General features: G+C 37.7%; 2 protein-coding genes and 1 pseudogene across 2 annotated transcripts; 2 read left to right on the top strand and 1 right to left on the bottom strand.

The window, feature by feature from the left end:
- Positions 1-20,679: 20,679 nt before the first annotated feature.
- On the top strand, positions 20,680-110,590 carry CD96 (CD96 molecule). Its single transcript, XM_033091779.1, has 14 exons — positions 20,680-20,827; positions 22,771-23,127; positions 35,723-35,847; positions 45,800-46,007; positions 47,441-47,496; positions 58,722-58,812; positions 60,705-60,893; positions 69,162-69,254; positions 88,570-88,638; positions 89,159-89,230; positions 104,012-104,074; positions 104,891-104,980; positions 108,038-108,158; positions 110,195-110,590. Exons 1-14 carry the CDS (start codon positions 20,764-20,766, stop codon positions 110,301-110,303), a joined length of 1,707 nt encoding a protein of 568 aa, XP_032947670.1. The 5' UTR covers positions 20,680-20,763; the 3' UTR covers positions 110,304-110,590.
- On the bottom strand, positions 52,489-54,230 carry ZBED2 (zinc finger BED-type containing 2). The gene has a single exon (XM_033091757.1). It carries the CDS (start codon positions 53,391-53,393, stop codon positions 52,740-52,742), a length of 654 nt encoding a protein of 217 aa, XP_032947648.1. The 5' UTR covers positions 53,394-54,230; the 3' UTR covers positions 52,489-52,739.
- LOC117014041 (cytosolic 5'-nucleotidase 3A-like) lies at positions 95,231-96,368 on the top strand (annotated as a pseudogene).
- Positions 110,591-130,567: the final 19,977 nt, after the last annotated feature.

Here is a 130,567-nt window from a genome sequence, read left to right on the forward strand (position 1 = left end):
CTCATTTTGCTTCCCAGATCAGCATGTGTGTTTGTTTAAAAGCCACTGGCTGAATCACTCTTAGAATTATAGAAGGCATGTGGAAGGCCCAGGGGCCACATGGCTCATCTCCTGAAGTGACACAGTGGGTGTTTACATCACTTGTCAGGTTAGGATTTGTCTCATGGAAATTGATTTTACTTAAGGATTGAGTCTGCTAGTTCCCTGGAAAAATAAATCACAGATTTCTCAGTGACATGAGGTTTTTCCCAAGCATGTCAACATCCTTTTTTCCTAAAGCCAAAGCTGAGATGATGCCATTTCCTGATAGCGAGTAGGTTGTATTTAATTCATGTTTTCAACATTTACTGCATCCCTACTATGTGCCAGCAGTAGCACTAGGTACACAGGCCACTGAAGGATACACATAGTGTCCATTCTCAACTCAAGGAACTCACTACTCTCTACGAAGGGGGCAGACCGATAGCCCCACAAAGCAGAGTGAAATAGTAAGTACAAGTATATTGAAGTTTGTGCCTGGATTCTGGTGAGTGGGAGATTAGATATGGCTGTAAAGGGAGAAGTAGTTTCTGGTAGAGCAGAGTAAGTGAGGATTCTTAACCATCATCTTTTACGTCACTTCAGGAGGGGAGGCACTTGCTTTAGAAACCTTCACACCTGCCTTTTATACAAGTCCCTGGTATCTCCTCCCAAATGCTCCTACCCTGAGTTGGTGTAATGGTTGCATATCAAAGCATTTAAGGCTCTTCTGAAAACTAGAGATGCCCAAGTTCTACCACAGACTGACTGCAAGTGGATCTCCAGGGTGTCTGGGGGCCTGTATTTCTTAACGCTTTCTCTCCAGAGGATTCCCTAGAATTTCAGCCAGCCAGCCTGGCACAGGTCTTTAGACTGGTCTCTGAAAACCATTGCTCTGAAAGTTCTCCACAGATGGCCTCAATCAAAATCCTGTATAGCCCACCAGGAGAGCTGGGTGGGCATGTTCTGAGGCGTGCCACGTTATCTGCCTTTCAACACTTGGCTGTGAGCCCAATCTGAAGAAGAGATGCCTGGCGGAAAGATGGCGTAGGCTAACCTTTGAAGTCCCCAAGTCTATTTTGATGCCATCCTTCATGTCTAGACTGTCATTTGCCTCCACGGGGTAGAGCTATTTAGGACACAGGCAGTCAGACCACTGGGGTAGGTGTAAGAGGCCAGCTCTAGGGTAGCTTCCATGTTAGCTCTCAGCCCCTGCACAAATTCCTGGAAGTATTAATCTGTCAGTCAGATTGACTGCTCCTTTTTCTCTTGCTATTTGAAGACATGCCAGGTTGAACCACTTGCTAAGACCAGTGAGCTGACTGAAAACTTGCAAGTATCCCTGAACCTCAGATGTCGCAGGCACTCAGGGTAGGAGCATTTGGGAGGAGATACCAGGAACTTGTATAAAAGGCAGGTGTGAAGGTTTCTAAAGCAAGTGCCTCCCCTCCTGAAGTGATGTAAAAGATGATGGCTAAGTATCCTGACCAGATGCACTTTTCTTTTGCCCAGTATCACAATGGTAACAGAGTCAGGAGACCTGGCTTCCAGTCCTAACTGTGCTACCAGGTACCTGTTTGACCTTGGCTGTATTACTTAACCTCTCTAGGTCAATTTCCTTGTCTATAAAATGAGGGAATTGGACTGGAAGATTGCCAAGGTCAGACCCCTTTTCACTGGGGTAGTATAGGATTGATAGTGCTTTGAAAATGGTTATGAATGATTTACTTAGATATTGTCCCTGCCAGTGCTCTAAGCAGTTAGAAATGTGACTGCCAGAAACAATTTCTCAAAAGCCATCCTTTATTAATTAACATGGGAAAGAAGAAAATAGCCTAATATTTATTCATTGTCTACCATGTACCAGGCATTGTCTTTACCAGGCTGCTTTTGTGAGTTCATCTGAGCCCTCCAAAAATCTAGGAAAATTCTTGTTCTAGTTAGAAGACTAGAAATACTATAATCCTCTACTATAATCCTCAGGGGGAAGAGACTCTTGCCTGTAAATTAACCAGACCGCCCACTTCAGTGGAGAATGACTGTGGGTAACAATATGTGCCAGCCCGGCTATCGGCCCTTCATTTCATGCTTTCCTTCAGAGTCCTCCATGAGGCTTACAGAGCACCTCAGTCTCTGACTGAGTTACCAGAAGAATGTCCCTGTCCCCTTTCTGCTCTCACTAACTCTTCTTTGTTAAAGAGGAAAAATAAAAATAAAGCATACCTAAGTATTGAGGCAAAATTAATGTTGTGTTTTTAATCATGTAAATGCCAGCAAAAATCCCAAGTTTAAAATCCCAAGGCAAACATAGCGGAGCCCATTGTACTAGCAGAGAAAGAAATTACCATACACGCTAATGAAAAATTTTAAGTATTTAGTAGGACATTAGATTGTAGTAGCACAGGGAGTCATGACTTTGCATTTTCTGCCTTTCTGTATGACAAAAATACTGCTTTTGAGACCGCATTAATTTTAACCATAATTCTCTCCTATTTTATGAAATATTCTTTAAAAATGAAACATCACTATAAAGACCTAAAATATTAAAAAGAAATACATAAAGGTGTTATTAACTTAATCAATATTCATAAAAGATGAGAAAACAGCTTGAAATGACTCTGAGGTCACACAGTAAGGACTTTAGGTTGTCAAACTCCAGTTCACACTTCGCACCTGCCAAATATTTAAACAAGACATCTGTGAACCACTTGGCCATTCTTTTGAGGAACAGAAATGCCTCATGGGGAATTTACTCTGGCAGAGGAGCCAGCTGTGCAGATGTGCCGTTTACCACGTTCACCACGACACTAAAGCTGAGCACTTTTATGTGTGAGGGAGGCACCAGTATTTCCAGGCTCAGCTGACTCCTGGCCCCGACATTCTATCATTTACTTAGTGTTCAATTTTCTATCATCTCCCACCCTTACCACCATTGTTTCCATTTCTTCTAGCCCAGAAAGTGTTGCTTTAATATTTATTTAATATTTAGATAGGTCAATTACAGAAGCTAATAATCCTCGCTAGTCCTGATCCAAGATAAACATCCATCTGTCTGTCTGTCTAGCTATCTAGCTGTCTATTTACCTATCTTTGTTGACTGTAGTCAGAGTCCTTCCAATCTGGGGCTGTGAGATTTTTCAGATATTTTACTTCTTGTTCTGTTCTCTTAATTTCTCTGGTTTGGTTTTAGTATAGATTCAGGTATGGCCAATAGATACAGTATCACTGGCTTGTGAGATTATTGCATTAATGAGAGGTCTGACAAATTTCTGTTGGTCCCCAGGAAGCATGGCAGAGGGGACTGTGTTTATAATAGACTCTAATCCCCTCTAATCTTCCACCTTAACCTCACCAAGAATTAAGTGATTGATTTTTCATCTCTTAAAAGAAAATAAAGACCTCCTGGGATGAAACTTGGCAGGTGCCCAAAGACAGAGACAATCAAGGTCTGCCACCATTTGTTTTTGGAAGTGAACTGTCTTGATCTAATCAGACAATTTCCCTCCCCCTTCTCCACAGAATCTCAGGTCTTTGTTCCTAATTGAGCACTAGCATGATCCTGGGTCAGAGGTTAGACAGAATTTTGTAACAATTTTTTCACCTCAATGCCAGATACCTATAAGACATAACACGGCCAAGTGGTGTAGGTGAAGGTTATTCTTTGGCATTCTGCTTCATCTAAGGATCATCCTTCATTCCCTGGCTCCCAAGTCATGGGTTCCCAGTTTGCTGATCTTCAGCTGAAGGCATAAGATCACCTCACCCCACTCAATACAGCATGTAGTCTCCCTCTAACAAAGTTCATTTTCCCATATATATTGATGTTATCTTGTACAATGATGAGCTGTTCAGATAAGGATTAGCTAAGTTTTAAACTGGATACTATTCAGGTTCTTGTTTTGTTTTTTATTGTATTTTGTTTTTTATCTCTACTAGTGAAATGGGGCCCAAATTATAAACCAGTAGGAATGGTAAATGATATACAAGCAGCACTGAGGGAAAATTGACCTTCTCCTTCCTTCCTTCTTTTCTCCCCTCCAACCCTCATGTTCTGCCCATTCTTCAGCTAGTTTTTCAGTTTCCATTTCTGCCTATATACCCTATAGTCTGCAAATTTAATTGTCTTCCCTCTTCGTTTTAAACCTGGGCCTCTGAACCTCCTGACGTCACCACCTTGCCAAGCTTCAACTGCCTGTCACACATTCTCCGCTCCTGCTCCCTGGCACAAAATATTGTTGATTCCAGTCCAAAGTCAACCTGTCACCTTGAGCCACATTCTAATTTCTACTCAGGAATCCTTTTGACCTCCTGTTACCATCCACTCCGTTGATAACCCAAAACTTTCTCCTTCACTTTCCTCAGGGCTCCTCTCATTGATTGTCAACAAATGACCCATCTTCTATTTATATCCAAGGTTGATGGCTCAGAACTGAAGTTTTTTTGTTTTTGTTTGTTGTTTTTTTAATTATCTTACTCTCCACATCCCAATTTTACCATAATTTCTTACCACAATACATTTCCACTGTCAGAACAGAATCACCTTGCTTTTCCTTTTCATTCTGATCGGTTCACCTGTGCTCTGGATCTCGGCCTTCATAATCCCGACACTTTCCTGTAAATTTTCCCCTCTTTCTTGAATTATTAGTCTCTTCCTCTTTACTTTATGCTTCCCCCTCAGCCTCAAATAAATGCAACATTACCAAAAATCCTATCCTAAATCCTTACCTGCTTCCCTCTTCTGGTACCTCCAACTCTGCTTTTTTCCCTCAAAAGAATTTTCTACTCGCTCTACTTCCCACCGTGAAGTTCAGCCACTGCACACTGTTCCTCTGCCACTGCCTATTTGAACTTAATACTGAGAAACAGAGCAAGAGGGGTAGACGGAGAAGAAAAGAAGAAAGGCAACAGAACTTTAGGGAGACTAATATTATGGAACAGAAATTTGAATGACCTGCGAAGAATGTGGAGAAGGGATGGCCACACAAATATGTATAGGAGTAGGGGATGGGAGCAGGAAAGTACTGCCCTGGACTTGCCCACAGAAGCCAGGACAAGTTTCCAGGAGCCCCACCTTCTGAGCACGGGGAGTTGGCATAGGAAAAAGCCAATGCTCCATTCCAGCCAGGTGAACCCTGGAACCAGTCAGTTCAGTGGTGTTGCTGAGACAGCAATGGAGGCCCGGTGGAGTAGGTACAAGACTGACTTTGGTCTTCTTGCAAGGCACTGCTGGCCAGAGAGATCGGACAGTTGCTTGGGACAGGGAGCGCAGCACTCCTGGATGGAGCTAGCAGAAGGTGAAGACACCTCTGGGTAGGTGGTGTCGCGTCCCTTCACCTCTCCTCACCTGCCCACCCACCCACACCTTCTCGCCCAGGGACTTCCGTTTTAATAAAGCACTACTGATTTTCAGGTTTGTTCTGATTTAAGTTTTTCTACTCTTTCTCTGTGACTGTCTCAGGTGAGGTCTTTTTTTTATTATTATTAATAGAAAATATGCTTGGTCTTCAATCTATCAGCAAACTTCAGAACCTATCATCAAACTTACATTTTTGAGAGGAAAAGCCAGATCAAGGCTCAAGTGTAACTCAAAGAGAAGAGGGTGCTTTCTTATTTTGTCTCACTGAGGCCTTGAGCCAGACAGATCAAGTTTATGTCAGAAAATATTAAAGAACCAACTCGACAGCCTGTGGATTTGGGGACATATGTCACATTTGATGTAGGAAAGAGGACTATCTCACAATTGGGTATAAGGGCAATATCAGAGGCAAGGATAGTCAATAAAAACCTAAAAGGAAAGGAAATCAGCACAAAAAGAACCCTTGAGTCTTTCTCAACCAAAAGAAAGCAAGCTCCTCACTCACATAGACAGTTCTGAACCTGAGTAAATATCATCAGTAGGAGTATTCATCTTTGCGTTCCCACTTTTTTTTACAGTATCATCATTCTAGGGAAGCATCTTTCCTGTCTGGTTTCCATTGAGCCCCCAGATATTACTGACACATAGACACTAACTTGCTTAGGGAACTCCACTGGCAGCAGAGCCCAGGAAAATTGTGTCATCCATTTAAGATGTCTCACATCCTAGTCATACTTTTATCCCAGGCCATTGCTGGCTCCCTTGAAAGCAATAAGAGGACAATACTGGAAGCTGTCAGGAAATCCAATATCTAAACCCAATATTAGATTGTGGCCCCAATCTAATAAGAATAGATTCATTTTGCTTTATTCCCATTTTGTCACCTGTTTTGTGGGGAAAGTAAAACATGATAAAGCAGAACATTATGGCCACCTCTGAGTACATATTGACTCATCATTCCCTGAACCTTTATGCCCAATGTTTTGAACCATGTAAATTCATGGAGACTGAGTTTCTTAGCTATCTCCTCCTTTCCATCGAGGTGTTACAAACTTCCTCTGCTCAGGAAGCTTAAAAAACTTGAATAATCTGGTGCTAATTTAAACTCACAAATGAATTTGATGGAAATGTAGACATTCATCTGCTTGAGGTTAAATAACCTAGAATCTATACCATTCCAGGAAGCATTTGGCGTAGGCACATTGGCTAACTTGCCTATGACTTCCATGGAATCTACAGTTTTAATAAAGCTTCAATTTGATTTAAGCAAAATTGCTAAGGAGGCAAAAGGATAGATCTCAGTGTCTTCTGTTTTAGTCATTTTTTAAAAAGTAGATTTATTAATTGAATTTTAAATGTTTTTTTAATAGTATCTCTATACCCTAACCAGTACATCTGTATATTGGGTGGCTGTTTACTTTAGACTTTTATGTAAGCCCTAGAAAGAGCTTCCCATTAATCCAGTCACTACAGCAGGCTATGATTAATTTACTGTAGCATTGATTTTTAAGGATCAGAGAAAAAGCTTCCTTAGTGGTGGTGGTGCGGGGGTGGGAGCATTAAGGGCTTATAGGCTGCATCTGCCAGAGCTAAGGTAGTCATCCATATAATTTATTGTCATTTTCTATGTTTTATATGGCCTATCGTCTTCTGTATATTTCATGGATATCTTATACTTTATAACTTAATGGCAGGCCAAGCAGACTAATGTTGAGATATCTCAAAGTCTTTTACTAATGACCATTAAACTTGTCTTGAGTCAATGAACTAGAAGACCATTTTCATTTGTATAATCTTTAGCAGTTTACTATTTTCCTAATGAGGAAATGCAAGCCCAGAAAAGTTAAATGGCTTATCTGCCCAACCTCACTGAGTTGGAGAAAAGCTATATCTAGAAAGTCTTCCTTCTCTTGTCTCCCCTCCTTTGCATCTTCTTTTTAAGAACAGTCTGTGGCTTCATTAGCTATGCTGTGATCCAGACGCCTTACCAAGTGCTGTCACATGTGCTATCTCAGTGAATTCTCAGAGCAGCCTTGCAGGACAGGTACTGTCTCTATCCTCATTTTACGTGTAAGAAAACTGAGGCTAAAGAAATTAAGTTACTTCACCAAGGTCATTTAAATAATAGCTAGTGAATTCCAGATTTTAAACTAAAGTTTGTTTCAATTCTAACCCTAAGTTCTGACCGTATCCTATCCATGAAATTGCTTAGAAAGATGACCTTGTAATGTTCTCTCTCACTTTTCTCATTTCCCCAATGTCTCTTCTTAAGGCAAAATGTGATTTTCTAAATTGTTCACGCTATGAGCTCAAACCCTTGTCTGAAAAATCACTTTTTGACCACCTTCTGCTCCATACATCACTGCCTGTGTTAGGGATTCAAAACATAGCTGGGAACTTCAGTTAATGATGGATGGCATGGACCAGAGCACAGATCACTTTTCTCCAGCTCTTTTGAATCTGTGGTTGACACAAGTAGAGAAAAATAAATTCAAATTGTTTTCATCAAGGAAAGAATTAGGCAATAAATGCAAACTAACATTTTGGCAAAAGGTTATCGTTATAATTAGAAAAAAACAATAAAAAGAGTACTGTGCATTTTGTGTTGATAATAGGTAATTTTTGCAGTGGGTTTATTTGGTGTCAGGCACTTTATATGTCATCAATTTTCACACCCATCTGTTTTACAGATGACAGGACATAGCGGCTCAGAGAGGTTCAGCATCTTGTTTAAGGTCACAATGCCAGGAAGTGGCACAGCCAAGAGCTGAAGCAGATCTAACCACAGAGCCCATGTTCTACACTCAACTCCAAATTAATACACTCAACTCCAAATTAATACAGGTATTTTCTTTATAGCTGTGTGAAGTTTTCAGTGTGATTGTCAGATTCTAACCTGGCAAATCAATCCCCAGTGGAAAGATTTCTGATACGTTTCTACCAAATCCTTTCACTGGGAGTGTAGATAAGAAGATTCTGGAGGCCCGACTGGATGCTACTTCCTCTCCCCCCACAGTAGTCATTATTAACAAACCACATCCTTTGAAAGGTTGTGTGGTGGTGGTGTGAACCACTTGGAGAAAGACTCTACTCTGCAGGGCTCCACTGTCACAGCCGAGGACCCAAAACTGTAAAGCCTGTTCCAGTCCAATATTGTAATGGGCCCAGGTTACTTCTTAACTGTGAGCTCATTCTCCTTTTTCTCTTCCATAGTTAGATTTTTTTAACCTCTTTTCCCAACATCCAGGACCTTTTGCTTTCATTTTCTGTTAAAAATCATATTCTCTAATCTTTTCCAGTACAAGATTTTGGTTTAATTTCTCTTACTAATACTCAGTACCTGCTTAGCCTTCTAACTAAATTTGTAAAACCATTGCTTCTGCTTAAACAATTTTTTTTATCCTTCTCATGTTTGTGTGTTAAACTTCTTACCCCATGTTTCTAATCACAGGGATTATAATAAAGTATAGAGCTCACACAGTGGAGGGTAAGGACTTCTTTCTCCCATATGCTCCTTGGAGAATCCAAATGGTTCTCCCAGGCCTTTGGGAAAATGGTTCTCCAAAGACTCCCTCTGAGCTACTTAGAATATCTGTGGTTTAGCTCATGTCAGAATGTATGTTGGGGCAGGGCCTCTGGGAAACAGACACTGTGGTGAGATTTGCCTGTAGGAGGCTTACTGGGGACTGCTCTTGGGAACAACCTTTCCAAGGGTGTGAGGGAAGCAAGATGGGAAAGAAGGAGAAGTTGACATGTTACAAATTTGCAAGAAAGGCCTCAGCCCATTCCACAGGGGAGCTCTGGAGCTGGGGTGAGCCTTCAGAGTTGACCAGAATTGAGGCAGGGGCCAGGCTTTCGTAACCCCCCAACCCCCTTATTCGCCTCTCATTGCATGTGGGCTGTTCCCAGGAAGGAGGCATAAACATGGGAAGGTGGCTCTCTTTAGATGAAGGAAATGCTTGGAGAGTGACCCCACTGTAGGCCATTAGCAGGTTACACCCCCAGCAGCAGGGAAAATGAGTGCTTCAGTCCTGAAGGACGGAGTCGGTCAGCATACCACAGTATCGCCTCCAAGACTCCAATTTTGTCAGTGCTAATAGCATGCTTAAGTCTCCGAGATGATTTTGCTTCAAGATATTTTTAATGGCTTGAATGGTGGCCCCCAAAAAGATGTGCAAATCCTAACCCCCAATACCTATAAATGTGACCTAATTTGGGGGTGGGGGGGAGGATCTTTGCAGATATAATTAAATTAAATATCTCAAGATGAATTCCTTCTGGCTTAAGGGGGTGCATCCTAAACCAAATATGACTAATATCCTTATAAGAAACAGAATAGATGACACAGGGAGAAAAGAAGGCCACGTGAAGACTGAGCCAGAGATTGGAGTGATGCTGACAGACCCTAGAAGTTGAAGAGTCAGTGAAGAGATTGTCCCCTAAAGTCTTCAGAGGAAGAGCAGCCCGGCTGGCACCTTGATTTTGGACTGATCTCCAGAATAGTGAGAGAATAAATTTCTGTTATTTTTAAGCCACCACATTTGTGATAATTTGTTACAGCAGTAGAAACTGATACAATATGTTACACCATTTAATCCCTACATAAGAAATTATAGTTTTGAAACCCAGAGTCTCCAATATCTCTGGCCCATGCATTTAGTACAAATCATGATGACCAATGTCAGGATCCAGGATTACCCAGACACTCACCGTTCATCACCATGTGGTGTAGACAGTCTGGATAGACATTCATGAAAAAGTCTTCATTCATAATTTGTGATGGGGTCCTGCTACCTACCTTGAAACCAATCAGTTTCTGGTTTTCCTTATTCTCACGTATTCATTTCCCTTTCTAATTCATCACAGGAGTGTTTCCATCGCCTGATATGCCCATACCAGCCTTCTTTCCCACATTATAAAGGTAAAGGATGAGTTGGAGAAAACCAAGGATTTTCCCAAGTTATGGTTGCAAGCTGATGCCTGTGCTCACTCTCTTTTTTTTCTTTTTTCTTCTCTTTTTTTGTCCAATTGCTTTGTTCTTTGATTAAATTTATTGGGGTGGCATTGGTTAATAAGGTTACATAAGTTTCAAGTGTACAGTATTATAATAAATCATCTGTATGTCGTATTTTGTGCTCATCGCCCCAAATTAGTGTCTTTCCATCACCATATATTTGAGCCCTTTACCTTCTTCGTCCCCCTCCCACCCGCTTTCCCCTCTGGTAACCACTATACTGTTTGCTGTGTCAGTGCGGTTTTTTTGTTTATTTGTTTGTTACTTTTTGTTTTATATCCCTACACATGAGTGAAATCATATAATTCTGTCCTTTCCCATCTGACTTATTTCACTAAGCAGATCCATCCATGTTGTCGAAAATGACAGTATTTCATCTTTTCTTAAAGGAACTGTGGTCCTACCTGGAATGTTGAGACTATAATGAAAAGAGGAGCTCTATTAAGTGGTAACAGTTGATTTTCACAGGGAATGCTCTTCACATGCATAGAGATGACAGAAGTAATGGAACTGAGGGGTGCTGATGCTTTGCCTGTCTTTAAAAGAAAGAACTAAGCACTTTTCTACAGTAGTTAGCATCTCAAAGACTGTCTTAGTCACTCCATACGCGGAACAAAATGAAACAACTCTCCTGATTTCAACTATTTTCTTCCATGAGATCTCTTATGAGAGCCTCTTGCAGGCATTGCCAGTAGGGGGAGCTCTTTCCCACGATAGGACATACCTCATACTGCACAAGACCAAAGAAGTGGCATCTTTATAAGCCCTTCTCCACGGACGAAAAGGGTCCTCAGCTGGCTCCAACCCGTTACCCTGCTGCACACTCTCTGACTGGTAGTTTCTGAGGTGGGCTGCCCTCAGTGAAGAGCCCTGCTGTGGTACAGGTTGGCCAGCAAAGAAAGCTTGCAGCCTTTTTGATTCCAATAACTGAGTACCACATAGCTAGTATGCTGTATATTTATTACCTGTTTGTCCCTCGTGATCCATCATGCTCATTGTCCTGGGAGGCCAGGCTGTATGGACTGTATAAATAAGGTCCCTTGACCTCTGGTTTCAGCAAATGGGTGTACATAAATATCACTCTCCTTCCTCCTCCTGAGGAAGGAGATATTTATGTCCCCAGCTCCCTACCTGACGAGTAGCCGTGGCTTGTCTACACTTCTGTGCTGTAGGCCACGTTTCTGTCAGGAAGCCTTCTCCCTACAGTTACCCTCTCTGGTGACCCTCACCCATTTCCCCTCAGAACAGGGGAAGGCAATGGCTTCCCAGTGCTGCTAGCCCTCAGAACTATCCTTTGTTGTTCCTTCTATCCTGTACCGCACCTTTATAAATAAAGTCTATGTTAAACTCTACTCAATTATCACTTCTGAGTGTGCCTTCTGTTTCTGCTGGGAGGAAATTGGCTCACCAAGTCTGGAGTAGTGCCCTTCAGAGAGCAACAACTGCAGTGAATGCTAAGCTACTCGTGACAGCAAAAGTTGCATTGTGGCTTTTCTGATATTTTTTAATAGTAGGTGCCTATATGTCAGAGACAGATTTTATCATATTCATTTCCCCATAGTTACAGCATTATACCCTTTAACTCTCTGGCTATCAGAGAAAAAAACTTATCATTAGTAGAGGGACATTTGTCTCTCTTATTTCTATCTGAAGTACTATTATTGAATTCTAAGGCTCATGTGACAGGATTTCTTTATTTTCTACAGTTGATTTAAGCCTTGACAAGTCAACCATGAAATGTCTTAAATTTTATATTCACTTTGACAAGGTACATATTGTCTGCTATCTTATGAGATGCTAATTTCTTTAGTCCTACATACTTCCCAGGGGATCTAAAAGTCCTAATTTGTGGTGGTCCTTGAGCTACTCATGCTTAAGAGGTCACCCCTTCCTTGATAATGAAGTGACATGAGGGGAGAGGAGAGTTCTTTACCTTTGTCTGAGAACAATCCTAGTGCCTGATATGTAGATGGAGCCCAATGTTTATTGAGAAGCTCATCAGATTAAAGAATATGTCTTATATAGAGGGTGCCAAAAAATGTATACATATGACTTGTATTCATCTTTTGTTATCGGTATTACAATTTTAATACAAATTTTTCCTTTTTTAAAATGTATATACATTTTGTTGGTATATACCCTCTGTATTTAGAACTATTCGATTAGATTATTTCAATCTTGTAGACGTTGTGAAATGAGCATGCTATATTGTTCCTTTTGATGGGAAATGGCATTACTTAGTCAAGAGAGTGTCACCAAAAATATTCATATAGTATCTATGTGTGCCCAATACCATTCTAGGGTCTGGAGATAGAGCAGTGAGTAAGGAGACAGCCTTAGCATGTATTCCACCCAAAACTAAAGCCTGAGGTAAGGGCCTGCTTACAGTTATCTTGGGATATTATTCTCTGGAACAGGAATGGAAAATTGAAAAGAATGAAGCAGGCAAAGAGGGAAAGCCGGGTTCATCATTCGGCAGCTCACACAACGGCACATGGCTCCTTCTGGGCCCCCACTGAGGACCATGTAGAACATACCTTAGCATCACCGACTTGAGTGTCAGAAGAGAAGGCCTTTATGCAGCAGCTTCTGCTCCTCATTGGCCATGTTTTCCCCATGGTGTGTTGACTCCCTGGCACTTCCGGGGTCATGCATATGTCAGAAGGGATGAGACACTGTGTCTCTGCCCCAAAGATGCCACCACAGAAAGGAAGAAGACTTCAGGGAAGCTAAAGAGAGGTGCTTTCAGGTGGTACTTGTGAGCAGCTAGTTGCCTCCACAAAAGCTGGAGCGAAAACGATGTTTGGGGAGGCATAGGAGGTGACTATAAAAGTTCCGGTCCTCATGGAGCTCACATTCTAATGGAAAGTGACAATCTACCAACAAGAAATTAAGGAACCTAACTTTTCATAGTGATCTGCACCATGAAGGAAATACAGCTCTTACTGTGACAGAGATCCATGGTGAGGCTCCCTTAGATAGATAGGGGTTCAAGAAACTCCTCAAAGAGGAGGGGTCACTTTAACAACCCAATAATGAGATAATCCAGTCATATAACAAGCCTTTGGAAGAGTATTTGAAGCAGAGAAATTGGCAAATGCCAAGACCCTGAGGTTTAATGAATACAACGAGCCTGAGGGACAGAAAGGAAAGAGGGGCAGGACTCTGGTGAGTGACTGTGAGGCTGGGGAGGGAGGAGAGAGAGCGGGGGCCACCAGATCACGCAGCAGCTGGCAAGCTGCAGTGAAACATTGGGTTCCGCTCAAGCCTGTGTGTGCCCTAGAGATGTGTGAACTTGGACATTTCTCTAAACTTAAGACATTTACAGAGCTGACATTTGCAGTTTGCACCTCTCACAAATAACTGTCAGAGTCTCTGATACAGTGTTCTGGGCAATTTTCTGTCACAGAGGCACACATTTGAGTAAGGTTGTGTGGGGCTGGACCACTTTGCTGGGCAGCGAGTCTACTTGACAACCCAGCACCCACATTGCAGGCTGGTTTAGTTGTCCTTTACTCATGGTCACATAAATAGCAACATCTGTGATATGATTAATCTTTATGGAGGGGAAAAAAAAGTGGCCCAAAGGTAAAGCCAAATCTTTGAGTTCAATATGGATGGTATAAATAACTCTAACTTCAGATTTATCCTTTCTCTCCACAGGGTCCCAGATTCTTCATTTATGAAATAAGGGAGTTGATTCTTCTGAAGTTCTGGGGTTCTATAACTAGACTGTGAAATTGATACAAATACTGCTAATTCCAAGAAGATTCTAACTTTCTCCTAAGCAACAAGGCAGGATTTTGTTTTAGGAGGAAAAAAGCTTTGAGGGTCTTCCTGTTGCTTGCGTAAGATGACCTCCACATATAGTGTTTTCTGTTGCTCGTTTGTTTGCATCTTCATCTAGTTCTCCTAGAAACATGGCCTTCTCAGCTAGGTGTTGGGTAGTTAAAGCAGCTTCCCCACTCAGACTGGGTTATGTGTATTGAGAATAGAGAGGCTACAAAGAGAACAGAGAAGTATTTGGAGATGTAGACGGGAGACTTGTGGTGCCTTTTCTGAGCAAAACCAAAGGGGAAAAATATATAATAAATGGCTAAAGAACTGTGAAAATAAAATAAATTGATGCTGAGTTATGTTGTAACAGGATGAGGTGAATTCAACACCTCCAATTAAAAAAATAGCGCATCTGACCAGAGAATTGGTCAGTATTCCTCCAGGAAATTAGATTGAAATGTAAGCAAGTGAGCAAACAAATACACAAACAGAAACTTCTTGAACGAATATGCATATGCATAAAAATAACTCACTATTGTTTCTTCCATGACATATAAGTACAGGATAATACAGAGAAATGTCATGGAAATTAAAAAAAAAAAAAAAGTGTGGTTTCTAGTTTGTTACTTGTCAAGATATTGGAGGCAATTGACATTCTAATTTGAGGAAGGATTGGTTTCAACTAATGAATATGTTAAGCTGAATAACTTAGTAGTATAATATAAGACTCAATATAACAAGTAGTGTAGGATTCTTTATAACCAACTCTTGAACCTTGGGCCAGACACTTCTCCTCTCAGGGCTCTCTTTCTTCACCGCAGAACGAAGGTCTCTGGTCTCTTTCTTACTAGATGATCCATACAGTTCCTTCTAGCTCCAGTGTTCTATAGGTCTTGGCAGAAAACAGACATCGTTCCTGTGTGAACATGATCATGCCTCTGTTTTTAACTCTTCCACAAGAGACAAATCTTTCAAAAGTTCAGACTTCCGTTCTGGAGGAGGAAAGTGTTTTTATTCACAACTATCCTCTACATTAATATAGTCACTCTGGGGTCTGAAGTTCAGAAAAATGTCCCTGATCTCTGTAGGATCCTCAATCACCAAATAAAATGAAATAATGTTCACTACATGGTGTTGAGCCAGAAATGTAAAACAATAATTTTAAAATGATGTTCAGCAACGAGGACTAAGTTTCTTATTCATTTCCCTTCCCGGTTACAGTCCTCCCCCAAGAATTTGGTTTAGCTCTCAGTTACCAGGGAAACGCCATTAATCACAGTTGAGGTTGTACTGAGCTACAAACACCATCAGGAAAAGTAACAAATACTGAAGAGCTCTCCCCCACCCCCTCCAGCGCACAGGAGCGCGCGAGCTCTCTCTCTCTCTCTCTCTCTCTCTCTCTCTCTCTCTCTCTCTCTCTCTCTCTCTCTCTCTCTCTCTCTCTCTCTCTCTTCCTCCCTCCCCCCTTCTCCTCCCTCCCTTTTGTTTGCACACTCAGAACTTCATTTAAAAGGAAATTATTGGGAAAAGAGCAGGGAGGGGTTGGTGGGGAAGGGGGAAGCGCAACTAGCAAAAGGTCAGAGCCAGTTCTCAGTTGAATTTACCTAGCCTATTGTTTTCACCACGTATAGAAACACAGTATCTCTGTGTGAATCTACAGTTGTAAAAATACTATGTGGTTAAGAATATTTTTGCAGCTGCCTAGAAAAGGATCGCAGTATGTGATTTGGCTCCTACTATCACTTTTTTAAGCTCTAAAATCAACTGCAACATTTCTCAGTTTTTCGAGGTGCTCTTCTCTGCACTGAATGTGAAGAGATATTGTAAATAAATTTCAATGTTTTGAAAGTAGGTAGAATGTTGAGTTTAAAATATTTCCTCTCGTTCTGGCTGTGTTAACCCTAGAAATATTAATGGTTTTAAAAAATGTATTTCTGTAAAAAACATTATTGACTTATTGAGTCATTAGCTTCCCAGCACTTTGGCAAAATCAAAGTCTCATTGTCTCTCTCTCTCTCTCTCTCTCTCTCTCTCTCTCTCTCTCCTTATTTCAGTTTGCCAGTGGAAAAAAAATATTCAAAGATTACTAACAATAATTATTCAATTGAATTTTATATTTGTAGTTCTTAAGGTAAAACATTAGGTAGAAGTTTTATACTTATCTTACTTAAAAATTATGTTTCTATGCATCCATACAATAAAATATTAGGCAACCATTTTAAAAGAAAGAAACTGGTTTTTATTTTGTAATGTTTATATATCTCCAATATATTATGAAGTGAAAAAAAACCACAGGTTAGAGTACCTGTGGTAAAAATAGTAAAATTCAGTTTACTTCATATATGCATATTTTTGTAAAAGTTTAGAAACACATAAGACAAAATGTAAGTACTGGTTTCCTTTGAGTGGTTAGGTTTCCAGCTGATTTTTATTTTCTTTGTTAACCTTTTAAAATGTTTTCTGGTAATGAGCAGACATTGATGTTGTCATTGGAAAAATGTATTAAATTAAAACCCATCTTTAACAGATGGATTTGAGCATGGTGGAAATGATGGTGATAAAACAGACTGCTATGCTGAAAGCCTCATGAAATACTTTCTCTTTGATTAAATGGTAATTCTTCAAACTCATAAAATTTGAGTGAAAACCAAAAGGAGGAACTTGGTTTTTGTTAGGCAGAGCCTCTTTGCTGTACCCTAGCAGGTTCTCCCTCACTTCCTGCCCAAAGTTCAGTGATCCTTTGACAATTGCTCCTTGGGTGAAGTGGTTCTTCCTACATGAATCCAGCTCTATAACAGTTTTCTTTTCTATTGATTCTGATGCATAAAACTTCAAAGGAGATTTTGATTCCATGTCCAACTGGACAACAAGGCTTACTTCCCCTTTCTTGTAATGTCCATGCCCCCATCACACTTTGTCATAACCACTGCCAATCAGCAAGCTCTCATTCTCAGGGCCTAAAGAAATATAAAATCCCTAATAGGTCTTCTGCCTCCCTTTTCGGCCCTTCTTTTTATTCAATCTATGCATGTCCACTTCATTCATCCTTCCTTCTAAAATCTTACTTTTAAATATGTTACTCTTTTGTTGAAAATTCTATAATTCTTTCTGACATAAGGGAAAGAAAAGTGTATCGCCTAAAATTCAAACCCTTCCGCAATCTAAGCTGACTCCTTGGACGATTTTGTCTGCCTCAAGCCCCCACCCAATAAAGTCTCTGCTCAATGATAACAGCCAAATCACTGAATTAGCCTTCAACTTAACTACTACCAAGTGTTGGTTCTTACCGGTTCCTCTGCTTTAGATGATTCACCTCATGGATTCCGCTAGACTCACTTCTATAACATAAATCTAAGTTTAGATTCCACACTAGATGTTCCTAGCCCACTTGATCCCCGGGGGGTCTCCCCTCTCCTAGAACCCTGTCCTGTCTACTCGTTTGGTTCTATGTATTATGTTACTCAGCTCTCTTGGTGCACAGGGATGTTTTCTCCCCAGCAAAACGGTTAAATCCCTAAAGGGATTTAACCTTTAGGGATTTACACAAAAGGGATGTGTTTTATCATTTGTGTTTTAAAATTACCTAGAACTACGGTTCTTCACAATCCTTTAAGAGTTGGCACTCAATAAATATTTTTTGATTAGCTGAAAGAGTCATGGGTTTTAAACATCTGGGGAAAGAAACATGTACAAAAGTATAACACTCCACATTTTTTTTTTGTACAAGTAAAAGAATGGAGTCCGAGACAAATCAGTAATATCTGAGTTATTAACCTCTGTGAAAACGACAAAAGTTAAGTGTACCATTTTGTTCAACTTCCTGCTTCTGAAAATGTCCTTTTCTTGTTGAGGGTGTTTAGATGGAGCATATAAAAAGTTTGTCCGAAACACGCAATTATGGCTCACCTCTAGAAATAATGTGTGTCCCAGCTTCTCCTTGTAAATAATTGAATTTGCCTCTGAAGTTCAAGAAGTTCAAGATTTCTTTGTGTGTGTGAAACTGACTGCTTGTGTTTTCTCTTTATATGCAGCAGACTCTAAGGCAGAATAATGCTGTGCGTCTGGGATTTGGTGAGCAGGCAGGATAATAGAAGAGATTGACATGACTTCCATAGAAGAGTTATTTTTAAGTATAGAGAATGTCTATCCCCATGCTGAAAGGGCCTTTAGAAAATACTACTGGGATTGAAAAGCAGTGGAAGCAAAAAATTCTCATCCTCTGGGATAGCAGTGAGGTCTGCGGGGTGTTGCTGCCACCTGCTGCATACAAACAGCCATGGAGGGGCTGTCGCCTGGGTCTTGCAGCTGCAGGAGAGTTCAATTAATAAATACTCTGTGGGTATCTGAAATTACTCCTCTCTGAGAGCCTGTGTGAGTCCCAAAGGAAAACTAGTCTAATCTGATAACTGCAGGCTGCAGAGGTTGCTAGGTATAAGAACCATGAACCAGGCCCTGGATAAGACCCAGAGAGGGCCGATTTGCCCAGCAGCCACTGAACGGGTGCCTTGGGCAGCCCAACCCCAGCGAGAGGCAAGGATTCCATTAAAAGTGAATCTCTAGCTCTGCAAAATAAATGACAATTTCATTTTTTCTGAATTTGAGGTATTTATTTATTTATTTATTTATTTATTTATTTATTTATTTATTTTTGTAGAGTTTCTTCACTTTAAAGCGATAAGACCTCTAAATGTGTCAAGAGGGCAAGGGTGTTGTTCTTAGAGAATTCAACACGTGTCGATTTTTATTGGTTTCCACTTAGGTAAATTCCTCTTACTGTGAGAAGTGGAGTGAGCTCACTAAATGTCTTCCCCAGGCTTGTAATGTGACACCAACCTACAGGTCAGCATCTTCCCAGTATGTGTATATCTCTTGGGCTGTGTTTGGCTCTATACTTCATCACTGGAATTTCTAGGAGGAACAGGAAAGAGATGAAGGCATCAATAGCAGTGAAGTCTCCTGCCTTTCGGTCAAAGACCTTGACCTCCTCTGCCCTCTCTGCATTACCCCTGTCATTACCACCTGACCCAACACCTCCAGTGGTCTGAGACTTAGCGGGGAGATGGAGGCGTGGGTGGGAATAAATGTTCAGGGAGCCCTGGACAAGCAAATAGGTAACTCCATCTTCTGGCAGGAAACATCATTTACTGAGTAGTAATGAGCAAGTCTGACAGTTGTCCTGGCAGATATTTGCAGTGGTAGCGTACTGGGTAGTCTGGACATCCAGGAAGATAGTTAACCCTGTTTCACCACATGCAAATCTCTCTTCTCCCAGCTAAATTCTAAACTACTCAATGACAGGGGTGGTGCCTTTTATCTTAGCATCCTCCATAGTCCCCCCAACTCCTTGCATAGGACAGATCAGTATATACTTGATGACGTAACATGATATCATGATACGTGATGACATAACAGATGAAGACAACTTGGGGAAAATTATCTCCCCCTGAACTCAAAAGAATAATCACCTCAGGAACACAGCTCAGCCTTCTCGTTTGTCTTCAGTTTTGCTGGGTGCTGCTAAATCGTAATAACGAGATTAAGGTCACAGAATATTTCACCAGTTGTTCATATGGTTGTGTGTAGATGCATATATTTCCAATTTTTTATTCTTTGTTTATTAAACTTATGATGTAGTCCTCCGACTAACACTCCTTTTTCTTGAGGTTGCTAGGTGAAGACGGTCTATTTTATCACAAACTGGAAAGCCAATGCAGTCGTCTCTGGCAGGTGATAGTCATCACGTCTCGGGAGTCAAACTTCCTCTGTTAGTGGAGTAACTGGGTGGATGTAACAGGCTTGGGAGCTAGCTGCGGTGGGAGATTCTCTGCCTTTGGATTCTGATTGTTTCAGCCTTGCTCGATATGGTTTTCGGCTGAGGCAGAAGCTCATCTGCCATCAGCAAAAAAGACCTCCAGCCAACAGGGTGGGAGACTTCCCTGCCTAACTTCCAGCCTATCCCAGGCAAGGGGTTGAAAAGGAGCCCTCACATCTCCACCCCAAGGAAAAGCAGGTCTCCCTGCAAAAGGGGAGACAATAAAATTTGGTCGGATAGCTGATTCTCCCCTCTGTTAGTTTTCAGATTTTATTAAAATTAAATTGTGTTAATTCTTTGTTCTTTCACCCTGGAGCAATTCTGGAAAGAAAACATTTTAAAATTGAATAGAAAAACTATTATGAAAGACACTAAGCTCACATTTGTTAAATGACTTTGTGCTCTTGAAAAGAAATGTATAAAAAGCACATTATGAACTGCTCTGCATGATTTCCTTTGTTTGGAATTTAGAAGCAGCTTGATTGACACAAAGATCCTGAAAGAGAGAATCTTTGGATGCTGAAAAGTTTTTGAACAAAGGTGATACACAAGATTTCAGAGAACAATTTCAACATTGTTCTGTTGAAGGTTGTACTGAGCTCTGAACCACATTACTTTCCTGTCTACGTTTCATTTCCTGGGGTCTGGCCAAGTGATAAACAGACCCAGGCATGTGGTATAATCAGAGTTGTTTAGCACGAACAGCGTGGCTGGGGTTTGCTTAGTTAAAGCCATCAATTGACTTCAGTGATCATGATGGAAATGCTGGTGTAAGGCCTTCAGGAGATGATGGAGAAAAAATGGACATACTGTGCTGTCTATTCCATCATCCAGATACATTTTGTTAGGGGTAAGTCTTCCAGTTGTCCTTTCTTGTCAAATCGGCTGCTTTAGGGGCAAGTGGGGCCTCTGTTCATTTAAAATACCTGTGACTGCTGCTGAAATTGAGCACCAAAGGCATATCGTTACTAAGATTTTCAGTTATGTATTTAAGAGGCAGCTATGGGAGGGCTGTTAGAGTCTAGAAATGATTACTAATGAACACTAAAACCAAGAAGGGAATGGGTGGTTTGTGCCACTGCTCAGAGACATTTTCACCCATTTCCTTCCTAAGAAGATCTCCAGAGTAATTGGGAAATTTTGCTTCTTGGAAATGAAATGCTCTCCAAACGATAGTCAAAACAACTCTGGAATACTAACAAAAAAATAAATAAATCACAAAGCCATCAGTGCTCAGAGATCCTTGCTCAATTTTTTCTCTCTTTCAAGTATCCTTTTTTTTTTTCCTTTTGGATATAATAAGCATTTCTCTTCCTAATACTAATGTCTTTGGGAGTTGAACATACATTGAATTTTAATGAGGCATATGTAGGTGTAGAACTGGGAGACAAACAGGGGTCCTTATGACAGTGGGATCCAGTGCCTAAAAGGCCTATTTAAAAATAACAGAAAGAAAGATTAGTTTTGTATCCCACAGCATGAGGGCATTATAGTAACCCTGAGGGTCTTAAGAAATAACTGTGCTTTTCAGATATAGCGGCTAAGAATTTAAGGAGAATTTCTAAATCAAAGGAGACTTTGGAATACAATGCTGTAGATAGGATCAGAGGCATATTATCAGGCAAAGCAGAGCTCGCAGGGAGCGACATTAAACTGTACTAAACTCTGCCTACCCAAACTTTTGCATCCATAAAAGTGTAATAATTCCCGTTTGTCAAGTACCTTTGAGAACCTTGTTTCTTCTCAGTTGTTTGTCATCTTTTTATCTTTTCCGTTTGTGAGCTTCTGTGGAACTTGTCCCAATAATGTATCAGTCCTGTAAAAGTATTACAAGTTAATTCTAAAACGGAGTCCTACACTACTGAAGGTATGTCAAAGACTCAATGCTTGGCATATTTTAAGTGCCTGTATCATTTGGTCGGAGAGCTAATGGGAGAGAATCTCCTTTTATAAATCAGAGCACTGATTAAAGATGATGCTGACCAATGGTTTATCTTTAGTGGCGTCTTTACAGGAGGTATTTTCTCCCTTCCTCCCTTCAGGAACCCTAAATACATGGAGATGAACGCCCTTTCAATCCTCATATATTGAATATCAAATTTCTTACCCTTCTCAACCGAATTGGGAAGCAGTTTGGAGGTTATGAGGTTATAGAAAGAGCACAGAATGTAAACAGCCAAATTCATGTTCTTTTACTGAAGTGTGACTTTGATCAACTCACTTAATCTGTGCCTCAGTTTCCTCCTTGACAGTGTTAACATCACTCTTTGGTACGTGAGAAGGATTAAATAAGACAACATATGTAAAAGCTTCTTGTAAACATGTATTTTTAGAAACCGCTATACACAGTTTATAAATATTTTTGCAGTTTTAGACAATACCACTTGAGTATTATATGCAGCTGTTGATTCATAACGAAAAAGCCAATTGTATTAAATGTAAGAATAGTTGCCATAATAAGTTTGCTGATGAGTTTCAATTTTAAGTAGTCTTCATTTTGTTCACAGGTTGTCAGAGATCTTAAATTATTTTTTGGATAGACCAACTGACAAAGAAATAAAAATTCAGAAGTCAGTAAATTCCTCTAGTGTACTTAAGTAAATGCCTCCTCATATGTGTTGAGTCTCATGTTTCTCTCTCTGTATCACACGCAAGCTCTCTCCAACCCCTAAGGCAGCCACAGAGAAAAGTCTTCAGTTGCTCCCTCACCTCACCACAGTGACCGAGGTTTATAATTAAGAGTCATTCCATGTGAATTATGCATGCTGATGGTTCATGTTCTTCCTTTTTCAGGAGTATGGGAAGAAGCATTCAATGCAGGAGAGGACATTTATGCTTTACCTGGCTCTGATGTCACCCTGACCTGCCAAACACAGAAGAAAGGCTCCTTGGTGCAAATGCAATGGTCCAAGGTCACCCACAAGGTGGACCTCATTGCCCTTTATCATCCCCAGCATGGCTTCCATTGTGCCAATGGGGTTCCCTGTACGTCACTGGTGGCTTTCACAGAAACTCCTGGGAATGTGTCAAGATGGACTCTGCACTTAAGAAACATGTCGCCCTCACTCAGTGGGAAGTATGAGTGCAGCTTTACTTTGTTTCCAGAGGGCATTCAGACTAAAATTTACAACCTTCTCATTCAGACAAATGGTAAGCATAACACATATGTATTATGTGCCAACCATGTGCTCAGCATGATACTAAGTACACAAGGTTGACTAGAAAGAGCTATTGCTTGGTAAGGGAGGCAGAAATTGATCAAATAATTCCACCAATAAATGTAAAATTGCAACAGTGATAAGTGATAAGAGTTGCAGTGGTCTTATGAGAGAGCATGTAATAGAGGCCAGAGAAAGTGTCTGAGAAAGTAATACCTGAGTTGAGGTCTGAAGAAGCATTAAAGCCATTTTGGAAGTGGACGTTTCGTGAGTGATCCAGACAAAGGCAGCAGCTTGTGTGAAGAGCTTTGTAGTGTTTGAGGAAATGGAAAAATGCCAGCAGGAATGTGGTGCAGAGATTAAGGGATGAAGTGGGAGATACGATAAGGACCAGATCATGCAAGACCTTCTCAGCCACGTTGGAGGTTTTGATTTTTATCTAAACACCATGGGAAGACATTGAAGTATTTTCAATAAAATGATGGCATGACATTCATAGCCTGATAATATTTGTGTTACAAATGATCATTCTGACTTCATGAGATTGAAGTGAAGGTGGACAAGGGAAACAAAGGGTGGAAAAAAGTTAGGAGACAATCCCAGTACCCAGAAGAGACAGAGTGTTGTTTGGCTAGATATATTAATAGAAATAAAATGATAAATTTTATTCATTGGGCATAAAACAGATATGACTGGGTAATAGAATTGATATAAGACAATTGTAGTATGAGTGACAGAGAGAGAAAAATTGAAATTGATATTCAGGTGTTTCATACATACACCTGAATGGTGGCACCATTTGCTGAAACAGGAGGCAAAAGAAGTACAGCAGGTTTGTGGGGGATTTATGTAAGTGGCTATGTATGTATTTAGTATAAGAAAGGTAAGGGTCCCAAAGAGGCCACTGGACATGCCGCATTCACACAAACATGCTTGGGACACCCACATTTGGAGGGAGGAATCCTAGGTGTAAGTTCTAGCTCCTTTCTGGGTAGAAGTGAATTTCACCTGGGGTCTATCATGTCAATTCTCTGAGCCCATCCAGAAAATGATGATAATCATGCTTACCCTAAATTACTTGGTCCTAAGAAAAATGATTTCCATTTCTAGTAATGAAAAAGGATGAAAACAAAAGTCAACAAATGGAAAATGCATAGGGAATGGAGTGTCTTTAACTCAGGGCAAAGTGGCCTGGTAATATAAGAAAAAACAAAAAACTAACTCATGAAGGCTATGCTAATCATAGAGCTGCCCAGGGCAAGCAGGTCTGGATTTATTACCTTCTCTCCATTTCTTTTTCTTTTTTTAATTAACGTTTATTGGGGTGACAAGTGTTAGTAAAGTTACATAGATTTCAGGTGTACAATTCTGTAATACATCATATATATATCACATTGTGTGTTCACCACCCAGAGTCAGTTCTCCTTCCATCACCATATATTTGATCCCTTTTACCCTCATCTACCACCCTCCTCCCACCCCTACCTTCTAGTAACCACTATACTATTGTCTGCGTCTATGAGTTTTTGTTTCTTCATTTGTTTCTCTTGTTCCTTTGTTGTTTTCAGTTTTATATACCACATAGCAGTGAAATCATATGGTTCTCGACTTTTTCCGTCTGACTTATTTCATCTAGCATTATAGTCTCAAGATCCATCCGTGTTGTCGCAAATGGCACTATTTCATTTTTTCTTACCGCTGAATAGTATTCCATTGTGTATATATACCACAATTTCTTTATCCAATCATCTATCAAAGGACACTTTGGTTGTTTCTATGTCTTGGCCACCGTAAATAAAGCTGCAGTGAACATCGGACAACATGTATCTTTACAGATGAATGTTTTCAGATTTTTTGGGTAGAAACCCAGGAGAAGGATTTGGGTCATTTGGTAATTCTATTTTTAATTTTTTGAGAAACGTCCACACTGCCTTCCATAGCAGCTGCACCAATCTGCATTCCCACTAACAGTGTATGAGGGTTCCTTTTTCTCCACAGCCTCTCCAACACTTGTTATTATCTGTCTTGTTGATGATAGCCATTCTCACTGGTGTGAGGTGATAGCTCATTGTGGTTTATATTTGCATTTCTCTGATGATTAGTGATGTTGAGCATCTTTCTATAAGTCTATTGGCCATCTGTATGTCTTCTTTGGAGAAATGTCTATTCAGGTCCTCTGCCCATTTTTTAATTGGATTGTTTGTTTTTTTGTTGTTGAGTTGTATGAGTTTCTTATATATTTTGGATATTAGCCCCTTATTGGAGGCGTTGTGTGCAAAACTCTTCTCTCATTTGGTTGGTTGCCTCTTTATTTTGTCAATGGTTTCTCTTGCTGTGCAGAAGCTTTTAAGTTTGATATAGTCCCATTCATTTATTTTAGCTTTTACTTCCCTTGCCTTTGAAGTCAAATTCATAAAATGCTCTTTGAACCCAAAGACCATAAGTTTAGTACCTATGTTTTCTTCTATGCGTTTTATTGTTTCAGGTCTTATGTTTAGGTCTTTGATCCATTTTGAATTAATTTTGGTACATGGTGACAGATAGCAGTCTAATTTCATTCTTTGCAGGTGGCTTTCCAATTCTCCCAACACCATTTATTGAAGAGGCTGTCATTTCTCCATTGTATGTTTTTGGCTTCTTTGTCAAAAATTATCTGTCCATATTTATATGGGTTTATTTCTGGGTTCTCGATTCTATTCCATTGGTCTATGTATCTGTTTTTCTGCCAATAAGACACTGTTTTTAATATTGTTGCTCTGTAGTACAAGCTGAAGTTGGGGAGTGTGATACCTCCAGCATTGCTCTTTTTTCTTAGGACTGCTTTGGCTATTCATGGTCTTTTGTGGTTCCATACAAATCTGATGATTTTTTTGTTCTATTTCTTTAAAAAACAAAGTCGTAGGGATTTTGATAGGGATGTATTAAATCTGTATATTGCTTTAGGTAATATGGCCATTTTAATTATGTTGATTCTTCCAATCCATGAACATGAAATGCTTTTCCATTTCTTTGTGTCTTCTTCAGTTTCTTTTAAAAATGTCTTACAGTTTTCAGTGTATAGATCTGTCACATCCTTGGTTAAGTTTATTCCTAGGTATTTTATTCTTTTTGTTACAATTGCAAAAGGAGTTGTTTTTTTTATTACTTCTTTTTCTGAGGTTTCATTGTTAGTATATAGGAATGCAATAGATTTTTGTGCATTGATTTTTGTCCTTTATTTTGTATATGTGGTGTATCATATTGATGGATTTGCATATGTTGAGCCATCCTTGTGCCCCGGGGATGAACCCCACTTGGTCGTGATGTATAATTTTTTTAATGCATTGTTGCATTTGATTTGCTAGAATTTTGTTTAGGATTTTGGGATCTGTATTCATCAGAGATATTGTTCTGTAATTTTCTTGTTTTGTGTTATCTTTACCAGGTTTTGGTATCAGGGTAATATTGGCCTCATAAAATGAGTTAGGGAGTATTATCTGTTCTTCATATTATGGAAGAATTTGAGGAGGACAGGTATTAAATAATCTTTGAATGTTTGGTAGAATTCACTCATGAAGCCATCTGGTCCTGGACTTTTGCTTTTGGGAAGGTTTCATATGACTCCATTTCCTTGAGTCATTTTCCTTACTGTTGATCAGTCCGTTTAAATTTTCCAATTCTTTGTGATTCAGCCTAGGAAGGCTATATGTTTCTAAGAACATGTCCATTTCTTCTAGGTTATTGAATTTTGTGGCCTCCTCTCCATTTCTTATCAAGAAATAAGACCATGGTATTGGAACATTCCACCCATAGAACAGGAATTCCTCCACAACCACCTTACAATGCCCTAATCCCATTGCTGTTTTCTAGGAAAAAAACAAAAACAAAACAAAACAAAACTTGAGTTTAGTTGGGGAGGGGGTAGGATGGGGTTGAATGAAGAGAAATAAGGAGAGCTATATAAAATAATGTTTAGCTACACAACTTTGGAGTAGTAGTCCAGATTTGAATGTTGGCTTTGGATGTTGGCTTTGTCATCATATATATATATATATATATATATATATATATATATATATATATATATATATATATTTTACATATATATATGTAAAATCTTTGCCAAGTTATTTTAAGTCTCTAAGCTTTTGTTTTCTTATGTAACAAATATAAAAATATAGATAATTATACTACCTCCATATATGCCATTATTTTGATGATTAAATGAGATAACTTGTATAAAGCACTTAGCATAGTTGCTGCCAAAGGATAAGAGTTTGGTAAATGGTAGTTTTCATTAAAAATAGTAATATAGTAATGAGTGAACTCTGTTTCTCACTTCTTACTGAAAATGTGTCTTGCTCCCTCTCTTTCTATAGTTGCCTAATATCTTCTGCCTAGATGTGTAAACTATACTATTACATATCTGAGGACCTAACGTTTACTCTGTCGAGAACTGGCAACATGGGTTAATGTACCCTATAGGAAATAAGATACATATCCTATGTGAATTAGGGTATGTCTTCAACATGAAGACAGCAGTAGAGAAGAGGTAGTCTTTTATCAAAAAAAAAAAAAAAGAAAAAAAAAGTGGCTTTGCCTTTAAGGAAGGTGTGTTTCTTAAGATAAAAGGCAACCCAAAAGACCCATGTTTTAGCCACTAAAAATTGCAAATCAATGGAGAGACAGAAGCCATGTTTGTATCCTGTGTGGTTGGAAAATTCCTAGTCTTATAGCATTGCTTCTCCTTAGCTGTATCAGATGAAAACCAATAGCCTCAGTGTTAGGGAAATGATTTTGGTATCGCCTATTTGGGTACAAAAGAGAGCAAAATAGAAAAGAGCAAGACAGAATTGGACAAAAATCCTTCACCACGGAGTGACCAAAAATGTAAAGCCTGGCATAGAGCTAAAGGGTAGATACTTCACTCAGATGAGTCAGTTGCCCTTCAAAAGCCCTGTCAAGTCCCCGTACAATGACACATCTTTTTCCCCTTTATTCTTTTTATCTTTTCTCACTTCTTACTTGTGCCATTTCCCTCTTACATCCTTGTGAGATCTTCAAGTTTACAAGCTAGTTGTGTAAGCAAATGCACATAAAGTGCAAATATTTATGATGTATATAAAAATACAAATTGAAGTGCATCTAAATATGAAAATGCTGAGAAACCAGAGGCAGTTGGGACCACTTCCTGTTTCCTTTCTGTCATCATTTGATTTATTCTCCTCCCATGTCTGCTCACACTACAGTGTCTGTCTAAATCCTCTCCCCTATTCTCTGGGGGCCTATCTGAAGAGTTCTTTCCTCTTTTCATAATATTTTGTTTCTGTGTGTGAGTTAGTCCTCCGAGGCTGTGGATGAGGGTAGAAATATAATAAACAGTTTGGTGTTTGCTTCTTATTCGTTTTTCACTTGACAATGTTTCCAGTTAGGTTAGGAGCTTTTGAGTTATTGCAAGAAAGTTCTCTGAATTAAGCCTTGGGTTATTGTAATCGAGGTTTGCTTAATTTGAATGCTACTGGATTCCACAGTGCTTCAGATTGTAAGGTTTAGATGCATTTTAAAATTTGTAGTTATTAAGAGTACAATGTGGCTTTAATTTCCCAGATTACAACAGAAGCCTTAGGGGACTTTTACCTTTAGTCACCATGCTGTACATTAGATCCCCAAAATTATTTCTCTTATAACTGGAAGTCTGTACCTTTTGGCTGCCTTTACCCATTTTCCCAACCTCCCAGCTCCTACCTCTGGCAACCACCAATCTGTCCTTTGTATCTGTGAGTTCAGTTTTATTTTGTGGTTTTAGATTCCGCATAGAGGTGAGATCATACAGTATTTGTCTCTCTGCATCTTACTTATTTCACTTAGCATAATGCCTTCAAGGTCGATCCATGCTGTCTTCAATGGCAGGATTTCCTTTTTTATGGCTGAAAAATTTTTCATTGAATATTAGAACATTTTCTTTATCCATTTATGCATTGATGGAAACTTAGGTTGTTTCCATATCTTGGCTATTATAAATAATGCTGCAATGAATATGGGGATGCAGATATTTTTGAGATAGTAATTTCATTTCCTTCAGATATGCACCCAGACGTGGAATTCCTGGATCATATGGTAGTTCTGTTTTTAAATTTTTGAGAAACTTCCATATTGTTTTTCCGTAGCAGCTGTACTAATTTATATTCCCACAACAGTGCACAAGTGCTGCATTTTCTCCACATCCTCACCAATGCATGTTATATCTTGTCTTTTTGATACTAGCCATTCTAACAAGTATGAGGTGATATCTCATTGTGGTTTTGATTTGCATTTCCATGATAATTAGTGATGTTGAGCACCTTTTCATATATTTGTTAGCCATTTGTATGTCTTCTTTGAAATAAATCTATTCAGTTCCTTTGTACATTTTTTAATCAGATTGTTTCCTGTTTTGTTATTGAATTATATGAGTTCTTTATATATTTTGAATATTAACCCCCTATCAGATATGTGATTTGCAAATATTTTCTCCCATTTAATAGGTTGCCTCTCCATTTTGTTGATGATTTTCTTTGCTGTGCAGAAGTTTTATAGTTTGATGTAGTCCCACTTGTTGATTTTTCCTTTTGTTGCCTTTGCTTTTGGTGTCCACTTAAAAAAAAAAAATCATTGCCAAAACCAATTTTTATTCCTATATTTTCATCTACAAGTTTTATGGTTTTCGATCTTATGTTCAAGTATTTAATTCATCTTGTGTTGATTTTTGTGTGGGTTTCAGTTTCATTCTTTTACTATTCAAGTTTCCCAACACCATTTATTGAAAAAAAGCTGTCTTTTCCACATTGAATATTCTTGGCTGCATTGTCATAAATTAATTGATCATAGATGTGTGGGTTTATTCCTGGGTTTACTATTCTCTTCCACTGATCGATGTATATGTTTTTATAGCATAGTATGTTCTTAAACTTGAATGCTGGCTCTTCTTATATTATTATATTTAGTCTTTATCCAAATGTTTTTAAGTGTTGACAGTGCTAGGCATGAGGGATGCTGTGGTATGCAATACAGACATGACTCTGCCCCCAGGTATCAGGAAGTCCAATGGGAGGAGACAGACGTTAATCAAATAAGCAAACAAATGTCAAATTGCCAGCAGTGAGAAGCGGAAATCTCTTCAGTATGAGAGGGCATAATAGAAAAATAAAGAACAGTTTCCTGGAGAAGTGATGATTGAGCAGGCACAAACCAGGTGAAGGTGGGGAGCAAGCTTTACAGAGAAGAGAATGTGCAAACCCTCAGTGCTAGGAGGACGATACTGTGACTGGGGGAATTATGAAAGGCATTAAGGATTTTATCAAAGGGACGCAGTTCAAGATGAGTCTAGAGAAATTGATTAAGCTGCTCAAGTTTTATTTTTGTCCTAAACACGGTGGAAACTAATTGAAAAGTAGTTTGTATTTATTTTTGTTTTGTTTTGCATTTTAAAAAGTTTATTGTGGCTACAGTATAGAGAATAGATTGGAGGAGAACGCAGATGATAGTGTAGATCAGTTAGAGGACAATGACAGAAACTAGGTGAGAGATACCTGTAACATTGAGAAAAATGGCAGTGAGGTAGATGGAGAGGAATGTTCTGATTGTAAACATGTTTAAGAGATTCGACCAACAGAATTTAGTGGCGGATTGCATATGTGGAGTGAGGAATAAAAAGTGTGGCGGTGATGATGCTTTGGTTTCAAATATGTGGAACAGAAAAAAATGGAGGAATTAATCGTTGTATTAGGAGACACTAGAGTTCATCAGATTATGCAGGGATTATTTTGAGTTTGACTTTATGCATGTTGAGTAAGACATGAAGTTGAAACATACAGGAGATGTCAGGTGAACAGCTAGATGTACAATTCCTGATCTAGGAGAGAGGTTTATGCTGAGGATACAAATTGGTGAGCCATCTGACTCTGGGTCCTAACTGAAGTTCTGGGAGTGAAAGAAATTATCTAGGGAGCGAAAAATTAAGTGAGAAAATCAGTGTGGCCCTTCAACAGAGTCTGTGGTGATGGATGGTGAAAAATGAATGTTTAAAGAGTATAGAACAGTAACTAAAGAGACAAGAGTAAAATCAGGAGAGATTTAGATCACAAAAACCTAGAATGATAATAGTATTTCATAAAAGGTGTAGCCATTGATTCTGATGCTCTGAGTGGATAAAATTGTATTGGATTGTACTTAAGAATGTGGAATTTATTGATCACCTTAAGAGCTGTTTTTGTAGATTATAGATTTGGAATTCAGATGAGGTAAAAGAGGCATGAATAGGAGTAAAAGAAATGAAGACAGCAAATGTTGACACAACTTCTAAGAAATCTGTCAGTAGTATTGTGAAGGATATGAGTGCTCAAATGGGGGTTTTCATTGGTGTGGTGGTGGGGACGTGGGTGTGGGGGTGGTGGTGGGGGGGGGCTGGGGGTTTTAATTAATGCAAGACACTTGATTATGCTTCAAAGCCAATGGGCAGGATACAGTTGAAAGAAAGTAGTTACATACACCATAAATAAGGTAAAGTAAATAAATTAAGTTTCTGAGAAGATGGGGCCAATGACATCTATAACACTAGTGGTAGGACAATCCTGAAATGGAAAAAAGGACAGTTTGTTTGCTTGTTTGTTTGTTTGGTTGGTTGGTTTTTACTGGAACAGAAAAAAGAGAAAATAGGGTGACTGCATATACTGAAGGAGATGCCATCTTCTATATCTTCTCTAAAATGGCAAACAAAGTCATCTTCAGGTAAGGGAGGAAGCTTCAGAAAAAATTTGGCCCACAGGCCACAGATGTACAACCTCTGGATTAGAGGGCAATAGCAATGAATTGGGGAAGACAGAGATTGTATTTCTCAAATTGTGTTTTAGGCGATTCATGAAAATAGTTTTAGGTGATTCGTGAAAAAACTAAAAACCTTTAACTGTGGAAATTTCAAACATATACAAAATTATATAGAATAGTACCGTGAGCTCTCATGTGCTGAACATACAACTTCAACAATTGTCAACTCATAGGCAATCTCATTTCATTTAAATCCTTCCAATTCCTCCCCCCACCCAGATTATTTTGAAGAAAATCTAAGATATCCTATTAATTTTAGAATGAAACTTTAAAAGATAAGGATGTTGCAAAAAATATGCAGCTGTAAAATTACTACCAGAACTAATAAAAGTAGTATGTCCTTAATGTCATCAAATATCCAGTCAGCCTCGTAATTTTTATTTTTACATTTTGTTTAAGTTCAGATCCAAATTAACTCAATTTATTGTGATCCTTTGATAACGCTCATTTAATCTGAAGGCCATCTTAGATTTCCTATTTTTCTTTTGCAATGTAATTGTTGAGTAAATTTGATTGTTTGTCCTGTAGCCTGGATTTTGCTCTTGCATTCCAATGGTATTTCCATATTCCTCTTTCACCTTTTACTTACATACAAAGATTTGATCACATTAAGGTTTTTGTTGTTATTTTTTTGTTTTTAGGGCAAGAGTACTTCCCAGATGATGTTGCATACTTATATCGGAAGCACAGATCTGGCCATGTGTTGTCAACAGCTACTGATGCATATTGGCTAGATCCATTAATTCATTATGGGTTGCCAAATAGTGATGTTCTAATTCTATTATTCCTTCATTTATAAGCTGAAGTATTTCTATAAAGAGAAACTTTCTCTCATCAAAAAATTAGTTATTAGATATACAGTTTGTAAAATAAAAGCAGAATTGATACTTGATGACTTCCCTTTATTTACCAGTTTTAAAAATGAATTGGTTCACTCTCACCCTTAGGTGACAATAAGTATTTTGTGTAAAACATCATGAATTCACATGAATTTAAACATATTAATGAGTTTCAATTCATTATGGTTATTATCCTTATCGTGCTGAAAATGCCCCATATATAAAAGCTATTAACGCTTTATGATGTAAGTTGCAAATACTTCCCAATTTGTGATCTCTCCTTAGTTTCTTATGATACTGTTTTCAGTGCAGAATAATCCTTACTTTTGTGAAATAAAATGTATCACTCTTTTTCCTTGTTCGTTCTGAGTCATAGTTAGGAAAAGTTTCCCCATTTTCCGGATTATATAGAAATTTAGTCATGTTATTTCTAATACTTGCATGTTCTTATTTTTAACATTTACATTTGTGATGTTAGATTTCAAGTGTAAAAAAAAGTACCTAATTTAAGGTTTTTTTAATATCCCTAATGCTTCTTTCTATATATTTCTACTTTTTTTTCTTTGGTTCACTTGAGAAATTTCCTATTGACCTCTTTTCCAACTCATTAATCTATCTTTTGTGATGGCCAGTAAATTTTCAGTCCCATCAGATTAGTTCTTAATTTCTGATATTACATTTTTAAGTTACTGTTTTGATAGATTTTCCATTCTTTTATGACAACCCCAGAATCTGGACATACTACAAAACTGTAATACTTACGTATTTATGTAATGTATACCTTAAAATATAAATTAACATACCCTTAAACTTAAAATATAATTAACATACCATGTGGAATTCATGGAATTCACAAATATCATTGCCTAGATAAGTCTCTGTTTAAAATAAATTTATGTAGCTAAAACAATTACAATAATTTCAAGTATAAAATTAAATAGTAGTAATGGTGGTATGCAAATATAGAAAAAAATTGTGATGGTGGTAAATAAATAACCCCATTTGGAAGTACTGTTATAGCTAAATGCCTTTAACCATAAAGGTCAGTGTTGTCGTTGTTATTGTTGTCATTTGTTTTTATGGGAATGGAGTGATATTTGGAAGCAGTACAATAGAGGACAAGGCACTGACACCACCTCCTGATCATGAGGAAATAAGGGTACAAGAAAATAAACAACCACTATTTGAGAATGATACAGGGAAGATGTGCCCTAATAGCAAGGCCTGGTTTCAATTAAGGAAAGGAGGAGGAAAGACTTATCAGTGAAGAGGATAGCTATTTGATGAGAGATTAAAATATAATAAAGTTCTAAAGGCTAGATACAGCATTCTCAAGCTGAGGAATGCTCCTCTTATATATGCATACTTGATAATCATATCAATGTTCATACCCCATGATCCATTAATCATACTTCTGGGAATTTTTCTTATGGAGCTGAATGGTCAGAAGAAAGCTATTAGTATAAGGATGATCTTTGCTATATAGATTGTAAGTTTAAATAAAGTAAAAACCCAAACTGAAAGAGCATAATGATTCAATAATTGGATGTGACTAAACAAATAATGATGGGTGTACACGATAGAATGACATAAAATCTCTAAAAATGTCCACCACGAATAGTTTAAGAATCATGCAAAACATTTTTAAGTAAAAATATAGGTAACATTTGTCGGTTAATAGGATTGCAAAATATGAGGAAAAATGCATACAAACAAGATTTTATAGATATAGAAAAGATGAAAGTAAAATTTTCAGGATATTAGGATAATGGAGTTGTTTTCATTTATAAATTATTCTTTGATGTTATTATAGTTTAGTCATAAATGCATATATATGTATGTATATATAAATAAATATGTATGTACATATATTTATATATAAATATATGTACACACATATATAAATTTATATATACATGTATGCATATATGAATATATATAAATATGTATGTATGTGTATATATGTATATGTATGTATGTATATATATTCATATGTACATACGTGTATGCATAAATTTTCCCCAAAAAAGATACTATAAAACATATTTATCTCATATTATTTTAAAAATGAAAATAATTAATTCCTCAGAATTTCCTTATATATATTTTGTATCATTCCTTCTATGGAGTGCTATTTATAAGCTCTATAAAGACAATTATGAAGAAGTAAAAAGATCAGTGGTTTCCAAAAGTTTGGTGGGAGGGAGGCATGAATAGGCAGAGCACAGATGAATTTTAGGACAGTGACTTTGTTCTGTATGATGCCACAATGCTGGACACGTCATTATACATTTGTCAAAACTCATAGAATGTACAGCACCAAGAGTGAACCCTAATGTAAATAAACTAAGCACTTTGGGTGCAAATGATATGTCATTGTGGGTTCATCGATTGTAACAAATGTGCCAGCATGGTAAGGATGTTAATTGTGGGGGAGGTTGTACGTGCATGGGGGTAAGGGGTATATGGGAACTCTCTGTACTTTCCACTCAATTTTTCTGTTTTAGGTTCACAGACTTAAAAAATACTAAGTGTATTGAAATTTTAAAATGGACTATTAGAGGCTAGGTTATAAAGTTTTATAGTTGATCTGATTAAGGAAGTATGATCTGAAGACTAAAGCACCAATTTGGGGAGAAAGCCAAGCAACATGCCAATTTGTGAGCTGGATTCTGTTAGGATAGATTCCCTCTAATTTTTCAGTGATAATCAGCTCTGCGCTTCTCGGTGGCTCTGTTGTGCAATTTATACAATGACAACTGTACTGGAATTTTGCCTCTTTACTTCACAGGTATATCCTGAGGACAGATGCATCTTTATACTAAAACTGTTCTCATTTCTTCGATAAAAAGCACTTTATAAACCAATCACAGATCCATGTCTTTTCTACCTTGTGTTTTGTCACAGTTATACAGGATGAATGGAGAAGCAACAATACAATAGAAAGAGAGATAAATCGGACTCTGGAAATACCATGCTTTCAAAATATCTCCTCAGAAATTTCATCTGAGTTCACCTTTTCATGGTTGGTGGTAAGTGTTGCCCTTTTCAGTGAGTAACTTCAATGATCTTTAAATATTAATGCAGTAAAAATGAATAGCAAATATCAACAGGGAAGGAAGGAAGCATGCTGGACGAGAGGCAGGCATTATGTGGAAGGTTGGGGAATGGTGGGAGGGCACTAAGTTTCCTTCTAACTCAGCAAGTTTCTGGGTCTACGAATGCACTCATTTAGAAATAGTTTCTAAAGGTTAGTTTCTATTTCAAGCTATTAGGTTGGTGCAAAAGTAATTGTGGTTTCAAAGGTTAAAAATAATTGCAAAACCATAATTACTTTTGCACCAACCTAATATATATCAAACCATGACTACAGAAAAGAGTGTGATGGTTCTCTGGACAGGACCCACATCCAGCAAAAATCCCTCCTCACAAATATCTGTGTTACACACAACATATGCCAAGGGATAGACCCCCTTTTTCCAGAACCCTTACTACTGAATCCTGGGAAATACATAACATTGCTTTAGATCAGAAAACACAAACCTTAATGCTTATAAAGTATAGGTGAAAAATTTACCTGAGAGAAGCAGGACCTCTATTACAAATAGCCACTGCTCAGCTATCGTATTGCCGCAGGGAGTGGCAGGCCCATAGTTGCTACGTTTTCTGACTTTAAAAAAAAAAAAATTGAGAAATTTGGATTTTTATGAGACATTTTCCAAGGCAAGCTAACCAAATGGTAGACAGGTATTAGCCAATATACTAGAGGTGCCAAAAAAATACATACACATGACTTGTATTCATCTTTTATTTTCAGTATATATTATTACAGTTTTAATACAGTTTTTTCCTTTCTTAAAATGTGTATACGTTTTTTTGGCACCGTCTGTATATAGCAGAGCTCTAATACTATTAAATCGATAACACAAGACTAACACAATTATAGAGATAATCATAAACACAGTTTTGAGAATTATGAGGGTGTCCATTTAGGTGATACAGAATATGACTATATTAATTTTTTTACAGCATCACCATAAAAAACACAAAATTTTAAAATCCTACAGAACTTGTAGATCACCATGAATGTGGCAGCTGATAGTTTGCAAAACACTGTATTTGCATGATTTATCATTCATATTACAAATTACTATATTTTTGTAGATTGTCTCGAAAACTAGATCCTTCATATAAAAATATTTCTCTGGGGATGTGGCAAATCCAAAATAACTGACTTGCAAGTAGGCCTTAGAATACAACCTACTGATAATTTTTCCCTGTCTAGATAATTTTTTGTATAGTCAGTAGAATGAAAAGAAAAAATATTCTAAAATAACTTTCTCAAACTGTCATAAGTTCTACAAAGTCTCTTTGTCATCTGTCAGAGAACACTCTTTTCCTTTTATAGGTTTTGGCTTCTAAAACTTAAGACTTCCTGAGCATTAAGTCTCTCATTAGTCTGTCAGTGGTTCTTAACAAACATGACGCAATATGGTTCTTAGAAAAAGAAAAAAAACAGTGGGATGACCTCAGGAGGACAGAAACCCACTAAACATTACAGTAATGGAAATGCACTTTCTATACTTTCCTTACATTTTTAGTATTTTCGACCAATAGGTAAAAAGTTTCCACCCTAATTATCATAAATTCAGCTATCGATGGGAATAATAATAAATAATAATAAAGTTTAACAAAGCTTTACTGTAGAGATTTTTGCAGGCTAGTAAGTTGATCTTAAGAGTGTGTAATCCGTTTTTCCAAGCAAATGTAAAGCCCTCACTTGGCCTATGTCTTTCATGTGACTCGGAGCCTCTCCAGGATATTGCCACTCACTTCAAACCTCTCTAGCATTTTGTATAGTGCCTAGAATATAGGCACTCAATAAATACTGAGTGGGTCTGTTTCTCTTTGTCTCCTTCCTCCACAGTCCTATTCATTGATCTCGTATGAAACCGATGGGCACTAAGTTGATGCTGGCTGTTTCATAGGTTAATGAGTTGCAGCTCATTATCAGTGACTAGATGACTGATAAGGTATCCTTATCTAGTAGTTTTCTTTAAGAAAACTAAGAAGGCTAAATGGACATCATCTCTGGATCCTGCCAGGACATTTTGGATAAATGAGGGGCAGAGAATGCACCTAAGGTCACACACACAAAGAGTCCTAAACTTCTGCTAGAACCTCAAAGCATGCTGTCACTTTAAAGAATGCATCATGATACAGACAACTTCAGGAATCTTTTTGAAAGAAACCTCTCCTCAAAGGGAGTATTATATTGGCAAATGTGCTGATTAAATTCCTACTGTGCAGTCCCTTTTTAAATGTCAAAATCTATTTGCTCCTCTGATTTACATCCGTACTCCACAGTGTCGGCAGCTGTGGGATTCAGTAAGTCAGATATGAAATTATTTTATTTCCTCTTATTAAGGAATAAACTGCAGCTCTTGGTGTCATGACTGTGATAGGTCTTCAGAGGACATAAATATCCCTTGTAATTCCATTTTAGTTCTTTAATCTTGTGTTAAACTGGCAATAGTAATCACAATGATAAGTCAATTGTTCTCACAAGCAAGGTATAATGTGGCTTTTAGAAAAAGTTTAAGAAGTAGAGATGGTGAAGATGAACTCAGGAGGGCAGAAAACCTTATACCAAACACAGTAACTGTGGGAAGCTACACACACTCCCACTTCAAGTCTGTGTTAAATCTTGGAAACAATTTTATAAACTAAAACTATTTTAATCTAGGTCACTGGAAAACAAAAGGCACATCTTCTTATACGTGGAATTTTATAAAATCTAATTAATTCAGTTATGATCTTCATGGAAAAGGTTATTACTGGGATTCTCAGTTATCATTAAAAAATTATTTGGTATGTGTATCTGATCCCATAGTAAGGCTGTGTTAAATATGTTCATAGAATGGATCCTTTGCATTTTGTGTCCAACATTGAGCTAGCATGCGAGGTAACTAAGTAAATACAAAGGGTTAAACCTTCTGTGGACACTGAGGGTCCATGTGAATGGTGGGGTGATGTGTAAGAAATCATAAAATATGTGTATGTTTAGATGGGATGTAGTTGGTAGATAAAGGACAAGTGATATTTTCCCCATTTTATGTCCTTGGAACAAATATACAATAGTCATGAGGGAAATTCATATTCTGGTTGGCTTATTCTGGGAGCTTCCGTATGCACTCTAATATTCTGTTTTCATTCCCAACTATTGTCCTGATTTCCCACGGCATAAATTTCACTTCAATCCAAAAACCATATGTGAATCTGTTTTGAGTGCTAGGTCCTACAGGGATACAAACTATATTGGACATATTTCCTACCATGAAATACAATTTTGATAAAAATGTAAAAAATACAGGGAAAATGGCTTGATTCGAACTAGATGGACTGGGAAAGCTTCTTTCAGAGATAACATTTGAGCTGGATAATTAAAGAACTGTTGGCCAGCAAAGATAGACATGCACGACACCAAGACCCTGGGACCTGTGAGTACAAGTTGGTAATGGGGGGACGAGGGGGGGAGGCAGGTATTGAGGAAATGTTTGTTCCCCAAGTTGGTAGATAAAGAGAAACCCACAATTACTCTCTTTAAAATCGTGACAAGGAAGGGAGGATATTTCAGCAACTAGTTCAATATTAGCAATAAAGGAATATAACTAAAATCTAGATGCTTGTGTTTCTTTAAATTTGTATCTATAAATGTATCTTTTCAATATTCTTTTTAATATTTATGATGTACAAAAGATACATTTACAGGTAAAATTTTGGTTTTGGGATGCTTTCTTTTTTATTTTCATTTTTATTTATTTTTATTTTTCAATTACAGTTGACATTCTATTAGTTTCAAGTGTACAGCATAGAAGGTAGACATTTCTATAACTTACAAGGTAATCCCCCTGATAAGTCTAGTACCCACCTGGCTCCATATATAGTTATTACAATATTATTGACAGTATTCCCTATGCTGCACTGTTTTGTAACTGCCAATTTGTACTTCTTAGTTCCTTCTCCTTTTTTGTTCAGACCCCCAACCCCCTCCCATCTGGCAACCATCATTTTGTTCTCTGTATCTATGAGTCTATTTCTGTTTTGTTTGTTTGTTTTGTTCTTTTGATTCCACATATAAGTGAGATTATATGGTATTTGTCTTTCTCTATCTGACTTATTTCACTTACCATAATACCCTCTAGGTCTGTCCATGTTGTCACACATGGTAAGATTTCATTCATTTTATGGCCAAGTAATATTCCACTGTATATATGTACCACCTCTTCTTTATTGAATCGTCGTCTATCAGTGGGCACTTTGGTTGTTTCCATAGCTTGGCTATTGTAAATAATGCTGCAATGAACATAGGGATGCACATAAATTTTTTCAAATTAGTGTTTTGGATTTCTTTGGATAAATACCCAGAAGTGGAATTGCTGAGTCATAAGGTAGTTCTATTTTTAAATTATTGAGGAACCTCCATACTGTTTTCCATAGTGGCTGCACCAGTTTGCAATCCCACCAACAGTGCACGAGGGTTCCCTTTTCTCCATGTCCTCGCCAACACTTGTTGTTTGATGATTTATTGATGATAACCACTCTGACAGGTGTAAACTGATATCTCATTGTGGTTTTAATTTTCATTTCTCTGATGATTCATGAGATTGAGCATTTTTTCATATGTCTCTTGGCCATCTCTATATCTTCTTTAGAGAAACGTCTATTCAAGTCCTCTGCCCATTTTTTAAATTGGATTGTTTGTTGTTTGGTGTTAAGTTGTATGAGTTCTTTATCAATTTTAGCTATTAACCCCTGATGGGATTTTTTTGGGGGGCCGGTTATATCTCCTTGGGCAAGGGAAACAAAAGAAAAAAAAATAAACAAATGGAACTACATCAAACTAAATGTTTTTTGCACAGCAAAGGAATCCATCAACAAAACAAAAAGACAACCTACCAAATAAAAAAAAGTATTTGCCAATGATACAGTATGGCAGTTACAAAATAGTCACAGAGATTGTGGGGACAGAGTCCCAGAAAAGCAGTTTCCAGGCTCCAGCCTCAGTGGAAAGGTGCTGGCTCGGGTAGTAGATGGCCATCAGCTGTTACCAGTTAGCCATTAGCCACTAATATAGCTGCCGTGGCTACGCTGGCAAGGAGGTTGGTTGTTGGTTGGTTGGCAGAAAAGGGATGGCAGATTGCAGTTAGCAAGTGGGGTCAGTTGGCAGAGAATCGGACCTCACGTTGTGGATACTGTGGCTCCTGCTTCCTGTGTCTCCAACCCAGCCGCCAGCGAGAATATAGTGGTATGACTCCCCTATCTATGGCTCCGTGGGTGTTCCTTTTTGGCCTCACCATATCCTGCGTTCTTGTGTGGGGAGCGGGACCAGGGACCCCACATAACACCCTGCATGACAGGGATGTGAAGTGCAGCATAGGGAATATTGTCAGTAATACTGCAATAACTATGTGTGGTGCTAGGTGGATACTAGACTTATCTGGGGAGTCACTTTGTAAGTTATATAAATGTCTAACCACTGTGCTGTACACCTGAAAACTAATATAATATTGAATGTCAACAGTATTTGAAAAATAAAAATAAAAAATGTTAGCATTCCAAAACCAAATAAATAAATGATTAAATAAAATTTTATCTATAAATGTATCTTTTCACTATACTCTTTTTTAATATTTGTGATGTCTTATATTTAAACAAAAAGTGAAATGGTGCCACAAACAATGCTGGTTTCCCATGCCTGGAAGCCTAGCTATTCAGAAAACAAAATTGACAGCTTCTCGTTGAAGGCAGCTGACCCTAACTGTCTTTACCATAATCAAAATTAGAGTGCTAGCCAATCTACAGAGTGTTGACAACCAGTTTCGATAATTAGAAAAATATTGTTCTGGTGTTCTGCAAAGTAGATGTGGGGAGCTTTGCAAGCAGCTGCTTTGACAGCACTAACTGGATGGAGAATAAATGGAAGAAATGTGAAGATAGGATGCTATTTGGAAATAAAGAAGTAGCAATCGATACAGTTAGCAGAATTTATTGAATGAGCCCTATACACTCAACACCTGCATGTGCTGTGGTCAACACAGCCAACTCTGACATGGAGCATGGGCCATCCAGAGATGAAATAACATCACTAAATCAAAAAGTATCAAGGTCCCCTTATGTGGATTGAAAATTCCCATTCTAGTACAGAAATAGGAAAGCCTCCACAAATTATTTTCAGGTTTATCGGGTTTTTAAGGGATATACTGAAGCAGTATTTCATGATTCTATATGACCCCACCCGGCCCTCATCATGCAAATTATTTTATGGAACTCCTGTACCTAACTTAATTATGCATTTATTTCTCTTCTATGGGTCTGATTTTGTATTTGTTTTTCTTGTGAAGTTGTTCTCCTCAGATAAACTCTAAGCAGAAAAGTGAAGGATTGTTCATTCTACTGCTTTTGTGAGGCTGTATATAGCAAAGCCCTTAACAGCATGAATTTTGGAGGGAAATTGTTGTTTTCAAATCCTGGCTCTGCATTTACTTGCTGTGTGACGTAAGAGCTAGGTTTAGGATGAGTAGGGCTTTAACTTGGGGGCACAATTTAAGGGAGTTTCAAAGGAAAAAAAAATCAATAATCAAGATACAAATATGAGTAAGATATTTTTTATATCACAATTTAGGGAAAGTCAATGATGAACAAATATCAACATTTTTAAATAAAGGCAAGCTGTGGTTTGTTTTGAGAGCTTGCTGTATTGTTCAAGGAACAGTATTTTCCAATCAACCTGTGCTCCCTGGGCCTTCGTGGCATCATGTCCCTCACAGGTACATGGATAAGAGAGTTGACAGAAGAGAATGGATTGAGTAATGACTGACTTCATGTGGTCATTCTTTACAGTTTTAATTGGAGAGTTTTTATTAACTTCCTCTACTTAGTCAAAATATGGGAGGATATTTTGATAAGTGCGTATAGGGGCACACATTTTTCCTTTTGTCTCAGAATTCATGTCTTGGATACGTTTCCTAACCTGTTTTACTTCCCTCCTCTATAAAAAGGGACCATTATAGTACCAACCTCATGGTATTTTTGTGAGGTATAAATAAGGTAACACAACTAAATAACTTAGTATATTCCTATACTCAGTATGTATTAAAAACTCATTTCCAAAGGGTTAGTTTTATAGCTCTCCATAATTCCTCAGTTTAATCGGGCAGATACTGAATACTCCTGAAGTAGCTAGGCAATCATCAGTGTGGCTGGAGGACAGTGAATTTGTATTAATTGAACATCTATTGAGCATCAGGATTAGAGTACGTTGGCTAATTCAATCCACATTTCCTATTCCATCATAAGGATTCAACAAGTTGAAAGTCCCAGGAAGTTTTAGAAGTACTTATTAATATTTTAAAAAGTTGTCAAAATTTTTCCTTTGAAGAGCAAGAAAAGAATAAATTAGGCAAGAATAAAGACTCTGTCTAAAACCCTCTTACCAATCTGTTTCCTACAGACCCTAAGATCATCATTCTCAGGTTGGAGTTAAAGTATACTCTGTGACCCCTAGAATCAGGGGGTGCATGACTCCCAAGGGCCCTTTGACTCAGCAAATTGCTCAGACCTCAATAATCTACATGTTATATAAAGGCCTCTGGCCTCCTGGAATTTCTTGTAAGTTTTTCATTTCTGATACTCCAGCACGTCTTCTTCTTTGTTTTATGATGGTTTGGTTTTCATTACTGCATATTGTCTCTGAGGCTTGCTTGTCCCTGGTGCTGGTCATCTCTGTTTTTAACGATGTGACTTAAGTAACTTCTTACTTTGTGCGATGTTTGAGCAAGTTCCTTAACCTCAGTTTTTTCCAGATTGTTGTAATGAGTAAATAAGATCAGATTTGAAAGAACTTTGCACAGTGCCTAAAACATAGTAGGCACTAAATAAATTTAAGCTATGACTCATAAGAACATAAAATTTCCGTAGTGGTCATAGTATGGTGTTGCTATTCTTTCTCCCTCTCCCAGCTCTAGACATTGCACTACTTGCTTACACTAGTTTTGCCACCTCTCCTCCCGTCTGCTTCATGAAGGCAGTCATGCACGTAGAGGTTCTTGCCTCGTCCCCCTTATAACTGGGACTCTAGTTCTCTCAGAATCTCCAGATGTTGCAGGTGACAGGGCACACTTTGCAACTGAATCCCATCCTTCACAACAAATAAACAAACCCTTCTCTCTATAACAGTTAACTGCCTAGAAAAACAAAAGAAACAAACAAACAACTTTGAATAAACTTGTGTGTGTGCGTATGTGTGTATCTTTCCTCCATCAGTTAAACCACCCTGGCTTGTCACACCCAGGTACACGATAAAGAAAAAAGCAGTTTTTTTCGCCAATCTCCATCCAACCTCAGCCTCTGACTGCCCTTTTTCCCACAACAAAGTGACAGATGGAAATCTTCCAGATGGCGAGTCATTTACTAAATGACCAAGAAGCATTTTGAACTCCAAGATCCTTACAAATACAGTCCCTGTGCATAAGCAGGAGCTGTAAAATTAAGCTTGTTGTGCTGAAGGACCTGCAGGGGGAGCCTGCCTCCTTAATTTTTGGCCTCCAGATTAGCAGATGCTGAGTGAAATGTCTTCCACTTTTTTCTGCTGTCACCACTCAATACTTAGGGCTCCTTTGGGAGGACCTGTCTCCGGAATTTAAGCTTTCTCCCTTTAATTTTCTGTACCTTTCTTCATTAAGAAGACAGCAGCACAGACTCGTAGGTCCTTTGTGTGGGTATAAAGTTATAAACATTGCTTCTGGAGTAAGTCTTAAGCATGGTATAATTCTCTGCAAACAGTATACACACACACACACACACACACACACACACACACATATATAAATCTGATACAAATCATAGTCACTTAAAAAATTGTGTCTTACATAAGAGTTCTTACTAAATATATTCTGGAAATAGATATATAAACTAGTTAAGAAATCTACGTTCATGTTTCTGCTCCTAGCCCATACCTGAATTCTCTCACTCACCTGGCTTCCAAATTTCTTCTACCCTGAATTTGTTTTATTTTTCAAACTAGAGATTCCAAGTCACAGATCTTTGTTTTCTTTATTTTATGACTTCTTCCCCATCAGACGCACTCCTGTTCACTCTTTTCCACTTGAATTACCTTCATTTCCTCTGGCCCCTGCACATTATGACTCATCTGTTGTTTAGAGTTAGACCTGGACCATTAAAAAAAAGAAAATGCCCCAACCTGGGTCTCACTCCAGAACAACTGATTTCAAATCTCTAGAGAAGATGCTTATGCATCAGAATGTTTCCAAAGCAACTCAGTTGAGAATACTGAGTGATAAAAATGGGGATGAGGACATAACCCTTCCTCTAGCCTTGTGCCCCTCACTTTCAGGTGTCCAACCTGTACTTATAAGACCCTGAGAGTGAGTGCCTCCTTAAATTTTGTGCCCTAGGAGTCTCCTTACCTCATTCTAGTCCCAGCTTTCAGAGGAGCTAACATGAGACCTTTTATAAAGTAATGCTGGGAAAAGAGGGTAACTAGTATAATCATCCAGTTAAGGTGAAGATTTAATACACAAAACTGATACAGCTTCCTCGGCACATCTTAACATTAAGATTTCTGAACTTAAAATGAGAATTATGATTTGCCATTAGCCCCCAGTGCTGTGCCCCCCCAAATCCCACCCCAGATATGCAGCTTACAGAGGGTTACAAAGGGGAAGTTTTAATCAGAAGAGCAGCAAGTTTCTATTCATGTTATAAGAGGGTGACAGTAGTTTTTAACTGAAAGTCAAGTGCAATGATACTTTGACTAGTAACATACTAAATGTCTCTTAATTTCAATTCTTCATTCATAATCTCTATCTTTACAAGATGTGAAGGAATTAATGCATGTGAAATACCTAGCCGAAAACTGGCACAATCGAGTACTCAATAACTAGTAACTATTTTTCTCACCAGGAAGATAATGGAACTCAGGAAACACTTATCACCCAAGATCATTCCATCAGCAATTCCACATTATTTAAAGACCGAGTCAGTCTAGGTACAGACTACGGGCTCTACCTCTCTCCAGTCCAAATCCATGATGATAATCGGAAGTTCTCTTGCCATGTTATAGTCCGTCCTGGCAAAATTTTGAGGAGTTCCACCACGGTCAAGGTTTTTGGTAAGAGTTTTTGTTCTCTGGACTCCTTCGGTCCTCCTGTCAATGTCTCCTGCTTCACTCTCCGCTAGAGAGGAAGCACCCTGTTAGCTGCGGTACAGCGGTGCAAGGTAGTTAGTCTGGAGTTGTTTACCTTGATAGTTGTCATTCATGTTGGGCGTGGGGATGAGGGTAGGAAGTAAAAGAATGATGATTTGGTTAACAGAATAAAATCACACAGAAAGCCATAAATAAAATCACACAGAAAGCCATAGACTGGTCCATTTTCTGGTGACCATTACCTTATTTATAATTTTAATGTTTCCTAAGAATACTGGAAATCTCTTTAATTATATATAACTTCCAAAGTCTAATTGCTTAGTTGTTTAATTGTCTTAGCTGCTTCCTGGAGCAAGATAGAATAAGACCAGTGTGAGAAAAGGTGATAAAACTTAGCTCTGAAAAACTCTGCACATCTCCCCTCACCCTCACCAAGGCCAAGTCCGGTGAAGACTGTCTCGCTTCTCCAGCAAAGGAGCCTGCAGGGATGGCCCTCTGACTCTGCAGGGTGCAAATTAGGAGGGAAATGTGAAAATTCTGTTTTGCTCAGTGATGCAAGGAAATATTAATTAACAGAAACCCCTAGCTTTAAATATTTTTTTTCATCTTTTTTACCAAGAACTGGTTTTTTTTTAATGGCATTTTTAAATTAAGGCAAAAAGAATAGCTGTACTTTCCACTCAAATTAAATCTGCTGTACTCAAGAACTTGCTTCAGTTCAACATTTTGTACTCAATGTCTACTTTGTGCTGAGCTCTGTTGAGTGCTAGAGATGGAGAGACGAATAAATAGTCTGGCTTTGAGGTACTAACAATCTAATAGAATAACAAAGTCACTGGAATAGTCCCTGATATTTTCTAGTACCAAGCAACTAAACAAGCATCAATGTTTTTCTGTCCCTTCCGAGGCCTATAAATTATACTGTGTTTCTGGGCCTTTGGACATGTATAATACTCCCCTCTCCTCCATAGTCCCCATTTGATTTGACTCATCCATAATCATCATTCAACTATAAGTTAGATGGCTCATCTTTCAAAAGCCTCCTCTTGTCCCCCAAGGTTGGGTTAGCAGCTTCTCTTAAAAGCTTTTTTTTCAAATCCTATATGTCCTCAGTTATGAGACTTATCTCAGTGTATTCTCATTTCTAGTTTATGTATCTGTATTTTCCACAAAAATATAAATTTCTTGAGGGCAGTGAAGATGATTTGTCCACCTTTGCTTCCTAGGCATCTAATATTCTGCCAAACATAGAGTGGGTGTTAATAAATACTTGATGAATGATAAATCTTTCACACACACACACACGCACACGCACACGCACACTCACATACACACACACACACACTAGTGGCCAGGTGGCATTCAGTGATACTAACTGTGTTTTATTTGCCTTTAAGCTGAGCCAGAAATCCCCATGATTGTGGAAAATAACTCCACAGATGTCTTGGGAGAGGTGAGTCACATTAAAGCCTTTGAAAATTTATAGTATAATAGACCAAGGTGTGTCGGGTTGCATCGTTGTCCAGAATGTTTTTTTTTAAGGATATTACTCGTTGGCCTTCAGCCAATTAATTTCTGGTAAGGAAAAAGGAAAGCTGAATTGATTCTAGATACCTACTGGGAATCCTTACTTTCTGACTTAGGACTCTCAGAACTGTGATCCGTGATCCTTAGTCCTTAATTTTCCTGGAAAAAACAGTCTCAGTAGCTTAAATTTCTCTTTAATAAAATTGAAGTAGTTAGTAAAGGAAAAGTAGGGCAGAAAGCAGTGTGACTTCTGGTGGAAGAATGAGTGTTATGCTCAGCTGACATTTAATTTGTTCTAACCCATTTCCTGTACCAGCTTTCTCATTGTTTTTATTTTGAAGCTAACAAGAGGAAGTGTGCCCTTCTGTACTCCTTCAGAACCCTGGCTGTTTCTTAGGCAGTAGGAGAAAAGGCAGGAGAAAAGCAAAGGAAAATAAGGCCCTCGGACTTCAGGTTTTTTAGGTAGTTCCCAACCTCTTACCATTGGGATCTGAGTTCACTTGCCAGCTCTTCTTGCTGACTGTGACCTTGGGCAAATGATTTTACATCTTTGTAGTCAGTTTTCCCACTCATATGAAGGGGATAAGAAGAGTGTCTGCACATTATTGTTGTTTATAAGAATCAAACGAAAAAATGTATGAAAAGTTCTTAGTATATATAGTATGGCATATATTAAGTGCTCAATAAACATTATTTTGTTGTTTTTGTTGATATTACTATTATGTATGTTAATCAGTTGTCTTGTGGCATTATGACTTCATTCAAACTCTTCAAAACCCCAAGTAAAAGAAATATTCTCATTAACTCTCAAACATTACCTGTTACATGGGATGAAAGAATATCAGTCATTTAATTTGACAGCTGAATACAAATTATAGCTCAGACTCACTGGGATGGTTTTAGATGAGTGTATATATGCATTATCCAAATAATTCAAGTATTTGTGTCTTTTGTTGACTATTAGTGTTTTAAATAATTGCTATTGTAGTCCTGAGCATATAGAAAAAGATTTTGAAACTTTTGTCCTTCCACAATTAATTTTCAGTTTTATCAGTGGACTTGAATTCAATAATTTAAATAAAATAATCTAATGGTGCAGCATTTGGTAGGTGGTTTTTGTTTCTTATAAGGATTGGATTTCTTGTAGGTTCTTGGTGCCAGTGTTTACATCTAATATGGACTTAATCTAGATATATAGCCATAAGGTTTAACTGAAGAATTCCAGTTTTTTTAAAAAGGACTTTGTCTTACATGTTATCAATGTCCTCTTTGTACCTGTGCTTGCCTAGGTGCTGAGTGGGAAAACCAGAGAATCTCCCTTCTTGGGGAATTAGTGAATAATCTCTCACAAAACCCACATAACAAGCTACAGGACATGGCTTGTCTATGGATCTTTTAAGCTCTTGCCAAACATTAGCGATTCTTCACTTTAATAAACTTACAATCCCCATTGTATTTTTAATAATTTATGAACACTCCAAAGCCCTTTTGCATGCTTTTATCACATGATGCTCCCAACGGGCCTCTAAAATAGGTAGAGCATCTGTCATTTTACAGATGAGAAATTGGGGCCTGGAGAGTCTGAACAACTGGCTGAGTCACTAATAAAGGACCAAGCTGGGATGAGAATTTAGCATGCCCGTATCCAGGCAGGATTGTATAATGAAAGGAGATCATGCTTCAAGGGCAGATAGAACTAATGTCAAATCCTAGTTTGACCCTTAACTACGTAGCTACCTCTCCTCACCAAGTAATTAATCCCACCAACTCATCTTTAAAACTGAGATCATAATAAAGATTTTGCAGGGTTCTTAGGTGAATTAGATTTATGCGTGGTAATGAAGTACATGAGACGTAGTAAATGTCTCAGGAATATTTATTTCTTCCCCACTATTTATCATTTACTCACTCTTTCACACATTCCTTCGTCTGCATTTATATTCATAAATCTACTTTGTGATTGATTCTAAGAGAGAGTGTGCGACAATGAAAAAAACAGAACATAGATTGTGGAATCGGATAGACCTGGGTCTGAATTTTCCTCCATCAATGATTAACTCTGGCTCCTGGAATCTCAGTTCCTTAGCTTCCTGTCAGTGGACGGGAGCAATGATCCCAACCTCACAAGGGTGATGTATGCATAAAATGAGAGAACATATGGGAAGGATCTGCCATCTGGCTACCGGAAGTGTTAGGCGGTGGTGATTTCCTACCTCCCCCCTTCATCACTTAGCACCTATTGGATGTCTACTATATGCTGCATATTCACTACACCAGCAGCCTCTATTAGAACAATAGGGATTTGGTAAGTTGTGTGCAGTGTTTTCCAGCGTTATTAGTTAGAGTTATAAAGTTTATGATTAATTTAATTTTCCTGTAAAATAGATAACCTCCCCCATTATTCTAACAATAATGCCTCTCAGGCCTAGACATACCAGGATGTCCAAGGAGAGTGTCATACCTGTGGATGTCGTGTTCTTGTGTGTTGCCCAGACTGAGGCTTCACCAGGGTTCCAATATGGCACGCAGCCTTGCTCTGTAGCTCAGATGGAAATGGGACCTTCAACTTAAACCTCAGAGCCCCACCATGCAGCAGATTTTTACATTAGAGCAAAAGAGTCCCTCAACCCAGAGCCTGTGGCTCTCTACACCCAACTCTGATGTTGCAGCAAAAAAGGGCACAAGAGAGATGCATGAAAACTCCAGACCTGACTCACAATTCCGTCTTTCCACAAGTCACATGTCTCTCTTTATGCCTGTGCTTTATGCTCATCTCCTTGGGCCTTGTCCTTGTAACTCTTTATTGTTATTATGTTGACAAAATTTAGGGAAAAATATATAAAGAAAACTACCTAACAGGAAACAGGAAACAAAAGCTGTTGGGGTTAAAATACTTAAAAGGAAGCGAGCCTAAAATAGTAACATATAAAACACACCATAATTTAAAAATACACATAGCAGTGTAGCAGGACAGCTCCAGTAGTTGTTGGCAGAATTTGTTTGCTTATTTAATTTTGGTTTTGCAAAGCCTGAATCTTTGTTTGTAAAGATTCATTCTTAAGCTCCATTCTGTGTGTGTGTGTGTAAGATCAGGTATTGAAGCCGCTTTCCTTTTCTTTCTTTTTTTTTGTTCTGGCACCCTGTGCCACATTAAGGCTCTGAGTCCAAATATCCAGCCTCATGACTGCCAGCGGCCATAATCACTGTGGTGGTGAGCTCCTGAGCTTTCACCACGGCTGGTGAGGACACTCAAAGGGACACCACACCCCAGTGGATAAACCACATGGGAAGTGAAATCTTTTATATCAGGCAGGTTTCTAGGGGGAAAAAAAAAAAGAAGAAAAAAAAGAGTATTACAAGACTTCAGTGCAGCCTGGGTTTTTCATAAGCCTAGTGCCTGGACTTGTGTTTGTTCCATAAACAGCTCACAGGGAAGACAACTCTGGATGCTAGAGCTTCTGCCAGAGTCTAAGAAGAAGCAGTAAGAGGGAACCACATAGGTATGGGCTGAAAGAGGCAAGACGCCATTATTCTCTTATGCCATTATTATATTCACTTTCAGGAAGGTTAGTGTCCAGAAAGTACTTGGGCTGTCTACAAGAGATGGACATACTGTGTTTATCTCGTCTTGTCTTCCTCGGTGCTCACCATCCCCTCTTCCTCAATCCCAATCCAGTTAAAAAAAAACAACAAAAAAACAAAACAAAAAAAAACTAGAGACATCATCCAAAACAGAAGTTAGCTCTTGTGCAAAGGTCAAAGTAGTTCTCACTTTGATTTTATTCTATTCCTGAATTAGCATTTCAGGCATAGCTTTAGCAGCCCAGGGAATTTTTCTCTCCTAAGGAGTTCTAGGCTCCCTTTATATGTATATATATTTTTATATATATATATATATATATATATACACACATATATATATATATATATATATATAAAAGCATTGCTGAATATTTAAAGATGAAAAGTTTAAAAAAAGAATCTGAAAACAATGAATGGATACGCAGTTAGCATTTTAGACGCAGGAATAAAATCCAAAACCTACTGCTCAAATGGACGAATGGTCTGTGTGTTCTGTGAGAACAAAACAAAATCAACTTACCTCATTAAAATTGACCTCAGAATCTAAGAAGATGTTCTCTGTCCTACCCTCCCCCCAGGCATTGTTTTTTCTATCTTTACAGGATGATTTTTTTCTAGGGAGCTGTCTCTCTTCTCCTATGTTTACATTTTTATCTTTCTTTTTTACTTTTCCGCTGTTCTTTATTTCTCCTTATTTACTCCATCTCTCCATCTTTTTCTTTTTCTTTCTGAGTTTCTTTCATCTCTTCCTCACTAACTCCTTCTTCTTTAACAGACCTTAATATGAAATTAGATTATGTTTTTAAATATTTATAAATAAATTTTCATGTCCTCTATTAATGTTTAATTCAAGTGAGTTGAAAAGTCTTTTGTTCTCTTTGTGCTAAATACGCATCAGTTACTTATGTGTTAAATTGTTGAAAAGACTTACAGGATTCAGACAGGTTATACTGATGAAATAGCTTTAATATAAGCAGGTGGTATAACACTGCAACAATGGGAGAAAGATATATATTGGAAGGGACTGGAGATCTCAGGCTCTAGCTTCTTTGTCCTTCCACTGCTGGAATCCACAGAACGAGCTTTGTATGCAGTTCTCAAATCACCACCAGTAGGCATGCAAACACCTCAGTCTCGGGAAGCCTAAGCTCTGTTCCTGGCAGGGTCTCTTGGAGTGAGCTGGTCACATAAACGCATTCCAGCTACCTGGCCAGACTCAACTGTCAAGCCCTTCAGCTTCACTGAAACCAAGTACTAGGCATAAATCCCATTATTTTCACTCATCGATGCTGACAGGCTGGTACATTCTGCCCCCAAACAACTCATAGACTCATGGTGGCAAAACAACATTTATCTTTACTCAGTACATTTCAAAGTTTTGGTCAGCACAGCTCTAGGAACCCTATAGATGAGCATTTGGTCAATTCAGACCTGCTGAGATTAACCCATACTATGCACTCTTTCTCTTAAAAAAACAAAACCTCACTAAATTGCTTTGCTATTAATATATATTTAAGCTGAAACTAAAATGGCTCTTTGCTATGAGTCTAAAGTCAATGTTTCAGAATAGATTCCCCCAAGCCCAAGTTAAACGAAATGGAAGGGATGGTCTGCTGCAGGCTGCTCTGTCTTTCTCTGGCAGGCCTCCTTCTCGGCCCTCACCTTCCATTTCATCTCCAGGATGGCCCTTTCCACCTCCTCCAGGGCTCGCTCTCTCCGTTCCACAGCCCTCTCCCGCCATTCCACTGCCCTCTCCCTCCTAAGAACTTCCTTTTCTCTTTGGCTGGCCCATAAAACCAGTGTCCCCACCTGCTCCAGGAGTCTGGCCCAGTCACCCTCGATGCCCATGGAGAACTGGGACCCTTGGGCCCTTGGGTCCTGGCGCTGCCCTGCCTGCACGTGGCCAGTCTTCTCCAGCTCCTCTCTGTGCATGCTCTTCAGATGCTTCCACAGGGCTGTGGTGCCCACATTAACCCCAGGGCCACGGCTCACCTGCCTGCCACACAGGCGGCAAGTGGCGTATTGGTTGGGGTGGTGCCCAGCACGAGCGGGGGCCAGGTGAAAATACTCCCATGCCTCGGAAAACCGAGTCCCCTTGTTGTGGGGTATTGGGGTGGGTGTGGCACTCACAAAAGGGCCAACCAGTTCTCCCATCTCACCAGTCTCCTCCTCCTCCTTCATCTCTAAGTCCCCTTTTGCCTTCATCCTGGTTCTCTCCTCTTCTTCCTCTTCCCGCCTCATCCTATCTCCTCTTCTATAGCTCTCCTTGAGCTAAAAGTTTTAGTTGCACCACAACTAAGGCTCAGTGTATACGTGGGCAGGGACTGAGGTAACTCCTGGGAATTTGCAATAATAGTCAAAGTCTGGCCACACCTGGATGGTGGGATGTTCCTCCCTTCTGCTTCCCTGGAGAGTCAGGGTAAGTCAGAGCCAAGCAAAATGGCCTCTGAGGCTCTCATGTATATTCTCCCCGTGCTCTGAATATGTACTGATCCCTCCTTGGCTGGCCCACAGAGACAAAACAAATTAGTGCAACAATTATAAAGCTTTTTAGCGAAGTCAGTGTTCTCTATGTCAGCCACCACCACGGTGTTTTTGAATATTGAAAATTTTAGGTTTTCTCTTGATTCTCCTCCTGGCTGCTTCCACTGCCTCAGTGCTCCTGGATACCTATAAAATGTGTGTGGAGACAGGATTTGCAGCCTCAGGGTTCAGGCAGTTCAGGACGTCCAGGGCTGGAGCCTTACCGGGTCTTCCTCAGTGTTGGTAGCAGCAAGCATGGACAGATGCTGGCGTGGGAGAGACTCGTGCTTCCTAAGAACTGTTGTAACAGCAGTCCAGAAGCTATAAAGCCTGCCAGGGTCTGGGTAATATGCTTCCTAATGTGAGGTCAGTTTGTACCTTAGAGAAGTCCTTCTGGGGCCAGAATCCTAAAAAATCCAAACAGCAGGCTTAGCTGTTTTCAGCAGAAGGAATGGGCGTGCACAGAGGAAAAAGAGGTGGATCACATCTCCACTGTCTCGGTGTCGCCTGGTGGTCCTCGGCAAGCAGCTCACTACTCTCCACCTTCTCTGGCATGAAAACCTGCAAAGCCAATAGCTGATAAGACCTTCCTGACAGGAGCTTACTCCAGATGTTTAGCTTATTTACCCCATTTTAAGAATAAAAAAACTAGATGTTAAATTATATTACATTTTTAAAGCAGCCTTACCTCTGACTCACTTCTTGAGTGATTTCTTAAGAGAATGAGAGCCTTTATTCATCAAACTTTGCAACTCTGAACAGTTAGGAAACACTCTCCCGCCACAAGTGGGTACTTACAGGCAAGCGCCGCTCTGGTCTTGCCTCTGATGGCTCCACTGCAGGGCGAGTGCCCCTGCTCCTTGGAGAAGGGCATCTCCAGTTCCTGCTCCCTCCCACTTCCAGGGGAGCCTTGTTTCCAAGTGGGTGTGTCCCTGCCTGTGGGTTTTTCTGCTACAGACACAAATGCAAATTTTCCCCTCCCCCCCATCATCAAAAAGATGTTCCTGGCTAATATCTTGTAGTAAAACAGCAAATCCAGCACTTACATGCTTTAGTTCTGTTCCCAGATAACTAGATCACCTGGCTCTCAAGCAGAGGAGATTTAAGGGAATAAGGGTGGAATATGAGCAGAGAAACCACATGCCTCATAGAGCACATTTTGTTTCAAACATTTTGTCCAATTGTCAGACCAGGAGTCTCAATTTGGTTTAGAAACTAGATGTAAATGCAGTAAGTAGAAAGCCAAAGAACTTGAAGGAAAGGGAAGATTAATGAAAGGAAACCCTCGAATTCAAAGAAACATGGCAAACTGAGAAACAAATTTGGGGTTGTTTGTTATTATGTAACTCGAGTTGGAAAAACTGAAACACTATTGGCTTCTCTGTTCAATTGGAGTAAAATATAGGGATAATCATAACTTTAGCCAAAAATATGTGTTTCCATACATATTATAAATAAGTGTGTGTGTGTGTGAATTTAAGAAAGAAAACCTGTCAAGAGGAGACAGGCGCATTTTAAAGAAGGTGTCCTTGGAAGAAAAAACCTTGAATTATAGGAGAAAAGATAAAAATGGCAGAGTGAAAGACATATAGAGGCTAAAAGTTAAATTTCAAATAGAAAGAAAAGATGGGGTGGGAGGAAAGACCCCAACTAGGAATGAAGGATGGGTAAACTGTTACCAAACTCAAGGAGTTCGTTTGCCTGTGCACATCAAAGCCCAGTGAAACTTGTACAAGAGTTTGCAGCAGAGAAAGTAGAGGTTTATTTAAGGACATGGCACCAGGCCTGAGACACAGGTGAGGTAGTGCTCTTAAGACCCAGCTCCCCAGTGGCCTCTAGGGGGCAGGTTACATAAGAGAAAAGTCATTAGTCATGGTAATGGAGGGGACTGGGGTCGTAGGCCCTACTGATCAGTCAGGGCTAGCATAGGAGGCAGTGATCATTGCAACGGGTCCTGATGGCAGTCACGGGGTGGTTCTGTCTGATTTCAAAGGAATGGAGCCTATAAAGTCATTCTGCTTCCATGGATCTGAAGCTGAAACACAACTGAGGTCAAGATGTTATCTTTAGTTTGACCGAAACTCTATTTCTGTGATCAACAGACCTGAGGCTTTGTTCCCAAGACTGTTTGACGCTGACCAGAATCTGATGTCCTAAAGGCTTAATGAATAAGGAAGCAGTTGTGCTGTATGTGCAAAGGTGGAAGGATCAGGAAAGAAAAGAAGCAAGTGGGTCATGGTGCTATTTAGACTAGACAAGGCCAATCTGAATCACGGAAAAGGAAAAGAGAAAAAGTCATTTTAAAGAAGTGAAGTTTGTGCACAGTGACAAAACAAATAGAGAAACATTTTTTTTAAAAAGATTTCTCTTTTTAGACTAAAAAGTTAAGTGTTTTCAAAACGATTCCATGAAAAGCCCTTTGAATAAGGTTCTGGCCAAATTTAGGCAAACTGTATGCGGGATAACTGACAAATGGTCACCATTTCAGTATTTTATCTGTGGAAATAAGGAAATGAGCAGTCTCACAGCCAGATTTGGATCCATTTTTCTGACTCATCAGTCTCATCATGCTCCAAGCATCCACTGGCTTCCCTCTGCTTCCAGGACAACATCCCCAACTCACACCTGATCTGTGAACCCATTCCATCTGTCTGTCTTTGTCAATTCCCCACTACTTTCCAGCACAGACCACCTGTAAAGCCCAGGCCCATCTCTTCCACAAAATATAATACAACTCTGTTCTCTAAGTTATTCCCAGATTTCACCCTTCTCTGAACTCCTACAGAACTGCTCCTATTACATAATATTTTGGCACCTATTACATAATTCTTTGTGTTATTTCTCCTTTATTCCATATGTACTTAGAATAATGTGTTGGAGAAACCAATTATTTGGTTTGTCTCACAGATGCAACAGGCACACAATGAGTGAGTGAATGATTTTACTTCTGAGCAGTGGACCGTGTGTGTGTGTGTGTGTGTGTGTGCTTGTATATGTGTGCATATAAACTTTTGTGTACATTTACTTAATTTTTTTTTTATTTTTACAATTTAACATGGTTTCTTTTCTTACTCATTTGAACCAAGTAGAAGTTCCCAAATAAAGACAGTTCTGCTTGCTCAGCAAAACCGTATACGCTGACTTGACGTTTCAGAAGATGTTTGACTTCAACTTGAAATAGCTTAGTCCGCAGCTTTTCAATTTTTGAGACAGCTTTTCAGGACAAGAACCATATTACTAAACAAAATCTTGGAACACAGTCTAGAGATGAGTAGAATATTGCAAGTCTGAATCATTCCATAAAATCTGAATTCAAAGAATCCACAACAGTTCAATCTTTTTAACATTTCTATTAAGTTAACAAGAGATTTTTTTCAGTGAGCCACTTGCCTCTATGAAATGGTGGAACCGCCACTTGTTACTGATGTTACCACATCATCATCTTTTGGTGAGTTAACTGACCATGGAGGAAATGCATCTTAAGAGTAATTAAAGGTATTGACATTAATACAAACCTTTACACCTTTTTTTTTTTTAACATTTCATGTTCTATAACTCTTACGTCCCTTCATGGACTACCTAGAAATAAACATCAGTCATTGGTTATTGTAAATAAATGGAATTCTTTTTTCTTCACTTAATAAGAATATATTTTAGGGGGGCTGTTTTTTATTTTTGATATTCTAGGACAGAAAGTAACGTACTTTTATGGATCTGCATTCCTGTCACATGCATGAAGCCCCACTGTCAAGTGTTGAATGAGTGGAAAAACTGAGAGTTACATTGTTTGCTTCCTATAATCTTGGATACAACAGATGGCTTCCTCTGAAAGTCTCATTATTTCCTGCAGATTTTTGTAGAGACATACTGAAGTATGTTAAGTTGCACCTCAGTGGTATCCATCCAGAGAAATGTAACTTATTATGCTTAAGTTTGGTTTCTCAGCTCCATCGGTCCAGACTCTTGGGGAGTAACTAGTCTCTGGGGAAATGGGTATATCAAGCATCACATACGCTTAATTGTTCTTTATTAGTTAACTAGCATATTCATCAATTGTGGAAAATGTTTGAGAACTAAGGACAAGGGCGGGTCATATGTAAAATATATACATCTCCATGAGAAAAACTATCTCAATAAATGGGATTATAATTTTGTAGTATCTGAGATAAAATTATGAGGATCCAATGAGTCTTATTGGATATTTTCACTAAGCTGTTGAAGAAATCACCATCTCACAAAGAGGAAACACAGTGTTGGAAATAAAACATAACTAACTCTACCTCTAAGCTTTCTGGTTTCGTAACATAAGCTACCTGTTCTTCTATTTCTTTCTTATTTCAATACAATGCCTTTTGCCAGGAAACCTCTTGGATTGGAATTGAGGTAGCAGAGTTTCCAATTGTGCCATCAACTGCATTCCTCTACCTTTAACCATTCTGTGATTCTGTGCCTTGGTTTCCCCATCTGTCAAATGCCAATAATAAGGTGTGTCGTACCCACCCTATAGGATTGTTAAGATAGCAAAATGAAAAATGAATTAGGAAAACCCTTTAAAAGTCAAAACTGAGATATTTATATTAAGTGGTATCTGTGGTTGTTGCTACAAATAGTACTTTACATTATTTGGGGAATGGAAACAACCAACATACGGTTCTCTTTTAGCTTTTAGCCTAACAGAATATTATTCTCTGGCTTCTGCCTATTATAGCTTCTTCCTTCTATCTCTTGGTTTCCATTTATTACTATTTTATTCTACCTATGTAGAGTTGTGATTTTTTTTTCAGAACCCAGAATCCAGACTTACAATAGTATTATCCTAGATTCTTTTTAAGTTGAGCTAGGATTCTAGCCATTAGTTTATAACATCTTTATAAGAAGAAGTCTATTTATAGTTCACATTTTCACACAACCTCTTGAAAGTAAACACTGTCTTGTTAAATGTGGAGAAAATAGTGATCTGCCAATTTACCTCTTGTGAGATGTAAGGGGCACCAGTTTCTCCTGAATTTGCAAATAACCCTTTCTGTATCCTGTCTTTACCCCCAGAAAATATTTACCTGCTCACTGAGGAATGTATTTCCCACAGCAAATCTCACATGGTTTATAGACGGAAGCTTTCCTCAAGGTGAAAGCGAAGGTAAGGAAATCACTCAATGGAAATGAGTTTGGCAAACAAAGAAAGAAAACAAAGAACAATAGAAATTGCCATTGCCTAAGTTGATCTTGGCATTTAAGAACAATTCTCATTCCAAGAAAAACATCATCTTGCCTACCAGATGCCACTTTCTGATATCTCATCTGATACCTCCAAGGGAATCAGGCGGGAGGGAAGGGTGGGCGGGTGAAGGGTGGAGTGGTGATAACACTTCCCTGAGTGTATTAATAAGAAATAGAGTTGACTTCATCAACTCACATATACACACTAATGTTTTATTTGACTTTTAGTAAAAGCAGATCTCTTATATGAGGGTGAAAAAGTTTAATTCAACATACATTTATTAATAATTTCATTTAGTTCAATTAACTTAGTACCACTGCTTTAAGTCAGTAAACAAATGATTGCTACATTTTTTTGTAAGGATCTGGGTGGAGTGAAGGTGGGAGGTACTAGCGGAAGTGTACATAAAGAACTTGGCTTCATGACAAGGAACATGTTCACCGGGAGGATTAAAAGTTCCCGAAATGGGAATACACATTGAGACAAGCTCAGGGGAGAATGCACAAAGCCATACTTTCCACAGGTGATAAACATGACAGCCTCTCCCAGAACAATCCCAGCCATCTCCTACCTGGGGAAAAAAAAAATCCCTTCCCCTTTCTCCTGAGTCATTTTTTTCCTCTAAGTGCAATATAATTTCAGTATTAACTGAGCCATACAGTTCTTGTTGCAATATTATTTTTAATTGAGAAAGTGAAAAGTTTATGTTGATGAATGATTGTATTGATTCACTTTGAGGCTGTTATTGGTTTTGTTATTTTCACTTCAAAAACAGTTCACCTATAATAATGACAGGATGAAATCCTGAAAATACCTGTTAAATGTGTTTTCATACCTTTCCTTATAGATATGCCATCCCATTAAATAAGCCCTGATTTGATGTGCCCCTTACCCTCCCAGCCATGAGGCCAGACAGTGTGGGCAGAATTCTACCAGCATACAACTGCATTTATTTAGAACTTTAGCAGGTAATACTAACTTCGGAACTAGCAGTTAGAACCTTTAATGTAAAGAATCTGTGAGGGATTAGAAAAACAATGGCCTATGATGACAGATGGTTTCACATTAAATTCCTACTGCCGTGTATGCTATTTAGAGGTTGTTCTACTGCAGCAGTTAAACAGAGTTCTATTTCTAAAGAAGACTCACAGGGCCTAAAATGACCATAGTTATAAATCTACAGCTTATTTCAGGTAAAGGATACAATACAGCCACTCCATTAAAGGAAGGATATGTATTACATGTACTTTACAACAAGGTGTGCAGAGAAGTCAGGCATGGGCTCCTTTGTCATCCTTCTGTAAGGGGGACCTGTAGAAGGAGGAACCACCAATATGGCACAGAACACCGCAGGAGTGGGGAGCCCCAAATAGAGTCTTGGCTGAGGTTGTTTTATATTTTACTGGTCACTTCAGCATATTCCTGCTGTGTACCAGACTCAATAGCAGAGCCCTCCCTGATTCTCGCCCAGGCCACGTACAATTCATCAATCTCACAATTATCGATACATAATGCTGGTGAGCTGGGACACTTGTCCCCAAACCCGCTGGACTCATGGTTACAAAGCAACACTATTAATCAATACATTTCACATCTTGACCATGGATCAATGCCATGCAGGAACTTGAGCAAAACAGTTCTGGTTAATTCTAGGCCTGCTGGAACATACCCTCACTGCACAGAAGCTGCGGTTTGACCCCTTTAGGGTCTACAGTACCGTAAATCGAACCATCTCCAGCCATGCCTTGGCATCACCCTATGGCTCATACAGAAAATGTTGGTGACTGACCTTGTTCTTATCTGTCTTGTAGAAATGGGCATTACTAATGAAAGGAGAAAAGACAAAAATGGATTTTTCGAACTGAAGTCTGTTTTGAAAAGGATGTATGGCAATAAACCAGCCCAGTCAAACAATGTGACCATCTGGTGTATGGCTCTGTTTCCAGGCCCTGGAAATAAAGTGTGGAATATCTCATCCAAAAAGATCACTTTTTCCCTGGGTGAGTTGTCTGTTTAATAAGGTCAACAAGGGGTGGTCAAGAATGCCATAAGTTTAGAACATTTCTAATTGGAACAAATAGAATATTTATTATTTTCATGATATTTTTATCTCAGAAAACTCTCTCTACACTATTCAAAATGATTACATTTCTAAGTAGCAAGCTTTTTTTTGACAAATGGGACTCTACTGAAAAGAATTTCTTTATATAAAAAGTAGCTGATTTCTGTTTTCAAGAATTTCTGATGAATACAGCAAAATTTTTATTCAAATCTATTAATAATGACTCTTAAATTAACTAGCATTTTGTTAATCTTCCATGTAATTAAAATTAATACTAATGTATTGATGAGCAAGAGAGATTTTCAAAATCCTAAAATTTCCTCTGAGTCACTAAGAACATAGAATTACATACAGCACTTATACTTAGGAATGGATAGACCATGTGTGAGATAAAAATACCTTAAGGATAGGGATTATATCTTAATGATTTTAGTACCTGTCGTTTGAAGCACAGAATCTGTCACCTAGCAGATTTAATGTTGAAAATCGATATGTAGGATCACTCTACTTATTCCAACATTTGATTAACCAGAATATTTACTACTTTGAACCAGATCAAATAATGTAGATTTTACTACATAAAAGATGTGAACAAATGTTTCAACAAATACCATGACAATAGATTGCTTATAAAAAAAAGTAGAACTTGTAATGACAACTGTCCAATATGCGTATATAACAGTAAAGTAACACCTTTAAAGTTAAACACATTTGCAAATCATTATTAAACTCTGTAGGACTATTAACATTTTTTACCACCTTCCTACTTGCAGAGATATTGTGATCTATAACATACTCGTAAAAACCAGAATAACTTATGAGAGAAAGAGTTTCCCTTTGTTTCAAGGCCACAGACTGCATCTTGGGTCCTTCCCAGCTGTGTCACTGCAGGCAGTTGGTTCCTGTGACCCTTGGATGGAGAAAGGTACACAGCTCAGTGCAAATCCATTGCCCTCTATTCAAAAGCAGGTGCCAGTCTAATACTAGGACAGTGATACCATCCCTGTAACTCTGCATATACTATATATAGTATATATACAGTAGGTGCCAAAAAAAATGTGCATACATTTTAAGAAAGGAAAAAACTGTATTAAAATTGTAATACTCAATATACACCAAAAACAAAAGATGAGTACAAGTCACGTTTGACTTCTGTAATTACAAGAGGGGCTCAAAATGGTTACATTCAGCATAATTTTAATACATGAACACATTATCCTGTGTACTTAGAGTTAGTCATTCAGAAGTGGTCATGGGTGTACAATGAAACATCCATACTCAACTTTGCCTAATTCTTTAAAAAATAAATGCACCACTTTTCTAGAAGGCTAGACATAGTTAGGGCTACAGTCTTGGAAGAGTGTAAAAAGGTAACTGGTTCTCACATAGATTTTCCAATAGCTTTAGCAGAATCTAAGGACATGAGCTAAAGACTGGACAACCTCAAATTCCTAAGGAGAATACTATTCCCATAGAGAGAACCATGTTTTAAAAAACAATATTTTCTGATGTTAAAACTGTACTTGTTTTTTTGCTTGTTTTGTTTTGATTAAAGACTTGAGTTTTTAGAGCAGTTTTAGGTTCACAGAAAAATTAAACAGAAAGTACAGAGATTTCCCATATACTCTCCCCCGACACATGTATATTCTCCCTCATTATCAACATCGCTCCCCAGAACGGTTCATTTGTTACAGTTGAGGAACCTACGTTGACACATCATAATCTCTGAAAGTCCATAGTTTACTTTAGGGTTTGTTCTTGATGTTGTACGTTTGATGAGTTTGACAAATGCGTAATGACATGTACCGTCATTATAGTATCATTCAGAGTTGTTTCACTGCCCTAAAACTCATCTGTGCTCTGTCCGCCTATTTATCCCTTTCTCTCCACACCCAACCCCTGGCAAACACTGAGCTTTTTTACTATGTCTGTCTTTTGCTTTTTTGGAATATTATATCAGAATCATATAGTATGTAGCCTTTTCAGACTGGCTTCTTTCATCTAGCAATATGCACTTAAGGTTCCTCCGTGTCTTTTCATGGCTTGATAGTTCATTTTTTTTTTTTTTAGCACTGACTGGTATTCCATTGTATGTGTGTACCACAATTTATGAAACCATTCAACTACTGAAGGACATCATGGTTGCTTCCAAGTTTTGGCAACAATGAATAAGGCTGCTGTAAACATTCATGGGCAGGGTTTTGTGTGGGCATGAATTTTCAACTACTTTAGTACCTACTAAGGAGCAAAGGTGCTGGATTGTATGGTACGAGTATGTTTAGTTTTGTAAGAAACCACCAAACTATCTTCCAAAGTGGCTAAACCATTTTACATTCCCACCAGCGATGAATGAATGAGAGTTCTTGTTGCTTCATATCCTTGCCAACATTTTGTATTGTCAGTGTTCTGGATGTTCGCCATTCTGATAGGTGTGGAGTTTTAATTTGCATTATTCTGATGACATACGAAGTGAAACATCTATTCATATGCTTATTTGATGTTTGTATATCTTCTTTGGTGAGGTGTCAAAGTCTTTGGTCCATTTTTTAGTCAGGTAGCTTGTTTTCTTACTGCTGAGTTTTGGGAATTCTTTGTATGTTTTGGATAATAGTCCTCTATCAGATGTGTCTTTTTTGCAAATATTGCCCTCCCAGTCTATGTATTGTCTTCTCATTCTCTTGAACTACGCTTAGTTTTAACATCAGAAAATAATGAATGCTTTCAGGGTAATAAGGAAGAATACTCATTCTGATACTCAAAGCTCACCCTAATTTCAATTTTCCAGACAGCCCTGGACCTAGTATAATTTTAGGCTCTGAGCAGATGGTTATTTTTAAATGTTCAAATGAGTTTTTATCCTTTATGATGAAATATTAAAGACGATAAATCTTGAAGAGTCCAGTTTCCCAAAATTATAGCTTATATTCTGGCCACATTCTGACATATATCGTTGTGAATGATTAGAAGATGCAGTTGGGATTCTGTAAAGCAGTGTCATCACTGTATCATATTTCCCTATGTGTTACACTTCGTAAATTCGTAAACACTTATTTCCAAACATGCTTTCTCTGCCTGTGGTACTACCACTGGATGCTGTATAAATTCTAGAGTAAACGTCTGATGACTTGTCCGAGAGTCATTGCCTTATCAAGAGCTATTGTTGACAGATATTGAGATGAAAATTCAGAAGAAAAATTTGTTGTCTCTGAGTGTGAAAGTAGTGAAATTCTGAGAGCATTACAGAGCAGAAAGGTGATTTAGTGAGAGGGGAGTTTTTGCTCCTTTTGTTCCCAGAGAAGAGTAATAATATTGGAAGGCAGCAAGATAACAGCCCTCTGAGTTGCTCCCTTCCCCACCTACCCCCAGCCTCCCAAAATGTGCAAGTACTCAGTGATTCTTTTTCTAGAAAACTCAGAAATAGAAAGGGATTGGGGGTGGGGTGATCAGTGGCCATCAGGCAGCTATTTGAGTACCAGGGCCTGCAGATTCCTGTGATTCAGTACTTAATTGAGGAAAAAAATAAAAGGCTCTTTCCAAAAGTATCCTATCCTGCTAGCCTAGCGTATCAGAATATCTAAAATTGTAGCACCGCAGAGTCAATTTTTTGGCACAAAGTGCGTCTTTTTGGTTGACTTTTTTTTTTTTTTTTTTTTTTGAGGTGGAGGGGATATTTTGTCTTATTTTAATCCAAACGCTGAGTACAAATACCCCTGAGGTGGGTAATGTCCTGGCTGTCATCAGCCTTGACAGAGATTTGCTTATTAGAAGGATTTCAACTGTAACTGTCAAGATCAAGACCTTTGAGATAGAAAGAGAGTTAAGGCTTGACGAGTTATGCAAGTGTGTGTGAGTTTGCATGTGTCTTTTGGGATGTGAATTGAGGATTAAAAAGGGATATCTCAATAATGGGACCAGAGAACCCCTGAATATTGAGGTGGGACATGCCGGATGAATACTTCTTGTTTCATAATTTCCCTCAACCCATGACTGACCCTGAGAGTATCAATAAAGGACTTTAATATGCTTATAAATCAACCAGCGATCTTGTTTCTATAGATTTGTATTCAGTAAATCAGATTGGGAGGCAGAGGAGAGACTGAGATTCTGCATTTCTAATAAGTTCCTAGGAGAAGCCATGGGCCGTACTTTGAGAAGCAAGGACATAGCAAGCGCTGGGGTTTGGTTCATATCGAGGTGGACCAGCTAAGGGCTGATTCAAGCTCCGAGGAAGCCCTCTAGTTGACTCAGCTTCCCTATGGGACAGATGCATGATCACTGCTGCCCACGAACGTGGTCCTGAGGGCCCTGCCAGGCCTGCTGCAGAGTGGATACACTCAGGAACAAATGCATTTGCTTTAGGCCAGCAGCTCAACACCTGACACACATTATGGTAAATGTAATAGTCTGAAAATTAGCTGACGTGTTTCTGCTAAATTCTACTTTTGAGTCTTGGGAAATAATTTTTCCCTGTTAGGTTTTATCCACTCCTTCCTATGCCCCCTGAGTTTTATTTTGATCAAGGCAGAGTTTCTACTTTGCAGGCTAATCTGAAACCGGCAAGGTTTTTCCGGCCTCAGGTTTCATGTTGAAAGCCATGCATCACTTTTGTCAAAGAGCAGACTTCATCTCAAAATGCAAATCTTGCAGTAATAACGTTCTAGTGTATTATGAGGCTGTGTGTACCAAGAACCCCTCAGCTTACAAAAATACGAGGTTGGACAATTAAATTTGTGAATTCATCCTAGAAAAAGTGCTGCATACCTCATTGTTGAATATCAGTATGGTCACCTTTGAAGTACTTCCCTTGGGAATCTATGTACTAATGCCAGCGCCTAGTCCACCTTCAAAGCAATTTTGGAACTCTTTTTCTGGAACGGCCATCAGAGCTATTGTTGTATAATATTACCCTTGATGTCCTGAATGTCATCAAAATGTCTTCCTTTCAATATTTCCTTTATCTCCGGGTAAAGAAAGAAGTCACTGGTGGCCAGATCAAGTGAGTAGGGAGGGTGTTCCAATACAGTTATTAGTTTACTGGCTAAAAACTCCCTCACAGACAGTGCCATGGGAGCTGTGCATTGTCGTGATGCAAGAGCCACGAATTGTTGGTGAAAAGTTCAGGACACCTAACTTTTTCATGCAGACTTTTCAGCACTTCCAAATAGTAAACTTGGTTAACTGTTTGTCCAGTTGGTACAAATTTATAATGAATAATCCCTCTGATATCAACGAAAAAACATCCAGCCTAAGAGAAAGCTTATAAGAGTTTATTTGAGCCAAACTGACAACAATTGCGGGGAAGCAAAGTCTCAACGGATTGAGAAAATGCTTTAGAAAATGGCGGTTTTGCAACTTATCTTATACATTAGAATCAAAGGAGGAAGGTTACATGAAATCCATTGGTTGTAGGTTAAGGGGGTGGGGGAAAGCAAAGCGGGGAAATCTCTGGGATTGGATAAAAAGCAAAACGGACAGACACACACTTCTTTTACTTTGGTGGGTACAGGATAGTTAATAGCATTTTACAGCACATAGTTATGGTGTTTGTGGAATAAGATAATAATGAGGGATTTTGTAGTTTCCTGCTCTGGTGTGGTAGGTTGTGCCCCCTGGGGTGTCTGGAAAAAGGGATTCTCTGACATTCTAAGGGTAGGTCATCTTAGATGCAAAACAACGACAGACAGGCTCACTTAAGGTAAAGATTGACCTTTGTCAAAGAAGCTACAAGCCAAAGATGTGACTTCCCTCCATGGCTTACCTTAGTTAGAAATTTTTTGTTCACACAATCCTGTGTGGTTATTTTCAGTCTCATGAGCTTGTCAGGTTTAACATGTGGTTTCTTTTCCCTCCACATATCAAAAAAGGGTTAGCAACATCGTTGCAATAAGTTCGCGAACCTAATTGTCAGACCTCATATTTGGTGATGAAACATGTCAAAATAACATCCGAAGACAGAAATACTCAATAATTGAAAAACAAAATGATTCCCATTGTGGAAATCCAGGATTGAACATAACCTATCAACATCTTCTTTTGCAAGAGTTGGCAAATTTTTGTGTTTTTATCTGCCAGATAGTAAATATTTGGTCTGCTTTGTAGACCATATGGTTTCTGTCACAATTGCTCAGCTCTGCCATTATAGTACAAAATCAACCATAGACAATACATAAACAAATAGGCATGGTTTTGTTCCAATAAAACTTTATTTATAAACATAGGCAATAAGTGGGATTTGACCTGTAGGACATAGTTTGCCAACCTCTGTTCTAATCAATCTACAGAGGAAAACACCTAGGCATTATTTTTCCAGGTCCATGTTCCAATCATTAAGTTATTACTTTGGAAGATGATGCTTGTGACGAACCAGCAGTCAGCTATGTACTTAAATTTGATCTTCTTTCTTCCAACGTTAAGAAGGAATTTGGAAGCATTCTTTCATCCACTTGCATAAAATACAAAAGTACAAACTGAGGAACAACTGCTTCTCTTGAAGGGTATACCTGAGGAGTAATGAAGCCTGTGCTAGGGTAAGCACTGACGCTTCTTTGAGTTTGAGGAGGAAAATCTCAGGAGGTTTGGGGTGGGAAAGTGTTAGAAAGCATGTGCAAAAAACAAGAAATCGTGGAGAGCATATTGTTTGGGAAACTGGGTTGAAATATCACCTGTTGGATTAAGGATGTGATTTGAAAGAAATGTAAAAACTGATAGGCAGCTTCAGGAAATGCATTTGGGAATGCAATAGGAAGGTAACTCATGATCTGCTGTGTCTGTCGTGCCGAGGAGTTCAAACTTGTTTGGGATCGCGTGGGGGGAAGAAGTGGGTCATTCTGTGCTGGCCTGTTCATATACTGTCCGTATAACTACCTTCACCCCACACTTCCTCAGAAATTAATAACAAGGAATTATTTATATGATAGCAAGTCAGAGCCACCTGTTAGTGCCACCTACAGTCAACAGTAATAACAACACTACCAACAATGAAAATAAAACACAGATGCATCTATATTACCAGAAAAAATTCCTTCCAAGATGCTATGTGCTATCAAGTGACATGACTTAAATGATATGTACTTTTCCCTCAAAAGAAATTACAGAGTAGAACCAATAGTATAATTTGTAATTAAATATCCAAATAATGGGTCAGACATGTGACATTATACCCAATGCCATTCTATGTAAAAAATCACAAAATCCCCTAACCTCAAAATCATTTAACCATATTTCCCACATATGTTCCTAAAGCCAGCAGATCCTTTTGGCATTTGTAAACTGTTTTATACTTCTAATAGGAATATTTTACCATAAAATAATACAATAATGGAGGCTTTAAGGAATTAAATAAATGTATAACATGATAAATAAAATAATATATTCCAGCATCTCTTTCATCCTTAGACTCCCCCCCACACACTGAGAAAAGTGTAGTCAAATGAAAGTTTTATGACAAAAATAGACATTTTAGAAAGAGCATCTAATACCACCATCAGTCTTAGGTTCATTGGTGTTACATCCAATTTGATAGTTGTATCATTGCTTCTACTTTTTTTTCCCTCAAAATTGACTTTTATTGTGAAAATTAATATCTGTGATCCAATATGATTTTTAAAAGTAAGGAAAATAAATATAGTGGTTGCAAAGTGATATCTACTCGTTGTTTTGATATAGAAGGAGTATAAATCTCAGTTTGAAAATGCAGGTATGCCAGCCATGCAACTTTTTTCAACTGATAAGACTCTCAAAGCATCTCATTGTTTCTACTCTTGCTGATAAAAATATTTTGTGGGTTTACAGATTTGTAAACAGTATCGTTACTTTTCAAATACTTAAAAATAGTAGCCGCTGTAATTGTTTTACCAGGTCTCGGTTAAATGTCACTTCCTCCAGGAAGACGTCCCTGATCTCCTTCCTATCTTGGTTGGTACATTCCCTTCTTTACATTCCCATGGTACCCTGCACTTCCACTCACAGCACACAACACAATTCCGGGCTACCTATCATTATCTAAGCTGTCTGCTCCTTAAAGATGGCCTCATGTCTTTGTCATTCGCCGTTACATTCCATGGCTTTGCCTGTTGAAGGCCTTCAATGATTTGTTAGCTAAATAAATAAAGTTGGTTTTTTTGGGGGGGCGGGGGGACTCAGTCAACACTTAATCTTTCTATTACAATATTTTTGTTCATCGTAAATGTCTGTTTCATCCTTTCAGGCTCAGTGAACCCTCCAACAGATCCTGCACTAAGTGTTACAGAATCTACCTTTGACGCCCAATCTTCTCCAGCCAACAGCATATCCCCCACAAGTAAGAACGTTTCTGCACTATTTTAATTTCCATGAGCTATCAATCCTTTAATGAAGCAGACTGATAGAGAAAAAAATTCAGAAAATTTGTAATTTTTAATCTATGACATTTTAGATAAACATATTAAGTACCATTTTCATGATTTCTATGAATTAAGAGTTAGCACAGCATCCACACAGATCTTCACTTGAAACCTTGACAAAATCCGGGTCAATAAATATTCCGGGAGAAATGTAATTTTGTGTTTATTATTAAATAGGTTAATAAATTGGCAGTCCTCTTCCATAGCTGTATTCTTAGTGAGGTGTTGAAGAAATTGGTTGTAAATGGGGATCCTGTGAACCAGAGATAGGTAGATAGGTAGTTTTAAATTTAAATTTGTTCTGGTTCAAGTTAATTTTGACCAAGTTGACTGGTAAGGAGTATGAATTCAACCTGCCAGTGACATCAGGAATAATGGAGGTCAGGCTGGGTCGGTGTTTCTATGGCAAAGGGATATCAGTATCTTTCAGAAGTTGGTATTGATGCAAACAAATCATAAATTCCCATACTTCTGTGTTTAATAAAGAACCATGATGACTCTCTAATATAAAAAAAAGTATATTCTATGTAGAGTAGAAGTAAAGTTTTCATTCTTATTTAATTGAAACTATTAATTTAAGCTCAAGATGAGAACTGAAAATGAAATAAAACAAAAGCAGTCAATAGAGATAAACAACTTCTTTAGCCTGTAGCCAATAACAAAAGATGAATACAAGTCACGTGTATACATTTTTTTGGCACCCCATGGTATATTGTCTCACATGGTTTCTAAGGGTCAGAAATCCAGGAGTGGCTCAGCTAGTGGTATTGCCCATGTTCTTTCCTGAGGATATAGTCCAGCTGTTGGCTGGGGCTTCAGTCAGCTGAAGGCTTGACCAGGACTGAGGATTCTCTTTCCAAGCTGGAGCATGTTGGCAGTAAGTCTAAGGCTTTGAGCAAAGAAGGGTCTCTGTGGGTTCATGGAGTCAGAAGTTACCTGAGAGAGATGAAATAAGCTGATTCTCGAAGTGTGTATTATATTGATTTGACTCAGTCGAGAGCTTGATAAGCATTCTAAACAAAGAGAACAAAGTTGTGACTTGGCAAAGATGTTCATGGGAATTGGAGAAAATGTGAGTTGCTAAGCTTGGGTCAGAGGGTGGGACTGTGTAGCAGAAACACAGAGCTGAAGATTGGAAAATGTGAAATAAAGAGAGCTTTAAGGCCCACACTAAGGATTCTAAATGGTATCCCTTAGGATAAGGGACACCATTAAATATAGATTTAGAAAAGAAATGACATAATTCATTCATCACTTATTTACTGAGTACTTACTAGGTGCTGGAAACACAACAGTGAACAAAAGAGAGAAAAAAATCATGCCATAACAATATTTACGTTCTGCCAGTTGAAAGGAGAAATGAATTTCTTCTGAGTTTTCTGTGCAGTTAGTTGACATCCATTACATGCTTTCATCAGACCAACCAGCATTCTTATTTCTGTGAAGAAATTCAAGGAAAGGCAAAGGGCAATTGTTACCCTTCAGGAATCTACAATCTATTATAGCTCTAGGATTAGAAAGGGAAAGAGAGCACAAATAAATATACTTGTTAAAAAAAAAAACAGGGAAAAAATGCTATCTGATCTACTATCACACTAAGGTAATATCGTTGGAAAATTTCTGGGGAATCAAAAGACCTCCTTAACATACGGTCCCACCACGTTGGACTTCAGAATTGCTTTAGATCAGTGGTTCTCACCATGGCAATTTTGTCCCCTCCCTACCCCCCACCACCTTCCAGGGTGTTTGGCAGCATCTCAGAACATCTTTGATTGCCACAATGGGAAGATGGATGAAAGTGTGCTACTAGCGTCTAGAATGTAGAGGCCAAAGATGTTGCTAAACATTGTACAACACAGAACAGGACAACCTCCACAACAAAGAATTAATTATTTGGTCCAAAATGTCAATAGTGCTAAGGTTGAGAAACCCTGTTTTAAATCAGACTCAGGTGTAAGAGTACCTATTTCTTGCTTTACAAAATCTTGACCCCTGTCAAGATAGTAGCAATAGATTATGTTTGGAACAATGTTCAGTCTGGTTTTTACATGTCAAAAAATGGTTCCTCAATGGCCAATTATATCTAAATAAATTTTTTCTTCTTAAAATAGTCACTGAATTACAACTGAAAAATACAAATTTTGTCTTGGCAAGCTGGAGGGTAATTGTGAAATCACAGGATGACTGGCTACCTCAGAAGCTGGTAGGATTACCTTTGCATGTTCTTTTAAGAAAGGAAGCAAGCGAGATGGAACATGTCATGGAAACCAACTTCAAAAGGCTATAGTTTCATTCCAAATTCTAAGAACTGTATAATTCAGTCATAATTATTAAGCTTCATACCGTGTTTCCCCGAAAATAAGACCTAGCCAGACAATCAGCTCTAATGCATCTTTTGGAGCAGAAATTAACATAAGACCCGGTCTTATGTTATAGTAAAATAAGACCCAGAATTATGTTAATTTCTGCTCCAAAAGACGCATTAGAGTTGATTGTCCGGCTAGGTCTTATTTTCGGGGAAACAGGGTATCTCACTGCAAACATCCAATTCATGATGTCTTTTTTTCCTCAATGAAAGGATATATTTTTAAACAAATGCTGATGAAAATGGAAACAATATTCTTTAACTAGAGAATATAACTCATAACAAACTGCAAGAGTTACCCAGGGAAACCTATCTCAATTCAACTTGAACTGATTGGTGTTTGCTGAGTCCCAGCTACGTTTCCTGTCCTCGGAAAAGACATGAGGCTGACAAACTAAGTGGCGAGATGAAACAAGCCCACATGGAACAATGAGAGACACCTGACAAATCTAGGGTGCAGTAATACTGGCATAACTCAGGGGTTTCTCTTGTCCTGGGGAGAGCCATGTGCTGTGGCTATGAATTGCCTACAGGTTATTTATTCAACAAATATACACTGAATGCCTACAATGTGCCAGGAGTTTTTGAGGTGCTGGGATACAGTGATAAACAAGACAGGCAGGGCCCCAGTTGCACAGAGCTTACGATCAAGCATGACCCACCACTTGCCTAGCTTCCCATTTCACTACCAACCAGGCCACAACCGTCCTCCTGTTCTTATGTCTGCACACAACCCTTGTCCTGATGACATTGATGTTGATATGAAGCCCTCTCTAAAAACTTAGCTGGTCCCCACAGTCTGAATATTTCTATTCGTGGACACTTTCAGTAACAGTTGGCCAGCTCCTCCCCACACCTGATCCTTGGCAAGTGGGGGAATCAGAGACTGAGGGTACAGACTGAAAAAAGCAGCTGCCCAGGGGATGCAATGAAACTACTAATTTATGAGAAAGCATATTAAAAAGAAGTGGGGGATTAAAGTGGAAACTATGCCTTTGGATGAGATTAGGTGAATACAAATCATTGGGGAAGCAGATCAGAAAATCAGTTGTAGGTATCAATGTTGGGTTCTAAAGTGTAGAGGGGGTTGGTTCCCAGAGAGAGTCTGAAGGGCAGTGAGAAGACTCCGGTGATGTGTTTGTGCTGGCAACTTCAGACACCTCTGGTCATGCCATGACTGTCTTAGTATCCAGATGCCTCTATTTTGTTGTCTGATAGCTTCTTCCCTAATCATATATATCCAGGCACCAAAAAGTAAGAAAAATAAGTGAATACTGGGTGAGGGGAGTGGAATCAGGGAAGTCTGCACAGGGGATCTGGAAGGAAATATAGCCCCAAAGAAAGATAAGAGAGGGATCTTCAGATAATGGTCTTGAGCAAAGACAAAATAAAATGAGAGCAGGTCATGAGAAGACAAGTAGGATGAGTGCTGGCACTGCTTGTTGGGAAGGGAGCTACAAGGTTGCTTAGGTGAAGTGGAACCAGGTGATGGTGAGGTTAGGTTAATGGACCATGAACTTGGGCTGTGATCTGAACATCGCTGAACAGCAACTCTGGCTTTTTGAATACGTGAATAATGTAAGTAAAACAGAAGCTATGTGCATGGTAAATAGTAGCAGCAAGAACGGGGAGCAAGAAGACCAAATGATGTAGATTTCAAGTGATTTAAAGTGATGATATTCTGAACTAGAATGTGCATATGTAGAAATGGAGAGTACTGCAACAGGAGACTCAGCAGGGTTTTCTGCCTACACATGGGGGTTAAGTAAAAGATTTTTAGGAGACTATCATACAAGGGACTTCTAGTTTTTTTCCTAATAATTACCTAAAAAGTTTACCAACTGCCGTGATTGTATTAATAATATTAAGCAATAATATTAGCAATATTTGTTAATATTTGAGGGCATCACCATTCTAAACTAATAAATGCATGACCTCATTTAATCCTCCCAATAACACTAATATAAGTACTATTATTATCAGCATTTTACAGATGAAGATACTGAGGCACAGAAGTTAAATAACTTACCCAAAGTCATGCAGAAAGTGAAAAAGCCAAGATGGAACCCAGACAGTCAGACTTAAGAGACTGAGTTCTAGTGCCTCAGAGAGTACATGATGGGTGCTCAATAAATTTCTTTAGGCACTGAATAAATCCCTTCTAATGTGACACTGGTATGGCTGCTATGCAAAAGTCGACATGACAGCTGTGCCTCTATTAATCTTTCCCTTCTCTGGACCAGTGTTTTCTGAGAAATGTAGCCTCCAGGTGAGGGACTCATTCCCTCCGTTGGAAATAAATCAGAGAAAAAGAGCTTCCTCCACTTGTTATCCCTCCCCCTCCCAACATTATTAATAATATAATTCTTGTTGCCCAGAGATATATACAGAAGCCACACAAATCTCCAGTGTTTTCCCTTTAATCTTAGGAAGTTCTGGTCATTGCATTTTTCTCACCACGTTTCACCTGGGCATACATTACAGGTTGTTAGAGAACTTCTCATTTTTTTCCATACCTGTCACCCATAAGTCAAGGGTAGTCTTCCTGATGACTAGTTTACTTCTGGTATTTGTTTATTCAGTTTTCCCTCCTTGGGGTGAGGTGCCTCTGAGGAGAAGCTATCCAACAACCTATTCTTCAGTTCATTTCATAATGATTGAGTGTCTACAAATGCATCACATGATGTGTGATGAGCTCTGTCCTACTTACTATCAACTTTCCCCAAGGGAGCCCTGAAAACCCTCCTAGAGCTGTAATCCAGTCGTGCACATTGCCTTGAGCCGTTCAGGAAGCACATATTCCCTCAAACAATTTGCATCCCATGTGCAAACAGGGTCTTGGGCAGAGATTAGGATTTCATAACACATATCTCCTATATGCTGGTCTGAAGGTCAGTATCCACCTTATCCTGACATTGGAGGTTGATGAGGCTACTCAAATGTGTTTAGATGTAGTTGATGGTCCATAGTCTTTTAAGTACAATTCTCCAGTTAATGTTGCTATGGGTTTAAATGCTCTTTGTGCTGCAAGTGAATTGATGGAATACAATTACACATTTGTCAAGGAGACTAGGTGGCTATACTGATAGATAATATGTTAATAGAGTGGAAGGCTGAATGAAAATATTACTGTTTGAGAAAATAGGTTACATTTCAGGTTCAATTATACATAGGAATAATGCAAAGTCTTGGATAATTGTGTTTGACTAACCAGATCACTCAGTATCAGCAGTATCAGCCTGAACTTACAAATAACTTTTATCTATGTAGTTAGTTAATAAATAGCTGGACTGGGTAGGTTAGCAAAACTAATTTTCTTTTCCCCATCATTTCCTGTCCAAATGCGTTCTATTGAAGAATTTCTTCCTGGCCTCTAAAAGAAATTTTAAGCAGATTCCTTGGCTTTTTTGAGTGATTTTCACATAATAAATGTTGTCTGGTCCCTGTCAGTCGCCAGACCAGAACTGTATCAATAATTAAAAAGTCCTATCAATGTAATGTCAAAACTCACAATAGTTAATTCAGTCTAGAATGCCTCTCCCTCCTCCATTCCCAAGTGTGAGTCTGCATGAGCTGTGGAAGCCTGGGATGTGAGACTGTGTGCTTTATGTCTATGGGGGGTGGAAAAGAGATGTAGGAGATGTCTTTGTGGTTTCCTGACTTCTTTCTCTCCTCCACTCCTAATTATTGGCTTGGGCCTCTCTTTGGGGATCACAAAATAGGGAAAAAAGGGGAGAGGTAGATGAAGAAAGAGCTTCCCTGTCAGGCTGGCTTTAATCTGATTTAGGTGTCCTCTGGATGGGGAGAATGAAAGTTGTCATTTTAACCTCATGGGACACTTTGGCAGATTTCTCAGAAATCTGTGACTGGCCTGTGGCTGCTGTCCCTTTGGTACAGGTCATGCCTCTCCTCCAATTTTCTGCTTCTTCCCTTCCTACAGCCCTTAAGATCCTGGAGGTCTAATCCAGTTGGAGCCTTCTTTGTTCTTCTAGGTATTCTTCCTGGGTAAGAATTCTTTTCACGGCCTCCTGTTTTGTTTGGGAAAATATGCACCTTGGCCTCCTGTTTAGGGAAAGTGCTCCTTTTCTCCATTTGGTCATATCTCTCTTCTCTATGCCCATTCAGCACTGCTAGCCAAACATGGGCTCCCAATATAGCTTCTTTAGCCTGAGTCAGGTATTGGTCCCCTTTATCCCAACGTCCAAGACATACAGGCCCGGAGCTCTGAGAAGAACACTGTTGGAGGCATCACATTTCCCAATTTCGCACTATATTACCAAACTATAGTAAACAAAATGGTATGGTGCTGGCTTAAAAGCAGATACATAGACCAATGGAATGGAACAGAGAGACCAGAAATAAACCCTAGCATGTATGGTCAACTAATTTTCAACAACAGTACCAAGAGTACACAATGTGAAAGGATTGTCTTTTCAATAAATGATGATTGGAAAACTGGATATTCAGATCCAAAAGAATGAGATTAGACCACCCTTATCTTATACCATACATACACACACAAAAACACCACAAAATAGATTAAAGACTTAAACATAAAACCTGAGACTATAAAACTACTAGAAGAAGTATAGTAAAAAAGCTCCCTGACATTGGGCTTGACAATGATTTCTTTTTAGATATGACACCAAAAGCTCAGACAACAAAAGCAAAAATAGTCAAGTATACTATGTCAAACTAAAAAACTTCTGCACAACAAAGAAAACAATCAACAAAATGTAAATACATCCTGTAGATTGGGAGAAAATATTTGCAAGTCATATACCTGATAAGAGGTTAGTGTCCAAAATATACAAGGAACTCATTCAAATTCAAATTAAATTAAAATTAAAATTACAATGACATATTACCTCACACCTGTTAAGATGGCTATCATCAAAAAAGTAAGTGTTAGTGAGGATGTGGAGAAAAGGGAAACCTTGTAAACTGTTGCTGGGAATGGAAATTGGTACAGCCATGATGGAAAACAGTTTTTGAGGTTTTTCAGAAAACTAAAAATAAAATTACCATAGATCCAGCAATCTCTCTTCTAGGTATGTACCTGAAAGAAATGAAATCAATCACCTCTAAGAGATAGTCATGTTCTCATGTTCATTGCAGCATTATTCACAATAGCCAAGATATGGACACAATCTGTTTCCATTGATGGATGAATAGATAAAAAAATTGTGAGTGAGTGTGTGTGTGTGTGTGTGTGTGTGTGTGTGTGTGTGTGTGTGTGTAATATTCATCCTTAAAAAAGAAGCATATTCTGCCATTTGCAACAACATGGATGAACCTGGAGGACATTATGCTAAATGAAATAAGCCAGACAGAGAGAGAAAAAAAGTACATAATCTCACTTATATGTGGAATCTAAAAAAAGTCAAATGCATGGAAGCAGAGTAGAGTGGTACTTACCAGGGATGGGGAGGTGGGAGAAGTGGAGAGATGTTGGTCAAAGGGCACAAAGTTAGAGTTAATAAGTAGGTTTAATAAGTCTAGATATCTAATTTACAGCATAACTATAGTTAATAATACTGTACTGAATATTGCAAATTTGCTAAGAGAGTAGATTTCAGGTGCTCCCATCACAAAAACAAATGGTAATTATCTGAGGAGAAATGATATATTAATTAGCTGACTTTAATCATATATATGTATAAACAATCATGTTACACGCCTAAATATAGACAACTTTACTTTAAAATAAAATAAAAATTAGTAAATAAATTCAGAGAAAATGAAGTAAACATGATGAGTGATGGTTTGCCCACTGAGATGTCCACAAAATCTAAAGTTCTTGGCAGCAGTGTGATGGATTGGAAAATAATAAGCAGAGTTGTAAAAGCATGGCTAAAGGTGAAGATGCTTGATTCATTTATGATAAAAAAAAAAACCCTCAGCAAAGTGGGAATGTAGAGAATATACCTCAACATAATGAGAGCTATATATGACAAACTGACGCTAATATCGTACTTAACAGAGAAAAGCTAAAAGCATTCTCCTTAATATCAGTAAAAGACAAGGGTGTCCACTTTCACCACTTTTATTCAACATAGTATTGGAAATCCTAGCCAAAGCAATCAGAAAAGAAAAGGAAATAAAGGGCATCTAAATTGGAAAGAAAGAAGTAAAACTATCATTATTTGCAGATGACATGATAATATGTGCAGAGAACACTAAAGATTCCACCAAAAAGCTATTAGAATTGGTAAAGGAACTCAGTAAAGTACCAAGATACAAAATTAATGTTCAGAAGTCAGTTGCATTTTTATACACCAGTAACAAACTATCAGAAAGAAAAATTAAGAAAACAATCCCATTTACAGTTTCATCCAAAAAAAATAAAATACATAGGAATAAGTTTAACCAAGGAGTAAAAGACCTGTACTTGGAAAATTATAAGACGTTGAAGAAAGAAACTGAAGAAGTTACAAATAAATGGAAGTGTACACCATGCTCACGGATAGGAAGAATCAACATCATTAAAATATCTATACTACCCAAAGCAATCTATAGATTCAATGCAATCCCTATCAAAATACCAATGGCAGTTTTCACAGAACTAGTACAAATAATCCTAAAATTTATATGGAACAACAAATGACCCCGAATAACCATAGCAATCTTGAGAAAGAACAAAGTTGGAGTTATCACATTACCTAATATACTACAAAGTGATAATAATCAAAACAGCATGATATTGGCATAAAAACAGACATATAAATCAATGGAATAGAGAGCCCAGAAATAAACCTACATCTATATGGTCAATTAATCTATGACAATGGAGGCAAGAATATACAATGAAGTAAAGACAATCTTTTCAATAAATGGTGTTGGGAAAACTGGTAAGATCCATGCAAAAAAATGAAACTAGACCACTTGCTTACACCATACACAAAAATAAACTCAAAATGCATTGAAGACTTAAATGTAAGACTTGAAACCATAAAACTTCTGGAAGAAAACATAGGCAGTAAACTCTTTGACATTGCTCTTAATAATATATTTTTGAATATATCTCCTTGGACAAGGGAAACAAAAAGTAAATAAATAAACAAAAGGGACTACTTAAAACTAAAAAGTTTTGCACAGCAAAAGGAAATCATCAACAAACAAAGAAACAACCTGCCAAATAGGAGAAAATACTTGCCAATGATACATCTGATAATGGATAAATATCCAAAATTTATAAAGAATTTATATAATTTAACATCAAAAAACCCCCAAACAATCCCATTTAAAGATGGGCAGAGAACTTGAATAGACATTTCTCCAAAGAGGACATATACATGGCCAATAAATAAGAAAAGGTGCTCAACATTGCTTATCATCAGAGAAATGCAAATAAAACCGCATTAAGATATCACCTCACACCTATCAGAATTGCTATCATAAAAAAAAATCAACAAACAAGTGTTGGAGAGGATGTGGAGAAAAGGGAACCCTCGTGCACTGTTGGTGGGATTGCAAATTGGTGCAATCACTATGGAAAACAATATGGAGGTTCCTCAAAAAATTAAAAATAGAACTACCTTATGACCCAGCAATTCCACTTCTGGGAATTTATCCAAAGAAATCCAAAACACTAGTTTGAAAAGATACATGCACTCCTATGTTCACTGCAGCACTATTTACAATAGCCAAGATATGGAAGCCACCTAAGTGCCCATCAATAGATGATTGGATAACGAATAAAGAGGTACATTTATATAATGGAGTATTACTCAGCCATCAAAAAGAATGAAATCTTACCATTTGCAACAACATGGATGGGCCTAGAAGGTATTATGCTAAGTGAAATAAGTCAGACAGAGAAAGACAAATATCATATGATCTCACTTATGTGTGAAATCTAAAGAACAGAATAAATGAAAACAAAACAGAAACAGACTCATAGATGCAGAGAAGAAACTGATGGTTGCCAAATGGGAGCAGGTTTGGGGACTGCGTGAAAAAATGAAGAGATTAAGAAGTACGGATTGGTAGTTACAAAATAATAACAAAGATGTGAAGTACAGTGTAGGGGATATAGTTAATAATATTGTAATACTATGTATGATTCTGGGGGATACTAGACTTAGTGGGGAATCACTTCATAAATTACATAAATGTCTAACCACTATGCTGCACACCTGAAACTAATATAATGATGAATGACAACTATACTTGGAAAATAAAATTTTTTTCAAAAAAAAGAAACAAAACAAAGGTGAGGATGCTTGAAGGAAATTGGGAAGACAAGAGGAAGAAGTAAAGGTGTGCTATTGACCATGATTGAGCTCTTCCATGTATAAGCCCTGGTTCTGATGATGCATGGTGTAATAAGGCTCTATAAGACTATCAGAGTGGAAAGGATATAGTCGTTAGCATCAGACATGCTGGAGTTCAGTTCTTGTCTTCACCACGTACTGGCTCTGTAACCTGCAGCAAGCCAGCCAGCTTATCTTTCTAATACTGTTCCTTATCTTTAAAAAAAGGAGTAATATTGTCTAGTTTATATACCGTGTTTCCCCAAAAATAAGACTTAGCTGGACCATCAACTCTAATGTGTCTTTTGGAGCAAAAATTAATATAAGATCCGGTCTTATTTTAATATAATATAAAACCAGGTCTTATATAATATAATGTAATATAAGACAGGGTATAATATAATATAATATAATACCTGGTCTTTATAATACAATATAATATAATATAAAATAATATAATATAAGACTGGGTCTTATATTAATTTTTCTCCAAAAGATTCATTAGAGCTAATGGTCCGGCTAGGTCTTATTTTCGGGGAAACACGGTAGTTATCATGAGCATCAAATGTGAAAATGCATAAAGAACAACTATAAAGCAAAGAACCACATGGTCCTCTGAGAAGGCATATGCTGATTAAAAGAAGAGTCTGGTAAACAGAATGTATTTCAAAATAAATCAAGACCTTTATTTGTGTTTTTTAATTCCTTGAAGGAGGAAACAATGACTAAATCAGTATTTCCTTTTTTTATTACCATTTTATTCTTTATCCTCCAGCTGCTCACCTGTTTCTTCTGTTTGGCACATAGTAGGTCCATATTAAATGATCCTTAAATTTTAAATCATTTGGAATATATTTCAATATTTCCCCAAAATAACCCACCACGGAAAGGCATTTTACTGCCTTTCCCTTCTCCAGCAGTGAAAGGAACAGTCACTGGGAAAATGGAAGGAGAGTGGGTTAAGAGATTCAGTTCTGCTTCATAATGTCAGGAGAATTACAATTAGCTCTTATAGATGTTTCTATCTTCTCCACTCAACTCAGAACTGATTAGAGCTGTCTTCTGACTTAATTGAATTTCTAGTGATAATATAAAGGTGTAATTTTTCATTTTAGTTGAGAAATGTCTTAAAGAATTGAAACAGAAATGGGTTAGGGAGGTTTTAAGCCTTCTCATCTAACCTCATGATAGTTTTTGAATTAATGTAAATGACATTTTGTACCAAGTAGTGTTTTTCCTAAACTCCTTATTTGCTGGAAACAATTCATTGTACTGTATCTCTGGACACTCTCGAGATTTAACAAGAACAAACATGTAAACTGAAGAAAAAATAAACAACCAGCAAACAACGCTCTATCACTGGGTTTGGCACATAACTTGCATACATAGTATGTCATACTACCAAACCAACTACTGAACATTGAAGAGGCTTTGCTATGTTATGAAGAATAAACTGAACCTTGAAACAGAAAAAACAAAGAGCAAGCTGTCTTATTCACATAATGAAATATGTGATTAATATGATTTTTTTTAACCTATTTCAGTATTTATTGCTGATCTCTTTATGATCATTACTTTCCTAAGGTTTTTATTCTGATTGGACTTTTTAATTAATTTGTTTTCAACAAAAGTATATTTTGAGTTCTTGTTCATATGAGAATATTATTGCGTTCCCTTTACATATAAATGACTTTTTTCTTTGTATAAAATGGTTAACATTTTTAATTTATGTAAATTGGTAAGTCATCACAGTTTTCTTCTATTATGTCTTCAGAGTTTGCTTCTGAAATTCTTCGGTTGCACTTTTTAATCATATCTTTGTTCTCCAGCTTTCATTATTATCTCTTTTCATCTTAATATTAATCTTTTAAAGACTTGGCTAGAAGAAACACAAATACAATTCTTTTGAAACGCTCTACTTAATGTAAAAGACAGAAGTGTCCTCTTATACTTACAGAAAGTCCAAGTCGGGTTCCAGGAAAGGATTTCTTTTAAAAACAAAACAAAAACTACTCTGAGGAATAAGTAATTTTGCTGCCACCAGCGTGCTGCAGTCAGATCACAATACAGCTGCCGAGGCTGTGGTATGCACTGAGACAGGCAGCTCCCACAGTCTCACGTGCAAGTCAGTTCAACACAAAAAACAAACACTCCTTGAGGGCTTGTAAAGTCCCAGCCTGGAAAAGAGAGGTACCACACATTGCTATTACTAAGTCTTGCATGTGAGTACCACACATCACTATTACTAAACCACACATTGCTATTACTAAGCCAGGCATGTGAGCACCACACATCGCTATTACTAAGCCGGGCATGTGAGTGCCACACATCATTATTACTAAGCCATACATGTGAGCACCACACATCGCTATTACTAAGCCAGGCATGTGAGCACCACACATCGCTATTACTAAGCCGGGCATGTGAGTGCCACACATCATTATTACTAAGCCATACATGTGAGTGCCACACATCGCTATTACTAAGCCAGGCATGTGAGCACCACACATTGTTATTACTAAACCATCCGCGGGGCCTGTGGCTTGCCATGTCCTCTGCCTGCAAGCTCTCACTACCCCCCACCACCACCTATCCTGCTCCAGTTCTCCTGCTACGTTCCTCTGGGAAGCTTTCCTGAGACTCTTGCATCCCAGTTTCACTCCTAAGAGTCAAATTCACATGGTAACTCCTGCTAAAATTCAGTGTCTCATTTGCACTCAAAATCAATCTTTCCAAAATTTAATTCATCTTCATTCCTCTGGCCACATCCAAAATTGCCTTCTCCTCTGTTTATTTTCTCAGTTAATAATACCGTGATCTAAAAAGTTGCCCAAGCCAGAAAACTGGGAATTGTTTTGGCTTTCTCTGTCTCCCTTACTTCCCATATTCAATCATTCACCAAGCCCCGTTGAGTCCACATTTTAAATCTGTCATGTGTTCTCATATTTGGATCGGTCTATGTGATCCTCTGCTTGATGTCCATATCCTCCATGAACTTAAACTCCAGGGGAGTGAATCATTGTACCCCCAGTGCCAAGCACAATGCTTAGACGATAGAAGCTCCCAAATGCTGCGTGAATACATGAAAGGATGTATGCAGGGAGTAGCATGAGAGAACAATATGAAGACTGTTAGAGGTCAGCTCATGGGGCATCAACCTTGAACCGTGGTGTAAAGTCAAGAGCAGTGGGTAGGATTTAATTCATCTGGTTCCCTCGATAGTTCTCTAAATGGCTTCAGCTCTGACTCCTACATGATGAAAAGGGTCCCATAGTAAAGGGATCTTCAATAACCTGTGCAACCTGATACACACCCTCAGGACAAGACCCAAACAAAATTCAGCTGGAGACCAATGAGGCTGAAATGACCTTCGGCTCTCTCAAGATACTAACAGGGTGTCATTGACACTTTTGTTCCCAGAACCTTATTGGCACGTACCAGCCCTCAGCAAACTCCACAGGCCTGCCTGTGAGAGGAAGCATAGAGCAGCCAGGCAAGAGACACAGTAACACAAAGATCAAGGCAGCATGCATGTGTCACTGCTCTCACGTGGTCTACAAACAACGCACCTTAGATGGAAATGCATGAATTCTCCTTCCTTTGCAGTAAACCCGCAGTAAGCAAGGATTCTTGTCACATTATTTTCTGACCTCCAGAAAAGAACTTTTAATCGGTCATTGTAATACAAATGAAATTGCCAGCATGTTATGATACGACACCAGGGTTCCAGTTACACTGCCAGAATGAAATCACGTGGAGCCGATCAGTGCCACCCAGTGTGGGCAGTCAGACTGGTTAGGGAAAATGTTGTTTGTAAGGAGAACGTATTTTGAAAGGTGGCTGGCAATTGCTGAGCAGACTGAGATTTCCAGGTAATAGTAGGGTAGCTTACAAATAAATTCAAAGTTCTCTGATGATTACTTCCTAGTGATTTTTCTTCATCATTGTTATCACCATTGTGATCGTATCACCACTGTTAAAATAATTCCTTTCTGTTTTCACTTACTAAGTCAGTCGATGAATTCTGTGGAGGTCAGTTCTCAGAGCAAGAGAGAGGAAGGGAGGGAGGAAGAATGAATGAATGAATGAATGAATGAATGAATGAATGAATGAATGAATGATGCTAGTTCATGGGAGGGGAGATAAGAGGCTGCAGACTGGCAGTGAAAGCCTCATATGAGGAGCAGGGTCCCAAAGTAAAGGGATCATTTTTTTCGTCTTGACAGTGATTTAAGAAAGTGGATAGTCTCTCTCCTTTTTCTCTTCCCCTCTCTCCTTCCTCTTTCACCTTTTCTTCCTCTATTAATTAGGAGGAGCACATCATATCTCTCAGTATCTCACAGTATCCAATGATTACTTATGCCTCGTCATTTGTTTTCTTCTATGCATTTTTCTTTCACCTGGCCTTGTTCCAAAAAGGATACGAGCTAACTTTAAAAATACATAACATTGCAAAATTTTAAAAATAGGTAACTGAAGAAATTGTTGCAGAAGGGACAAAGATAAAGCCACTTCAATGAAAAAATAAATGAAATTCAAATTCACTCTGTGACCCATAGGTTCATAAAATTATAACCAACCAGTTGCCAAAGAGAAGCATAGCTGCTCTTGAGACAGAGACTGCCTGGGCCCTCCTCTTAGATGAACGATGGGAAGCAGTGAGTTAGAAGTTTCAGTCACTGCACAAGAATCTGAACTACTGGTGGCTCAGTGCAGTGAGAGAAGGAGATGTAGGTGACTTGGCCACTAGAAATTATTTCCCCATCATAAAGCTAATGCCCCAGAAAGTTGCCATTTTCTTCACCCCTGACAATTAGCCCTTTCTGGCGCAGCCTTTGGAATGTAGTTCTTGACTCGGGTCAGCCTGGAGAGACTGGTTACCTAGAAAAGACAAAGGGAAATGGGGCAATTGTAAAACTCATCAGGAGATTCAAGTTGTCTGTTGCTAGGATATGCTTATGTTTTCAACACCTGAATTAAACTGCAGATGCCCTATTTTATACCTGCTAAGAGTAGTTTTTAATACTTACCTCATGCCAGGCACTCTTCTAAGTAATCGATAGGTATGACACTAAATCTCTGCGATCACCCCACTAGAAAAGTACTATTTTACTCACTCTACTAGAAAAGTGAAGAATTTGAGGAAGAGAGAAAAGTCAATAGACTCTCCCAAGATCATACATCCAATTCAGAACTAAGCCAGGATTCAACCCAGGGAGTCTGACTCTGGAATTCAAGCTTTTAATGGCTAATCTACAATGCTTTTGCAAATCTTCAAGCGCTTTGCAAATCTGTCTCTTAGACTCTGTATACAGATTGATGGGTATAATGCAATGGCTTCTTAGCAGTCAAGAGCTATATGGAAATATGCCTTCTTGGCGGCATTTGATACCACTGGCCCACAGTGCTCACCAACAAATATTTGCTGAATGGGATGGACTTGCCTTTCTTCTGGAAACCCGCAGTCACCTTGGCTCCTCTAATACCATATGCTTTCTCTGGCTCCTCCTTTTCAATCTTCTTTTCTCCTGCCAGTCAGTCCCCTATGAAAGCATTCTTTATTGTTTGTTTCTTAGGCTTACTTCTCTTCTCCCCCCCAGTTGGTACTTTCAGCTACTCCAATTATCGTCTACACGCAGATGTCTCACAAATATGTGCTATTTGCATCCCAGTTTCACTCCTAAGAGTTAAATTCACATGGTCAACTCCTGCTGGAATTCAGTGTCTCATTTGCACTCAAAATCAATCTTTCCAAAATTTAATTCATCTTCGTTCCTCTGGCCATATCCAAAATTGCCTTCTCCTCTGTTTATTTTCTCGGTTAATAATACCGTGATCTAAAAAGTTGCCCAAGCCAGAAAACTGGGAATTGTTTTGGCTTTCTCTCTCTTCCTTACTTCCCATATCCAGTCATTCACCAAGCCCTGTTGAGTCCACATTTTAAATCTGTGCACATCTCTTCATCCCCACAGCCATAGTCCAGGCCACCACTGACTTACCCTGGGTTAAAGCATCTCATAAGGACCAGTTGATTGTCATTTCCTCCATTGGGTCTTTGGAATATAGCCCCTTCTTATTTCTTTATCCTCATCCCTTTATTTTGCACACAGTGCCTCCAACATTTTGAGCTGACTTCAGTTTTCTCCCACCTTTTCTGTTCACACTGCTCGAGGCAGTCTTCTCCTTGATTCTCCTCTTTCTTTACTCAACTCCCAACTTGTCTTACTAATTCCTGTCATTTTTCAGGACTAGTTGATATGTCACTACTTCCGGAAAGTCATCCTTGAGCTCCTTTGGTTATGTTTCTCGCCTCTGGAATCCCACAGTACACCGTATATTATGTTCTACCATAGATGACACTTATTACCTTGAACGGCAATTCTGTATTTACTGTTTGCAAGGGAAGGGAAACAAACTGCAGTAACAACAAATTCCAAAATTTTATTTTATTCATTTGTACTTGATGTAGTATAAGTCCATTTGTCCTTAAGGAAAGAGCCCATGACGGGCCAAGCCAGTGACTGGATGCTCTGTTCCATAGTCATTCAAGAACCCAGGCTGCCGGCAGCTCTGTCACCTTTAAGTTGTGATTTCTAAGTCTCCCTGCATCATAATATCTGGCTAGTACATGAGGAAAGAATATGGAGGTTCATACATGGGAGATTTTATAGGCCAGGCCTTGGAATGACAACCATCACTCCCATCCACATGCCACTGGAGTCAGTTCAAAATGTTGAAGGCACTGTGTGCAAAGTAAAGGGATGAGGATGAAGAAGTAAGGAGGAGCTATATCCCAAAGACCCCATGGAGGAAGAAATGACATTCAAGTGGTCCTTAAAGATGCTTTAACCCAAGTGTAAGTCAGTGGTGGCCTGGACTATGTACAGTGCAGGCTGTGGGGATGAAGAGATGTGCACAGATTTAAAGTGTAGACTCAGTACACGACCACACCTAACCACACAGGAAACTAGGAAATGTACTTCACTTTATTTGTGCCAGAAAGAAGAGGAAGGGCTTTGGTGATCAGCTGGCAGTCTGCCACACTGGCCTTTATTCTCACTAAATTGTATAATCCGTGAGGGCTCAGGCAAAATTTCTCTTTCTCTTCACTTCATTCTGACTCTAGTATACACTGGGCACTCAACAACTTATTCATATCCAGTCTTTAAAACATTTTTTCTCCCCATCCTGATGCTGGCTTCCCATTTCACTTCCTCACAGCATCACCTGAGGCAGGTTCTAATACATCTCTCCATATCTGACTGTATTCATAGAGCTGGGGTGTAGTATGTATTTGGTGTTCACTCGTAGGCTGTGTTGCAAACAATTGTTACTGATCATCTCTATATTTGATCAATCTATATGTACTTATAGATTCATAAATCACAACACCAATTTATTTATTTATCCTACATATATATTTTTTCAGAAATTTGATTACCCATGTTTTTTATTTAAGGCATGCACTTTCCCAGAATCAAGGTACCTGGGAAGCTGGGATGCCATTCACTACTATTTAAAGCTTGAGTGTGAATGAGCATACTGGCTGTTGTAATGTAAAGATATTGTTGAGAATATTGTACATATTATGCAGTACTCTTTTAAAAAGACTGGAGAGAAATTTCTTTTTTATCACAATAAAAGGAATAGCTGTGTTTCTCTTGAAAATTGACTGTTTTTTATCTTATGATGTTCATCAATTGCAAAACATATACTCTTAATTTCTTAGCATTATTACTAGAAACTTCTGATCAAAATGCATCCCACATATACTAAAAGTACATGACATCAAGAAATGCATTTCTTGTACTATACCCACTCAGGTTTCAATGGGACGCAACATACTTTTTCTAACTATTTTTTTGCCCATAGTTTTCCTTCCTATCTACTTCTTTTATCTTCTTATATTGCATATTTATATAAGCTACCTTAAATATGTTTTAGAACAAAGACGCAATACACATAAATAAAATATATTAAAAATTCATCTGCCCAAGAGACATAAGCATGTTTTCAGTGGAGTGTGGTTTGGTATTTTTCTTCTTCAATCTACCTTGCTTCATCCCCAGAGATATTTTTAAATGAATATGAAATAGTTTTTCATTGTGGAAGAAAGAGACGAAGGAGGAAAATGAAAAATTAGGCATTATAAAGATGGAGATGACTCTGAAAGCTAGGGATTGACATAAATACAAAACCATATTTATTATGTGAAAATATTACATACAGTTGTGAAAACTCACTACAAGGAAAGTTCCATGAGGGTGAGGACCTTGTCTTTATTGTTCTTTGTATGTAGAATAGAGTTGGGCACACAGTAGACACTGAAACAATATATATTGAAAATGTGAATGTAGCACACTTTGCATTAGGAGAACTAGGTTAATAGCAAATCAACAATGTTAAATATTGCATATGGAACCACAGGCATATACCTTTTGGACTCAGTTTCATAATTTATAAAAAATGAAGCCATTAGATTATGTATTCACTAAGATTCTTTCCAACTCTAAAATTCCATGCTCTGCATGCCACCCTTTTAATTGTGGTGGCAGAGTTAAACATGTGAAAGTTAGCACCTATAACAATTTGCGAATTTTGTTTTCAAAATAGGATATGCAGCTACATCTTCAGTAACCCTTATAGGTACAAGTACATCGACTCCAAACACCGCCCCTCAAAGTGAGTATAGCAAAGCTTTCCATGTATTATTCAAAAGAGTAAACACACTCCAAAGTTTTACAATAGCCACAATAATGTTGAGGATTGGGCAAATGGCTATATTTTTTCATTCGATGTTGAAATTCTGCTTTTGAGTTACTCTGTTGTAACTTGTAATCTGGTTACTATATATTGATATGACAATCACTATAATCTCAAAAGTAAGGGTTGGTGATTTGTTATTATACTATACCTTTTATTGTCATGGAATATTAAGGGTAATATTTAAGTAATCGTGACAATACTCTCAGCGACCTGAGTTGGTGACAAGAACAGTAAACGGAAGCAAATCAGTGACAAGTTGGCATTAAACATAAACTACAGAGCTTTTGCTTAATATGCCAGCTAGTGTTCCTGCATAGGGAAGCACATTTTCAAGTTCAGATTTCCCCAAAGTCCCATAGATTAAAAATTCAGCACATCAAAGCAAAGTTAAATTACAGCTTTATAAAGGTTGGATTCTGGAAATTTTGTCTTACAGCCAGCAATTTTAATGTGACTACCCGAGGCTTCAACTACTCCTGGACCTCCAGTGGGAAAGACACCAAAAACTGTAAGAATAACTGTGAATCCCTTAGAGTTCTCTGGGCATCATTCATTCATCCAACCCATATGTTGAATAACTCCTATGTATTTTGTTCATAATACTAATAACAAATATTTACAAAGCATCTACCATGTTTAAAGCATTGATGATGGAGCTGAGTATACATCTGGGAATAAACAGATCTAAGTTCCAAATTCTGGTGGAAGAGAGACAGACAAATGGTGATAAGTGAGATGGAAAAAAGAAAGCAGTGGAGGAAGACAGTGAGAATCAGTGGTAAGGATAGGTTGCCATTTTAAATAGAGTGGTCTTGAAAGTCCTTATTGAGGAAGGTGACATCTTAGTAAAGACATAACTAAGGGAGGTGAAAGAGCAAGCTCTGAGTGTAGCTGGGGAAAGAGCAACCTAGCAGAATATTCATATCCCTAATAAAATGAAAGCAGGAGCCCAGTGTGAGACACAGAAATGGTTTATTACTTTTAAACTGGCCAACTAGCAGCAGCAGCGCCTGCTGATGCTGCTTTAGCAGGTACTGACAGGGGCCGAAGAGGAAATATATTATCTCTTAGTGGTTTTAAGAGAAAGGTCAATGTTGTAGTGACATAGCAAGGGATGTGGCTGAAGCAAAGAGAAGTGAAAACCCTGGATGCCACAAATTTAACTGGAGCTGTGAATTTAACTACTAGGCCCTTTGCCATGATAAGTTAAATGCATATGTTTTCTTTTGGAAAGCATTTAAGTTGTACATTTAAAACCTCTCCAAGTCTTTTGTACCCACTGGCTTAGTCATCTCACTGCTGGAAACTTGTCTTTAGGAAATAAATCAAAGAGAGGCAAGGAACATGTATAATATTGCTCTTTGTAGCATTATTTATTTCATCTCTTTTATGGACATCACGTTCTCAGATTTGGGTTAATCATAATCTTTAATACATGACACACTTTCATTCTCAGTCAGTGCATAACCCTCTATAATTTAATGTAACATTTCTTTTAATAAAGTTGACCCTTGATCAACACGGGTTTGAACTGTGTGGATCTACTTATATGTGGATTTGTTTTTCAATAAATACATAAAGTACTATAAATGTATTTTTCTTCCTTATGATTTTCTTAATAATATTTTCTTTACTCTAGCTTACTTTATTACAAGAATGTAGTATACAATACATATAACATACAACATATGTGTTAATTAACTATTTATGTTATCAATAAGGCTTCTGGTCAACAATAGGCTATTAGAAGTTGTTTTTGAGGAGTCAAATGTTATATATGGATTTTCAGCTGCATGGGGGTTCAGTGCCCCTAACCCCCGTGTTGTTCAATTGTCAACTCCAATAGACACCTGTGTACTCAGTGTCCAAATACAAGACTGAAAAGGCAGTATCAGAAGAGAGAACACACAGAGATCCATAAATAAGTGAAACTTAGATGTCAAAGAAGGCATGGCAGATTACTGTGAAAAGAAGAAACTGTTCAGCAAATAGACCTAGAAACACTGATTATTTATAAGAAAAAAAAAACATGAAAAAGTACCCCTACCATGCACATTACACAAAAATAAATTCCATATATTTTAAGTTCTTTATGTCAAAAGCAAAACATTAAAATATGTATTAAAATGGAAAGTTTCCTTACTGGTGTTAAGGCTGAACTTGCTGAGCTTCTGTTATTATAATCACTGATTTTGCCTCATATCCTTTTTTTTTCTTATTGGTTTCAGGTGTACAAAACAGTGTAATAGTTAGACTCAAACATTGCCTCAATGCCTCTTGCCCCAATTCCATATGTAATGGCAAATTGTTTTGTTTTGTTTTTTTTAATAAGCAGGAAATATTGCCATAACATTTTTTTAAAATTGTGCTTCCATATATATAGATGATGTATTACAGAATTGTACACCTGAAATCTAGGTAACTTTACTAACAATTGTCACCCCAATAAAATTTAATTAAAAATAAATAAATAAATAAAGTAATAAAATAAATGTGGATCTCTTCCTGGCTTTGAGGTAGGGAGGGCTCAAAGAAGAGACATAAAGCACAAACCTTAAAAAAGATTGAAAAAAATAGAATAAAATAAATTTAAGAAAAATATTTTTAATCAAAAAGCAGCTGAAAGAAAGTAAAAGAGGAAGGCTATAATCTGGGAGAAGACATTTGCCATACAGATATTTGGAAAAGGATCGGGAATATATAACTGACAAAGGATCAAACTTTATATAAAGAGTATAGAAAGAATGCTTACAAATCAATAAAATAAAGACAAAAAGCCATAGAAAATGAGCAAACATAGCATATCACAAATCATGAAACAAGTGGCTAGAAAACATTTAAAGAGATTCTCAGCCTCTCTAGTAATCAGGAAATGCAAATGAAGACTAAAATCATATAACTATTTTAAACCTAATCAATTGGCAAAAATTATGAAGTCTGGAATTGCCAAATGTTATATAGAATGTAGAGCAATTTAAGTTTTTATATGTTGCTGGTGAGAGTATACATTGGACCATCACTTTCCATCACTTTGGCATTAGTTTTAAAGCTGCATATTTTCATATCCTGCAATCCAACAGTTCTATTCCTAGATAATACACCCAACTTATGCACATAAAAATACTAGTATGTGTGTCCAGGAGATATGTACACAAATGTCAGAGGGAAAACACTATTCATAATAACAAAAATTATACATAATCTAAATGGTCATAACCAGGAGAATCAATAAATAAATTATAGCATCGTCATATAATAAAATATTATAAAACAATGAAAAACGAGTAAATGACAGCCACATACAACACCATGAAGGAATCTTAAAAACATTGTGTTCAGTCAAAAAAGTAAATGACAGGTGACAATATGTGGAATGACATTTTTTAACAAAAAGTTAAAAGCAAATATAACCAAATACCATATTGTTTAGGCATAATATGTGATAAAAATTTAAAAGCTATCTAAGTGAATAATAGACACGACATTCAGACTAGCATTTGCTTTTGAATGGGCATATCAGAGCTGGGACAGGGTTAGACATTTATAATGTTATTAATATTTATAATAACCAAAAAAATCTGTGTATGAGTGAGGATGAGGACGTGTTTAGGAAGACTATGTCCAATAATAAGAAATTGTGAAATAAGATGAGATACTAACTTAATGAAATATTATGAAACCATTAAAACAATAGCCGTAATGTACTAAGCTAGCCAGTATATCTCATTATATAGACAAGGCTATGAACTAGAAAATTTTTACCAATCAGATATAAATTGAGAATAAAAGTATTAGTTAGACTGAGGATGAAAGTCCATACTTAATAGATTAACATTTATCCTATATTGTGTTAACATAAAATTGAGTTGTTTGCAATAAACTGTGCTGAAACTCTACCTACACTAATTTGTCATCCTTTATTAGTGATACTATATGCAAGTAAGTTCCATGACATTTTTTTGTTTGTTTGTTTGCTTACCTGTGTCCCCAGTGCCTAAGATAATGCTTGGCGTTTAATTAGTGTTAACAAATATTGTTTAACAGATAAATGAAATAATACTTGTTGGTTGTACAGAGGAAATTATGTAGCACTGGGGATAAAAGTTTATTGGACAATGTTATAGGAAAAAACTGAACTCCAACTTTACATATATATATATATATATATATATATATATATGTATACACACACACACACACATATATATATATATTCCTATATTTTAATTCTCAGCATAACACTTATGTGATCTTTTTCTTTATTTTATTTATTTGATTGTCCATTGAAATTATACTAGAATGTAAGATACACAAGAAAAGGGATCTAACCCTTTTTCTGTCTTGTTCACTATAATATTCTAATGTCTGTAGCAATGGCAGGCATACAGTAGGTGCTCAGCAAATATTTCTTGCATAATTGAAAGGATGTGTATACATATGGGCAAGGACAAGATAGAAAACACGCACACAGTGAAAAGAAATGATCTGCTTAATTAGAATTTTTGAACTTTGTATTTGTTTGCTTTATTTAAATTGTTGTTAAAATACTATGTGTGCCAAGAATAAAAAAGAAATTTTTTTTTCATCCCATGCATTACATCAATATGAAGCATACAGGCCATCTAAGGTAACTTTTGTCTCAGAAACTAAAAGGGTCTTGTTGAAAGTGCTTTATAATTTACACAAGCATATTCTTGGTCTTTTTAATAGATTCCATAATGAAATGAACTACTGTAATCCTTCACATTTTCTGTCTTTCCCCAGTTGAAAACTTCATTTATCCTCATACATCTTTTTATCGTTCTTACCATAAAAATAGCCTTAGAAATTGTGAGATCTAGAAAGGGACTTCAAAACCTAACTAATAATTTTTTTTCCTGGCAGTGAAAAGCCACATTCTTACGCAAAAATAAGATCTTGTTAACTAATTGCCATTTTTTTATCTGTAAATTTAAAGAAAAAATTCCCTGCAGTAAGTTGTTTTATTTGTAATCATTGACAAAAACACATTAGGCTCCAACAAGTGACTATTGATTGCTCACTCCCAAATTGTTTTTGAAACATGTTTCTACTAGTTGAATTGGACTGTAATGCGACATCCAGTATTAGATGATGCATTTGGCAAGACTTGTGACAGGCATTGGTAATAGGATTTTTTTTCCTTCCAGTATGTTATTTCAGTAGATTTATGAAATGTTCAGAGGCAGGAAAAGAATGATAATGGATAGATTTCTGGTGAAATAAGCCCGCTAGCAGTATTTCTAGGGCCCTTGCTATTTGTGAATAGGTTCTATGGGATATTTGCTTATACGTGTATTTTGTGTAGCTCACATACATTGGGATGTCACTAGAAGGTTCTGAGTGCATTGCATTTACACTAAATTTATAAGCGTATGTTTTAATGTATTCTTTATTGTCATTTTGTTTATCAACTTGAGATCTAGGTTGGAATTCAAAAATACTGGAATCTAATCATAGTTCAGCTTTTAAGTTTCCTACAATCTAGAAGAGAAATGTTTATTTTACTTTAACCACTTTGAAATGGGGATGCCAAAACTGACCACATAAATGCTCAAAATTTGTAAGGTTGGTAACATCCTGGGACATATTTTCATCCTGACACTCAGTTGATCAGGCCATGTAGCAGAAAATTGAAGCTTAATTACTTATTTCTTTCTAGTTTTCCCTGTCATTCATTTGATCCACTGGAGCCTAATGCTACATTTAAATTTGTCAGTCTAAGTTGGACAAGTAGAAAAATAATACGAATCTCCATGGGCTCCTATGCCTCCAACCTACCCCATTACCAAAATCAACAAGCACGTGCATACATACACACACACACACACACACACACACACACACACACACGTACACACACACACGCAAGCCTCAGAGTACCTCCTTTTCACCTCACATGGGGTCTTTATTCTGTTCTTTGACCATGCATTCCTTATCCTTCAAAATTTACGTACTCTTCTTAAATCTTAAAGATGCATTAGTTATCCTGCCCCTGGTCCTGTCTGGTTCTTCTCAGGCTTTTGGTAGCTGTACCTAATGATTTCATAATATCCCTTTCTACTTTCCATAGGGAGAGGGTAATGAAGAAGCTAAAGTTGAGGGATTGAGGGTCAATGGCAGGGACATAGCAATGAGAGAAGCTACAGCTCCTATTTCAGTCTGCCTGATAATCTTCAGCCCCTCTGTTCTCTGTCAACTGAGATACTGATTCTCTAAAGTCAGCACTCTTGTCCTCAAATTCTAAAATCTTATATGTCTCGGATCACATCTCATTCCATCTTCCTCTTCTCTAAAATGTTGTTCTCCTCCCATTCTGTCACCTCGTTCCTGATTTGGTCAGTCTCAAATTAAAGCTTTCCCTGATTTAAAATTCTACCTTTTGTGGAAATACCAATTTCTAGGAGCTTCTCCACAGCTAACACACAAGCCTCACACTTCAAAAGCTCATGAATGTCATTTTCTTCTTATGGTTGGGAAGAGCGTAAGGGTCCCATCTATGGACGAGGTGATCATGGCAAGAGTGGACACTGTAACTAGTGCCAGCACGTATGTCCTGGTGGGAGGGGTGGTGCTGGCCCAGTACATACTCACCATGAAGAAGAAGATGAGGCAGGAGACCAAGGTCATTGAGATCTCTGTAGCCAAGCCCTGTATCTCTAGATATTGCCTGCCACCGATGCAGCCATAGTAGGACAAAATCACAGACAGAAGATCTCAGAGTACCCCAAGGAAGATTAGAAAACCAAGGAAAAGTCTGAATGTGAAAAAGCGATGTCAGAATTCCAGAGAAGTTCAGTTTGCAACAAAAACCCTATAATAGTAAAATTATCTGTGGTTTCATCAAAAGAGGTGCTGCAGAACTTCAAATAATCACAAACTTTGATATGACACTAAGTAGATTTTCCTACAAGGGGAAAAGATGCCTAACATGTCATAATATTATTGGCAACTGTAAACAGGTTAGAGATGGATGTCTTAAAAAGTTATTGCAACTAAATGAAAAATACTACGTTATTGAACTTGATCCTGTTTTTATCATAGAAGAGAAGTATCCTTTTGTGGTAGAATGGTAGGTTAAGTCACATAGTTTCCTTATTGAACAAGTTTACCATGTAATGAATGTGAAAAATTTACCATGAAATGTAAAAAAATTGTGGAAGAAACCAAGGTTATGCTCAAGAGAAGATATAAAAATTTATTTGAGAAACTCCAGCAACACAGTATCCCTGTGTTCATATTTTCAGTTGATAATGGTGATGAACTAGAAGGGGGATTATCCATCAAGTTGGTATTTATCATCCAAATATCAAAGTCATGTTCATTCGTGGATTTTGATGAAAATGAGTGCTCAAAGGATTTAAAGGATGATTAACTCTTGTATTTAACAAACTTTATGGTGCCTTGAAGAATGCAGAATATTTCAATCAATTAAAAGACAATAGCAACACAATTCTGCTGAAGGCTCTCAAGAAGTCTAAAAATGGTAGATGGAGTTGTCAATGTGGAACACATTCTAAAAATTGGATATCTAAATGATAGAGTGTAGGAGCTTTTAGAAAAATATTGTATTGGTGAAAGATGAATCATTGGAGGTAGCCAACTCTGTCTTATTGAGGATTCTATAAATAAGCATTCTTCACGAAGACCTCTTTCTTGTGGGAGCAATTGATGCAAGAATTGTTCATCTCTGTCTTGCTGAATCTTATTTATAATACATTTTTGCTCTTGAAGTTTTTCCTTTGCATTACTTAAACTTATTTTCAGACACGTAGAATCTGTCAACTGGAAGCTCCTTTTCCTCCACCTTTCTCAATATACTCTCCACTGTATTTTTAATACACAGTTGGGAAAAAAAGTCGTAAAGCCAAAATTAGAAAAATAACTCCCTACTTTTCCAAAGTAGATTTTGTAGTTTAATTGTATCATGCATTATCGAAGTGTTTTTTTTTCACCCTTAAAAAGTTCCCAACAGTCTCAACAGAACTTTTATGAAATGGTCAAATAATTTCCATGATTTTTGTAATTAGAATGAATCATGCTGATGGTGTCACCATCTCTTGAAATTGTGTAATGCTTGGTTATTTCATTTGGAGAGAATCCGTATTGACCAGAAGAGACCGGCATTCTGTATTTGGCAAACAAATAAAGCTGTTGGTGTCCCCATATAACTGATCATTACAAAATGTTCTCTGTTGACCTGCTGATAAACATCAATGGAAAAATCTTCTTTTTAAAATACCCATTTTGTTCAAAGGGATAGCACTTGTTCAACCATTTATATCTTAGCATAAATTAATTTATCACTTTCTTTCTTACAAACAGAATTTGAAGGGTAAGATATAAAGGCATCAAACCCTAAAGATAGGAAGTAAGGGAGATATGATATTGGGGGGGGAAAAATCTTGTAAGGTTATCCAGAACAAACTGCCTTCATAATTTTACCTAAATCTAGGCCTGGTCCCAATTATTTTTATATTTTAAAAAATTTTTTATTAGTTTCATGTGTACAAAACACTGTAATAGTTAGACATTTATTATTTATACCCCTCCCCTCACAAAGTGATAACCCCCTACCCCAATCTACTGCGCCTCTGACATTGCACACAGCCATTACATTTCCACTGTCTCTATTCCTTATGCTGTACTCCACTTCTTCATATATAGATAGATAGATATAGATAGATCTATCTATCTATATCTATCTATCTATCTATCTATCTATCTATCTATATATATATATATATTAAATGAGAGTTGACTTTCATTATTATTCAACTTCAGCTTCAGGTGTACAGCACAGTAATCAGGCATCTACACTGTCCCTGAGGTGGTCTCCCTAATAAGACAAATGTCCATTGGATGCCCTACAAAATCTTTACAACATTATTGATTATATTTCCCAAATTGACTTTTGTATCCCCGTGACAATCTTGTGGTTACCGATTGTGCTTTCTAATCTCCTCACCTTCCCCCTTATCTCCACCCCCCTCCCATCTAGTAACCCTCAGTTTTTTCTCTATGTCTCTGAGATTGTTTCGGATTAGTTCGTTCATTTATTCTATTCTTTATATTTACATGTAAGTGAGAACATATGGTATTTGTCTTTCTCTGTCTGACTTATTTCACTTAGCATAATGTTTTCTAGGTCCATCCATATCATTGCAAATGGTAAGATTTCGTTCTTCTTTATGGCTGCGTAATACTCCATTGTATAAATATACCACAGTTTCTTAATCCAGTCATCTACTGATGAGCATTTCAGTTGTTTCCATGTCTTGGCTATTGTGTATAGTGCTGCAATAAACATAAGGGTGCATAGTTTTTTTTCGAATTAACATTTTGGAATTCTTGGATAGATACCCAAGAGATGGAATTGCTGGGTCATAAGGTAATTCCATTTTCAATTTTTTGAGATACCTCCGTACTGTTTTTCACAGTGGCCGCACCAATCTGCAATCCCACCAACAGTGCACAAGGGTTCCCTTTTCTCCACATCCTCGTCAGCACTTGTTGTTTGTTGATTTATTGATGATAGCCATTCTGACCGGAGTGAGGTGTATCTCATTGTGGTTTTTATTTGCATTTCTCTAATGATTAGTGAGGTTGAGCATTTTTTCATATGTCTGTTTGCCATCTGTATGTCCTCTTTAGAAAAATGTCTCTTCATGTCCTCTGCCCATTTTTTAATTGGATTTTTTTTTTTTTTTTGGTGTTGAGTTGACTGAGATTTTTACAGATTTTGGATATGAACCACTTATCAGATATATCATTGACAGGTATCTTCTCCCATTCAGTAGGATCCCTTTTTGTTTTATTGATGGTTTCCTAGCTGTGAAAAAACTTTTTAGTTTGACGTAATCCCATGTTTATTTTTTCTCTTACTTCGCTTGCCCAAGGGGATATATCAATAAAAATATTACTCTGGGTAATGTTTGTAAACTTTCCTCCTATATTTTCTTCTAGGAGTTTTGTGGTTTCAGATCTTACATTTAAGTCTTTAATCCATTTTGAATTTATTCTTATATATGGTGTAAGGAGGTGGTCCATTTCACTTTTTTGCATGTGTCTGTCCAAGTTTCCCAGCACCATTTATTGAATAGACTGTCTCTACCCCACCGTACATTCTTGCTTCCATTGTCGTAGATTAATGACCTTATAGGCATGGATTTATTTCTGGGCTCTCTATTGTGTTCCATTGATCTATGTATCTGTTTTTATGCCAGTAACATGCTGTTTTGATTACTATAGCCTTGTAGTATAATTTGATGTCAGGTATCGTTATACCTCCCACTTTGTTCTTATTTCTCAAGATTGCCGAGGCTATCCAGGGTCTTTTATGCTTCCATATAAATTTTAGAACTATATGTTCTATTTCTGTGAAAAACGTCGTTGGTAGTTTGATAGGAATTGCGTTGAATCTGCATGTTGTCTTAGGCAGTATGGACATTTTAACTATATTAATTCTTCCTATCCATGAGCATGGTTTGTGTTTCCATCTATTGTATCTTCTTTAATTTCTCTCTTCAGTGTCTTACAATTTTCTGGGTACGGGTCTTTTACTTCCTTGGTTAAATTTATTCCTAGGTATTTTATAGTCTTTAAAGCAATTGTAAATGGGACTGTTTTCTTAATTTCTCCTTCTGATATTTTATTATTGGTGTATACAAATGCAACTGACTTCTGAATATTAATTTTGTATTCTGCTACTTTACTAAATTCATTTATCAGTTCTAATAGTATTTTGGTGGAGTCTTTGGGGTTCTCTATGTATAGTATCATGTCATCTGCATATAATGACAATTTTACTTCCTCCTTACCAATTTGGAGGCTTTTTATTTCTTTTTCTTGTCTGATTGCTGTGGCTAGAACTTCCAGCACTATGTTAAATAGAAGCGGAGATAGTGGGCAACCTTGCCTTGTTACACCTTAGGGGAATGGTTTTAGCTTTTCCCCATTGAGTATGATGTTAGCTGTGGGTTTGTCATATATGGCCTTTATTGTGTTGAGATATGATCCTTCTATTCCCACTTTCTTAAGAATTTTTATCATAAATGGCTGCTGGATTTTGTCAAATGCTTTTTCTGCATCAATTGATATGATCATATGATTTTTATTTTTCATTTTGTTAATGTGATGTATCACATTAATTGATTTGCGGATGTAGAACCAACCTTGCATACCAGGAATGAATCCCACTTGATCATGTTGTATGATCTTTTTAATGTATTGCTGAATTCTCTTTTCTAATATTCTGTTGAGAATTTTTGCATCTGTGTTCATTAGGGATATCAGCCTACAGTTTTCTGTTTTTGTAATGTCTTTGTTTGATTTGAGGATCAGGGTGATAGTGGCCTTGTAAAAAGTGTTTAGGAGCCTTCCCTCCTTCTGGATTTTTTGGAATAGTTTGAGGCAAATAGGTGATAATTCTTTTTTGACTGTTTTGTAAAATTCCGCTGTAAAACCATCTGGCCCATGGCTTTTATTTGTTGGGAGCTTGTTGATTACTGATTCAATTTCCCTGGTGGTAGTCAGTCTATTCAGGCTTTCCGTTTCTTCTTGAGTTAGCCTTGGAAGGTTGTATGCTTCTAGAAAATTGTCCATTTCTTCCAGATTATCTAATCTGTTGGAAAATAGTTGCTGATAGTAATTTCTTAAAATTTTTTGTATTTCTATGGTGTCTGTTGTCACTTCTCCTCTTTCCTTTCTGATTTTATTAATTTGGGTCCTCTTTTTTTTTTTTTTTTTTTTTTGATGAGTTTGACTAAATGTTTGTCAGTTTTGTTTATCTTCTTGAAAAACCAGCTCTTGGATTCATTGATCTTTTGTATTGCTTTTTTTTTTTTTTTTTTTTTTGGTCTCTATTTCATTTATTTCCACTCTGATCTTTGTTATCTCCTTCCTTGTACTCCCTTTGGGCTTATTTTGCTATTCTTTATCCAGATCCCTTAAGTGTAAGGATAACCTGTTGATTTGTGACTTTTCTTGTTTCTTTGGGTAGGTCTTCATTGCTATGAATCTCCCTCTTAGTACTGCTTTCACTGCATCTGATAGATCTTGGGTCGTCATGTTTTCATTTTCGTTTGTCTCAAGATATCTTTTGATTTCTTCCTTGATCTCATGGTTGACCCATTCATTATTTAGTAACATGTTATTCAGCCTCCATGTATTTGTGTCTTCCAATATTTTTCCTGAAGTTTATTTCTAATTTCATAGCACTGTGGTCAGAGAAAACACTTCGTATGATTTCAATTTTCTTAAATTTATTGAGACTTGTTTTGTGACTTAACATGTGGTCTATCTTGGAAAATGTTCCATGTGTATTCTGTAGCTTTGAGGTGAAATGCTCTGAAAACAGCGATTAATTCCAACGGGTCCAATGTGTCATTTAAGGCCACTGTTTCCATATTTATTTTCTGTCTGGAGGACCTGTCCCTTGTTGTCAGTGGTGTGTTGAAGACCCCTCCTATGATAGTGTTACTGTTGATCTCTGTCTTTATGTCAGTCAATATCCTGTTTATATATTTAGGTGCTCCTATGTTGGCTGCATAGATGTTTGCTAGGGTTATGTCCTCTTGTCAGATCGAGCCCTTTATTATTATGTAGTGCCCATCTTTGTCTTTTAATATATTCTTCATTTTAAAGTCTATTTTGTCAGATATAAATATTGCAACTCCAGCTTTTTTCTCATTTCCATTTGCATAAAATATCTTACTCTAACTCTTCACTCTCAGCCTATGTGTGTCTTTTGATCTGAGGTTAGTCTCTTGTAGACAGCATATCCAAGGGTCTTGTTTTCGTATCCACTCAGTCTTTTCTACCCTATATCTTTTGATTGGAGCATTTTATCCATTTATATTTAAAGATTATTGATAGGTGTACAGTTATTGCCATTTTGTTATTTGTGTTTCTGGTGTTCATTAGTTAGATTGTTTTCATCTTTCTTCTGTTTACAGAAGCCCTTTTAAGATTTCCTTCATTGCTGGCTTGGTGGTAATGAATTCCTTTAGATTATTCTTTTCTGGGAAGCTCTTTATCTCTCCTTCAATTTTAAATGATAGCTTTGCTGGATAAAGCAGTCTACATTGTAGGCCTTTGTTTTCCATCACTTTGAATACTTCCTGCCACTCCCTTCTGGCCTGCAAAGTTTCTGTAGAAAAGTACTTTGATAGTCTTATAGGAGTTCCCTTGTATATAACCCGCTGTCTTTCTTTTGCTGCTTGTAGGATTCTCTCTTTGTCTTTAAACTTGTCATTTTTACTCTAATGTATCTTGATGTGGACCTGTTTGGGTTCATCTTGGTTGGAACTCTCTGCACTTCCTTGGCTTGTATGTCAGTTTCCTTCACCAGGTTAGGGAAGTTTTCGGTCATTATTACTTCAAATATGTTCTCGATCCCTTGTTACCTCTCTTGACCTTCTGGTATTCCTCTGATGTGCATTTTGTTGTACTTGATGTTATCCCACAGATCTCTTAAAAACCATTTTCATTGTTTTTTATTCTTTTTTCTTTTTCTTGTTCCACTTGGATGATCTCCGCTAACTTGTCTTCTAAATTGCTGATTTGATCCTCTGCCTCATTTAACCTGCTGGTAATTCCTTCAAGTGTGTTCTGTATTTCAGTTATTGTAATCTTTAGTTCTAACTGGTTGTTCTTTATGATTTCTCTATCCTTCTTTATGTCGTCACTAAGCTCCTTAAACATTCTTATTATCAGTGTTCTGAACTCTGACGCTAATAGCTTGGTTACTTCTACTCATTTGGTTCCAATTCTGGATGTTTCTTCTGTTCTTTTATTTGGGACATGTTTCTTTGTTTCCCCATTCTGGCTGACTCTCTGTTTGCTTCAATGTATTAGATAGATCCCCTAGAGTTCTCGGTCTTTGCTGGGTGATCTTATGTCGTATGTGTCCTTTATATTTGATTTGCACCACTTCCCCTTTCTCCTGTGCATGTGCTCCAAAGGTGACCCTTGTGTTGTGCCCCAATTTATTTTTATAGTTGTTGTTCTTTGTCAGTCAAATTCCTGACTTAATGGATTAACCATAAAAAATCGGCATTAAAAAATTTATCAGTCCATCATCATCTATAGACCTTCGTATTTTGTCTAGAACAAAAAAATAGTCAAGATCACAGGTGCAGGGTCAGAGAATTATATTGAAGACAAAAAAACATCTCCCTGGCCTAGTCAAATTCAAAATAGCTATGTACAAAACCACGCTTAACTGTGGGGTGACTCCACGTGGAAGTAGCTCTGACAGACTGTCCTGTGAGCAATCCCTGGAAGGCACTGAAGTATACCTCTTTTGAAGAATATGATGACATACCTTTGTCTACAGCTGCAACTGCCACTGGCATTCAGGGAGAAACCAAGAAAGGGGAGGGCTAAGGGGTTTTTTAAATGTTTATTTTATTTTTGTTTTGCTTGTTTGTTTTGGTTTGAGCACACAAGAAAGCACTTGACTTGGAAAATCATGTATGCTAATGTATTAAATAAATGAGCATACCACTCATGTACTACTATAGTTATTTTACTTGACATCACATTATAGGCCTGTTATCAAATAAAGATATGTGGAGCTGGCCAAGAAGTAGATTTTTCTTGCCAGAGATGGGAAACTAAACAAAATGAGTTGATAGATCTATTTCAAAAGCCGTATGTGCTGCCTGAGTTTGCTGCCATCCACTTAAAGGGAAGGTTTGCCTCTGAAGGCATCAGAAGGGCTCACTCAGCAGCTAACAGGCCTGTGACCATAGGGGTCTGATAATTCACTATTAACACAGTACAGTTTTCACAGTTAAACAAGAATGTCAGTTTACCCACAAATACAAACTATTTTGTTCTCTTGTGCATGTTCCACCAAAGTCTTCAAAAGTCCTGTTTCCACCTGTTAGTGATCAAAGTCCACCATAACACACCTGGGCTTTCGTTCTCTCCTATTCTTTTAATTCATTTATGGGATGGACAGGAGAACAGTCACAACGCATTCTCTGTGGTTGTAAGAACCTCTGCTAGTGTTTTCCCTCCATTCCTTCTTCCTTCTCCGAAGTGGCTATGATCAAAACCTTCCCTGTTAGAGACATGGAGACACAGCATGCCCTGAACTCCCACTTTATTTTCAGACATTCTATGCATGTATGGTTAAATGACCTTGCTTTAAATGTTCATTAATATCCCTTTTTCATAATTATTAGATTCAATTAAAAGTCAAGAAGAGAAAATAACTGGTCTTGCACAGATCAATTCTTTCAATATGTTTTTACTTTATCAGCTTCATCGATGCCCAGTGAAACGTCCAGTTCATCCCCCTCAAGTGCAGGATCGACACTTTATGGTGAGTACTTGGGGAAGACTTAGGATCAAGGAAGATAGTGATCTGCTTTATCTGGGCAAAGATGGAAAAACAAGGACTGATAAGAAGCCAATCTCAGATAAGTATTTAAACGTGCTTCTTGATAATGAAAATGACAGTGATGATGAAAATGACTATGAATGAAACCAAAATTCTTCCGAACCTCTCAAAGATGATAGAGACCAAGTTTTTTTTTTTTCTCTACTTCATTTAAAAATGAAATCTATATAATATTTTTCTTTGGTCAATTATATCCATTAAAATGTATTTTAAGTTTTATTTTTCCATTGGAAAATGGAACGATTCAGCAGCATGGATTTGTCTACTTGAACATTGCAAAGAAAATTTATTTTGGTGTTTTCAAACACATTAGAGTGAGGAGAATCAGTATTTTGATTGGCTGGACCTCTGATACCCTGTTATGAAATACAGATATGTGGAATAGGGATAGGCCTCATCTTTCCATAACCCTCACTTAAGGCATTTTACCATAACCACTTAAATTTCTTATGGAGATTCTCTAACAGATATCATTTTGTTGTGTGTGCAAAACAGCATCTCTTTTTTTCAATAAACTAATAGGAAATTTCACTCTTTTGGTAGCTGTTGGACCTTAGGATCCTAACCTTGCTGTAGATTGGTCCTTAGTAAACTTTACACGTGATATTTTAAGAGCATTTGAGCCATTCCAATTAAGCTCTTTCTAATAACAAGTGAAATCCAATCATAATTTTCCACCATTTAATCAGGTTGAGATAACTGTTATGATCAGTTCAGATGTCCCCTTTGTATCCCTAGATGATGTCTTCACCAACACAACCAAAGCATTTTCAGAAGTTCCTACAACTGCCAATGGATCTACTAAAAATAATTACATCCATATCACTGGTGAGTCATTTGCCATTTATTTTTTGGATTTTGTGTTTTATTCACTTAACAATTATTTATTGTCTACCATTTGTTAGGCACAGTGCCAGTTATTTGGTAGACAGTGAAAACACTGGCTTCCTGAAGATTATAATCTATTAGAGATGATATATAGTAAATAAGTAACCATACCATTAAATTTATTTGTGACAAATGCTGTGATGTAATACAAAGTGCTGTTAGAGTCTAACAGAAAGATCTGATTTTAATTGGGGAACAGGAAAGAACTTTCTGAGAATATATTTAAATTAAAATCTGAAAAATGAATAAGAATTAGCCAGGTGAAAAGTAGTGAGAAACATTTAAGTCTTGTGAAAATATAGTCTGAGGCAAGAAAGAGATCGTTGGAACAAAGAATATTCCTGTAATTCAACTAATAAAATTTTGTCAATGCTAAATATAATCCCTTGTTTTATATCCTAAGAGAGCAAGGGATTCAATAAAGTTAGGACCCTCCCAGTGTTTAAAAACCCTCCCTGGTTTTTATTGTAAATTCAGAGGCATAATCAACTCTTTTACTTCAAGGTGTGTTCACCTGACTAATGAACTCTTCACCTGGGTACTCAGCTTATTTTATTAAATTGAAGGTGGTACAGTCCTCAGATAATTAGAGCATCATCCTGCATACAACACTGCAACAGAGCTCCAAACTGAGGGCCTACCGATATCTCTTTAAGTCATTGGTGTCTTCACGAACTTTCTCCTTCAGAAAGGGGGCAAGATGGGAGCTCTGCTTCTCCTCTAAAACATTATTGAAGTCAGTGGTCTCATTTTCTAGATTTGGTTGGGAGAAAATGTGTAAACATTGATATAACACCTATTTAAAACCTTTTGTCCTTTCATTTCTCTAAAATTTGGCGAGCAAAATGTTATATCCCACAGTATTACTAGTGTAGAGCCTAGTAAATTTTAACTTGACTAAAACGGAATTTTGTGTAGTCCTGAGTTGGCCGTCTTTTGTGATCGTGATACTCTAGTGGTTTGAATCACTGTGAGCTCTCTAGCCAGCTGTACATACACAGTAGCACATGGTTATATGACATATATTATAGGACTAGGTGAGCTTCTAGAGTACCGTCAGTGTCCGCTGTGACAGGGCTGAAGTAGGGTGAGCATCAGGGAGACCGCAAATCCCTGGATGTGTATGTAAGAGAAAAAGTCTTCCGTACTGATAACTAATGTTCACATGACAGCATCACGGAGCTGCAGTTCAAACTATGTAAAACATAGAAAAGATTTGGTAACTAACATTTTAAATCCAGTTTTTCAGCTGGTCTCTCTCTTTTATTTATTTTTCAGACTTTGCTGTATGAAAAGCAGTATGATAAATCTAGGCAACAAAAGAAATTAAAAACCTTAGTCTCCACCTACAAGCAGTTTATAATCTAGTTAAAACAATAAAAAAAATCAATCCAGATAATTCTGATGTAAAAATGCACTTTTTTGCCCTAATGATCTATGTACTCTAACGAGCTGAAGGTCTATGTGTAATGTATAAGGAATTTCGTTGGAATGTTGTTAGAAATAGCAAAAGCCTGGAAACAATTTAACCACCTAAAAGTAAGAGACCAATTAAATAAACTATGGTAGATCTGTACATTGGGAAACTAGCCAGTCATTTAATCGGATGAAGTAAATCCCTATATATGTTTTTGAGAAAGTATTCCAAGAATGATTTTTAAGAGAAAGAAGCCCGGGGACAGAACAGTATGTATAATGTACCCGATTTGTAATAAAAGGGATATATATTCATGATACATATGTATGTTTACGTATGCATGGAAAATTTCTGGTAAGGGACTTAATTAACAATTGAAAGTTACTGCCTCTGTCTAGTATGGATAACTGGCACCTGAAGCAGTAAGGACACTTCCTTTTCATCATAGTTTTATATTTCTGTGCTCTTTGAATTTTTAATATGATCATAAAATATAGTTGAAAAGGGAAAAATTAAGTAACTATGTAATTATAAATAGCCCCTTTTATTTTCTGCCAGGTAGAACCAGAGAATCTTATTTCTTAAGAGAGTTAATTTTCTTAATTCTTTCTTCATGTTAGAGAAAAAGTAAAACCATTCAGAATGTGATATTATATTGCTTCTGGTCTAGAATCCACAATATTTGAAAGTCTTTGATTCATGCAGTTTGATTTAGTGTTCAAATGTTAGAAATTTAATGAGTGAGCTGAGTCTGGGTATAGTCAGCGTGGATAAGAAAAATCAATCCATTGATTACTCACCAATATAATTTTAGCCAGCCCTTTACTTTCAACTTCCTCCTCTCAGACCACAGAAACAGCAAAACCGACCGATTTCAGTTTTACCCCTTTTGCTCCTTCTCCCCTTTCTATTGCTGAAATGGCTAGGAGGGAGGGGGAAAGAAAGAAAAAGAGAGAGCGCAATAGAAAAGGATTAGAAAGCCTCTACCGTGGATGTGATTCCTTGAGTGACATTAAAATGAGAAGCCTTGGATGGTGGTCCTTTCAGCACTACAATTCCATAGGTCTTAGCTAGGCCTTCTCAGCTTTGACCTTTCGGAGCTTTGGAAAGTTATACTCTTTCTTGCCCTTCCTAACACACTTCCATAAAGCACTTAATGACTCATTCAAGAACAAGAAAATCCAAAACTAGACCATGGCTTCACACATAAAGTTTTCTTTACTAGAATAAATTTGGAATACAAAATTTACAGATTATTATTTTTATTTATTTATGCTTACAAATAACATTTCATTGGATACCATGTGACAGGAATTATCCCGGGCCTTGGGAAAATGAAAGGAAAGATCAGTTGTAGAACATTCTAACAAGAAAGACATTCACATTAAAAAAGTAATTGTGTAAATGCTAAGCCAGAAATGAGAACAAGGTATAGACATGATCCCAGAGCCTGATTGGTTTATGAACATCTCATGAGCCTTAGAGAAAACATGTTCGGTAGGTGAAATAGTTCAATTAATCCTGGTTTCCAGTTGCCAGAGTTTGGTGTTAAACCTCCTCTCTCTTCCTCCCCTTTTCAGGTATTGTTACTAAGACCAAAGATGGAATGTCCTGGCCAGTTATTGTAGCAGCTTTGCTCTTTTTCTGCCTGGCATCGTTTGGTCTTGGAGTGAGAAAATGGTGTCAATACCAAAAAGAAATGTGAGTATACTGACATATGCAAAAACAGTTACTTTTTCAGTACGCAATATTCACTCAGCACTTTAAATATCATTCCTATATGGAGTACTTCTTATATTTAACTGAGGAAATAAGGCCCAGAGAAGCTCAGAGAGGCTATGTAGCTTTCTCAGCACCACACACTTGGGATTAGATGCACAACTTCTGACTTGGTATCCCCTCTTGCCTACACTGTAACACTCATCAGATGAAACAAGTCAGTGGACATGAAATAAAAACTGAGCTTCACCTCAGAATTGAAAATAATTTTTCTTTTAATCTTAAATTATTTTTTTCCTTTTCATGCATCTCTGAACTGCCTAGGCCTACCCGGGCCTAGATACTCAAGTGTGAAATTGAGTGAGAAAGGTAATTTTAAGAAATCTCCAGCTGCTTTTCAGCAGAATGAGCTTTTACTGCCCTTTTCCTGTTTCCCCAAGAGGAAAAGAAAGTAAACAGTTGGTTACCCCTTTTTTTGTCTTACTGAAATATTTTCCAGAACTTTTCTCCCTCCACTCGGCAGTCTGAAATGACATGTAAGGTCAAGCTTCACTTCTCTGACTTGGCTATTTTGGGATCACTCCAAATTAGACCATAATTAGAGGAGACTCTCGTAAGGCATAGAGCTGATCTTCCATATGTCTTACGACTACTAAGATAACATTGACCACTGTGCAATGCTTTCTTCTGCTTTCCTTAGAGTGTCCTTGAAGACTCTGTAAATCTGTGCAGGAAGTGCTTCATGGTGAATAAAACACTAAAACAGTAGTCAGAAATTCTGGTTTCTTGTCCAGTGCTACCCTCTGGCCATCATATGACCTTGAGAAATGTATAATTTCCCTGAAAAAAAAATGGAAGCACAAATTTTTTAGAACTTTATCTACCTTTGATATATATTGTCACCACTAAACATCAGAAAGCCAGGTAATAGGCATTAGGGATTTTTATATTAAAATGAGAAAATGGGGGTCTGAAAATCTGAATTGATGTGGGTTTTTTTGTTCTGTATTCAAATATCTGTTATACAGAGGTGAGAGATCAGATAGATACATAGATACATAGATAGATATATTAATAGATACATCTGGAGAAGTTCAGGTGCTGTAAATTGACAGACAACGGGTGGAAGTGTTTGAGTCACAGACATAAATATGCTCACATATATATTTCTGTTTCTTAATATCAAGAGGGCTGGAGCATTTGTATAGCTAAATCCCATACTCACCTGTGCTTGATGCATTGCAGACAAGAAATGAGTTGTGCTAATAGAAAACTTTACACAGAGATGACATTCAGAATGTTCATGGACTAAAAGAGAAGGGCTTCTAGCACTCTCCATCCAGCACCAACCACCTCAGGGATTCAGAAAAGCCGTACTTCCCACTGTGACCGTATCCTCACAGTACACAATGAGTGAACTGGGGGTATGGTTGGCAAAGGACTATTTGAAAAGCTTCCGTCTTCTTTGGTCCCTGAATTTTAAAATGTTGTGTCTGAAGGGATGTTTTAATTCGCATAAGAGACACACTTCTGTTAGGAAGCAATTGCAATGCAGAGTGTAGGTTCTGGTTAAAAGACCTATCGCTGGTCTGTTTCTCTTGAGTAAGTTGTTTAAAACCTCTGAGCCTCATTTTTATCTATGAAATGGTGACAGTAATATCCAATTTCTTGGTACAAGTTAAATAATGTTGTAATAAAAATGCTTTGCAAACTATAAAATAGTATTAAATATTAATTAGTGATATTATCATGTTAAGACTAATAAGCAGAAAGTTATGCCAGGAAAATTCTGAGAGAACTAATAGGACATGTCTCTCTCTCTGTTTCCTACTTTAAAGGAATATTATATATGTGTGTGTGTGTGTGTGTGTGTGTGTGTGTGTGTGTGTGTGTATACACACACACACATATATATATAAATATACATATATATACACATATATGTATATATGTATGTTTATGTCCTTCAGTCACCCCCTCACATTCTTAGCATTGAAAGAGCAATGTTTTATTTGTAGCATGGAAAGACCCCCACCTTTCAAGCCACCTCCACCTCCCATCAAGTACACTTGCATTCAAGAGTCCATTGGAAGTGATCTGCCTTTTCATGAGATGGAGACACTCTAGTCCTTTTTGAGATTTGCCATGGAATGAAATTCTGCTAGAATCCTATTGAAAAGATAGATATTGTGCATTGTTAAATATTCACCTTCTAGCCAAGACTCTACTGCTGCTGAAATGAACATCAGAAGAGAATGACCTGTTTTCCCAGCAACTCACCCCCTTTCATCTGCATATGCCTTTAAACAAGAATGAGAGGTGTTGTGCTGACACCCCATGCAATCCGAGGAATGTTCTTGCTTATGTAAGAAGTGCAAATTAGGCTGCTGTCATTAAAAAATACTTGCAGTGTTTATAGTTTTCATTTTAATTCTCTGATTGAGGTGATGACAACGGTTTCAAACATATATTGGTACCAGATTCTCTTCTCTGGGCTTCTGCCAACATTCTAAACTGTTTGTCAAAATCATGATAATCTCTGAGGTTTGCTGCATTCCCAAGGAAAATTACAAGAAGAAAATGTGAAAGTTCTAGCAAGAGCTGCAAATAATGGGAAAGTAGACTTAGTCTTCATACTGAAATTCTGTTGTTTATTTTTACTGGAGGAGAACAGAATATCTTGCACCAAAACCCAGTTCAAATCCTCTTTCACCCTTCCTCTCATCATGTTCAGCCCAGGATCCTGCCCCATGGGATGAGGAGGGATCAATATGAGCGAACAGTGATCTCATTCTCAGCTTTACGTTTGTGCCCACACACATGCAAGCGCATGCGTGGCTATCAAACCACTGGCAAACTGTTATATAAGTACGTAAGATACTCTAACCCCAGTTGAACTCATTTAATTCCCACTATTCTCTTTTTCATCTGGAATCTTTCCTGGTCATCCAATCTGCCTGTTTTGATATATCTTGAAACAAACAAAGAGCCTCAAGTCAAACTAGCGTGGATGAATTAACCCTGCTCATCTCAATCTTTTATAAAACAATTCAAAGTGAACATATAGGTGATGAGGAAAAAACCTAGTCAGCCTGACCTGCTCTGTATTCAGAAAAAGTTTGTGAGTGAATAAATTACTGATGTCCCTTGTCCTTCTAAACCTCACCACACATCTGTCTCAGAAGGGAAGAGCAGATGTTACTGATATATACGAGAGCAAATTCTGTGTGGACTTTAGTCTCAAAAAGAACCTTTAGTTCATTTGCAGTGTACTTATCCCTGACTGCATATGAAAATAACTTGGAGAATTTTTTTAATATCATGGCTATCCCTCCAGAACAATTAAATCAGAATCTCCGTGGAGGGAGGTCCAGGCCTCAGCACTCCCAGATGATTTAAGTGTTCAGCCAAAGCTGAGAACTGCTTAACTAGTGGAAGTCCCTTCTCGCTGATTAGAATCTTGGTTAAGTCCTTAACTTTTTTCATAGCCAGCCTCCAAGATGTTCCCCCATGATTCTTGCCTCTTATATATTCCCCTCTGACACTGAATACTGATGGCTTGTATAGCTGATCAGGACTAGCATAAGGCAAGCAAGATACCAAGTGTGTAAAATATAAGGAGATATTCACATTCAGGATCATGCACTTACAGAATCTTGTTAGTTAGTACCAGTCCCAGACCTGGTATAACCAATAAAATACTGCAGAAATGACCAGAGTGTGACTTCCTAGGCTAGGTCATAAAAGACATTGTAGCCTCTGCCTTGATCTCTCTTTGATCACTCACTCTGGAAGAAGCCAGTTGCCATGTTGTGAGGACACTCAAGCAACCCTGTTGAGAAGTCCACCTGTCAAGGAACTGAGGTCTCCTCCTATCAACAAGAATCAACTAGCTGGCCATGCGAGTAAGCCATCTAGGAAGCATCTCCTCCAGCTCCCACTCAAGTCTTCCGATAACTGCAGCTTCGGTTGATCTTTTGATTGGAACCTTATAAATGCCAGAACCACCCAACTAAGACTTCTCTGAATTCCTGGCCCACGGACACGATGTGAGGTAATAAATGCTTACTATTTAACACCACTAAGTTTAGGTATGCTGTATTACACAGTAATCGATAACTAATACAGCCCAATAAATGGAAAAATAAACTAATGTTTTCCTGCCCTAATGACCCTCAATTCCTCATTAACTCTCAAGAAAGAAATAAGACTAACTTCATATATATGACTATTGCTTCATGTGCAGTTATTTTTATTTAATACAACTTAATCATTGGTAACTTGTGTAAAGGTCATTGTGCTTTTACTTTACTATTTCATTAGGAGATGTGAATACAAGTGGAGGTATTGGGGTAAAAAGTGAAAGAGTTTGAGTATGTTTAGATTGTTGTAGCCAGTTTACATACATAAATACAACATAAGTCATGGGATTTTTCAATCTATCATATAACAGGTATCTCACAGTGTTTTTGTACATATTAGCTCCTCTTTGAAGCACCCTTTTTTGATTGTATAAATAAGTCCTGCTGAGTATTTGCAAAATCATCTCCAACTTGAACAGAATGAGCAGGTGCTTACTCACGGAGGGATACTTGGTCCACTAGTGGTTCAGAGGAATTTTTCACAAACCTGCAAAATAGAGGGGCTCTAGATCCTGTTCAGGCAGTGCTGCCATCTTGACCTCCCTCATTTGACTAAAATAACAGTTTTACTTGTACCTTAAAATTGTGTGCAAGTAAGTTCATCAAGGCTGTCTCAAACCAGCAACTCGTCTCTCACAAAGTACATTCAGTTACATCTCATAGGAGGAAAAGTAGCACACTAGACCCTAATCCCTAAAGTTTCCACATGTCTTCATCACAGTCTTTATTTTCACTGAGAAGCCATACATAAGCCTTTTCATTACTCATTGCCAAAGAGCGGTGTGTTAGAATGTTGTTCAAAACTATTCACTTGCTTATCCACCTGTATCATGAGCCCTCCTTGATTTGGGGCTTGGCCGTGTAATTTGCTTTAGACAATGGAATATCATGGATATGAGTCAGCCAAGGCTTGAAAGGTGCACATATTAGTAGACTCACTCTCCTTTTCTCTGTCACTACTATAAGAAGAACATTTTCAGACTAGCCTACTAGCTCCAAGAAGAAGATGAGACACTCATGGAGAGGAGTAGGACCACCCAAGCCAAGCCCAATTTAGATCAACCAACCTCCAGACTCCCTCAAAGGTACATAAATTAAATATTGTTGTATGCCACTGAAAATGTGGCGTACAACACAGCATTATTGTAGCCATCTTTAACCTATACATGTAAGTCCAGAGGTAGGCATATTTTTTGCTCATATTCAGGTGCCTAGGGTAAGAGATAAAATGTGTGCCTCAGTCAAAAATAGTCTTTCCTTTGATTCAGCATGTTTTGTTTTAACTGAAGAACATATGGTTGGCTTGACCAAATTAACTTTGCAGTACAGATCTTTAAAATCTTAAAATATTTGACCAAGTTGTGCATTAGAGGTCACATTACAAATAAGGAGTTAGAGGCTCTGTGAAATTGACTTACCCAAGGTCACATAATTAGAAGTGATAGAAGCAAAATGATGGCCCAGCTCCCTGATTTCCATTCCAGAGTGTGATGAATCTTCATTATATCATGATATTTAGTTACTTTTCTATCTCCTTTTACTATAGATGAGAGCTGTTTGATGTACATTTAAGCAACTATTGATTTTTTTAATGCCCAGGATGTATATTCCAAAAATCATGGACAGAAAACAAAAGTAGAAATAATTGAGCCCTCAGGGTGGGAAGGCCAAGAAAAAATTACTAGGAAATGAAAAATGAAAAGAAAGTAATCAAGATCAGAAGCTGGAAAGAAAGTTTAAAGAAACTAACCAAGGCCAGAGATAATGAAAAGCACATTGTCTCAGAGGCTCTGAGCAGGGGAAAACGTATTGGAAGGCAGCCCTCTTGGCACTCTGATTTAGGAGAGTGGCTTTGGCTTGAACCTGAAGGTTGAATCTCTGGAAAGAGACTTTGTTCCCTGAGGGCTGACATACGCATACATAGCTTGAGTTTTTGACAGCAGTAGTCATGGCTGTGTCAACCAGCTGAAGCTTAAGTGTCCAACAGAGAGAGCTGAAGTGGTGAGTGAAACTTACCACCGTTGGAGAAAAAGACATTAACTGGCAGAAATGGGCTGATGTTCCATCCAGAAACACATGGTGAAATGGTGGCAACTGGGCATTTTATTTCCCAGCTCCTGCAAAGGGTCTTTTTTCCTGGATTTTGTGATTACTACCAAGGCTCCATGGTACAGCTGGGAAAATATGACTAGGGAGTAGGAAAATATGGCCTGAAGCAAGATCAGAGCGAGGGAGCACTTGAAATTACTCTTAAACCCTGTCTGCTGCTTCTGCAATGGGTCTGGATCTCAGTTGGGTGCAGATTAACATAGGAATGAGAACAATCGAATCTTACATTTTCTCCCCACCCAGCATCTTTGTACCCTTCTCACCTCTGTTATATTCTTTGCCTGGTGTGCTCACGCAGAGTCCCCATGTTTGCTCAAAGGCTCTCTGAGATTATGATTATAGGGAGGAACACTTAAGAGAATGAAGGGGAAGAGTAACAAACCCAAGAGCACAACATAAAGAAGAGAACATGGATGGGATCACATCCAGCTACCCTTGATAAATGTCAGAAACGTGTGCACATTCGCCCTTAGTTGTGTCAGACATTTCCCTATTTACTGTCCAAAGAAATCATACCACCACATAAAACTGATTACAGTATTTAGCTATCACCAGCAAATACTCAAAAATGCTGGGAAGACAGAGTGGATGGGATGAAGCAAAATTTGCACGAACTATAAAGAGAAATTTGATAGTGGAACTGAGAACCATATATGAGAGTTAACCTCTATTCTGCACTTTCTCTCTTCAAGACATGTATATCTGTTGATGCTGAATGGGAAGAGGAATGGAGATTTGAGAATTCTGTCTATGGTAGGACCAGTAGTTTGGGTTTAGTGTACTTCCACTCTTCTAGATAATTGGGTTGCATTGGATTTTTCTTATATATAAAGTTTTGCACGGATTCAAAGATCTGAATCTGACATAATTATAAATAGGAATTGATTTTAATTTCTGTGGCTAGTTAACAGAAATGTATGACAAGCACTGCTCCTGAGTACCTCTTTTGGATTGCCAGTCTGGGGCTTTTACATTTCACACTCAAGAAACTGATATAAAAAACATGTAAGGATCACTCCAGGCCTTCAATGAGTATAGAGTTTAATGGGAGAGACAAACATCGAACAAATAAATACAGTACAGTGTGATATCTATGAAATTAAAGTATGCACAACAAAGAGAAAAGAATACAGAACAGACTATCATTTCAAGAACAAAGTGTGATAAATGCTGTTTTAAGGCTTCAGAAAGGAGGCCATGAATAGAGGCAAAGACACTGCAGTGGAGAACCAGAACTGATATCTGAGATACAGATATGGGACTTGAAAACCTTACCTGAGAATTATGCCAGGAATGCAAGTAGGGCTCAATTATAGAAAATCTCTTAATATACTTCACTATATAAATGGTGTTTAGGAGGAAAACCATAAGATTCATCTCCATAGATGATTTAAAAAACTTTGGCAAAATTCAATGCCCATTCCTTCTGAAAACTCTTGAGAAAATGGAACATTTATATATATATATTATATGTATATATATATATATAATATGTATACATATACATATACACATATATATATTTTATATATATTATATATATAATATATATAAAATAATATATTATATATATAATATATATAAAATATGTGTGCACATATCTGTATCTATAAGTCTTTATATATAGCTATATCTATATACATACATACGTACACTATTGTTATGGTGTATATATATATTATAACTATAGAATTATATATACACATACATATTCTAGAATATAGAATATATATATATTATATATGTAATATATATAAAATATTCTAAAATATTCTAGAATATAGAATATATATTATATATATAATATATATAAAATAATATAATATATATAATATATATAAAATATGTGTGCACATATCTGTATCTATAAGTCTTTATATATAGCTATATCTATATACATACATACGTACACTATTGTTATGGTGTATATATATTATAACTATAGAATTATATATACACATACATATTCTAGAATATAGAATAGTATGTGTATTCTAGAATATACTATACTTTGGTTATAGTATATACATACATACACATATATTATATGTACAGAGAGTGCCAAAAAAAGTATACACATTTTAAGAAAGGAAAAAACTATATTAAAATTGTAATAATATATACAGATAACAAAAGATGAATACAAGTTACATTTGACTTCTGCAATTAAAAGTGATGCTCAAAGTGCTTACCATCAGCATAATTTTAATACAATTTTTTCCTTTCTTAAAATGTGTATACATTTTTTGGCACCCTCTCTATACAGTATATACATATTATAACTTATTGTAACTATATATAGTTACAGTAATATAACTTACTGTAACTATATATATAGTTACAGATATATATATATATATCCAGGTTCAATGAAAGGAAAGATGGATAAGATTGACTACTAAAAATAAAAACAATTTGTATGAAAAACAGCAAAGTCAAAAGGCAAATGATAAACTAGGTGAAAATATTCACAACATATATCACAGGAAAAAGGTGATTAAAAAAACGTATAAACACTGAGGATAAAAAGGCTAAAAACTCCTGTGAAAAAAATGGGGCAAATATATAAACCAATGATTTACAAAAAGATATAAAAATAACTTTTAAAAACTTGAAAAAAATGTAAAATTCATCCATATTAACAAATGCAAATTAAAACTTGACTGAGACATCATTTCTTCCCCATTCACTTGACAAGAATTTCCAAAGTTTGACCATGTGCTCTGTTGTCAGGGATGGGGGAAACAGGCAGTCTCATGTTGCTGAAGGGAATGTAAAATGACACAAGCACTATGGAGCGGAATTTGACAGTATTGAACAAAACTGCATATTAATTTATCCTTTGACTTAGCAATTCCTCTTCAAGAATTTACCCGGAAGCTGAACTCTAACGACATTAAACTATGTATGCACAAGATTATTCTTGGCGGTGTTATTTGTAGTTGCCAAATATTGAAAATGATCTAAATGTCCAAACATAGGAGATTGGTTGAATAAACTATGGTAAATACACAACATGGAGTACAGTACAGCTGTAAACACAAGAATGAAAAATATCTCTATTGACTGATATGGAGTGGTTTCCAGAATATACTATGGAGTGGTTTCCAGAATATGCTATTAAGAAAAAAAAGCAAAGCAAAGAGTAAAAATATGCTACTTTAGTGTAAGAAAGAAGGAAAAATAGGGGGAAAAATATATATGCCTATCTTTACAAAGGAAACAGGAAAGATAAACCAAGAAACAGTGGATCTGGTTGGCTACAAGGAATGGGGACTGAAATGAATGGAAGGGATATGGGAGGGAGTGACAATTCTCTGAGTATACTTTTTTGTATAATTTTGACTGATGAAAGTATGTTAATGTTCTACATATTAAAAACAAAATTAATTAAATGAGAACAGGAAGAAAAAAATCCTAAAGCTGAAAGCAAACTGAGATAGGTGAGTTCAGTTGTATTTCAAATAAATATCTTAAATCACATTGAAACAGAAAAAATAAAGAAAGAAAATTATAGTCGAAGTACCTACAAACATAGTGTTTGACTATATATTCCCAGTCTTATGGTGGGAGTGGGGGAGAACAAGAATTGCAAACAAAGCTGGAAGGCTTGTATTAGGGTTTATTTTTTAAAGATCTTTATTAAAAATACAGTTAGCATACAATATTATATTAGTTTCAGGTGTACACAATAGTTATTCAACATTTATATACCTAAAGAAGTGATCACCATGATAAATTCAGCAACCACCTGACACACGATCATGATATAATTGATATAATCCCTATGCTGTACGTTATATCCCCATGACGTATTTGTTTTATACCTGTAAATTTGGACCACATATTGACCTTCACCTTTTCCTTCTTTTCTAAAATTTTTCAGTTACAGTTGACATTTAATATTATTTTATATTAGTTTCAGGTGTACAACACAGTGGTTAGACATTTATATAATTTAAGAAGTAATCCCACTGACTAGTCTAGTACCCACCTGGCACTATACATAGTTATTACTATATTATTGACTATATTCCCTATGCTTTACTTTACATCCCCATGATTATTTTGTAGCTATCAATTTGTATTTATTAATGCCTTCACCTTTTTCAGCCTGCCCCCAACCCCCTCCCATCTATCACCCTAATAACTCTAGTAGCTATCTAACACCATATGTAGTTATTACAATATTATTGACTATAATCCTTATGCTATATCTTACATCCCCATGACTACTCTGTTGCAACCAATTTGTACTTCTTAATTCCTTCCCCTTTTTCACCCACCACCCCAACCCTCCTCACATCTGGCAACCATCAAAATGTTCTCTGCATCTATGAGTCTGTTTCTGTTTTGTTTAATTTGTTCTTTAGATTTCACATATAAGCAAAATCATATTGCACCAGTTTTTCACTGTCTAACATACTCCACTCAGCACAATACTATGCAGATCCATCCAGGCTGCTGCAGATGGCAAGACCCCATTCCCTTCCCTGGCCGAGCAATATTTCACTGTATATATGTACACTTTATCCATTTTTCTATCACAGATACCCAAGGTGCCTCCACATCTTGGCCATTGTAAACAATGCTGCAATGAACTTATGGATGCACATGTCCCCCTCAAAGTAGCATTATGGGTTTCTTTGGATAAATACCAGGAAGTGGGATTACTGGGTCCTTCCTAATCTCTTGCTATTATAGCCTTTGTTTTAAAGTCTGTATTGTCTTATGTAAGTATTGTTACCTCAGTTTTGTTTTTTTGTTTTTTTGTCTTTCATTTCCATCTTCATGAAATAACTTTTTCCATCCTTCTACTTTCTATCTGTTTGTCTTCCTATCTGAAACGTGTTTTTTGTAGGCAGCATATGTAAGGGTCTTGTTTTCTTATCTATTCAGCCCTCCTTTGTCTTTTGATTGGAGCATTTAATCCATTTACATTGAAAGTAATTGCTGAGGGATATGTAACTATTATCATTTTATTCATAATTTTGATTTTTTTGTCTGTCTTAAAGGAGTCCCTTGAACATTCCTTGTAATACTGGTTTGGTGGTGATGAACTCTTTTAGATTTTTCTTGACTGAAAAGCTCCTTGTCTGTCCTTCCCTTCTACATGATAACTTTGCTACATGATAACAATCAAGTAACCTTGATTGTAAGTCCTTGCTTTTTATCATGTTGAATATTTTGTGCCAATCCCTTCTGGCCTGCAGTTTATGTTGAGAAATCAGCTGACAATCTTACGAGAGCTCCCTTATAAGTTACTCGTTGCCTTTCTCTTTCTGCTTTTAGAATTCTGTCTTTGTCTTTAACCTTTGTCATTTTAGTTATAATGTGTCTTGGTGTGGGCTTTTTTTGATTCATTTTTTTGGGGACTCTCTACACTTCCTGGGCATGTGTGTCTATTTCCTTCACCAGGTTAGGAAAGTTTTCAGTCATTATTTTTTCAAAAATATTCTCAATCCCTTGTTTTTTCTCTTCTCCTTCTGGTACCCCATGATGCAAATGTTGTCATGCTTGATGTTGTCCCAAAGATCTGTTAACCTATCTTCATTTTGGGGGATTCTTTTTGCTGTTCTGATTGGGTGTTTTCTGCTACCTTGTCTTCCAAATTGCTGATTTGATCCTGTGCTTCATCTAGTCCGCTGGTGATTCCTTCTAGTGAATTCTTAATTTCAGTCATTGTATTCTTCACTTCTGACTGGTTCATTTTTATGGTTTCCATGTTCTTTTTTATGCTTGTTAACTCTTTGTTGAAGTTCTCCCTGAGATCACTGAGCATCCTTATAACCATTGTTTTGAACTCCGTCTCAGGTAGATTGCTTGTCGCCATTTCATTTTCTTTTTCAGGAGTTTTCTTTTTCTGGAGTTTTCTCCTGTTCTTTCATTTGGGATGTATTTCTTTGTTTCCTCGTTTTGACTGCCTCTCTGTGTTTGTTTCTATGTATTAGGTAGGGCTGCTATGTCTCCCAGTCTTGCCAAGTGGCCTTATGGAGTACGTATCCTGTGGGCCCAGTGACACATTCTCCCTGGTCCCCTGAGCCAGGTTCACCAGGAATGTCCCTTGTGTGGATTGTGTGTGCCCTCCTGTTATAGTTGGGCCTTGATTTCTGTTAGCATGTTAATTGGTGGTATTGACCATCAAGCTGACTGGCTGTGGGGTTTGGCCATGTCCACACCTTGTGGATTGCTGTGCAGGGGGCTTACTCTATGGAACAAGATTCTCCCCAGCAGGCTCTGGCACCTGTTGAGACCGCCCTTGGCATGTGCCACTTGTAGGGCTAATTGGGTGGTGCTCTGCTGTGGTCTGAAGCTGACGTCTGGGTATGGTGGGTCTTGGGTCTCTTGGGAGGGGCTCTGGTGCAAGCCCAGGTTAGCAACTGCCTATGACTGGCCAGGAAGTACCTGGTAGGATCTATAAAGTGATCCAAGGTTGGTCACAACCTGTGCTAGAGGTACATGGGAGAGGCCATACTGTGAACCGAGGATGGCTGCCACCAGTACCAGGTTTTGGGTAGCTCCAAAAAAAGCCAGGATATTCTGAGGCTTCCTGCCACCTGCTGGCCCCTGTGAACTTCAGCCTCTATAAAGCCTCCTGCAGTTCACAAGCTGGGTAAGGCAGGGTCTCAGTGAGTCAGCAGGGCAGAGCAGCGGAACTCATCAGGCCAATCAGATTCAGATTTGGCCTGTGGGGGTGGGCTCAATACAAGAAAGATGGCCCCCACCTGCCAGCTGCATGGGAGAAGAGCCCCACATGGGAAAATGGGGAATGTCCTCAACGTCCCCAGAGTCACCGTCCCTCTGCTGGAATACAAGGTGAGTGTCTATGTGGGCCCTTTAGAAGGATGTCTGGGTTTCCATCCCACTGTTTTTCACAGCCAGAAGTTGTCAGGGCTCCTCTTTCCGGCACCAGTACTCCAGGCTGGGGAGCCTGGTGTGGAGAGCTTGGGTCTCTCACTACCTCATGGGGAACCTCTGTGGCTGAGATGTCTCTCCTGATTTTCAACCACCACACCTGGGTGTAGGACCAACCCATTTCATATCTCCACCTCTCCTACCAGTCTGGGCGTGGCTTCTTTATATCCTTAGTTATAAAACTTTTGTTCATCTAGACTTCAGATGGTTCTCCAAGTTGATTGTTCTATAATTTAGTTGTAATTTTGATGTGTTCACAAGATTAGGCAATCACAGCATTTATCTACTTTGCCATTTTGGATCTCAGGTAGTAGGGGTTTTCATTGTAATGATATGAATAAAGCAATTCTGAACCTGTTTTGTATCTATTATAAGACTGAGTGTGTAAATGTGGTGTTTGGGGGAGCCCATATTCTCACTGTTGGAGAAAGAACATATAAATATGGAATAGGACAGGAAAGCACCCTGTGGATGCAGGAATGGATTCAAATTGGAGATATTGATGTGAATTCATGATTTCTTCAACATATGTGTCTATGCATCTGTATTTGCATAGATGATAGCATCCTTTACAGGGCAGCACATCTGGAGGTCCATGATGTTCACCTATCTCTTATTGGTAATGTTAATTTTGATTGTGTGTGTGTGTGTGTGTGTGTGTGTGTGTTGTAAGTATATCATCCTATCTTTCCCATATGTGTTTTTTGAAAGGACTAAGAAGCAAAGATATTGTAGTAGAAATGAGCAACACTGGTACTCAAATCTTGGTCACGAATATAATTTTATTCTGAAAGGAATGAGCACTTTTCAGAGAAACGTTTGATTTAGGACAAAGTAGATATAATATGAGATTGGAGTATCTTGTTTTGTCAGAAAATAGGAACACATTCCAAAAAATGCTGGGGGTATGTTAGAAGGAGTAAGGAGCCAGCTTGAAGGGACTCCTGGCTAAATCTAGGACAATTTGAGCACTAATATAATTAAGTATACTAATGAATTACAAACCATTGGAAAAAAGTAGGAACTTATGAGTCCTAACCAATAATAGATGATAGATATATAGATAAGAAGAGAATGTGAGTTGGGGGAGGGAAGGAAGGAAGGAAGGAAGGAAGGAGGGAGGGAGGGAGGGAGGGAGGGAGGGAGGGAGGGAGGGAGGGAGGGAGGGAGGGAAGGAAGGAAGGAAGGAAGGAAGGAAGGAAGGAAGGAAGGAAGGAAGGAGGCAGGAAGGAAGGAAGGAAGGAAGGAAGGAAGGAGAGGGCTCTTGCCTATAGTACAATATCAAGAGCCAGTTGGTAAATATGGAAGAAGTGCTTGAGTTGGAAAGTTATTATTTTGTAATCATCATAGTAAAGATTGAATCAGGCTAGATTCATCAATAGATACCAAATTAAGGACAAAGTTTTGACGACAATCAGGATATATGCATGGTCTTTAAGGGTCTCCTTGAAGTATGACTATTAGTTATAAGACAGGAAAAAGAAACAGTTATTATGCAGTGGAGAAATTAGACAATAGCTTAACTGAGTGATCAAAATTAACATCACCAGTAAGGGACAAATGGACATTGTGCTCTTCTAAATGTGAAACCCTGGTAAGGACACAATATCACCTAGTCAGTATTAAGGCAAAGAATAAATAAATTGAATCCAGTCACAAAATAACATCAAATAAACACAAGATAAGAAAGTCTAAAAGACAAAGTCTCTGAAAATATTCCAGATTAAAGGAAGGTAAAAAGACATGACAATTAATTGCAATATCTAATTCTAAACTGGATCCTTTATTGGTGGGGAAAAATGCTATGAAGGAAATCTGATAAATCAGATCTGACATTTGTTAGATCAGCTGTCAAAATATGAGCAGGAGACTATATAAAAGTATCGATAACCCTGTTGTGGTTATGTACAAGAATATTCCTATTCTTAGGAAAATACACTGAAGTATTTAGGGGTAAATGGACATGATGTATGTAACTTACTCTCAAATGGGCATGTGTGCATGTATATTTAATACACACTTATACATACATGCATATGTATGTATATGTACATACATACAGAAAGAAAGAGACAGACAGAGAGAGAGACACAGAGAGCGAGAGAGAGAGAGAGAGAGAGAGAGAGAGAGAGAGAGAGAGAGAGAGAGAGAGAAGCAGATGATAAAGTTGTTACTGATAGATAAATCTAGGTATCTAGGTAAAGGGAATGTGTGGGGTTTATCTTTTTTTTTTAATGTTTTTATTTTTGAAACCTTTTTTAAAGTTTGAAATTACTTCCAAATATAATGTTTTGAAAAGTACTTACATAAGACCCTAACAAATAATACTTAATTTAACTCAAAACCAGCCTATTTTCCCCCAACATTGCAATCCTTAAATAGTATGACAAAATGCAAAGATCTGTTTATTTCAGGGAGTTTTCTTTCTCTGTTGTCTGGGTGTTATTTAATCTGAAAATTCAGAAGAAAATAAATGAGGATTCATTGTGCCGGTTCCCTGTTTTTGTTTCATTTCTGGGTCTTATTCTGCCTTAGGTACTGGCTGAGATCTACCAAAACATCAATCAATTTTTCTTTCTTAAGTAAATGAATAGAATCCTTTGATTTTTCCCAGGACTCCAGGGCAAGCTTGTCCTCCGCTATTAAACCATTTCATATCAAAGGAGACTAAGCTGTGTCTCTTCAGACTTCACCCAAGAGAGAGACTTCCTCCTGACACCCTTGGGCAGTGTTTTTTGTTCTACACCTTGGTAGAGATGGAAACAGTTCCAGGTTGCCAGCAGTCTCTGCAGCAAGATCCCACACACAGGGCAGTAATGGATGCAACTCCATTTCAGCATTCCTACTGGGGTCCCCCCAAATGGGGGGGCAGAAGGCTCAGCAATCACTGCTCCTTCTCCTCCTAGAGAACTTTATCCATCATCCCAAATTTTTGGATGAACAGCTTGACCAATGTATATTTGTTCAAAAATTTAATTTGAAGACACACTATTTTACCAAGACCAAATTTTTCAGTTTACTGTCGTAGCTTTGGTGTAAAGTCTGAATCAAAACTTGCGACGTCACTGCCAATTAAGGAAAAGCAGACCGTGAACCCCTCTGTTGGACTCAAATGTCCTCGAGAGTGTAAGATTGCTTTGCACATCTCAGCACCCCCAGAGTGAGGGCGATCCCTGGGACAAGTTAGCACTTAATAAGTATTGGGTGAGTGAATGACAGGTGATGGCAAATGGGTGAACAGGAGAAAGAAAAATGCCTCGTGGAACAAAGAATTTAGTGAAAAATGAGTGACTGGTCTCTCGCTCGATGTGGTGAGCTGAGCTTTCTTTGACTTACTCCATGTCACAGACCAATGCATCTCCTTGACAACTGTGTTCTTTCAAATGTTCTTATTGTGGCAAGTCGGCTAGGCTAGGAAAGATTGGGGCCTAAATCTGGGCGATTTGACAGACGCTTTAGATGGAACAGGCCTCTGGCTCAGTCTCAAAGGCTCAGAATAGTAGAATCAGGCAGGTATTTACTGCTGTAGAAAAAAAGAGTATGTCCAGAGAATCAGTGAAGACTAAAATAAGTCAACACAAACATGATGGGGGCTGGGGGAATGAGGAGATGTTGGTGAAAGGATGCAAACTTCTAGTTATAAAAGGAATAAGTGCTGGGGATCTAAAGTACAACAAAGTGACGATAGTTAATAATACTGTATTTTGTAGTTGAAAGTTGCTGAAAGAATAGATCTTAAATGTTCTCACCATAACAACAACAAAACTTGGTGATTAGTGAGGTGGGAGGTTAATTAACCTTATTGTGATACACATTTCCCAATATACATGTGCATCAGATTATCACATTGTACACCTTAAACGTACACGATGTTATATGTCAATTATATCACAATAAAGCTGGAGAGAAAGAAGAAAATTGAAGAACACCAGTTAGCCAGGTGAGGAACTATAGTCTAAAACTGAGAGCAAGAACAGGTCTCAACAGGTCAAAAATTGCCATGGGTGTTCTAGACCTGAGACAGAGGCCTCTGTCTTCTGCCTCCTTTGTGTGTAAACTGATGAGGCTTTGCTATTTTATGCTCAGTGGAAAGACAGGCAGGGCCCTTGAGGTGAAGTTTGTCCTGATCAAGTCGTGAGCAGAAATGAAGTCTTAGGTAGGAAGTCTTTGGTTCTCTACTCTCTTTAAGAACGTACTCATGTCGTGCTAGCCAGAGAAACTTGGTCCATAGCCCTGATTCTCAACCTCCTGCTGTCTCATGTTTCCTAAGGCTTGGGCAAATGGACACTGTCTCAAGATTTGATTTCAAATCCACCGTCAGCCTTCTACCTTGCTGAACTGGGTCAGAGCATGAGTGAACCAAGAGGACTTTATTGTATATGACTGGATTCTTGGTGCCCTTCCCTCAGACTTCCACGTTAGGGGTCATGAATACCCAGGGATATGGTGTGCTCCAAGAGGGATGCAAAGCTGCAACATAAACATAGCACATCTGCAACATTATTTTTAGTCAAGTGAAATCATATAATATATATATATGAAATTATGTGTATTATATATATATTATATATATATGTTTTTACAAATTCATTCAAGTTTTATTTTATATTAACATATACTATAGATGTAATATATATATTTATAAATTCAGTCAAATTTTGTTTTGTATATAAATTATTGTTACACACACACATACACACACACACTCACACACACACATACAATTTGAGTGAATTTGAAAAAGCAAGCCATGCATTTTGAAAGAAATGCCACGATCAGTGCTTGCCACAGGGGGCTCCAGGGAGTGTGCATTTATTCTTCGTCATTAGGGCATCTCAGGTGGAAGAATTGAGAAGTTCTGCCCTACCACTGCACATATACCAGTTCTACCACCGTGAAGGTGTTGAAAGCACATAAAAGGTGACTTCCATGCAGACTATTCATACTCCTCACTCTGAGAACTTTACTAAGTGTTTTCAGAGGCTGGTGTCCTGAGATCAGAGCATCTCATCCAGCGTGCCGAAATGGGGCAAGGGATAGAGTAAAAGTTGAGCTGTCCCAGAGGCTAGAGTGTGTGACCAATGTAAAAGCTTTATTGAAAACTACTCCCAAACCACAATCTCAACCTTTTGCTGGTAGCAGTATGATTTTAGAATATCAGGTACATATTTATACATACAATGTTCTAGTAGTCCCAGTTCCAGCAAAGGAAGTCAAAGATTTGCCTATGGAAAGGTAATAAAGAAAAAAGGAAGTCAAGACTTAACTGTGTAAAGATACAGTTCTATGGCTGAAGTGGGTGAAAACCAGCATATGTTTGGAGAGACCCCAAGCCCATCTACATAGTTCAATTTTCCATCAAATGCTTCAGTCCTCTCTGTAGTTACTGTCTTATTATTGCCAAACTTGGCTTGGATGTCACAAGGATATATTTCTTCCCCTACTTCATTATACTGCCTAACTCTGACTTCTAGAACATTCTTCTTTACAGCTGGCTGAGCAGAATGATATGGGATAAACTTTACTTTCTCTTTTACTTAGGCTACTAAAAGGAAGCGGAAGCTGTGGGCACAGGTAATTGTTAAGACAGACTACGACCTCCTCCGTGACCAATTTGAGCAGTTTGGGAAGAGTGCAGCAAGACATATGGCTGAGCTGATGGGTTGGCTGCAGAGACTTAAGCAGATCAGAATCCTTTGAAACTATATCATCAAAAGGCCAAGAAACATGCTAAGGGCTTTTGACTATAACCTAACATTCCTAGCGAGTTGATAAAGGAAAAACACTAACAATTCATTATTTTTATTTACGTTGAATTTTATTTGTTTTTTTAAAAGCAATTCTCTTTCTTAGTTAAAGTTGTTTACACAAACTTGCAATTTTAATAATAAACTTGGGAGAGAATGATAAAGCTGCTCTCGATTACCCTTCTATTAACTCCACAGATGATGTGGCATTGTGCTACTTCCAACTGATATGAACAGCCCAAAGTGCAATATCAGGTCATTAAAAAGAATGCATTCCTTTTCAAGATTAAATTTGAATAACAAACTGTACAGAGGTTATTCTAATTGTGACTGAAGGTCAAGTGATTACTAATATATACATTATGTTCCCCTAATAGCTGATGTCATTCTCTTAATTCCAGGAAACTTGGGGTGGGATAACTAGGGAGAACAGTTGGTTTTCCTGCCAGTTAAGCCAAAATATTCTTCTCTGACTACTTGAATTTATATACAACACAGATAAAAATTGCTTACTCTGCCATTCTATCTATTCTAACTTATTTTTTAAAGAGAAATTGTTTGGTATTTTAAAGTCTTGATCTAATCCATTTGGGATATAAAAATCCTCCAGGTCACCTATTTAAAAGGAAGGAGTCACCTCAGCCCCAGAAGTTCTGATTCAGTAGGGTGAGCCTGTGACCCAGGAGTCTGTATTTTTGTATAAGCTCCCAGTTGTTCTGATGCTGGTGACATGAAGACATTTTTAGGGTAATTGAAACTGAAAGGAAATTTACTGCGTGCGTGAAGTATGCCATTAGTACCAGAAGGTGGCTCCATAACATATTAAATAAGGCACTTTGCAACTAACTAGCTAACAGCCTGGAAAATAAAGCCCTCAGAGCTTTTCTTTTCTCTCAGTCACTTAATTTGGGAATGGAGTGGGGTGGACAGGGAGAGTGGAGGAGGGTGCAGGGATGTTGTGTGGTAAAAGGAATACAGTCATGTGTTGCATAACGACATTGGAGTCGATGATGGGTCTCACATACAAGGGGAAGGTGGTCCCATGAGATTACAATGGAGATGAAAAATTCTGATGACTCAGTGACATCATAGCAATCATAACGTCCTAGTGCCACATATAACTCCCGTGTTTGTGGTGATGCTGCTATAAACAAACCTGCTGTGCTGCCAGTTGTATAAAAGTATAACACATACACTTACGTACAGTGCGTAATACCTAATAATGATACTAAATGACTATGTCATTGACTTATGTATTCACTATACTTTTTATCATTATTTTAGAAGGTACTCTGAAAAAAACAATGTTTGCTGTGACACAGTAAGCCATGTTATGCCAGCAGCAAGCAGCCTTGTTTATTCTGTCTTGATTGCATCATTTTCTCTTGTGCTTGATTTAATCTTGTGTTAGCCTAAATGTAAAGTGTTTATCACATCTCCAGTAGTGTACAGTAATGTCCTAGACCTTCATATTCACTCGTCACTTACTCACTGACTCACTAAGAGTAACATCCAGGCCTGTAGGCTCCATTCATGGTAAGTGCACTATTTTGTGGACCATTTAAAAACAGTCTTTTTTCTGTACGTTTTCTATGTTGAGATATACAAATACTTACCATTGTCTTACAGTTGCCTATGCTATTCAGTACAGTAACATGCTATATAGGCTTCTAGCCTGAGAGCAATAGGCTATACCGTACAGCCTAGGTGTGTAGTAAGCTATACCCTCTAGGTTTGTGTAAGTGCACTCTGTGATGTTCGCACAATAACAAAATTGCCTAATGATGCATTTCTCAGAACCTATCTCTGTGGCTCAGCAGCACATGACTGTAAATGAATATTAAACTAAGTTTACAATCATTTGTTACTAACTCCTTTCAAAAGTATTATAGTAACAGTATGCTGTTGTTAGAAAATTTCTTTGAAATAAACCAGAAAAACTTGCTGTTCGATAGATATAAATGGCAGAGAGTTTCTCAGGATCTTCTTTTTTTTTTTTTAATTTAATTTTATTTTTTAAATTTATTGGGGTGACAATTGTTAGTAAAATTACATAATTTCAGGTGTGCAATTCTGTATCACATCATCTATAAATTAGATTGTGTGTTCACCACCCAGAGTCAGGATCTTCTTGAACATCAAGCTTTCGAAGCTTGGAGAAATAGTCTTATGGCCAGTTACTGCTGCCGTTCACTCTTGTCTCATTACAGAATCCCAATTGTGGGCTGGAAAGACTGGGTGGGCGTGAGGTGATGCCACAGATGATGACTTCCTGCTTAAGTTGCCGCTGCTCTCTTACTTAGTTTCTCCAAGATACTTCACCTGGGAATAAGCAGGGAATAGGTCTCAATAACATGTTCTCTGGCTCTCGCCCTAAGCAACATAATAACTGGATCCCCAGCTCCTGACTCTGTCTTCTATATCAGAAATGTCTGAGGTGTATCATATGTGTTCATGAGACAGTGTGCTTCCTTACTTCCCTTTCCTTGGAGGCTCCTGTACGTCCCGAGTTGCTGCAATGATGTCATTTCCTGTAGGTAATTGCTGCTCCTGTCATCACATCCCTGGCGCCACCCACGTTGGTGATATTTCTTTATTCTATTCTGATCCTAATCACAGGTGTTTGTTTGTTTTACTTGAATTGCAGAAAGGAGATTGGGGATGACTAGGGGTAAATAAACTCTACTGATATGAGGCATGAAACAAAGCAGCCTTGTACCTATCCCATCTCTCATTTACCTGGGTTCTCATTTCAGTCCCTCAATCTCCCCACACCATCCAGCCAGGAAAAAATTTGTGAATGAGACATCACTGTGGAATTCCAAGCCTCATATAACCTTACTCACCTCTAGGCAATGCCCCTGGGCCAAACATGTGCCTGGATTCTGATCCTCCTTGAGGTCTGTTCCTTTCCCATCCGGCACACAGACTGGAGGTAAAGCAGCACAGGGTCTTAGGTGAGGGAGCCAGAGACAGCCCCAGTCGCAGTATCATTAGGTCAATATATTTCCTCTGAGGCTCTTAGGTTGCCTTCAATCAAGTGAAATCCAGGCTGCCCCACCCTGCTAACCAGACATGCCCAAATAACAGGTTGTTTAGATGCTTACTCTGGTACCCTCACTATTCATTTATGACATGATTCCAAAGAAAATAAGCCATCCTAGACATTATGTTTCAAAATGTAATATAGCCTCCAAGAGAGGGCAAAGCCTGCAGTCACCTCTTCAGCAAATCAGGGAGGGCCTTGATTAAATAATGCAGAAAAAAATCCAGAAAAGAAAACAAAACCTGTAGATGTAGTGATAGAAACAGGTTTGGTTGTATATAACAAAAATGGATGAACTGTTTGACAAGACTTTCAAGTGATAAAGAAATAATTTCAAAAGTAGTCAGACTGTCCACTCGGGCCCCTAGATTTATAGGTTCTTGGAGACGAGAAGTGGAGATGGGAAGGCATGCACCACAGTTAAGAAAGGCC

The sequence above is a fragment of the Rhinolophus ferrumequinum genome, chromosome 2 (genome assembly GCF_004115265.2).
Source record: "Rhinolophus ferrumequinum isolate MPI-CBG mRhiFer1 chromosome 2, mRhiFer1_v1.p, whole genome shotgun sequence".
NCBI classification, from domain to species: domain Eukaryota; kingdom Metazoa; phylum Chordata; class Mammalia; order Chiroptera; family Rhinolophidae; genus Rhinolophus; species Rhinolophus ferrumequinum.

Coding starts and splice junctions, on each gene's coding strand:
- CD96 (XM_033091779.1), top strand. CDS start 20,764: ATGATGGAGAAAAAATGGACATACTGTGCTGTCTATTCCATCATCCAG. Junction 58,813..60,704: donor TCCTCAAGGTGAAAGCGAAG/GTAAGGAAATCA, acceptor TCTGTCTTGTAG/AAATGGGCATTACTAATGAA. Junction 60,894..69,161: donor AAAGATCACTTTTTCCCTGG/GTGAGTTGTCTG, acceptor TCATCCTTTCAG/GCTCAGTGAACCCTCCAACA.
- ZBED2 (XM_033091757.1), bottom strand. CDS start 53,393: ATGAGGCGGGAAGAGGAAGAAGAGGAGAGAACCAGGATGAAGGCAAAA.